Raw genomic sequence first — 144179 nt, 5'->3', positions numbered from 1 at the left:
CAGACACCTTAATTCTGACTTGAACTGGAAACATTTAAGAGAATCTTCCTCTTGCTTTGCTAACAAAATCTAGTTTATGTTGTCTTTCCCTTTTGTGTGTGTATGTGTGTTTTGTTTATGGTATCTTTGTTGCTACTTTTTCTAACTGGATCCCAGTATTCAAACTTGTCTGTGGACTTAATTATGCAAATTGCAGTTAATTGCTTCTGGAGACACACAAAGACACAGCAGGGTGAATGGGGTCCTCTGGGTACCGAATCTTGATCTTTTCCAAAATGACATAGTGGGGTCTCCTGGGTTCTACATCTGTTAATTCAAGTTTACACTGACTGTGTGGTGAGTAGTTTAGGGGTTCTAAGCTAAAGGGCAAACTGGGGATCTTTCTTTATCCTGTTATTCTCATAAAGAGATAAAAGTGACATATGTTTATATAGCAAAATCTGTTTTAATACCAAATAGTTTATATCTTTATGCATTTATATTTCTAAGAATACAGTTCTCAGAGTCCCTGACATTGTGCATTATAACATTACATTAGTAACAGTTGTGGCCCTCACCCTGCCCTGCACCTTTTAAGCTGCTTCACAGAAATGACTTAGAAGTTCTCCAATTCACTCTTGCTTTCCTTCCAATGGGTAGAAGAGAAAGTTGGATAGTTGGTTCTTTATGTTTTAGGTAAGCCATTGAGGGGCTCCTGGGTGACCCAGTCAGTTGAGTGTCTGACTTTGGCTCAGGTCATGATCTCACAGCTCGTGAGTTTGAGCCCCGTGTCAGGCTCTGTGCTGACAGCTTGGAGCCTGGAGCCTGCTTTGGATTCTGTGTCTCCCTCTCTCTCTGCGCCTCTCCCACTCGTGCTCTGTCTCTCTCTCTCTCTCAAGAATAAATTAAAAAAAAATTTTTTTTAATTAGGTAAGCCATTGAACTAAAATTCTCTGTTAAACTTCCTTATCCTTTGTTCTCTTTATACTGTCTGACCAGAATGATGCTGTGAGTTCTGGAAGATCTTTGCTTAGGAGTCTTTCCCCCTATTGTTTATCCATGGTCAGTATTTTATGTTGAATATGTGAAGGACATTAAAATCCTAAAATATCCAAAAAGAGGGAGAGACACAGAAACAGACAGATGGGAAATTCCTCTCTCTTCCTCTCACAAACGGCTCTGAGGCAGTTTCTCCCTATAGTTTGTCCCATATAACATAGACTGTGTCCACGCTCCTACACTAAGACTAGCTGTGTCTCTCCAAGGCTCGCCACAAAGCAGTGGCTAGCACAATATCACATCCCCTTATATTACTTTCCATCTGAAACTTCCTTTCTCCTTTCCTTCACTGTCAATATCCTCAGATTGCACCTCAGAAATAAACCATCGGCACTTAATCCCTGCCCCAGGTAAATCCTGCCCCATTTCAAAATAAATATTCCTTTGTATCTGTTTACTTTTTTGTACTTTTTTTAAAAGCAGGCTTTTACATTTATTATTGTTGAGTGTCCTCTCCTCCCCCTCGACCCCGCCCTGCTCTGCTCACTATTTTTGCCCTACAGTCTAGCTGAGTGATTTATTACCAACTGGCACCAAGTCTCCAAATCAAAGTGTGCAAGGGAAACACATTTGCGTGATCCCCCTTAATAGAAGATACACCAGGCAATCTGTCTACTTCTGTTTCCCAGAAATAAAATAACTAGAAGGCCTGCTGCTTCTCTTCCACATATTTGAATTTGGGTTCTGGAAATTTCTCCAACTGTCTGTGCAACAACCTCTTGCTTGACAATTTCCAGAACCCATTCCACTGACAGCTCAGCTTCAGCTTCTAGCAACCCTGAGCTAGAGAAGGTGATTATTTGATCAGTATTTTACATTGTATCCTGAAGTGGTGAGTTCAAGATTATTCAAAGAGATATCAATTGTAAAGCAGTGCACACACCAAGTTTGGGTTGTGCAAGACAATCTGTCCGGAAGGAACTGATGATGACCGACATCACTCAAGTCACCTCTTTGATGACATTTAAGTCTTGTGCATAACCTTGTAAAGGAGCATTAATGGAACTCAGAGAACCTCTCAAGGACTGTGTGATTTGTTCCACAACTTTCTTGTGTTGTTTAGACAGCAAGGGAAACAAATAGATTACTGGTTTGTTAAAAAGGATATAGCTCTGGAACAACCAGATAGAAGAGACATATAAGGCAAGTTATGTGGGAAGGGGCACAGAGCTTGAATCTCTGAAAAAAAAATTTTTTACATATATTTATTTTTGAAAGAGAGTGAGAGCACGACCAGGGGAGGAGTAGAGAGAGAAGGAGACACAGAATCTGAAGCAGGCTCCAGGCTCTGAGCAAGCATTCAGCACAGAGCCTGACCCAGGGCTCGAACCCACGAACCGTGAGATCATGACCTGAGCCAAAGTCAGATGCTCAACGGATGGAGCCACCCAGGCGCCCCATCTCTCTGAATCTCTAAATGTTCATCAGCTGGAAGCTCTGCACTGGTACTTATGATGTTTAGTGATTTCTCCTAAGTAGGAAATACACATTTCACTCATTAAAAGCAATCCATGGTTCAAAAATTTCTAAATTGGTTTTGAACTGTAATGATAATGATATATCATGAAGATGATATATTTATTCCATTATAACTAAATATTTTTTAATGTTTATTTATTTAGAGAGAGAGAGAGAGAGAGCAGGGGAGGGGTAGAAAGAGAGGGAAAGAGAGAATCCCAAGCAGACAGAGAATCTGACTGTCAGCGCAGAACCCCACACAGGGCTCGATTTCATCTCATGACCATGAGATCATGACCTGGGCCAAAATTAAGACACTCAACTGACTGAGTTACCCAGGTGCCCCAATAACTAAATATTTTAAAACAGAAATTGAATTATTTAAGACTCATAGTGTTCACCAGAAAGAGTCCACTCTGTTCCTAAGCCAAAGCCTATAGATGGAACACTTTACACACAATAAGAAGAGAAAGAACTTCAAATGGTACTAAGAAAACCAGGATAATATAATGCCCCAGAAGCCAAGGGTGAATTTCAAGGAAGTGGTCAATTTTATCTTATTTTTTTAAATGTTTTTTAATGTTTATTCATTTTTGAGAGACAGAGACAGAGCACAAGCAGGGGAGGAGCAGAGAGAAAGAGAGGGAGACACAGAATCCGAAGCAGGCTCCAGGCTCTGAACTGTCAGCACAGAGCCCAATGTGGGGCTCGAATTCACTGACTGCAAGATCATGACCTGAGCTGAAGTCGGATGCTTAACCGACTGAGCCACCCAGGTGCCCTGGAAGTGGTCAATTTTAAATGCTATAAATGGATTAATCAAAAAGAAATGAAACAGAGGAAACTTACACAGTAGTGAACCATCTCTTTTCTGTTAACCTTTCTTGGGGCTTTAGTCTATTGATCACTTCAATAGAGTCAGGGGAAATGAAAATAATACAGATGTCCTATCTTCAAAAATCCATTTTACATTCCTCCTTCTGTATGTATGAAAAACTACAGCCTCCTCTCTAGCAATGTCTACTGTCTATAAGGTGCTCTAGCCAACTTTTGCAACTTTTCCTCCAGAGTACCTCTTAACCCGCTGTTTTCTTTTCTTTTCTTTTCTTTTTTTCATGCTAATTTATTTATTTTGAGAGAGAGAGAGGGAGGGAGGGAGAGAGAGAGAGAGAGAGAGAGAATGAGAGAATGAGCTGGGGAGGAGCAAAGGGGAGGAATAGAGAGAGGAAGAGAGAGAATCCCAAACAAGCTCCGTGATTCCAGCTCAGAGAGAGCCTATCATGGGGTTTGATCTCACGAACCCTGACAACACAACCTAAGCCTGATACTTAACCAATTGAGCCAACCAAGTGCCCCATTAACTCACTATTGCTGTAAGTTTCTGCCATACCTTATCAGGACAGAAAACAGAAGATGTAGCAGTGATTGTTGCCAAAGCTTGACATTTAATGTAGCTATTCAGAATGATGGCCTTCTTGATGACTAGAACAGTTTAGCTTGGATACTGTTTAGGAGTAGAGGGAAAGGTGATGGGGACAGAACATCATTGATCAAGGCTCCTCCCTCTGTTAACCTTGAAAATGCAAGCTTAGGGAGTATTTAGAGGTCATCTTGATGTCTTCAAAAGCCTATGCCTGTGCGTAGAGCTGCTGGCAAAGATTTTCAAAAGAAATAAACTCAGCCAGCCTGTTCCTTTGGCTCTTTGCCCTTTTATTTTCATCATCCTTTCTGTGGACACAATGCCCATCCTACAACCATAAAGACAAAAGTCATATATGAGGGAGAGTAAGACCAAAAGCAAGGAGCCTAGTTCCTTGCTGACATTCTCAAATGGCTGCATCAGCCCTGGAGTGCCTACCTCTGGATTTATTATATAGGAAAATCCCCTTTTTATTTAGTCACTATAGCCTGGTTTTCTGTTGAAGTACAATACTACCCAGCCATTTGATTGTCCGCCTTCCTCACCAGATCATGAGACGTCAGCAACCATGTCTATATTTGCTACCTGTAAGATAGGAAGCTTTCATAGAAGTTCTAGAAAACTCAAAATTGCCTTAAACTATAAGGAAGTTTAACTCACATAACGAGATCCAAAAGTGAGATAGACTTAAACGTTGACATAATTCAGGGGTACCTGGCTGGCTCAGTCAGTTAAGTGTCCACCTCTTGATTTTGGCTCAGGTCATGGCCTCACAGTTCATGGGATTGAGCCCTGCATCTGGCTCTGCACTGAAAGCACAAAGTCTGATTGGGATTCTCTCTCTGCCTCTCTCTCTGCCCCCCACCTCAAAATAAGTAAACACTTTTTAAAAATCTTTAAAAAAACAAGTTGACATAATCCCATCACTCCAGCTCCATTACTCTGCTATTCTTTTTGCCTCTTCCGTGTGTTAACCTCACACACAGGTTGCCCGTCAAAAGGACGGTAGCAATTTCACACCTCATATCCAAGCTCAATCACGTCCAGAGGGAGCATGAATCACTTTCTAAGTTCTCCTGGAAAAGCTTTTCTGGAAGCATCCTACACACCTATCTTTGCAATTCACTGAGGTGAACTGGGAAACATATATGACCCTAACCCAGTCCCCTGCAAGAGGGTGAAATTGTCCTTAGACCAGTCCAGACCACTCCTGGAGCTCAGGATGCTGAGCTAAGTGAGCTGTAAGAGGGATTCCTGAACAACATCAGGATTCTGTTGGGAAGGAAGGAGGGAAAGAATGCTGAGTAGGTAAGGACTCCCTTTTTGTATTCCCAACACCTTGTATATTTTTGGGGAGCGGGGGAAGGCAAAAAAAAAATTTTTTAATGTTTGTTTATTTTTGAGAGAGACAGAGCGTAAACAGGGGAGGGGCAGAGAGAGAGGGAGACACAGAATCTGAAACAGGGTTCAGGCTCTGAGCCGTCAGCACAGAGCCCGACGCGTGGCTTGAACCCATGAACCGTGACATTGTGACCTGAGCCGAGGTCGGATGCTTAACCAACTGAGCCATCCAGATGCCCCTCAACACCTTGTATATTAAAAAAATAAACCCACCTACTGCGCAAAATGTATAATTTATCTCAACAAGAAGTTGAGAGAAGGAAGCATGTTTTACTCATGTATACTACTCCCAGTGTTTAACTCAATAGCCTGAACATAGTAGGAATTTAAATTGTTGGTTTTTTTCTGTCAATGAGAGAAAACAGCCTAAATTATATAACCGTCCTGGATTCTTTTGAGATTGCTAGATTTTTCTTGCAAATCAATTTCTTTGACTCCCATGACTTAGAGCTGCTGGGGTAGACAGGAAAAATCCCAAGTCAACAGATTTACATTTATTCAACAACAATATTAATGTGCTGGTGACTTTGTCTGGAAAAGCAAATCATAGTGAAGTCCTTAAAGTTTTTTTCTTACCAAAATGAAGAAACTGGAGGGATGATGTTCTGCTTCTCTGGGGGCACAGTTGTCAAACTTAAAAATTCCAAATCCTCCCCAAATTTTCCAATTCCAATATTCCTTACTGTCAATAACTAGAGATGACTACTGTTGATTATTTTTAATAGTTGAGTTTCAAGGTGTGAACATTTCATATTATCCATGGAGATTTAAGTCTCTGAAGAACAAAAATACATTTTTGTTCTATATGAAAATACATATACTAACTTTTCATCACTAGGCAAATTTGGATCATCACTAAACTGACTTGGGTACCTCTCTCCTCATCCTATTAAAAAATATTTTTTTTAAGTTTGGGTCTGTAAGGCGATACTTCCTGTAAAAATGTCTCCTCAGCAGGGCCACTGATACTTGACCTGAATGGTTGGCATTGGTGAGTTTGGTTCACAGAAAGTGCTCCAGAGCTGGGGATTGATGAACAAAGGTTTGAATCTCAACCCAGAATACTGCTGTCACCAGGGACTAACCACTGAACCATACAGCTCTCTCAAAACAAGGAACACAACCGCCGCTTTTGTCACAGCCAGGACTAAAAGAGTCAGTAAGTAAGCACAATTCCAGGCACATAATGTTAACCTAACAATTTAATACACTTGTTTTCTCATCCATTTCTCCAAATTTCCCAACTAATCCTAAACGTCCATATGGCCTCCAAATGGGCCAGGAATTTAGCACAAGAGGCGTGCCTGGGAAATGGGGTTGTGGGGGACCCGCCAATCCGTGTCGCAGCCTGGGGGCGATTCAGCCCCCTGCAACGACTGGCGCCGTCACGCTCGTCGCGGCCCAGGAACCCGGATGCTGGGGTCGCCGAGGGCGTCTTGCCCCCACGTCAACCCACCCGGAGTGGCGAGGGGCCGGAGCCGAAGGCAACGCTGCGCACCGCTCGCAGTCATCGCGACTCAGGTCACCGCGCCAAGCCGCAGTACCACGTGCCCGAAGAGAGGGTGCAAACGTGCACAAAATGGCGGAGCAGTACGCCAGGGCAGGAGGGAGGAAAACTGCCTGCCAGCTCCCGCCGGACCCCTCCGGGCAGTTTCCGGGTCTTCGGAACCGGAAACGGGTCCCAGGCGCGCGCCTGGGCGAGAGTGGGCGGGGCAGCCTTCCCGGAAGTGCCTCCGGTCCCGGCCGGGGGCGCGGCCCCGTGGCCTCCGCTGTTCAGCCTGGGAGTGCGGTGGAGGGAGGGGCCCCAGAACACGGCCGCCCTGTCCGGTTTCAGTGCGGCTGGGCGAGGGCGGTACCCCGTTAGGGCAGCGATCCTACGGTGGGTAGGAAAGGAGAGCTGCAGAGGGACCCGCGCCCTTCCCCCGCTCAGAGAGGGAAGCGAGTCTGGCCAGCGGGCGGGTGAAAGCGACGTTCCCCAGTCCCAAAGGGAGGGGCGGAATGGACGGGCCCCTTCCTCCCAGGGAGTCTGCAAAATTCATTGCAGAGAACAGTCGGGATGTGTTCATCGACGGCGGAGGCGTGCGGAGGGTGGCCAAGCTGCTGCTCGCCAAGGCCTCGGGGCCCGAGCTGCGCCTGGGGGCCTGGAAGGCCCTTCACGAGCTGAATCCCAGGGGGGCTGACGAGGCCGCGGTCAACTGGGTGTTCGTGACAGACACGCTCAACTTCTCCTTCTGGTCGGAGCATGAGGAGCACAAATGTCTGGTGGGGTACAGGGGGAAAACGTACAGCGGGTACTGGTCCCTGTGCGCCGCGGTCAACAGAGCCCTCGACGAAGGTTAGTGCCCCCTGTCAGACCTGAGGCAGGGTTCGGTTCAGCGGGAGGGTCCCAAGGAGCGGGTCCGGAGTCTGGGTTAATACGGCGAACTTGAAGTTCTTCATTGCTTAAAGTGAAGCAGTTCTTCTCTGTTTAAAATAGAAGTGTGAGAGGAGGCTGGCTAAAGTCCATTCTCAGTGAGAAATGATCCTAATGTTTATCATCAGCACAGCTAAGAATAAAAGTCAGTTTTCTAAAGAATGTCACTTTGATGACATCTGAAGAACAAAGGGACACCTATAACATTTTAGGCAGTCAAAATACATCTCATGTAATATGACAATTGTTAGAAACGGATGAATAAGTACAGATGAGTAAATAAAAAATGCTTCTGATTTTTAAATTCTTCATCCACTTTTCGTGCATTCCTGTAACACTCATTTGCTCTCCTATTGTATGTTGTAAAAGCTAGGGTCTAATGAATATAAAAGTATGACATTGTTCCTCTGCATTTTCTTTTCTCCCTAAGGGATCCCGATAACTAGTGCTTCCTACTATGCCACAGTGACCCTGGATCAGGTTCAGCACATACTCCGTTCTGACACGGACGTTCCCATGCCTTTGATAGAAGAGAGGCATCGGATTCTTAATGAAACCGGGAAAATTCTGCTTGAGAAGTTTGAAGGCTCTTTTCTTAATTGTGTCCGAAAAAGTGAAAAAAGCGCTCAGAAGTTGATGCACCTGGTAGTCGAAAGCTTTCCTTCTTACAGAGATGTGACTCAGTATGAGGTGAGTTGCTTCTGTTGGAGACTTTAGAATTCTTAATTATCTTCTCCTAGTTAACTCTTTTACTTCCAGAACTACTTTTGAGAATAAACACTTAAAATTTGAAGTTCCTTCCTTGTGGACAAGGAACAGGAACAAAATTGTTAAGTAGTGTTTCAAAGAGGTTACTTCTTTTATGTTTTCTAGTTAGTGTGTTTCCTTTATTCTTTTGTTCCTTTTTCTTTGTCCTTTTAAAATGTTTCAAACATAAAAAACACTGGACCTTCAATATGATGTTGCTACTCAGGAATAATGAGGGCCTTCTGGAACTTCCAAAAATTTAGTTCATTGGATGAAAATCAGAAAATATTTCTAAATTCTCTCTAATAAAAAGTAATTTTTGGCAGATCTAACGTATATATACATACTGTGTGTTTTCTTTTTCACACAGAGTACTTTAACAGTGTTATTTTCTTTATTTACTTTAAATAGATGATGTACTTTTAAAATGGCTAACATTTGGTATACCCCCCCCAGTATACACCCAGAGTCTGTTTTTGTAAAAATTTTTTTAAGGTTCATTTATTTTTAATAGAGAGAGAGAGAGCATGCACACGCACAAGTGGGGGAGGGGCGCGCACACACACACACACACACACACACACACATAATCTGAAGCAGGCTCCAGGCTCTGAGCTGTCAGCACAGAGCCCGACATGGGGCTCAAACTCATGAACTGTGAGATCATGAACCGAGGTGAAGTCGGACACTCAACTGACTGAGCCACCAAGGTGCCCCTGTTTTTGTAAAATTCTTTTAGAATTTGTTATCATTGTGTATTTTATGTCACTGTGACATAGAAGTGAAAGCAACTTGAGAGGAGTCGCATAATATAAATCTATTGAATAAGTTAATGAATGCTTAAGTCACATTGACATTTTTAAGCTACCCTTTTGAAATCACAATTCAACAACTAACAACAATTACCAATAATATTGTTTAAATTGCTCTTTATGACTTACAGGGTGTTTGCCTGTACACTCTCATTTGATCCATAGAAGAGCTCTGTGGGCCTAAGGACAAGGATCATTATTGTCCTGTTTGCAGACCAGGAACCAAAGTCTAAAGAGAAAGGTTAACTGGTTTATTTTATTTCACTTAGTCAGGAAATAAATAGCTAGCATTTCAATTCTCCTGTAAAGTGAGAGATGCTTGGTTATATATGTTAAGATTCCTTTGTTGGTGGTGGTGGTGGTGGTGTTGTTAAGATTCTTTTAATTGCAAGAGACAGACACAAAACTATAAAAAGCTTAAGCAAAATGAAGAATTTGGGATGGGTATTAGGGATAGGAACACCTAGGGTCAGGGACTCAGTGCCATCAGGATTCAGTCTCTGTTTCTTTTGGCTCCATATTTCTCTGACTGCAGGCTGGCTTTCTCCATGAAGTAGAAAAGGTTCATGAATTTGTATCCTATTGCTTCAGCCACCAGAGAGAGAGGGAGAAGTAGACACCCTCTCTCAGGTACCTTCTAAAATTCCTGGTCAAACGCTGATTGAATTGGCATGGATTATGACCAATTACGTGCGGCTGCAGGGGCTTTGAGTGGGGCAGAGGCAGTTCCTAGAAAAGAAGCCCTAGGCCACTGCTGAATTTCATTTTGTTCTAAGCATTTTGCTAATGCAGAGGTTACTTTGAGATTTATCTTTGTCTTTAAAGTGTGTCATTTCAGCCTTTTTAAAGAAATTGTGGATCAAGTTCCTTGGTGCATCCTTCAGGCCATCTAAATGTATTAGTGTATAAAAGAAATCAAAGGTGGCTAAGAATCCATGTATTCCAGAATCGACATGGTTGTAGAAAGGGTTAAGAGTAAATTTAACATGATTTCAGAATGGAATAAACTCATGACAGCATATAGTTTGCTTTGAAGTTGTCGTGAGTTTTTGTTTTTGTGGAAGAAAGAGTAAACTTTTTTTGTAGCTTATAATTCCAAGTTAGTAAGCAAATGTGCTGAGTTACTATTTTATTTGAAACATGGTTTGCTTTGCTGAAAAGCTCAAAATGTTTTTAAAGGTTTATTTATTTTGAGAGAGACAGAGTACAAGTGAACAAGCACTTGTGCACGTGTGTCAGCAGGGGCAGGAGCAGAGAGAGAGAGGGAGACAATCTGAAGCAGGCTCCCTGCTGTCGGCGCAGAGCCGCACGTGAACTGTGAGATCATGACCTGAGCTGAAATGAAGAGTCCGACGGTCAACCGACCGAACCACCCAGGTGCCCCTCAATTTTTAAAAATTGTACCAGAGTATAGATTAATTTTAAGGCTGACATATTTTAAAATGAATATTAGTACCTGAACCATTTCCCATCAGTACTTATTTCTAGAATACATTCTTATAGGGGCGCCTGGGTGGCTGAGTCAGTTAAGCGTCCAACTTCGGTTGGCTCAGGTCATGATCTTGAGGTTCGTGAGTTCGAGCCCCTCATTGGGCTCTGTGCTGACACGTCAGAGCCTGGAGCCTGCTTTGTATTCTGTCTCCCTCTCTCTTCTCTTCTGCTCGTGCTCTGTCTCTCTCTCCATCTAAAAAATAAATAAACACTTAAAAAATTATAAAAAAGTAAAAAGAAAACATTCTTATAAAAAAAATCCCCCAAAAGTAACAAAAATCATACTTGAGAATTCTGATACTTTCTTAAAGGAGTATTACACTTTTTCATTTTTTTTCCAAAAGATTGTCATTAGTGTTAGCCAAAAGCAGCATATTTCCTATGATTTCTAACATGATGCTGAGCACGTAGTGGGTACTCACTAAATGCTTCAATTTGTCCATTTTATAGTTATCTTTACATATTCATTGAAAAGGTACATAAATAGGGTCGCCTGAGTGTCTCAATCAGTTGACCCCTGACTCTTTTTCCTTTTTTAATTTTTTCTTTTAATGTTTATTTTTGAGAGAGAGAGAGAGAGACAGAGACAGAGAGAGACAGAGAGAGACAGAGCGTGAGTGGGGGAGGGACAGAGAGAAGAGTGAGACAGAGAATCCGAAGCAGGCTCCAGGCTCCAAGCTGTTGGCACAGAGCCTGACGTGGGCTCAAACTCATGACCCATGAAATCATGACCTGAGCTGAAGTTGGACACTTAACTGACTGAGCCACCCAGGCATCCTGATCGTTGGACTCTTGATTTCCGCTCAGGTCATGATCCCAGGATTGTGGGCTGGAGAGCCCCGTGTTGTGCTTGGTGCTGGGCATGGAGCCTACTTAAGATTCTCTTTCTCTCTCCTTTCTGCCCCTCTTGTCCACTTGTACTCGCTCTCTCTCTAAAGTAAAAATGGATAAATAAGTAACATAAAAAATTTAAAAAAAGATATGTAAATAATAAGGGGCACCTGGGGTGTGTAATTCTTGATCTTGGGGTTGTAAGTTTGAGCCCCTCATTGGGTATGGAGACTGCTTAAAAGTAAAATCTTCAAAAGTTAGTTAATTAAATAAAAGATACATAAATAATTGAAGTACTTTGAGAAGTTAACTCCAAATCTGGAGGAATTCTGGACCTTTTGGGACTACTTTTGAATTTCAGAAAGTGTTAAAATCAAATGTATGTTTTTATTCATGTTTTAGAATTTTCTAATTGCAAGAGTATAACATGTTTATTATAGCATTTGAAAAGTACAGAGAAGCAGTCTCTATTCTACCAGGAGGTAATCACTGTTCATAATTTGGTCTTTCTACATGTGTGTGTTTGTGTGAATGTCTATACCATGGGCTGGGGACAGTTAGGATCATACTGTATAAACTTTTAAAAGTCAACATATGAACATCTTTTCTATGTCAGTTCTTTCACAGCACAATTTTTTTCCATTAAAAAAATATTTTTAAAGCTTATTTTTACGAGAGAGAAGAGAGAGAGAGAGAGAGAGAGAGAGAGAGAGAGAAAGCGTGAGTGGGGGAGGGGCAGAGAGAGAGGGAAAGAGAGAATCCCAAGCAGGCTCCATGCTGTCAATGCAGAGCCCAATGTGGGTCTTGAACCCACAAACCATGAGATCATGACCTGAGCCAAAGTTGGATGCTTAACCAACTGAGCCACCTACACACCTCGCATAGTACCATTTTTAATGACTTCACAGTATTCCACTGTATGGCTATCTAATCCCATATTTATTTGCCCAACTATTTTACCACAGTAATTCTGTTTGATACACAGTTTTATTTTTTATTTAAAAAAAAAATTTTTTTTAACGTTTATTTATTTTTGAGACAGAGAGAGATAGAGCATGAACGGGAGAGGGTCAGAGAGAGAGGGAAACACAGAATCTGAAGCAGGCTCCAGGCTCTGAGCTGTCAGCACAGAGCCCGACGCGGGGCTCGAACCCACGAACTGCGAGATCGTGACCTGAGCTGAAGTCGGAAGCTTAGCCGACTGAGCCAACCCAGGCGCCCCCACAGTTTTATATTTTAAATTGAATTTTATGTCTTGTTGTTTTCAGTTGTATGTGATAATAAGCAATACTGCACAATAGTTTAACACTTGTAATTATTTTCTTAGAATGGAATCCTAGTAGTGGAATTGCTGAGTCAGAGCATGGCCTGGATTTTCAGACTTGTAATACATAAAATTGCTAATGGTTCTCCAAAAAGATAATAACAAAGATGATCAGCAGCAGCATATGAGAATGCCCTTTTCCCAGCCCCTTCATAACATGGTTATGGTATTGGTTGCTATGTTTTTAAATCTTTAAAAAGTTGCATAAAATAGTCATAATTGTTTTTTGTCGATATTTATTTACTGAGATTATCATTTGTGTTTTTAAACATTATAAATAAACTGATAAAATTAGAAAGTTTAAATGCAGACAGATTTAGATTAGGGATTTCCTAACCCGGCTGTATTCTAGAGTCAGTCAAGAAGCTTTAGAATTCAGATACTGTATATGTACTTCCAAAGCAGCTCTGAATTAGATTATTTGGTAACCATGTTAAAAGTCCTAATAAATTGCTTTCCTTAGGTGATAGTCTTTACTCTGACATACTGATAAACATACATGAAAACAAGAACTTTTTTGATACTTTAATCAATAGCATTTTATGTTTCTTTTAAACATTTGTAATTTTTGACCTTTCTAATTTGTTCATGATAAATTTGTTGAAGAAAATCAACTCATGGTCATGGATTTTTTTCATTGATAATTTTTTATGAAGTTACTATTTTGAAAATATTCACAAAGAAATATTATAGAACACATAGAGAATTGTTATTTTGGATTTGCTGGTATTTTCAGTGAGATCAATTAATATTTTAGAGATGAAGACTCTGATTACTAAAATCATCTGATTACTCAAACCGTATCAGCTTGTTAAGAAAATGTGTTATTGATGACTTGAATTTGTTTTTAGATTCCTCACTTGAATCTTTTGTTTTGTTTTTTCATTTTAAGGTATTATAATCTAATCTTTGTGATATCCTAGTTGGCTACCATGGCAACAGTGGTCATGATGTGACAATTTATGTTTTGTTCCATGCTAGCACTGATTTTGTTACATAAGTCTGGTTCTTATATTTTTCTAGTTTGATCTGTGAATATTGTTAAAAACAGGAGACAATAGCTTTTATCTATTACAGAAAGTATGATGTATTAATTGTGTCTGATATCCAATTTTATTCTGGGTTTTCTTCTATTTTGTTTTTTAAAAAAACGTTAATGTTTTTTATTTAATTTGAAAAAGAGCATGTGTGCGAGTGAGGGAGGGGCAGAGAGTGAGAGTCAGAATCCCAAGCAGGCTCTGCACTGTCGGCGCAGACCCCGACACAGGGTTAGATTTCATAAACTGTTGAAATCGTGACCTGAGATAAAATCAAGAGTCAGACGCTTAACCGACTGAACCACCCTGGTGCCCCCACAATTTTGTTTTGTATATTAACTTTTATGTCTTGCTCGTCAATATACTAGACTTGAATATAAACCTAGTTCCCAAATGTAAGTCCAGTCCAACAATTGCCAGCCTGTCATATTTTGATAGGTTTGGGAATGTTATTCCCAAACGATGTAGGGATACTTCTTAATGGTGATTTGTTCCACCCCCCCACCCCCACCCCCACCCCCCCGCAGCATTCAATTTAATTTACAGACTTTACATCATGTCAGAAAATGAGCATATGTGTTTTCCCTGGAAAACAAAATACTGAATTTCTTAAAGGTGGCCTTAAACAATTTATTTAGTAAAAGTAGGTCTGGATCGATTGCAGTGGGTATACCTTAAGGTCAGGCAATGTTAAGTTATTTCTCACTGGGACAAAGTATCATTGGAAGTGTTTTTTGGTTTTGTTTTGTTTTGCTTGTAAGTAAAGGAATCTGTATTATCATCCTAAGGAATTTTCATATGGAGCCTTTCCTTGAAGAATTTAATTTCATTTTTTACTTACTTCCATTCTCTTAACACATTCTCCAAGGTGGTCAGGACAAATTTTGGGAGCCAGTAATACTGATTATTTTCCTTTAGCGGACAAGCAGTTATAAAAGATGATTTGAGATTATTACCTTTGGGTATTAGGACTAGGAGTAGATTCTAATTATCTGTGTTTTTCCATAGTTTATGCTGATCTGTATTTGTACTTTTATGGCGAACTTTTTAGTTAAATTATAACCCGATATCCTATAATGCATGGCTAAATTTGTTTCTTCCTTGTGTAAATATAATTGGAAGGTAGTTTTGTTCTGTGGGTTTACAAATTGATATTGACTGTTTCCAGAAAGGTAGGCTTGATAAATTCTGGCTGTTCAGCAGTTATGCCTTTATCTCTGAAGTAAGTTAATCTGAAAGATAATAGTTTAAAAAATGAATGTTGTGATTCTCTTCAGAGGTGAGTTTAAGGATGATTGTTTTCCTCTTTATACTCTTCTGTATTTTACACAATTAATGGGAATTATGTTCTAATCAGAAAAATTTAAGAAACTGTCTAAATCTGTCTAGCCATTAAAAAGAATAAGCAGGTGGGTTATAGTGGTGCAGAAATATGTATGTGAAGTAATGTCATTGAAAAGGAACACTAAATAATACCACAATTACCACAATTATATTTTATGTGCCTTGAAAAATCTAGGAAGTAAATTTGGAGTGAAAGATAATTTAATATTTATTAGACTCCCTTTTTCTTCTAGTCAAGGTCTATAAATTCTCACCAACAGTAAAATTATTGCACCCTTGAAAAATGTTTTCAATGTGTGCCTTTCTTTTTATAGCATGCATAAAGCTTTCAGATACCCAGGTAGCATTTATATTTTTTTCATTCATCAGGGGAAGAAAATTTCTTTCTACAAACGGGCCCAAATCCTTGTGGCAGATACGTGGAGTGTGTTAGAGGGAGAAGGAGACGGCTGCTTTAAGGACATCTCCAGTATCACCATGTTTGCTGACTATAGATTACCTCAGGTTCTTGTGCACCTGGGAGCCCTGAAATACTCAAAGGAACTACTGGAGAAGCTTCTCAAAGGTTTGCCAACTTAATTAAGACGGTCTTTCTTATCTAGTTTCTTTCATAGAAGTTCTCCTTTCCTTTAAAAAAGTAAAAATAAAAAAGCACTGTTTAGTGTTAAAAGCACATGTAAAGAAAAATGCCAGGGTAATTGAAATACAGAGAAAATTGCTTTTGGTTGTTGTTTACACTGCAATGGAATATGGATATTGTAGGAAATTGTGCCGTTTGGACATTATAATTTCAAGGCCTCACAATAAAATGAAACCCAAATTTCTTTGACATGAAGGTGTGCAACACTGAAGTCCTGAAGGTGCAGTATCTGAAGAGTGTTAGTTAAGCACTGAAGAGCACACTATATTGTGAAATATGAGGTGGGCTGAGAGGGAATATGCAGTGGGTTTCAAGTCAGGAGTCCCCAGGGTCTGCCGCTGGGTTACCTTGCTTAAGTGACTCACTTTTCTAGGCTTATTTATTTACCATTATTGGATTTGAGGAATCATTCTCAAGAGTGGGAGCCTTATTATAATAGATGAGTATAGATAATTGTGTAAAAATTAGCTTTTGGGTGTTTTTTTTTTTTTTTAATATTTATTTATTTTTTGAGAGAGAGAGAGAGAGAGAGCGCGCAAATGGAGGAAGGGCAGAAAGAGAAGGAGACAGAGGATCTGAAGCAGGCTCTACACTGACAGCAGAGAGCCCAATGCGGGGCTTGAACTCATGAACCGTGAGATCATGACTTGAGCTGAAGCTGAATGCTTAACTGACTGAGCCACCCACGTGCCCCAGCTTTTTGTGTTTTAAACATTTCTGTGTATAAGAAAAATAATTACATAATTTTCACATTAATTTATCTCTTTGGGATGCAATATTTTCAGCTACTCTTTATTTTTAAAAGCAAGTAGTTTTTATGCCTAACTTTCTCTTGTGAAATAAATTTCAATCACCCAAAACAGGAATAACACAGAATATAAAGGTACCATTGTTGCCGTGGTTGTTTCTACCAGTTTTTTTATGTTGCCTTGGGCCATCCATTTTGTCCCTCTGTTTCTTCATTTGAAACATCACAAGCTATTTTATGTCATAATGCTCACATCCTGGATCATTAATTGCTGGATACCTTAAACATTTAAGCATTCAGGGCTTCTTTTCCATGTAGCCATATGCAGCTGATCTTTTTTTGGTGTATACACTGCTCGCCCCTATCTGTAAACATGCTCTTGCCTGGTTTCCCTCACCCAAATTCTCTTTTTTCCGATTCAAATCCTACACACCCGCAGGGGCTTAGCTCAAATGCTGCCTCCTCCGCCTAGCTTTTTCCAGCTCTTCATAATTTGTCCGTCTCCTTCTGAATGTATGTAGCACCCAGTTGTCTCTGCTACCGTGAGGAAAACCCTGCTGAGGAGGGATCACCGGCATAGCTGAACAAAGTTGTCTGACCATTCTTGTGCCGTCCACTTCAATTCCCAAGGCCATTTCCCAGGCATCCAGCTGCAACTGTCCAGCTTCTGAAAGGCTTGTTCTTTCATCCTTAGCCAGTCTGACGTAGCGTGAACTAATTTCTCTGCCTCTTAGTTTATTTAAGCAAAGTTGGATTTTTTTCCAAAAGTACTTTCCTAGCAAACTAGAGAAACAAACTATAAACATAAAGGAGTACACACTAGTATAGTACACTAAGTTTTAAAAACTAAAGTGAAATCTAGAACCAGGTAGCTTGACTAGATGAGGTAGAACCTTCCTTAACTGGCCTTCAATGATACTTCTTCCAGATTTGAGTTGTGCTACACACTTATATTGTTTTTCCTCTCTTTTCTTCTGAATATCTCCAGGGCAGCCCTTGGAAGACCTACCCAGATTTCTGTCCATTTTATCTTTTTTTTTTTTTTTTAAATAAATGTGGTCTCTTCACTGTAGTATGAATTTAGATGTTTTTTCTGTCCATTTTATCTTTAACCCCTCTTCACCAAAAGGCATATTTTTTTAACCATTTATAAATACTGTGCAATTTGGCTAAATTTATATTCTTCACTGTGATTCTAGGGCTGACACCAGTCATGGCATTTAAGTCCCACCCTAATCCCGTATGACCTTATTTTAACTTGATCACATCTGCAAAGATCCTGTTTACAAGTAAGGACACATTCACATGTACCAGGAGTTAAGACTTGAATGTGACTTTTTGGGGGACACAGTTCAACATAGTTATTTACTGGATGGAGTGGATATAAGTAACACCATTTTGTTTTTTAATGTTTACTCATTTATGAGAGAGAGACAGAATGCAAGCAGAGGTGGGGTAGAGAGAGAGGGAGACACAGAATCCGAAGCAGGCTCCAGGCTCTGAGCTGTCAGCACAGAGCCCGACATGGGGCTCAAACTCACGAACTGTGAGATCATGACCAGAGCCAAAGTCAGATGCTTAACTGACTGAGCCACCCAGGCGCCCCTAAGCAATACCATTTAAGACTGGAGGTGACAGAGTGGAACCTAGTGGGGCTGGGGCATTGCCCTACTTTTCAGTGGATCACAGGGCCTCTTAGGTACTCTGAAGCTCTGTGCTAGGGTGCAGATTGGTGGCCAGAGGCCAAATGTAACCTGCAGGTGTGTTTTGTTTGTCCTCAACCATGTTTTGTTTTGTTTCTAAATGTTTATTTATTTATTTTTGACAGAGAGAGAGAGAGAGAGAGAGAGAGAGAGCGCGCGCCAGCAAGCATGAGCAGGGTGGGGCAGAGAGAGAGAGGGAGAGAGAGTCCAAGCAGGCTCTCTGCCATCAGCTCAGAGCCCTAAGCAGGGCTTGAATTCACGAACTGTGACATCATGACCTGAGATGAAATCAAGAGTTGGCTGCTTAACGGACTGAGCCACCCAGGTGCCCTGGACTCGACAGTGTTTTGAGCACTTGTAATTAGTTACTAACACTTGACAGGTTTCACATGAAAATCAAGCTTTCTGACTTTTGTAAAAGTAGAGAAATGTGGACTTACCTTTAGATAGGGCAGCACACATTCTCTACCTCACCAGTTTGCATCTAGCTGCTGCCTTCACTTACTCTGTCTCTCTGATCCTTACAGGCAGTTCAGTTGTTGAGCCCAGTTCTAGTCTCAGTGGCAAAACATAGTCAATGCCCATCCTGCAGGATCAGATACACCCCAGAGTGGGGCACTGGAGAGACTGCAAGTCCTATGGGAGCTCTTGGCTACATATTAAGGCAGGGCTGGTGGAATGATCCTGAATCCAAAGAACAATGGTGGTTTTCCTTGCTCGGGTTAACAACTTTGATTTCCTGGGTTCTCCTTGATGCATTTAGGATGTACCTAAGACAATGTTCAATTTGTTTTTAAATGTTTATTTACTTTTGAGAGAGAGAGAGACAGAGCGTGAGTGGGGTGGGTGGGGGGGAGGTGTGCAGAGAGAGAGGGAGACACAGAATCCAAATCAGGTTCCAGGCTCTGAGCTGTCAGCACAGAGACCGATTCGGGGCTCAAACTCAGAAGCTGTGAGATCATGACCTGAACTGAAGTCGGACACAGCCTTCTGAGCCACCCAGGTGCGCCAACAATGTTCAATTTTCAAGTGGGGAAGGGAGGTATTGTTTTTTTTGGTCCCCTTGGAGTCCTCCAAATTTTGTAATTTTTTTTCTGGCTATCAAATCCAATTTTAAATCCTTTGTTTTCAAGAATTTAATAATCTTGTCATCATATTTTTAAATTTATGGTTACCCCAAATTCATGTAGCAAATATTTATTGGGGAGCTAGTATGTACAAGGTGCTATGCTAGGTCCCAGGAATATTAGGACAAGCCAGACATGGTCCCTGCTCTTGTGGAACTTGTAATTTAGAATTAATGCCTATTTTAGAAGTGGTTTAAAGTCTAAGTAGATTTTATATCACTGACTTAGTACTTCCTGCTCTGTTTTTCCCCCCTTGCAGGAGAAATGCTCTCGTATGGGAACAGGCAAGAGGTGGAAATCAGAGGGTGCTCACTGTGGTGTGTTGAACTGATCCGGGATTGTCTTCTGGAGCTTATTGAAAACAAGGGTGAAAAAACCAGTGGCGAGATCAATTCCATTCTTCTGGATTATTACTTGTGGGACTATGCCCGTGACCACAGGGAAGATATGAAGGGAATTCCGTTTCATCACACGCGTTGTATTTATTACTGATCCAAAGTGTAAACTGACCCAAAGAAAACTCCTTGCATTTTTATATCCCATAATCACTTGTACAGTTGTGCCTTGGTACTAAGAGAAGGTGGCAGAAGTTATAGCAACAAGAAAATTGATTACCAAGTCTCACTTAAAAAAAAAAAATGTTTCCTGACGTATCACTCTGTATTCCCAACTTTGCCTTCTTGTTGAGTTTTGGTCATATTTTCTCTTTCTGTGGACATATGACAGGAGGGTGAAGGAACTGTAATGCTTTCTTTAAATCTCAGATTTCTTAAAATGAATCATGCTTTATAATGTGATTACTCTTCAGTGATAATATTTCATCCATTCAACTGGTATTTTTCCTCAAGATGTAGTAATTTCCTACATACCTTAATCATGTGATATGATGGGGGGTCGGGGGGTAGGGTCTTTGCTGTCTGAATGCTGCTGCTCTCGTACAAATCAATCTTGACAGCTAATTTTAAACGTTTTATTGGTATTGACAGTGGGTTTTGCAGCTTAGGATATCTGTCTAGAATTCTTTTTTTTTTTTTTTCCAGAGCCATTATACTGAAATTGAATAAAGATTTTAAAATTTTTTCGTAAGCCTGGAATGGATTATTTCATTAAAATGGAATTTACTACATATAATTTTAAAAGGTTTACAGATTCGATTATTTACTTTATGTTACAGAAATCTCAGTATCTACCAAGCACTCATTTCCCACCTTTACCCCCCCCACCTTCCTTCCAACGTAATCTTGGTTTTTGTTAGTTACCAACCTTGTCAGCTCACCCTGACTTTGTGTGAATGAGAAAAAAGACATCCTTTCCCCAAGCACTTTACTGCCATCTGCTGAAAATTGATCATAATAATCCTACAAGTGGCAATGAGTGAAGGTGAACGCCCTTCCCAGCCCCCTTTGTTGTGCACTGCACAACTTGCACCACCGTCCTTCTGTTTCCACCCCTCCCCTACGTGACTCGGGGAAGGTGATCCCATCCCCATTTCCAAAGGTGGACCCTACTGAATATGAATGGTTTACTCGTGATAATCCTATCCTCTGCCTGTGATTGCTTTAGTAGTGGGTATCTAATCTCATTCTGGCCAGAGACATCAAAGGGGAAGTCTGCAGGGCAGCTCTTGTGCCACTGAGCATAGCTTGGACTCATGACCCAAAATGACTGCATTCTAATCTAGGCGGCAGGACTTAAGAAGCAATGAAGCTGAAGAGTGCAAGTGTTGCCAGGAAGGTTCTAGCAGCTACCACATGCGTTTTTGCTTTTGTGTCACCGACTAGAACTTAGTCATATGACCACAACTCACTGCCAGAGAGGGCAGGAAAGTAGTCCGTATTCTAGGCGTTGTGTACCAGCTAAGCTCTGGATGGATATCGGCAAATAGCAAGTTTCACCACCATGCCTGGATTTTGGAACTTTCATACCTGATACAGGCTAAGAATTTAAATAACATTTCACCTGATGTGTTTAACAGCTGCTGATCAATTTGCAGACCTATTATTTCACTGGGGATTGCAAAATAGTAATGTTCTAACATTCTTGGTTTTGTGGGTCTGGTGCAAGGATAACCACTCTTGATGGATTTGAGGGTAGTCTGGGGAACATAATGAATGTGGAGCTGGCCACTGGCATTCTGGAAGATAAGAATATCGAAATAGGATCTGGAATTTTTTTTTTTTTTTGTCTCTTGTTTTGGTTGTGTTGATTCATTCTACACACCCTCTGAAAGATAGTTAATGTGCATGTGCACAGCCCCGGGAGTCCCCTCATCAGAGCCCTCCATCTAGAGACCACTTGGTTTACTGTCACTAGCATAGCTGGAGCATTAGTTCTTATTCTTTGATGACTCGGTTTCCTTTAATAGCTTTTGCTTTGTAACAAGTTCAAAAACATTTTGGCCTTTTTTTTCTTTCATATTTCACTAATTCTTCAGTGGCCGCCAGATGATTTGCCTGTATAAACTCAAGTACGTTAGCCATGGGACCAAGTCAGTGTCCTCCAGCCAAAGCAAGGGGGAGGATTTAAGAAGCCACGTTCTCTCTAGATTGGGCGCTGTCAGAAAACGGGCAATTCGACCCCTGGGTATCTCAATAAATCTTGTCTATAAGGAGGGCAGGCTAGAGGGAGGAAAAAGTTGAAATTGGTAAGACAGATGTCATTCACTTTAGCCAAGATAGAAGCACGTTTGGTACTACGTGCATGGCACCATGGCCTTGTTTTTGTCTGTGCTTGGACACATTTATCAAGGGGACTTATTTCACCTCACTTTATCATAGTCTTGGGTAGTAACCTTGTCCGATGTGGGTGTTCTGGGGGATTGTGTTCAGCAGGAGCACACCACGTGGAGCTGTACCAGGCCAGCCTTCGTCAGGGGCTGTTTTTGTCCCTTCTGCAGCCTTTAGCTTCCCCCTGATTAGTGCTAAAGAAATTAATAGATTTCATTCGATTGAATTCAGAAATCGTTTATTGGGCTCCTTCACTGTTCTCCCTCCCCTGAAGCTGAATGGGTAATAGTTTAATAACCTGGTTGAGGAGGTACAGGTTTTATGAGCCACAGTATGCTATTTAGGAATCAGCCCTGAGGCAACTGCACCTTCTTTTTCCTTGTGAGTCTGTGATCCATCTCTCCCAGATCTCTTAGATCACTTTTTTTTTTTTTTTAAATTTTGGTTTTAGGAGCACCTGGATGGCTTAGTCGGTTAAGCGTCTGACGGGCTCAGGTCATGATCTCACCATTCGTGAGTTCGAGCCCTGCATAGGGCTATCTGTCTGCTGTAAGCACAGAGCCCCCTTTGGATTCTGTGTCTCCCTCCCTCTCTCTGCCCCTCCCCTGTTCGCACTCTCTCTCTCTCTCTCTTTCAAAAATAAACATTAAAGAAATTTTTTTAAACTTTGGTTTTCGATGCCACTATCAAAGATAAAACCTGAACAAGTAAGGGAATGGATCTTGTTCAGTATTTGCAATATGAAGGGCACCCCAGATCCAAAGACTAGAGTCCCTTGGCAGGGTGATGGTGGCCTAGCCTTTTATAGGGAGGAGTAGACAAGTTACAGGTCGGGGGATTTACAGGTGGGGTTGTTTTGCAACCAGAAGTCTCAGTTCACTGGACAGGATTTCCCAGTGATTATCTCCGTGTCTAGCTAGTTTCAGGGGGACAGACAGTTCTAATCTTAGGTAATCATTAACAATACAAAGAATGAGGAATTGGAGAGGCTGTGTCTGGCCTTGTTAGCAGGTTTAGGCAAAAGGGAAAAGATACATGTTGGACCCTGTCACAGGTGAACAAAGGAGACATGAGACTCAATAGTTAATCTTATTTAAGTCACTTAGAGAAGGGTGGTCCTTTTGGATAAACTGTTTCCCAGAACATAAAAGGGTGGGGGATTTCAAAAAACAAAAGGCTGGAGAGGGGCGTGTAATAGGTCAACTTATAAGATATCGGAAAGCTTATTGTATATAAGTTCGGCTTAAACTCACCTTTCATAAATAATTGAGATAAAAGTCTTATATAGTCCCCTACTAGGGTTATCGGAAATTACTAACCGCCCTATCTCACTTCTGTAACCTCGCCTGCTTGCTAAATAGATAATTTAGGATGCAAAATGCTCCCCCACCCCTTCTACCAAGATCTGGCCTAGGCAAGACCAACATGTAAAAAGTCACGTACTTGCTGCCCCGCGGCATCTTAGGTGTCTAAACTATGATTGATCATTTTAAACCCTCTTAGGACAAAGACCTTTAAATTGATAGGTTCCTGCCCAAACTAACGTCTGTGTGTCACAATATAATTGGCTACCATGAAATGTTGTAAATTGTAATTGTTTACGTATTGACTTGCTAAAATCCATATAAGCTCACTACTACCTTTGTTAGGGGCCATTCTCTGCACTTTCCTCCTTAAGATTAGGAGATCAGATTTGGCCCGGCCGTGAATAAAATCTTGCCTCGCTTCTATTCGGCGTCTGGTGGACTTTTTCGACAGCACCCTGTTTCAGGGTGCCTGGGTGGCTCAGTTGGTAGGGTGTCCAATTTGGGCTCAGGTCATGACCTCGCGGCTTGTGGGTTCGTTTGTGCCCTGCATCGGGCTCTGTGCTGACAGCTCAGAGCCTGGAGCCTGCTTCGTTCAGATTCTGTATCTCACTCTCTGCCCCTTCTCCGCTCATGCTCTATCTCTGTCTCTCAAAAATAAATAAATGTTAAAAAAAAAGTTAAAAAGAAAAGTTTGGAGAAACTTAATGTCAGTGTTTTCTTAAAGTACAGACCTCAGGTTGAATGTTGTCACCATCAATTCTTTCTTGTGCCTGGGTAATTGGTTGGAAATAAATTAGGCTGTCACGGCCTAGACAACATTTTTATTTGCTCATTTATTTTATTTGCTCTCAAACCATGGGAGGTAATGACCCTTAAAGTAAGGAAGTCCAGAACTGTGAATTCTCCACAGTATAAAATGTCTGGAGCTAAGATCCAAGGGCCCGGGTTGCCCTCAGGGGACTCATTATATGCTCACTGCCTTGGTTCTGTCATCAGCTTTTGAACAAATCAGTTAAAATCTCTATGTCTATTTAATTTACATATGAAATGGGATAATCTGACTCTGATTTTTTAGTTCTGGTTCCAATTTCCTTTTTATTCATTTTATTTTATTTTTTTAATGTTTATTTATTTATTTTTGAGAGAGAGAGCATGAGCAGGGGAGGGGCAGAGAGAGAGGGAGAGAGAGAATCTCAAGCAGGCTCCACGCTGCCAGCACAGAGCCCAATGCGGTGTTTGATTCACGAACCACAAGACCATGACCTAACCCAGCAACAAGAGCTGGACACTTAACCAACTGAGCCACCCAGGCATCCCCCAATTTCCTTTTTAAATCATTTTATAAAATATATGCATGCCTCAAATCATTTATAGGATGAGGAAGGATGAGACTGTGGTAGTTCATTTTATGTGTCAGGTTGGCTAGGTTACAGTGGCCAGTGGTTTGGTCAAACACCAGTCTAGATATTTTTCAGATATGACTAACATTTATAGTCAATAGAGGAGTAAAGCAGCTACACCCTATTAAATGGGTGGGCCTCATCCAATCATTTGAAGGCCTTAAGAGCAAAAACGGAGGTTTTCAGAAGCAGAAACAACTCTGCCTCAAGACTGAAATGTAGAAACCCTGCCTCACTTCCCCACTTGCTCATGCAGATTTTAGACTGAAGACCATAACATCAATTCTTATCTGAATATCCAGTTTGCTAGCTTGCCCATCAGGTTTGGGGCTTGCCAGCTCCCACAATCACACGAGCCAATTCCTTAGAATAAGCCTCACTTTTTCTCTCTCTAGAGGGATGGACGGGTAGATAGACAGATTTAGATTATATATCTATCTCCATTTCTCTATATATTCTATTGTTTCTGTTTCTCTGGAGAACCCTAATACAGGTATGAATAAGTAATATGGCAAAATAGCTCCTATCTAACTCAAGAATATTGAATATAATTTTTTTTAATGTTTTATTTATTTTTGAGAGAGAAAGAGAGAGAGCATGAGCAGGGGAGGGGCAGAGAGGGAGGGAGAAACAGAATCCAAAGCAAGGTCCAGGCTCTGAGGTGTCAGCACAGAGCCCAACACGGGGCTCAAACTCACAAGCCATGAGATCATGACCTGAGCCCCAGTTGGAGGCTTAATAGACTGAGCCACCCACGCGCCCCAAGAATATTGAATATGAGATTAAAAATTAATAAATTTATGGTGGGACTAAATCATTTGCAGGATTTCTTTCTGGTATAAAATTCACTGACTAAAGTCATTAGAAGTTTGGAGAAATATATTATTACGGCATTCATCCAAGTTTCTCTTTTTCCCATAAACTACATTCCTTCTTTTCCTTTTCATTTCTGCTTTTTAAAAATGTCTTTATTTTGAGAGTAAGAGAGAGAGAGGAGGGAAGGGATGGAGAGAGGGAGGGACAAAGGATCTGAAGTGGGCTCCAGGCCGACAGCAGAGAACCCGATGTGGGACTCGAATTCACAAACCGTGAGGTCATGACTTGAGCTAAAGTTGGTTGCTTAACCAACTGAGCTGCTCAGGCACCCCCCCTCCCCCCTTTCTGTTTTGATTTATCCCACTGGGTTTAGTTTCAACTGAAAGAAACCAGGCTGAAACTAGCTTAGTGAAAAACGAAATGTATGATATAAAAAAAAAAAAAAGAGGGGCACTGAGGTGGCTCAGTCGGTTAAGCATCCAATTTCAGCTCATGTCATGATCTCATGGTTTGTGGGTTCGAGCCCCCCGTCAGACCCTGTGCTGACAGCTCAGAGCCTGGAGCCTGCTTCAGATTCTGTGTCTCCCTTTCTGCCCCTGTCCTGTTTGTGCTCTGTCTCTCTCAAAAATAAATAAATACTTAAAAAAAAAAAAGATAAGTCCAGGGAAAGGGCTGGCTTTCCCCATACCTAGTTATGGTCCAGAGATTAAAATGCACAAAGACCACACCTTGTTTTTCTTCTTGCACTGTTGGAAGAGCTCACTCTAACAGCTAGTGATTCCAGGTCACAGAGTGCAAATCTTTGCCAGTAGCACAAGCCAAAGCCTGGGGCTTGGCTGCTGAGCCTGGCTTGAGTCCCAAGTCCCCTATCACTGTGTCCCTGCTGTGGCCTGGGGCAAAGGGCAAGTGATTGGCTGGCCTAGCAGGTAGAACAGGGGCAATTCTTGAGGAAATAGAGAAGGTAGGAAGAAGAGGAATGGTAGGCAGCCCCCAAACCTTGTGTTCTGCACCTTTGGAAGTTCAGAACTCTTCAGCAGATGAGAATCATTTCAAGTTGGGAACTCTGCCGAAGAAAAGCTGGGAAAGGGGTAGGGCTGCATTCTGAATTGGTCTAAGAAAACAACTAATTCAATTTCCTGTCTGAAGGTGGGAAAAACCTAGTAACTCCCTTCTTTCACTATTCCTATTTTAACATTCTCAGGATAGACTGAGGATTATTTGGTAGGTGAATTAATTAGTGTTCTTTGGTTGCAGGAATGGAATTCAATTATTAAGGCACAATAACTTTGATGAAGGCTGAGTTAAAATGAAAAGAAACAATAATGGTTTCCTAATGGTGTTTAATAACAAGTCTAGAAATACTCTGAAGAGTGAAAATGGCCTTTGGACAGTAAGTAAAAAATATAAAAATCTATGAGTTTATAATCACCCTTCCCCCATACTCCAAAAGAAGAAACCCTATTGGTTGACTTTAGAGCTTGCTAGGGACCAATTCGTTATTCTCGAAATCAATAAATGGAAGGGGAAAAAATCAAGCACGAATCCTGTCATTCCTGTACCGACCGCTGTACTGTTTTCAGATTAACCCCATAGAGGGAAAGCTCTTCTTTTTTTTTTTTTTTTAATTTTCCTTAATGTTTATTTATTTTCGAGAGAGAGTGTGAGTGGGGGAGAGGGAGAGAGAGAGAGAGAGGGAGACATAGAATCTGAAACAGGCTCCAGGCTCTGAGCCATCAGCACAGAGCCAGATGCAGGGCTCAAACTTAGGAATGTGAGATCATGATCTAGGCCAAAGTTGGACGCCCAACCACCTGAGCTACCCAGGAGCCCTTTCTTCCTTTTTTTTATTCTCAAGTTAGATAACATACAGTGTAGTCTGGACTTCAGGAGCAGAATTCAATGATTCATGGCTTACGTAAAACAAGTGCCTTCCTTAATGCCCATCACCCATTTTCCCCACCCCATCAACCCTCAGTTTGTTCTCTGTCTTTAAGAGTGTCTTATGGTTTGCCTCCCTCTCTGTTTCTATCTTTTTCCTTCCCTTTCCCTATGATCATCTGTTAAGTTTCTCAAATTCCACATATGAGTGAAATCATGTGATATCTGTCTTTCTCTGACTGACTTATTTCACTTACCATAATACCCTCCAGTTCCATCCACGTTGTTGCAAATGGCAAGATTTCATTTTTCATCACTGAGTAATATTCCATTGTGTGTGTGTGTATGTGTGTGTATACTACATCTTCTTATATATGTGGCACATATATACATATATATATGCCATATATATATATATATGCCACATATATATATATATGCCACATGGTATATATACATATATATATATATATATATATATATATATGTATATATATATGCCACATCTTCTCAATCCATTCATCAGTTGATGGACATTTGGGCTTTTTCCATAATTTTCCATAATTTGTTGATAGTGCTACTATAAACATTGGGGTACATGTGCCCCTTCGAATCAGTACTCCTGCATCCTTTGGATAAATTAAATTCCTCATAGTGCAATTGCTGGGTTGTAGGGTAATTCTATTTTAATTTTTTGAGGAATCTCCACACTGGGAAACTCTTCTTTATAAAATAATTCCAGCTACTAAATGTGAAAAGGAAAATTAGAATTATAATATTACCATTTTGGAATCCCCAGTGAAATAATAGATCTGGAAAATGATCATCAATGTCTGTTCAAGCCATGAGGTAAAATGTTGATGAGGAACTTTTTAAATGGATGGATTAGGCTGGAGGCATGTGAACTCACTAGTAATGTTAACATTGCTCAAAGTGGAATATGCAGACATTATGTGCTTCCTGGTGTGTTACAACAGGAAGTATACAGACCTGTGTGTATGAATTACTCTTGCCAGAAACACTGAACTATGAATCTAATCAGGAATCTAGATCTAACTGCTAGTTTTCAGGAAATGTAGGAAATACAGGAACAAGTTAAAATTAAATGACAACACAAAGATGCGATTGCCAGATCTAAGAATGTGAGTGTTCTGAAGGACAAATGGTGCTGTTTCTTCAATAGATGAAAGGTTTTTTTTAAAAAGCTATGTAATTTTTTTAAATATATATTTTTTTCAAAACTATGGGGGTTGGCAAAAACGTGGAGAAAAGGAAAGCCTTGTGTGCTGTTGGTGGGAATGTAAATCAGTACAGTCACTGTGGAAACAGTATGGCAGTCCCACAAAAAAATAAAAATAGGATTACTATATAATCCAGCAATTCCACTTTTAGGTATATACCCAAAAAAGTTGAAAGCAGGATCCTTTTTTTTTTTTTTTAAGTTCATTTATTTATTTTGAGAGAGAGAGAGAAAGACAGAGAGAGCACATGCACACACATATGCATGTGACTGGGGAAGGGGTGGAAAGAGAGAGGGAGAGAGAGGGAGAGAGAGTGTCCCAAGCAGGCACCACGCTGTCAGCACAGAGCCTGAAGCAGGACTCGATCCCATAAACGGTGAGATCGTAACCAGAGCTGAAATCAAGACTTAGACACTTAACCAACTGAGCCACCCAGGTGTTCCAGAAAGCAGGATCTTGAGGAGATTATGTGTAGTACATGCTTGTGCATAGCAGCATTACTTGCAATAGTCAAAAGTTGGAAAACAACCTACGTATCCAATGAGAGACAGGTAAAGAGACAAAATGTGGTATATCTGTATAATGGAATATTACTCAGCCTTTAAAAGGAAGGAAGTTCTGACACATGCTACAACATGAATGAATCTTGAGTACCTTTAATGGGTACAGAGGTTCAGTTTTGCAAGATAAAGAGAGTTCTGGGGACTGGCTGCATAACAATGGTGAATGCACTTAATACTACTGAATCGTACATTTAAAAATGGTTAAGATGGAAAATTTCATGTAATGTGTATTTTACCACAATTTTGAAGAAGGTAGAAGATAACTGTTACTGAATACAAGATAATTAAGGGACATATCAACTGAATGCTACATGTGGACCTGATTTGATCAAATACACTGTTAGAGAGTAAGCAAGGGAGAGGGATACATTATGTAGAGAGCCACACTGGAGTTCAATCTTTGGGGAGGCAGTGTTGACTTTGTCATCTGACACACCCAGGCTTCGGTCATGCCTCTGTCACTTATCAACCATGTAACCTTGAGCAAATTACTTGTTTTCTGTTTTTAATTTTTTTTTAATTTTCTTACATTTATTTATTTTTGAGAGACAGAGAGAGACAGAGCATGAACAGGGGAGGGGCAGAGAGAGAGGGAGACACAGAATCCGAAGCAGGCTCCGGGCTCTGAGCTGTCAGCATAGAGCCCATGTGGGGCTCGAACCCATGAACCGTGATATCATGACCTGAGCTGAAGTCAGATGCTTAACCAACTGAGCCACCCAGGCACCCCTGTTTTTAATTTTTTAACTTCTGTAAACACTTATTGAATCTCTGCAATGAGCTTTATATTTACTATCTTTTTTAAATGTTTATTTATTTATAATTTTTTTTCTTGGTGGATCTGAGTTTTATTTTACACCAGCAGACTCAGAGGAGATCCTTCTCCAGAGATCTGAGCCTATTTATAATTTTTAAAAATTTATTTATTTATTTTGAGAGAAAGAGAGCTGGGGAGGGGCAGACAGAGGGGAAGACGGTGAATTGCAAGCAGGCTCCTTGCTGTCAGCACAGAGCCCAGTGTGAGGCTTTATCTCACAAACCATAAGATCATGACCTGAGTCGAAATCAAGAGTCAGAAGCTCAACCAACTGAGCCACCCAGGCATCCCAATATTTACTGTCTGTTAAACACTGACTGTGCTCAATAGTGTTGACAAAAAATAATACATGGTCCCTGCTGATTCTGGAAAATTGATCAGCGCAACAGAATAGAGAACCCCTCAAGTAAGCCCATGAATATGTGGGAGTTTGTCCTATTTCATTGGTTCTAAGACAATTGTTTTTTACATTTCACTTCTATATACATGAACTATATGAAGTTACATGAAATATATTTTCTAATTCAAAATAATCTGACTTGGGGTTTCTGTTACTCATAACATAAAGCACCCAAATGATAAACTTTTCAACAAAGTTTTTTTTTTTTTTTTTCTTAAGTAAACCCAAGTTGGTTTCTGTTCCTTGGAACGAAGACTCTAATTGATTCAACTATAAAAATAACCTTTAGGGGCACCTGGGTAGCTCAGACAGTTAAGCATCTGACTTCAGCTCAAGTCATGATTTCATGGTTTGTGGGTTTGAGCCCCCATGTCAGGCTCTGTGCTGACAGCTCAGAACCTGGAGCCTGTTTTGGAGCTCTGTTTCAGAGCCTGGAGCCCTCCCCCACTCACACTCTCTCTCTCTCAAAAAATGAATAAACATTAACAAAATTAAAAATACCCAGATCAGTGATGTATTTTGAATATCATTTAAAAAATGACCATTAACCCAGTGTTGCTGACAGTTACCACTTCAGTGAATTTTGTTGAATATTTTTACTATCTTGTGTTTTTATATGTGTATTTCTCCCCTGAACAAAATTGAGAAAATTATCATTCCAGCTACCTAACAATTTTTTAAGTGATTTTATTTTTAAAGAATCTCTACCCCCAACCTGGGGCTCAAATTCAAAACCCTGAGATCAAGAGTCACATGTTCCACTGACGGAGCTAGCCAGGTACCCCTTTAGCTACCTAACAATTTTTGAGTTCTATGTGCTTAATTCCTACTTTCAGACTGCACAACAACTTTATGAAGTAGGGGCAAGTTTTATCCCAATTCTTCAGGTGAGAAAAGTTGATATTATTTTGTATCCTTAATCTGTAACCATTCTCCTATACCAATTTTTTGTAAATATGAGTTTCAATGAGTACATAATATTCTTTTTTAAATGCACTATTAATTCATCAATCCCTTTCATTGAACATATATGTAATTTCCAAGTTTTTGATATTACAAATAGTATAATAAACATCCTTGCACATGATTCTTTATCTATTTTCTTAGGAAGATGACAAGAGATGCGATTATGTATAAAAGTGACTGTCTCCCTAAATACTTGCATTTACATTATGAAAACTTGCTGCCAACTTTACAGGTGAGAATGGTTTGTTGTTTTAATTTGCATTGCTTGATTTATTAGTGAAGTAAAATGCCACTGAAATGCAAGCCAGACTTCAGCTTTCTTGTAATCTGCCTTCTAGGTCCACATGGTCAATCTCTGGTTTTGTTTAGCACTAGACTGGACTTGAGGACTGGTGTATCTTTTATTTATTTATTTATTTATTTATTTATTTATTTATTTGTTTATATGCTTATTTTTATTACAGGTGCCCTGGGACTAGGATATAAGTCCCTACAAAACAACCCTCTGTCACAATGCCTCAGTTAGCAACACAGACTTTATTAAAGATTTTGCAGGAGAGAGAGGGGAAGGGTCCATGCTGCACACCTCTCAGCATACAACCTAAAGATCCCTGTTGGCCATTTCTGTTCTCTCTGGAATTCCCTCAGCAGCTATCCTCTCCTTCTTCTCTGAGCCTCTTCTCAACACCTTCCCCTTCCTCCATCTTCCTCATTCTTTCTCAAGAGCACTCAAATAATTCTTCTCTCGGTCTCATATGAGCAACATTATCCTCTTTCCTGAAGCCTGGGTACCAACCAACTCAAACCCAGCTGTGGACTCGCAAAGCGTCTTCTCAGCAAAATTGTGTCTCTCCATTCCAGCTGTTAAAAGGTAATATTCTCCATGGCGTTGAAAGAGGACTTCAGGGGCGCCTGGGTGGCGGAGTCGGTTAAGCGTCCGACTTCAGCCAGGTCACGATCTCGTGGTCCGTGAGTTCGAGCCCCGCGTCGGGCTCTGGGCTGATGGCTCAGAGCCTGGAGCCTGTTTCCGATTCTGTGTCTCCCTCTCTCTCTGCCCCTCCCCCGTTCATGCTCTGTCTCTCTCTGTCCCAAAAATAAATAAACGTTGGAAAAAAAAAAAAAAAGAGGACTTCAACTACCTCCATTTTGACCTCAAACTTTCAAATTAAGTTCTTCTTTCCAGCTTATCTCCCCCCTGCCCTGCGTTTTAAAGTTTATTTATTTATTTTGAGAGAGACAGAAAGAGTGTGAGCAGGGGAGGGGCAGAGAGAGAGGGGGAGAGAGAGAATCCCAAGGAGGTTCCATGCTGTCATCGCAGAGCCCGATGTGGGGCGAGAACCCAAGAACTGTGAGATCATGACCTGAGCTGAAACCAAGAGTTGGACACTTAACCAACTGAGCCACCCACGTGCCCCTTTCCAGCTTATCTCTTAACTCAGGCAAAGGATCCTGTGAGCAAGGCATCCCCTGATGGGAATCGAAACTACCCCCCTTCCCCCAAGCAATAAGGACTGCCCTAAGCAAGCAAAACCCCACGTGATTGACCCCAAGACAATGATTAATTTGACCTTCACTGCCTACTTGCATATACCCACCAAACTTTTGACCCACATTTCCCTTATTTAAACGTGGAAGCATCTTCAGCACTTTGGAGACAGTCTTTGAGATGCTAGTCCGTTGTCTTCCCAGTGTTGGCCTCACTGAAATAAATTCCTTTCCTGTTTCACCACCACTAGTCTCTCTGCCTTTGGGTTTTGTCAGCGCCCAGTGGCCGAACCTGGTCGGTTTGGGCCTCCCCGAGCCAGGTGCTCTTGCGCTTCTGTGCTCGGCTGCATCACAGAAAGGCTACAGGAAAAGGACATCTGTGTCCTACATAGATCACTAGAGAAGGTGTGGAGGATGGATTTGTGAGGGCAAGACTGGAGACATGGAGAAATCATAGGTTCTCACCCTGCCAAGTGTGAAAGTGCAGGCTGCTCCATTCCAGTGCCAACCATCTGCCGCATTCAGCTGCTCTGCTTCAGTCTAGAGAGGCACAGAGGCCCATTAACCAGCCTCTACCCGTCGCGGGAAGGACACCAGAAGGCCAGTTTCCTCTTGGTGAAGCTCTCTGGATCACTCTTAGAGCCTCCTTTGACTCAGTAGGAAAGCTTTTCATGTGTGAACCCTCTATTCCCCACGCCACAAGGCCGAGACCCCATGACTCTCTCCTTGGCACTCCCAAGTCCCACTTATAAAGACTTTGAAAGGAGATAGGGTTGGAGTTGGAATGGAGTTAGCTTTGTTCTGCTGTCATCCTGGATGGTGTGGGAGGAGATGACAATGACTGGTATCCACTTTACAGTTTGGGGAACTTTACAATTTGGGGAACTACCAGACAATGACTGGTACCCACTTTACAGTTTGGGGAACTCCTTAAAAAAAGGAGTTCTAGGGGCGCCTGGGTGGCGCAGTCGGTTAAGCGTCTGACTTCAGCCAGGTCACGATCTCGCGGTTCGTGAGTTCGAGCCCCGCGTCAGGCTCTGGGCTGATGGCTCAGAGCCTGGAGCCTGTTTCCGATACTGTGTCTCCCTCTCTCTCTGCCCCTCCCCCATTCATGCTCTGTCTCTCGCTGTCCCAAAAATAAATAAACGTTGAAAAAAAAAATTAAAAAAAAAAAAAAAAAGGAGTTCTAAAGATTCAAAATAATTAGTGAATTCACATCTTTGGGTTTTAAAAATTCAAAATACAGGTTTCCCTGCTACCTGGAAGTAGCATGGTCCTGCAAAAACTTTTGTAAGCCAAAATGGTGTAAAGCAAACAAGCAATTACCCTTAATTTTTATGGAAAAATTTTGAGCATTCCAAGACCCCCAAATACCTTCTCTTTTATTTTTATTTATTCTTATTTTTATTATTTTATTTTTTTTTAACGTTTATTTATTTTTGAGACAGAGAGAGACAGAGCATGAATGAGGGAGGGTCAGAGAGAGAGGGAGACACAGAATAAGAAACAGGCTCCAGGCTCTGAGCTGTCAGCACAGACCCTGATGTGGGGCTCGAACGCACAGACTGTGAGATCATGATCTGAGCCAAAGTTGGACGCTTAACTGACTGAGCCACCCAGGCACCCCAAAATACCTTCTCTTAATTCTTTTCTGATACCTTAGGGCACATCTTGCTAACAGATGCACAAAATAAATCGAGATAAAGCATAGATGCTCACAGACAAGTTCAAAGCTAAGGGGGCTTGATGCTGAGGTGCTCAGTATAGTTCCCTTGAAGGCAGTTGGTGGGGCCACTCTTGTTTCCCGGGTGCCTGCTGCCTCTATACTATAAACACTGGCTGCAAAACAAACCTATTGTGGCTTTTGCCTTTTATCATAAAGCGAAAATCCTCTTCAGATTTCTTCGGTTAATGAAAAGAGGTAACTAATGTAGATCTTTCAGCCGAGAGGTATAATGTGAACTTTTGAAAAGTAGGGGATACTTGTAATTCAATTTAATAACTAAGCACTTTTTTTTCCACCTTCACTTCTAAGTTCCATGAGAGAAGGGATGCTTTTTGAAAATGCTTAGATTGTGGGGCGCCTGGGTGGCTCAGTCAGTTGAGCGTCCGACTTCAGCTCAGGTCATGATCTCATGGTTTGTGGGTTTGAGCCCTGCGTTGGGCTCTGTGCTGACAGCTCAGAGTCTGGAGCCTGCTTCGGATTCTGTGTCTCCTTCTCTCTCTGCCCCCTCCCCTACTTGTGCTCTGTCTCTCTCTGTCTCTCAAAAATAAATAAATGTAAAACAAGATTTTTTTTTTTAATTAAAGAAAAAATGCTTAGATTGTGAGGGGTGCCTGCCTGGCTTAGTCAGTAGATCATGCGATTCTTGATGTCAAGGTTGTGAGTTCAAGCCTCATGTTAGGTGTAGAGATTACTTTAAAAAAGAAAAGAAAAATCTCTTGGGAGAAAACACTTAGATTGTGCTATTAAAAATGGGAGGCATTGAGGCATTTAAAAGTAAATAGGAGGGGTTCCTGGGTGGCTCAGTCAGTTAAGTGAGCGACTGCATCTCAGGTCATGATCTCATAGTTCTTGAGTTCAAGCCCAGCATGGGGCTCTGTGCTGATAGATCAGAGCCTGAAGCCTGCTTCTGGTTCTGTGTCTCCCAATCTCTCTGTCCCTCCCCTGTTCATGCTCTTTCTCTCAAAAATAACTAAACATTAAAAAAAATTTTTTTAAGTAAATTAGAAAAGTTAAACATAGAATAACCATATGACCCAGATCCCAGGTCTATACCAAAAGAACTGAAAACAGATGTTAAACAAACACATGCACAAATACTTGTACATGAATGTTTCTAACAGCATTATTCATATTAGCCAAAAAGTGGAAACAACCAGCGTGTCCATCAAGAGATGAGTGGATAAATAAAAGGTGGTAAGTCCACACAATTGAATATTATTCAGCATCAAAAGGAATAAAATTACTGATACATGCTACAACATGGGTGGACCCGGAAGACATTGTTTAGCAAAAGAAGCCAGACACAAAAGGCCACAAATTGTATGATACCCTGAATACAAAGTGCCCCCAATCTGTAGATTCATACAGACAGAGAAAGTAGATTAGTGGTTGCCAGGGACTGCATCAGAGGGGAACTGAAGAGGCTGCAAACTGACACGGGGATCTCCTTTTGTGGTGATGAAAATGTTTTGGAACCAGAGGTGATGGTTGCACAGCATTGAGAATGCCTTCATGTACACCTTAAAGCCGCTCGATGTATGTTATACGAACTTTACTTCAATAAAAATAAACTGAATTAGCAGCTAAAATATGGAAACGCAACGTGAATCTTTCTTACGTTCAGTTTACAAACTGGTGGGGAGTGACTTCGGTCCGGCACGCTGAAAGCAATCCCCTGCGAGTTGGCTTTGTAGCCACACCTGGAGGTGGTCTCTAGGCGGCCAGCGCACCGCTCCTCTCGGTGGGGCGGGGCTCCTCGGGGGCGGGGCTCGTCGGGGGCGCGGCGCAACGGCCGGCCGGGAGGGGGCGCGTTGGCTGCTGGTTTCGCCGTTGCCGGGAGAACCCGCGACAACAAAAGGCGCGGGCGGCGGCGGCGGCCCGGCGGAGCGAAGCTGGGGAGGCCTGTACTGTGCTCGCCGCCGGAGATCAGGGCTTTCTCGAGCCGGTCTGTAAGTGGCGTGCCGGCCTGGCGGGGCTCATGCGGCCGGGTGCGGTGCGGCGCCCTCCCGCCCTAGTGCCGCAGCGCCCGCGCTCTAGCCGTTTCGGGGAGGGGGCGCCGCCTAGGGGTCGGGCGTCAGGGGCCGCCGCGGGACGGCTCGGGGTCGGGGGCGGTTGCGGGGCGGGCAAAGCCGAGGGAGGGCGTTGGAGGGGGCTGAGGTCGTTGCTGGGACCCCTGGAGAACGGCTTGGGGAAGTTGGGTCCCCCTAGGTAGACAGGCCCGGGGATTAGGGACGTGAGCGAACGCCGGACGGGAGCCCCACCGAGGCTGATCCTGTGTGTTTTTTGTGCCGGTGCTTCCAACTTCGGGAGCTAAACGGGATGGGAAAGCCCATCCCCCCTGGGGGTTTCGTTTTGTCGCTGGTCTCCTTTTTCCGTTGCGGATGTTGAAACTTTGGTGCAACGCTGTAGAAGTCTGAAAGTCCTCTCCCTCAGAGGCAGGTTTGATTAAGAAAGAGAGGGTACCCAAATTCTTTGTTCGAAACACTTTTTTTTTTGTTTGTTTTAGTCTCTACACCCAAGATAAGGCTCGAACTCACTATCCGGAGATCAAGAGTAGCAGATTCCGAGGCTAAGCCAGGCAGGCACACCAAAACACTTTTTAAATAACACTTCGCCCCCTCCAAGTTGTCAAATTTTTGTTTTTCCACTTCACTTTCTATATTCTTTATCTAGTCATTTATGCATTTGGGACCTTTTCTGAGATCCTTTTGTGATTCATTGTTAATTTGCTGGGAAATTTCTTACAAAAATATAATTAACAGACCACAATTTTTAGACAACCCACTACTTCTGAAAAGCCGTGGGCACAGGATAGAAACAGTATTAGAAGACACTTCTTTTTGATCAGTGACATGGCATCATTGATCAAAGATTCTCTTGCCTTTACTCAATTTCAAAACTCCATTGAGTATGCCTAAATATTACCAATCAGATTTCCCCTTTCTTTACATTTCTTGGCGGGACAATACACATGCTTCTGGTTACTGCAGTTGACCAGAATCTAAAGCATAAATGCTATGGATTTTTTAAATGCTTAAATTCTTGAATATTACTCTTTTGCAAGCCATATGTTTAAGGGCCTTTATTTATTGGAATAGAGTAGAATTTCATTTCCCCTTGTAGCAAAATTGTTTCCTATTGCAAAAACCAAGAAAGTGAAAATATCCCAGTTACACTCTGTACCTTTTTTTTAAGCAGTTTTGTTGGAAGTAGTTAGGTTTGACTTAACATAGACTATGACTTTTGTTTTAATGTGATGCCATAAACAGACTTTAAAAAGCTAATCTGTATGATAAAAAACTTCGAATATAGATGTTCAGAGACATTTGAGAGAACCAACTCATTCAGCATCTTTGTAGTTTCTTTGGAAAAGTTTCCAGTACCAAGTGACTGTGGAGTCCTATAGGATACAAGAAAGGATTTATCATACATATGAGTATTTTTTCACAGCTGGTTTTAACTAGAATGATTAAAAGTGACAAGGTGGGGTGCATCTCTTTGTTTTTGCCATTACACATAGCATGTTGACTCTGTTTGGGGATTTTACAGCCCAAGGGAGCTGGTATTTTTTTACTCTCTGAGCTTTTAGTAGACTAATGTATTTGTTACTGTGATCCTTTTCAGACTTTCCCACTCACGAAATTATAATCTGCAGTACTGCTGCAGAGTTTTTTAAAGGCTAGTGAATATTAAATATGTCTTCATTATCATCTCCATAGCAAGTAGTGCCGAAAATGTTATTTTAGTCTGTTAATAGTCTACTAGGTTACTTAATGATAGTGTTCAAGACTCTCCTTCTCTAAAGAGCCCAGCCACACCCCAAACTGATTATTTTTCATTATCTGCACTTGAAAATTATCATAGACTGTTTGTTACATTTTCTTTTTAGCTTTTATATGGTATAAGCTTTATCCTACCAAGACTGAACATTCATGTACAAGTTTTCATAAAAACATATATTTTTATTTCTCTTGGGTATATACCAAAGAGTGGAGTTGCTGGGTCAAATAATAACTCTGTGTTTTTGAGGAACTGCCAGACTCTTCCGAAGTGGCTGCATCATTTTACAATTCCGTTGGGAGTATGTGAAGGTTCCATATTCTATACATCCTAATACTTATTTTGAACTGTCTTAAAAAATTTAAATATATTAATATCCTTTTCTTTTGAGAGAGAGAGAGAGAAAATGCGAGCAAGTGGGGGAGAGGCAGAGTGAGAGAACCTCAAGCAGGCTGCAGGCTCCACACCTAGTGTGGAGCCCAACAGGGCACTTGATCTCATGACCATGAGATCATGACCTGAGCCGTAATCAGGAGTTGCTTTTTTTTTTTTTTAATTGAAGCCTTTTTTTAAATTGAAGTGTAGTTGACACACAATGTGACTTCAGTTTCAGGTGAACAGAAAGTCTATATGTTATGCTATGCTTGCCACAAATATAACTATCATCTGTCACCATGGAGTGCTATTACAAGATCGTTGACCCTATGCTGTACTTTTTATCCCCAAGACTCATTCATTTCATAATTGGAAGCCTGTTATCTCCTACTCCCCTTCACCCATTTTGTCCATCCCCCATCCTGCTACCCTCTACTACTGTCAGTTTGTCCTCTATATTTATGGATCTGATTTTGCTTTTTGTTTGTTTGTTTTGTTTTTTAGATTCCACATATAAGTGAAATCATATGGGGGCCACCTGGCTGGCTCAGTCAGTGGAGCATGGGACTCTTGGTCTCAGGGTTGTGAGTTCAAGCCTGACATTGGATGTAGAGATTACTTAAAAGAAATAAATAAACTTAAAAAAAAAGAAATAAAAAGAAATCATATGGTATTTGTCTTTCTCTATCTGACTTGTTTCATTTAGCATAATACCCTCTCGGTCCATCCATGTTGTTGCAGATGTCAAGATTTCATTCATTTTTACGGCTGAGTAATATTCCATTACCTACACACACACACACACACACACACACACACACACACACACACACACCTTGGATTGTGAGTAACTTGGTCTGTGAGTGTTGTGCAGGAGGAGCAAACATTTCTCGTAAACTTTAACTTGATAAATGAGTGATGTCTTGCAATACAAGTAGTACATGATGCCGAACATCACATGATCACAGCTGAGCCAGTGGTTCTGATATACAGGTACTTTGGATTACAAGCCTGTTTCTGGAACAAATTGTGCTTACAAACCAAAGTTTTACTATGTATATTTATATCCCCTACATCTTTTTTTTTTTAAGTTATTGAGTTTTAGAGAAAGCGTGTGTGTGTGACCTGGGGAGAAGGAGGGAGAAAATCCTAAGTAGGTTCTGCACTGTTAGTTCAGAGTCCAACTTGGGACTTGATCTGACGAATCATGAGATCATGACCTGAGCTGAAATCAAGAGTTAGATGCTTAACCGACTAAGCCACGCAGGTACCCCATATATACCATGTCTTTTTTATCCATTCATTTATTGATTAACACGTGGGTGGCTTCCATAGTTCCATATCTTGGTTATTGTAAAAAATGCTGCAAGAAACAGGTACATATGTCTTTTTGAATTAGTACTTCCATATTCTTTGGGTAAATACCCAGTAGTGGAGTTACTGGACCATATAGTAATTCCATTTTTAATTTTTCGAGGAACCTCCATACTGTTTTCCAGAGTGGCTGCACAAGTTTGCATTCCCACCAGCAGTGCTTGAGGGTTCCTTTTCCTCCACATCCTTGCTAACACTTGTTATTTCTTGTCTTTTTGATTCTAGCCATCTGACAGGTGTGAAGTGATACCTCATTGTGGTTTTGATTTGCATTTGTGTCATGATGAGTGATGTTGGGCATCTTTTCATGTGTCTGTTTGCTGTATGATGTCTTTTTGATTATAGTTGTGTTAGTGGGGTTAGAGTAGTAATCTTATTGTAGTTTTGATTGCATTTCCCTACTGGCTAATGATGCTGAGCATCTTTGCCTGTGCTTATTAACCACTTTTATATATTTGAGGAACAAAGCTTTTAAATTTGATTAAATCCATTTTATCTGTTTTTCCTTATAAAGCTTATTGCTTTTGCTTTGGTGTTACACCTGAGAAACCGTTGCCAAATCCAACGTTACTAAGAGTCACTCTTGTGTTTTCTTCTAAGAGTTTTATAAGTTTCAGCTCTTACATTTAGGTCTATAAATGATTTTGAATTGAATTTTGTATATGATGTGAGTAGGAATCCAACTGCATTCTTATGCATGTGGACATCCAATTGTCCTATGACCATTTATTGAAAAGTCTATTCTTCCCCCCATTGAATTGTCTCGGCACTCTTGTCAAAAATCATTTGCCCAAAATATGAGGGTTTATTTCTGGATTCTCAATTCTTCTCCATTGATCTTTTAGTTTGTTTTCTACCAATACCACACTGTCTTAATTACTGTTGCTTGGTTTTAGAATTGGGAAAATGTGTCCTCCAAATTTGTTCTTTTTCAATATTGTTTTAGCTATTCTTTGTCCCTTAAATTTCCATATGGATTCTAGGATAAGCTTGTCAATTTCTGCAGTTCAGCTAAGATTTTGATAGGTGTTGCATAGAATCTGTAGATCAGTTTGGAGAATATTGCCATCTTAACAATACTGTCTTTCAGCCCATGAACATGAGATGTTTTTCCATTTATTTAGATCTTCTTTACTTTCAACAATCTTTTATAATCTTCAGAGTATAAGTTTTACATGTCTTTTATTAAACTTATTCCTATGTATTTTTTTAAGTTTATTTATTTTTTTAATGCTTATTTATTATTATTTTTTTTTAATTTTTTTTTTCAACGTTTATTTTTTTGGGGACAGAGAGAGACAGAGCATGAACGGGGGAGGGGCAGAGAGAGAGGGAGACACAGAATCGGAAACAGGCTCCAGGCTCTGAGCCATCAGCCCAGAGCCTGACGCGGGGCTCGAACTCACGGACCGCGAGATCGTGACCTGGCTGAAGTCGGACACTCAACCGACTGCGCCACCCAGGCGCCCCTCAATGCTTATTTATTTTTGACAAGAGAGAGAGACAGAGCATGATGGGGGAGGGGCAGAGAGAGAGGGAGACACAGAATCCAAAGCAGGCTCGAGGCTCTGAGCTGTCAGCGCAGAGCTCGATGCAGGGCTTGAACTCACAGACCACGAGATCACGACCTGAGCCGAAGTCGGATGCTCAACTGACTGAGCCACCCAAGCGCCCCTTAAGTTTATTTTGAGAGAGAGTGTGAGTGGAGGAGGGGCAGAGAGAGGGAGAGAGAGAATCCCAAGCAGGCTCTGTGTTGTCAGTGCAGAGCCTGACTTGGGGCTCAGTCTCATGAATCATGAGATCGTGACCTGAGCTGAAGTCAAGAGTCTGTTGCTTAACTGACTGAGCCACGCAGGCACCCCAGTATTATATTCTTTTTGATGCTACTGTAAGTGGAATTTTTAAAAAATTTTCAGGTTCCTTATAAGTATAGTGGGCAATTTATTTTTTAATGTATTAATTCTACCAGAAGTCTTCAGAAATAAGTATACCATATTTTAGAAGTAGAAAAGCAGTGTTTCAGTTAGTTTGGATTATTTTTGAATAATCAATAACTTGGTTTCAAGTTATATCATAGAAATCCTTGAGACTATTTTCATCGATTTATTTCTGATATTTGTGGCAAAAAGATGTTACTTTCCAGCACATAGCTATAAAATCTAGTAAAGGGTTTTCTTTCAACACGGGTGTACAATTATTCGGTTATTTCCTTGTCTTAATTTTCTAACTCTCCAGTTATTCAGTATTTAGATTAATGGACTGGGAAACCTATTTTTACTACAGAAAGAATGGCACAATAGAATCCCATGCACTTATCACTTTGCTGCATCATTTACCAACTCATGGCCTCTACTCCTTAGATTGTTTTGCAATAAATCCAGACATTTCATCTGTAAATTATAGGTGTATTTTTATAAGACAGATTTACTCTTTGTAACCGACTTATATTGGAGGAAAACCTGCTTTAATGGACTTTGCTTGAGAAGATGGTTAATTAGGATAGAGAAGTCAGTAACTAAATTTTGTTTTTATTTTGTTACACAGGAGTCCAGAAATTACATAAAATGGATATTTCTCACACTAGATACTGAATATTAAGTAAAATCTAAGTTGCTATGGAAGAAATACCAGTAAAAGTTGCTGTAAGAATCCGACCTCTGCTATGCAAAGAAGTTCTTCATAATCATCAAGCTTGTGTGAGAGTTATTCCAAACACCCAGCAAATTATCATTGGGAGAGATAGAGTCTTTACTTTTGATTTTGTTTTTGGCAAGAATTCCACTCAAGATGAAGTTTATAATGCATGTATAAAGCCACTAGTGTTGTCGCTCATTGAGGGCTATAATGCAACCGTTTTTGCCTATGGACAAACTGGATCCGGGAAGACCTACACCATTGGAGGAGGCCATGTTGGTAAGATTCTCGTCCTACCTTTGACTTTTATTTGAGACACTAGAATCAAGCTAAAATATGACAGTGCCTGACACATAGTAGGTTCTCAGCATATTAATTGAATGAAATAAAGGATAGTCAGATGAGTTCATAAGATCATCATCTTTGAAAGATTTATTTTTAAATATTGGTGTTTTAGTCAACAATTTTTTATTGTATTTGCTTGAGGAAACAAGTTTAAGACAATGTTCAGTGTTCAGCCCTTTCCATTTTTTTCCAGTCTTATTGAGATATAATTGGCATATACCATTATATTAGTCCAAGGTGTACAATATAATGATTTCTATACATGTATATATTGCCAAATGATTACCACAGTAAGTTTAGTTCACATCGATCACATCATATAGTTCTAAATTTCTTTTTCTTGGATAAGAACTTTTAAGAGCTAATATTTTAGCAGCTTTCAAATACACAATACAGTGTTATTAACTGCAGTCACCAATATTGTATATCATTACATCCTCAGAACTTAGTTATAACTCAGAGTTTTTACATCTTGACCACCTTCACCCATTTCCCCCACTCCTTGCCTCTGACAAACCTTTGTCATTTTGAACAGAACTTCAAGTAGAAAGAATTGAGTTAACATGACCAGATTTTGGTCTTTTAACATAGTCCACTTGTAAATATCAGAGTCTTACAACCAAGACTTAGAGGCAGTAGGTAGAATTTGTTATGTGGTTTAAAGTGTCTTTTTTCCCCCTATTTTTTAGCCAATTTTTATTTTATTTTTTCAGCTTTATAGAGGTACAATTGACAAATAAAATTGTACGATATTTACAGTGTGCATCATGATGATTTGATGAATGTAAACGTTGTCAAAGGATTCCTCCAATATAGTTAACACATCCATCACCTCACATATAAATACAGATTTCTGTTTTAAATACTGAATATTTTAGAATATAGTTTCTCCTGCTTGTAATTATAGTTTGGAAAAGGTGAAATTGTTAGGATTTCTGGTAGAGCTGGAAGGAACCTTGAAAATCATCTCTCTCTATTTATAAGTGAGAAGCTCCAGCCATGGAGCAATCACTGAAGGGCTTGCTCAGCTAGAGGGCTAGTGACAGCTGGGATTGAATGCCAAGTCCTCTTTTTTTTTTTTTTTTTTTTTAATTTTTTAAATGTTTATTTATTTTTGAGAGAGAGACAGAGTACACTAGGGGGATGAGGCAGAGAGAGAGGGAGACACAGAATCTGAAGCAGGCTCCAGGCTCTGAGCTGTCAGCACAGAGCCCGACGTGAGGCTTGAACTCACGAACTGTGAGATCATGACCTGAGCTGAAGTCAGATGCTCAACCGACTGAACCACCCGGGCGCCCCGCCAAGTCCTCTTTTGAGGACTTGTTTACTGTATTGATTTTTTTTTTTTACTAAATGCAAACTTTTGAATGTTGTACATATATATGTATTATTGTCTAAAATTATTGCTACGTTCTGTATACGTGTAATGACTCTTAATGTATTTTCTACTTTCCTGCTTCTCAAATATAGAATATGTGACTTTCAGAAACATCTCTTATTACATGTAGGGACTGGTGAGGGGTAGATTTGGAGTCTGGCTGAGTTGAGGAAGCCCTGATTACAAAGATTAAATGGAGAGGCCGTTAGTGCCCGGTACCCCCCCACACCACCATTTTTAGAATCAGTATGACATAGGATTAAGAGGTTAAAGATACTAGGTTATTTTAGGGTCTCAAAAAATTCAAATTTTCTGTTATAAGTTGTGGGGTTTTTTTTTTTTTTTTTTTTTAGGGCTGTAGCCCCTTTTTTAATTGGCAAATGTTTTGTGATCTTTAAGACTCAGTATGTTCTTTTTACTAATAGGAGTTATGTTTAGAGCTTGGTGACTTAAGTATAGCTATATTGTTTTTTATTAAGAAGCCATACATACAATTTTAATTCTTTAAGGGAAAAAGTTATTAAGTTTATCTATTCTTGGGGCATCTGGGTGGTTCACTCAGTTAAGTGACAGAGTCTTAATTTCGGTTCAGGTCATGATCTCACTGTTTATGAGTTCGAACCCTGCATCAGGCTCTGCACTGACAGTGCGGAGCCTGCTCGGGATTCTCCCTCTCTCCCTCTCTCTCTGCCCCTCCCCCCCCCCCTCTCTCTCTCTCTCTCAAAATAAATAAATAAACTTAAAAAAAATATTATAGCTGCTCTAAAGTACTTTATACTTGATAACACCCTTAGAAACAGTTTTTTATTTTATCCCCTCAGTTTTCTTATTCTTTTTATTTTTTTTAATATATATTTTTAAAAATGTTTAACGTTTATTTATTATTGAGAGACAGAGAGACAGAGCATGAGCAGGGGAGGGGCAGAGAGAGGAGGAGACACAGAATTGGAAGCAGGCTCCAGGCTCCAAACTGTCAGCACAGAGCCTGACGTGGGCTTGAACTCACGAACTGTGAGATCATGACCTGAGACGAAGTTGGACGCTCAACCGCCTGAGCCACCCAGGCGCCCATCTTTTTATTTTTTAAAAAAATCACTTTTTTTCCCACCATGTTAAGTGTACTCTTTAATCCCCATCCCCTCTTTCCCCCATCACCCTACACACCTCCCGTCTGGTAACCGTCAGTTTATTCTCTATAGTTAACAGTCTCTTTCTTGGTTTGTCTCTCTTTCTTTTTTCCTTTGCTCATTTGTTTTGTTACTTAAATTCCACAAATGAGTGAAATTGTATGGTATTTGTCTTTCTCCGACTGACTTATTTCGCTCAGCAGTACACACACTAGCTCTATCCATGTCCTTGCAAATGGCAAATTTTTATTATTTTTTTTATGGCTGAATAATATTCCATTATATATATCTGTGGTATCGTCTTCATCCATTCATCTATTGATGGATACTTGGGCTGCTTCCATAGTTTGGCTATTGTAAATAACACTGCTATAAACATAGGGGTTTAAACAAAGGGGTATCCCTTTGAATTACTGTTTTTGTATTTTGGGGGTAAATACCCAGTAGTGCAATTACTGGATCATTAGGCAGTTCTATTTTTAAGGTTTTGAGGAAACTCCATACTCTTTTTCCACTGTGGCTGCACCAGTTTGTATTCCCATCAACGGTGCAAGAAGGTTCCTTTTTCTCTACATCCTTACCAACACTTGTTTCTTGTGTTGTCGATTTTAGCCATTCTGACAGGTATGAGGCAATATCTCATTGTAGTTTTGATTTGCACTTCCCTGATGATGAGAGATGTTGAACATCTTTTTTTTTTTCTTTTTAGTGTTTATTTATTTATTTTTGAGAGAGATAGAGTGCGAACAGGGGAGGGGAAGAGAGAGGGAAGCAGAGAATCCCAAGCAGGCTTCACGCTGTCAGCACAGAGCCCAACATGGGGCTCGGACTCATGAACTGTGAGATCATGACCTGAGCTGAAATCAAGAGTCAGTTGCTGGGATGCCTGGGTGGCTCAGTTGGTTGAGCATCAGACTTCGGCTCAGGTCATGATCTCACGGCTTGTGGGTTTGAGCCCCGTGGCAGGCTCTGTGCTGATAGCTCAGAGCCTGGACCCTGCTTTGGATTCTGTGTCTCCCTCTTGCTCTGCTCCTCCCCCACTCATGCTCTGTCTCTCTCTCTCTCAAAAATAAATAAACATTTAAAAAAATTTTTTTTTAAAGAGTCAGTTGCTCAACTGACTGAACCACCCAGGTTCCCCTCGAGGATCTTTTCAGGTATCTATTGATCATCTGGATGTCTTCTTTGGAGAAATGTCTGTTCATGTCTTCTGCCCATTTTTAAATTGGATTATTTGTTTTTTGGGTGTTGTATCAGTTCTTTCCATATTTTGAATACTAACCCTTTATTGGATGTCATTTGCGAATATCTTCTCTCGTTCAGTAGGGTTGCCTTTTAATTTTGTTGATTATTTCCTTTGCTGTGCAGAAGCTTTTTATTTTGATGTAGTCCCAATAGTTTGCTTCTGCTTTTGTTTCCCTTGCCTCAGGAGATGTATCTAGTAAGAAGTTGCTATGGCCAATGTCAGAGAGATTAATGGCAGTACTCTCTTCAAGGATTTTTGTGATTTCAGGCCTCACATTTAGGTTTTTAATCCACTTTCAGTTTGCTTTTGTATATAGTGAAAGAAAGTGGTCCAGGTTCATTCTTTTGCATGTAGCTGTCCAGTTTTCCCAACATCATTTGTTGAAGAGACTGTCTTTTCCCATTGCATATTCTTTTCCTCCTTTGTTGAAGATAAATTGACCATATAATTGTGGGTTTATTTCTGGGTTTTCTATTCTGTTCTATTGATCTATGTGTCTGTTTTTGTACCAATACCATACTGTCTTGATTGCTATAGCTTTATAATGTAACGAAGTCTGGAATTGTGATTCCTCCAGTTTTGTTTTTCTTTCTTTTTTTTAACACTTTTTAATTAAATTTTTTAAATGTTTATTTAAAAAAAAATTTTTTTTTTTCAACGTTTATTTATTTTTGGGACAGAGAGAGACAGAGCATGAACGGGGGAGGGGCAGAGAGAGAGGGAGACACAGAATCGGAAGCAGGCTCCAGGCTCTGAGCCATCAGCCCAGAGCCTGACGTGGGGCTCGAACTCATGGACCGCGAGATCGTGACCTGGCTGAAATCGGACGCTTAACCAACTGCGCCACCCAGGCGCCCCAAAAATGTTTATTTATTTTTGAGAGAGAAAGAGAGAGAGGGGCAGAATGCAAGCAGGGGAGGGGAAGAGAGGAAGGGAGACACAGAATCTGAAGCAGGCTCCAGGCTCTGAGTTGTCAGCACAGAGCCTGACATGGGGCTTGAACTCATGAACCGTGATACCATGACCTGAACTGAAGTTGGATGCTCAACCGACTGAGCTACCCAGGTGCCCCCAGTTTTGTTTTTATTTTTCAAGATATCTTTGGCTATTTAGAGTCTTTTGTGGTTCCATACAAATTTTAAGATTATTGTAGTTCTGTGAAAAATGCTGTTGGTATTTTGATAAGGATTGCATTTAATGTATAGATTTCTTTGGGTAGTATAGACATTTTCACAGTATTTGTTCTTCTAATCCATAAGCATGGAGCGTCTTTCCATTTCTTTGTGTGTCTTCAGTTTCTTTCATCAATATTTTATAGTGTTCAGAGTACAAATCTTTCACCTCTTTGGTTTAGTTTGTTCCTAGATATTTTATTTTTGGTGCAATTGTAAATGAGATTATTTAATTTTCTTTCTGCTGCTTCATAATTAGTGTATGGGAATGCAAAAGATGCCTGAACATTGATTTTGTATCCTGTGACTTTACTCAATTCATTTATCAGTTCTAGGAGTTTTTTTGTGGAGTCTTTAGCGTTTTCTATATATAGTATTGTGTCATCTGCCAGTAGAGTTTTACCTATTCCTTACCAATTTGGATTTCTTTTATTTCTTTTTGTTGTCAAATTGCTATGGCTGGGACTTCTAGTACTATGTTGAATACAAGTGGTGAGTGTGGTCATCCTTGTCTTATTCCTGACCTTAAGGGGAAAAGCTCTCTGTTTTTTACCATTGAATATCTTGTTGGCTATGGGCTTTTCATATATGGCCTTTATTTTGTTGAGATATATTCCCTCTGGACCTACTTTGCAGAGGGTTTTTATCATGAATGGATGATGTTCTTTGTCAAATGCTTTTCTGCATCTGTTGAAATGATCATATGGTTTTTATATTTTCTCTTACTGATGTGACATACCACATTGATTATTTTGCAGCTTATAAACTAGTCTTGCATCCCAGGAGTAAATCCCACTTGATCATGGTGTATGATTTTTTAAAATATATTTTTGAATTCGGTTTATTAATATTTTGTTGAGGCTTGCATCCATATTCATGAGAGATCTTGGCCTGTAGTTGTCTTTTTTGTGGTGTCTTTATCTGGTTTTGGTATCAGGGTGATATTGGCTTTATAGAATGAATTTGGAAGTTTTCCTTCCTCTTGTATTTTTTGGAATAGTTTGAGAAGAATGGATATTAGCTCTTTTTTAAATGTTTGGTACAATTCACAGTGAAGCTGTCTGGTTGTGGACTTTTGTTTGTTGGGAGTATTTTGATTCCTGAATCAATTTCATTGTTTGTGATTGGTTTGTTCAAATTTGTATTTCTTCCTGCTTCAGTTTTGATAGATTATATGTTTCTAGGAATTCATCCATTTCTTCTAAGTTGTCCAGTTTGTTGGCATATAGGTTTTCATAATATTCTATTACATTTGCTTTTATTTCTGTGGTGTTGGTTTTTATTTCTTCCCTTCTGTTAGTAATTTTGTTTATTTGGGTCCTCTCTCATTTTTTAAAGGAATCTTTCTAGAAACTTATTCCCTGGCTCTTTAAAAATTATAATAATGTGCATTGTAAAAAGAATTGCAAGTGATGCTTAAGAAATTAAATTAGGGGTGCCTGGGTGGCTCAGTTGGTTAAGTGTCAGACTTTGGCTCAGGTCATGATCTTGCAGTTTGTGAGTTTGAGTCTGGCATTGGGCTCTCTGCTGTCAGTGCAGGGCCCACTTAGGATCTTCTGTCCTCCTCTCCTGCCTCCCCCATAAAAAAATGAATAAACATTAAAAAAAAAGAAACTAAAATAAATGAAAACTAGTCTCATCCCAAGGAAATAACCATCTGATGTATAGTATTCTAGAGTGCTTTAGACATTTTTCTAGGCATTTTACAAATATGCATGTAGTTTTATTCTTGTTGTTTTGTTTAATGAATTATTATACCATTATTTCTATAACTTTCTTTTTGCATTTAACAATATAAAGTATTTCATTTCTTCACTTTTGTGTCATAGAAATTTACTCATTTTTTCAGACTATATAATATTCTACAATTAGAATGGACCATAGTTCCTCCATTCCAGTTTTTATTTATTTCTGAGAGAGAGATAGAGTGTGAGCAGAGGAGGGGCAGAGAGAGAGGGAGACACAGAATCTGGAGCAGGCTCCACGCTTCGAGCTGTCAACACAGAACCCAGCGTGGGGCTCCAACTCACGAACCATGAGATCATGACCTGAGCCGAAATCAGACACTTAACCGACTTCTTCCTTACCAATTTGGATGGCTTTTATTTCTTTACGTTGTCGAATTGCTATGGCTAGGACTTCCAGTACTATGTTGAATAAAAGTGGAACTCCTTTGCACTGCTGATAGGAATGCAAACTGGTGCAACCACTCTGGAAAACAGTATGGAGGTTCCTCAAAAAATTAAAAATAGAACTACTCTATGACCCAGCAATTGCACTACTAGGTATTTATCCAAGGGATACAAGAGTGCTGTTTCGAAGGGGCATGTGCACCCCAATGTTTATAGCAGTGCTATTGACAATAGCCAAAGTATGGAAAGAGCCCAAATGTTCATTGACTGATGAAGGGATAAAGAAGATGTGGTGTATATATATACAATGGAATATTACTTGGCGATCAAAAAGAATGAAGTCTTGTCATTTGCAACAACGTGGATGGAACTAGAGGGTATTACGCTAAGCGAAATTAGAGAAAAACAAATACATGACTTCACTCATATGTGGAATTTAAGATACAAAACAGATGAACATAAGGGAAAGGAAGGAAAAATAATGTAAACAGGGAGGGGGACAAACCATAAGAGACTCTAAAATACAGAGAACAAACTGAGGGTTGCCAGCAGGGTGTTGGGTGGGGGGAAGGGCTAAAGGGGTGAGGGGCAATAAGGAGGACACTTGTTGGGATGAGCACTGGGTGTTATATATAAGTGACAACATCTGTTGTTGCCTGAGTTAATTTTAGCCATTCTGACAGGTATGAGGTCGTATCTCATGTGGCTTTGATTTGTATTTCCCTAATGATAAGTGATGTTGAGCATTTTTTCATGTGTCTGTTAGCCATCTGGATGTCTTCTTTGGAAAAGTGTCTATTCATGTCTTGCCCATTTCTTCACTGGATTATTTGTTTTTTAGGTGTTGAGTTTGATAAATTCTTTATAGATTTTGGATACTAACCGTTTATCTGATATGTCATTTGCAGATATCCTCTCCCATTCCGTCCATTGCCTTTTAGTTTTGCTGATTGTTTCCTTCACTGTGCAGAAGCTTTTTATCTTGATGAGGTCCCAATAGTTCATTGTTGCTACTTGTTATTTTTATTTTACTTTATTTTTTTAATGTTTACTTTTGAGAGAGAGAGAGAGCAGGGGAGGGGCAGAGAGAGAGAGAGAGAGAGAGAGAGAGAGAGAGAGACAGAATCTGAAGCAGGCTCCGGGCTCTGAGCTTTCAGTGCAGAGCCCAATGTGGGATTAAAACCTACAAACTGTGAAATCATGACCTGAGCCGAAATCGGATGCTTAACCGACTGAGCCACCCAGGCACCCCTGCTGTCTGATTTTTAAATAATGCTGTTTTTTTCCTCTTATAAATAATTTATTGAGCATTTGTAGTGCCTAGGGCACCATGCTAGGCCCTGAGGCAGAATAATCTTTTTTTTTTCAATAGGATGCCTATTTAAACTAATAGTCATTTTCCTGCTTCTCAGAACCTTGGATTTACTGACTTGTACCAGAAACTAGAACATTCTCTAGAAACTTTTGTGTGTTCTTTAAATAACATACAATAGCTAAATGATAGCTGTTGATGTATAAAACTTTACAAGTTCTCTCTCCGAAGCTGTGTCCGGAATATAAGTGTAATGTTGAAAATATGGCATTTAGGTTACCAAAATACCTATTGAAGCTTTGTGATAAATATTTGAAATTCAGTGTTTTGGTAAGTTTTGAATTATTGTGTTTTGTTATCTTTTGAAGTGGGAAATGAATGAGCTGTTTCTAATCGACTTTATATTCTGGGTAATCTGCAATGTGTATATTGCACTGTAGTTCATAGGTAATGCTATTGGCTAGTTCCTGGAAACTCTCAAAAAAGAATCTTCACTCTCTCTTGTATTAGAAAAAGGTACAGCTTCCTTTATTTGCCACACGATGGCAGTCTTGCATCTTAAATTAGGTGAAAGGTAGTCCAAGTTAATAGAGGTTCACATTTTCAGGATGTTTGTTGCCAAAAATCTAAACATTGGTAATTTTCAACCTGGAAGCTAGTTATTTTTGAGGTTCATTTGCAAGCCAACCCTTTGCGCTTGAAACATATTTTCTATGGAACAATGCTACAAATGCTGGGTAGGTTTCTAAATTAACCTAACTTATTTAACCTAAGTCCCAATTTGTTCTTTGACTTGTTTCACACTTTACCTTGCAATTTTTAAAACTATTTAAAAAATTGTTGGGGCGCCTGGGTGGCTCAGTCGGTTAAGCGGCCGACTTCGGCTCAGGTCATGATCTGGCGGTCCATGAGTTTGAGCCCCGCGTCGGGTTCTGTGCTGACAGCTCAGAGCCTGGAGCCTGTTTCAGATTCTGTGTCTCCCTCTCTCTGACCCTCCCCTGTTCATGCTCTGTCTCTCCCTCTCTCAAAAATAAATAAAACGTTAAAAAAAATTTTTTTTTAATTGTGGAAACTTTTACACATCAATATTATAGTTTACAGTTTTAAAAAATTTGTAATATAGAGAAATGTAAGAAAATAGATGTATACATTATAAATTTGGGGTTTTGGCTTTTCTTATATTTTAATTTTCAGATGTCCTTTCTTTCTCTAAATTTTTAGCTTCAGTTGTGGAGGGTCAAAAGGGTATCATTCCTCGAGCTATCCAAGAAATATTTCAAAACATCTCTGAAAATTCTAGCACTGACTTTAATATCAAAGTGTCTTATATAGAAGTATATAAGGAAGACCTAAGAGATCTTCTAGAATTGGAAACATCTATGAAGGATCTTCACATCCGAGAAGATGAAAAAGGAAACACAGGTAAATAGCATTGACTGCCTTCATTACCAAAAAGATGTGATTTAATTCAGTTTCTGGATATATTGCAAAGAATCTTTAAAACAGACATAGAAGCAAAAGGAATTTGTTTTTTCTTTAAAATTGAATACCTTTACGGGGCGCCTGGGTGGTGCAGTCGGTTAAGTGTCCGACTTCAGCCAGGCCACAATCTCGCGGTCCGTGAGTTCGAGCCCCGCGTCAGGCTCTGGGCTGATGGCTCAGAGCCTGGAGCCTGTTTCCGATTCTGTGTCTCCCTCTCTCTCTGCCCCTCCCCCGTTCATGCTCTCTCTCTGTCCCAAAAATAAATAAACGTTGAAAAAAAAAATAAAATTGAATACCCTTTTGATTCCCAATATCCATTAAATCACCCAGGTGAAAAGTAGTTCAGACTGGTTGGTCAGATGAAGTTAGTAAGTTGTAATTCAAGATACTTATATTCTATAATTGTTCCCGCTCTGGGCTGAAGATCAGTGAGACTTTGAAATAGGCTAAATTAGTATTTGTACTTTTTTTTTCTCCCAGAGTTTCTCCCAGATTGGAGATGGCTTCTCCCTTTGGTGTTTGTCCAAGTCGATCTAGAATTCTCCTTTTGTCCTCTTTGATTTTGTCCTGTACTTTGTTGTATTTTTCAAGATCTGACTTTCTATGCTAGCAACTTGTTAATCTCATTAAATATCAATTTGTTTGGAAATGGGAGAAGGTTCGAATGGGTCAGAATGCAAGTATTTTAAAGAATAGCACCTCCTGCTTTTCTGATTTAAAGGGTTATATGTTCAACATAGAACATTTTGAAAACATAGAAAAGTTTAAGAAAGAAAGTTATTAAACATCAGCTTTAATCCCAGAACCCAGAAAAAGTAACTTCTGTTTTTGGTGTGCTTCCTTCCAGATTTCTTTTCCCATGCATGTATAATTTTTTTTAATATACTTGCAACCCTACATATAGCATCACATCTTATTTTTTCATGTAATATTTATATGGTGAGCATTTTCACACAACATTAAATATTTCTCAAAGTTATGAGTCTTCATGGTCATGTGGTAATTTGTCTTCTAAATGTATTATACTTTAATATTCCATTGTTGGACATTTAAGCAGTTTCCAGAGTTTCATTATTATTAACAACAATGACTTAGATGTGTTTCTAAGAAAGGATACTTAGGTAGAACCTTCTTGGAGAAAAAGGATCCTGCTTGAGGAGTGTCCCCTTGAGGGAATCTCCTCGCAGTAGGTCGTTCAAACTGCCTGCAGGGGGCAGTGAAGTTTGTTGCCTTTTTAGCCCTGGCTTGGCAGCCCTGGAATTCCTCAATGTTTGAAAAAATTGGTTTTTGTTTTGTTTTTAATTTTTTTTTACATTTATTTATTTTTTGAGAGAGAGAGACAGAGTACAAGCGGGGGAGGGGCAGAGAGAGGGGGAGACACAGAATCCGAAGCAGGCTCCTGGCTCTGAGCTGTCAGCACAGAGCCCGACGCAGGGCTCGAACCCACGAACTGCAAGATCATGACCTGAGCTGAAGCCGGTCGCCTAACCGACTGAGCCACCCAGGCACCCCTGTTTTGTTTTTCAGAAAGAAAGCATACATGGTAGTCTGTGGTCTTATTAGATAATTCAGTGTAGCTTATCTTTTCTGGACAGAATCCAGGCCAGTGTTTTGAGCTTCTGTATCATATAAAAGGTAATTCTTGAATGTTTTTATTTTTTGTTAAAGATACAAAAATAATACATATTTATTGTAAAATAGCCCATATGCTGTCACCCCTGATAAACTTAATAGCTGTTATCAGTCCTGCAAAAGTTTTGGAAAGATGTGACAAATGCTCTTAAGACAAATTGCCGTATGTTTTATACGGTATTCCACTCACAACCAAAATGTATTTCTTTGACATCCTTATTTAGTTCCTTCGTGTAAAGCACTGGTTGGCATCCAACCTGGATGCTGCACAATTAGCATCACCGTGGAAGCTTTTTAAAAAATACTGATTTCCAGGGGTGCCTGGGTGGCTCAGTTGGTTAAGTGACCAACTTCAGCTCGGGTCATGATCTCGCAGTTTGTGAGTTTGAGCCCTGCGTCGGGCTCTGTGCTGACAGCTCAGAGCCTGGAGCCTACTTCAGATTCTGTGTTTCCCCCTCTCTCTACCCCTCCCCTGCTCACGCTCTCTCTCTCTCTCTCAATAATAAATAAACATTTAAAAAGTTAAAAAAAACCCTGATTTCTGGGCCCTGCTTTTCAGAAATCCTGTTGAATTTGTCTGATCGGGCCTGGGCATCAGTACTTTCTCTTTTATAAAGCTTCCAGATGATTTGCAGCTAGGTTTGAGGACCATGGATAGTGCTAAGCTGTAGCCTAACATTAAAAAACTTTATGAAAGTTATCCTTTGATTTACAGTTACATTGTCATACTTTATAATTGATGATATGTTAGCATTCCCTGTTTGTAGTATAAGTACTTTAGAACTTTCAGTGAACTAGGTTGTTAAGAAAGTGTCATGATGGAAATAATGAAAGCAAAATGATTATTTTTCAAGAAAACAGTGACATAACCGGATCTGAATAAAGAGGAACCATGGCTCTGTAATTCAAGCACAGAATCAGGAGCTTTATGACTCTGATTCAAAGCCCAAATCCACCTTCTTCTTTTTGAAATATGTTTGGATATAAACAAATAATGTGGGTGGTAAGCTTTGGTTTATTTTTGGCTCTTATTCTGCTGTTGTTGAAATAGAAACTTTTTTGCTTTTTGTGAATTGCCAACATGTTTGTTTATCTTATACTCTGATATTACGTAGGTTAAGCCTGTTTTTAAAATGAATAACCAATTTATTTATACTGAAATCTTCATGTATCGTTGGTTATGACCACACAGTACCAAAACCCTTAAACCTAAGGATGGTTTGAAGACTCAAAAGAAACTGATTTCTTTTAATTAATCTACTACTAGTTAATTCTTTTGAGTTAATATTTAATTAATCTATTTAAATAAGTCTGTTAGACTCTATAAATCAAAATACTGGATTAAAGGGTTTTTCTTTTCTCAGTCATCTTAAAGAATTGAGTATGATATGTGACTCCAAAGAAACAAGATTGTTTAATACACACACACACACACACACACACACACACACACACACATATATATGTATAAAATATCTTTTAGAATTTAAACATCAAAATGAGTGCTGTCTATTAAAATAGTTCCTTTGGGAGATTATCCAAAATTACTTAATGATGTTGCTGTCACTATTGTTTGAAATGCTCTTGATTTTTTAAGACACTTTCTTAGCCTGGGAAGTTTAGCAAATAATAACTGTTGTGGTTAAGTTTAATTCTACTGGGTTTTGATTAAAATTTGGTTTAAAAACTTGCTGTTGCTATTTTAAGTGATTGTTGGGGCCAAGGAATGTCACGTGGAGAATGCAGATGAGGTGATGAGTCTCCTGGAGATGGGGAATGCAGCCAGGCATACAGGTACCACCCAAATGAACGAGCACTCCAGTAGATCACATGCAATTTTTACAATCAGCATTTGTCAAGTAGAGAAAAATACAGAGACAGCTGAAGATGGATCGTGGTATTCCCATCGGCATATTGTCTCAAAGTTCCACTTTGTGGATTTGGCGGGCTCGGAAAGAGTAACTAAAACCGGGAATACTGGCGAACGGTTCAAAGAATCCATTCAGATCAACAGTGGGCTGTTGGCTTTAGGAAATGTAATCAGTGCTCTTGGGGACCCACGCAGGAAGAGCTCCCATATTCCATATAGGGACGCTAAAATCACCCGGCTTCTGAAAGATTCCTTGGGAGGCAGTGCCAAGACTGTCATGATCACTTGCGTCAGCCCATCCTCCTCAGATTTTGACGAGTCCTTAAATTCCCTCAAATATGCCAACAGAGCACGCAATATTAGAAACAAACCCACCTTAAACTTCAGCCCCGAATCTGACCGTATGGACGAAATGGAATTTGAAATCAAGTTGCTTCGAGAAGCTCTGCAAAGCCAGCAGGATAGCATCAGCCAAACCAGCCAGATCCATCAAGAGGGGACTCCTGATAAAAACAGGATCCGGTCTCTTGAGGAACAAGTAGCTCAGCTACAAGGAGAGTGTCAGAGTTACCAAACCTGTGTAGAGGAAGCCTTTACCTTCCTGGTAGACTTAAAGGGTGCTGTCAGACTGAACCAAAAGCAGCAACACAAACTGCAGGAGTGGTTTAACATGACCCAGGATGTCAGGAAGGCAGTGTTCACCTCGTTCAGAGGGAGCCACAGCGTCGGCAACCTGGAAGAAGGACCACAGCATGTGACAGTTCTCCAGCTGAAGCGAGAGCTTAGGAAATGCCAGGTATGTAGACACCACTTCCGTTAGTGACTTGTTTAAGGACTCCGTTTATTTGGGCAAGGGTCATTTTGGGATTCCAGAAGTTTTTAAAAAGGATTATATGCAAATTCTCATTTGCCTTTTGCTCAGTCTCTTTTTCCCTTTTCCTACTGCTTTGTCCTCATTTTCCTTTCTCTTTTAATATTTTTTTAATTTTTTTAAGTTTATTCATTTCGAGAGACAGAGAGAGCAAGTGGGGGAGGGGTAGAGAGAGAGGGAGAGAGAGAATCCCAAGGAGGCTCCACAATGTCAGCACAGAGCCTGACACAGGATTCAAAGTCCGGAAACTCAAGACCATGACCTGAGCCGAAACCAAGAGTCAGATGCTTAACTGACTGAGCCACCCAGTTGCCCCTCTCTTTCAGTATTTTAACTTGTTACATTTATGAAGTAGAATCTTGGGGACCTGGTCATTAATTTAGAGGGTGAAGAGAAACATAATTTCAGAAACAAAATGAAGTACTTTATTGAGGTTTTATTCCTCTTTGGGTCAGTGGTTCTTGAAGAAAAAAAAAAAAAAACTTCACCCCTTGAGTGTGGAATGTTGAGTTTTTTTAAAAAGTTTATTTATTTATTTATTTTGAGAGAGTACAGCGGGGGAGGGACAGAGAGAGAGGGAGAGAGAGAATCGCAAGCAGGCTCTGTGTTGTCAGTGCAGAGCCTGATGTGGGTTCGAACCCATGAACTGTGAGATCGTAACCTGAGCTAAAATCAAGAGTCAGAGGCTTAAGTGACTACTGAGCCACCCAGGCACCCCGGAATGTTGATTTTTTTTTAAACAAACAAAATCATTGTATGTGACAATATTTAAGGGATGTAGGTGTGTACATGTGTACATATTACATATATATACATTGAGTTCTGAAATACATTTGTCACTTTCCATTCAAAAACCTGAAGATTTCGTGTCCCTAGGGAAATCACGGAAAACAAGATGTACCTATTCTGCTTACATGGAGTTTGCATTCTGTTGGGCAAATAGGTATTCTGCCAGATTTTGAAAATAGGAAAACAGCTTTCTTTCTTTTTTTTTAATGTTTGTTTATTTTTGAGAGAGACAGAGACAGAATGCAAGTGGGTTAGGGGCAGAGAGAGAGGGAGACACAGAATCCAAAGCAGGCTCCAGGCTCTGAGCTGTCAGCATAGAGCCCGACGCAGGGCTTGAACTCACAAACCACGAGATCATGACCTGAGCCAAAGTCAGATACTTAACTGACTGAGCCACCCAGGTGCCCTGAAAACAGCTTTCTAGTTAGAAATCTTTCCTCTGTACCTCTTTATATGTATTAGAAAGAAACCTCTATTGCAGCAGTTCTTGGACTTTTTATTCACAAGGTTGTTGTTGTTGTTTTTTTTTAATATTATTTATTTTTGAGAGAGAGAGAGCACAAACAGGGGAGGGGCAGAGAGAGAGGCAGAGGATCCGGAGTGGGCCTGATAGCACTACACTGATAGCAGAGAGCCCAATAGGGAGCTCGAACCCACAAACCGTGAGATGAGTTGAAGTCAGACACTTAACTGACTGAGCCACCCAGTTGCCCATACAAGGTTTGTTTTTTTTTTTTATGTTTTTAAAATTGAGGTCCCCTAAAGAGCTTTTGTTTATGTGGGTTGTATCTATTGATATTTATCATATTAGAATTAAAACACAAAAATTTAAGCTATTAATTCACTCAAAATAATAACCCAATGACAAGTAAAAACATTTTTTTCATGAAAAATAACTATTTTCCAAATAAAAAAAAACTTAATAAAAGTGGAATTGTTGTACATTTTTGCAAATCTCTTTTAATGTCTGGCTTAATAGAGGATGTGTGGATTTTCATATCTGCTTCGGCATACAGTTTGTTGCAATATGTTGTTTTAGTTGAAGTACATGAAGAACATCCAGCCTCATTTAGATTTGTAATTGGAAAGAGGAACATTTTAATTTATTGTCAGATAATTATGGATATTTTTCTTTGTTATTGCACCAAAACTCAACAAGTAGCGGCATCCTAAAGTTTACTTGCAATGTGGGATTTGAAACTACTTTTGTTACATTAAGATCTGTACATTAAAATTTTTATTTTTATCTTGCTTTTTTTTTTTTTAAGAGAGAAAGAGCACGTGCTTGCACACGCAAGCAGGAGAGGGGTGGCAGGAGAGGGAGAGAGACTCTCCAGCAGGCTCCACGCCCAGCACAGAGCCTGTCACAGGGCTCCATCTCACAACTGTGAGATCGTGATCTGAGTGGAAATCAAGAGTCAGTTGTTTGACCGACTGAGCCACCCAGGCTCCCCTTTATCTTGTACTTTGAATGGATCTTTCATCCATGTGATTTTCAATCATCACCCATCGATCATTTGGAAAATATTTGTTTACTAAGTTATGTGCATCTTCCAATCAAGGGGCAGAAAGAGAGGGAGAGAGAGAATCAAGACTTGGACGCTCAACTCACTGAGCCACCCAGGCACCCTATCTCACAATGTCTGATACTTAAATATAAGCATTTAAAGTCATAACTTTAAAATAATGGAGTTTTTAATTTTTGTTTTGAAGTAATCTGCCCCCAATATGAGGCTTGAACTCATGACCTGGAGAGCAAAAGTTGCATGCTGTATTGACTGAGCCATCCAGGTTCCCCAAAAATCATGGATTTTTTTTTTTAAAGCAGTAACTCTGCTCTACCTTCTTCATAATAGAGCAGGCCTGACCCTTCCTGTTTGGCATAATAAAGTGGCAGAACAGGAAATACGGTTGATGGGAAGCTTGAACTTTGGAGCACTATAGGAGTTGACAATAAGGAGTACTTCATCCTTCTAAGGTGGCTGAAATGGAAGCCCATAAAACCCCCTGATTGAGGATGGCGGGGTAGTAAGTTTTTCTCTCCATCTGTTGGAAATTCTGAATTAACTTCCTCTAGATTATGTACTCTAGATTAAGATTTCCCAAGGATATTAACAGTCTTTTTGTTGTTGTTGTTGTTAACGTTTATTCACTTTTTGAGAGAGAGAGACAGAGCGTGAGCAGGGCAGGGGGCAGAGAGAGAGGGAGACACAGAATCGGAAGCAGGTTCCAGGCTCTGAGCTGTCAGCACAGAGCCCAACGTGGGGCTTGAACTCACAAACTGTGAGATCATGACCTGAGCTGAAGTCAGATGCTTAACTGACTGAGCCACCCAGGAGCCCCAGGATATTAACAGTCTTAATGAAAAAGGGCACCATTATCAGATGGCTTTAGGGAATGCTAGATTACAAAAATCCCAAGACTTCTCAGAACTTTCAAAGTGCTAGTGTAATTAATCTCAGTGTGAAAGATACAATATTCAGTATTTCCCAATTAAAAAAATAGATTTTTTTTTTTTTTGGTCTGAAGTCTTGCAGGAGTAGTAATCTTGGATACCACTAAATAGCAAATAGAGAAATGATTGCTGTCATTCCTCATCCCATATGTCTCCTTAAAAAGTTGTTTTCTAGGGGTGCCTGGGTGGCTCCGTTGGTTAAGCATCTGGCTTTGGCTCAGGTCATGATCTGGCAGTTTGTGAGTTTGAGCCACGCATCGGGCTCTGTGCAGACAGCTCAGAGCCTGGAGCCTGCTTCAGATTCTGTGTCTCCTATCTCTCTGCCCCTCTCCTGCTTGCTCTCTCTCTCTCTCTCTCTCTCAAAAATAAATAAACAAAAAAAAGTAAAAAGTTTTCTAGACTTTCTGTTTGAGACAGAATAACATAGTGGTTAAGAACATTGGTACCAAACTCCTAAGATTTGAATTCCAACTCCTTTGCTTACTTGCTCTGTGACTTTGGGAAAATACTTAACCTCTCTGTGCTAATTAAACAATAATAACAAGCACCTTGTAGGGTTCCTGTGAAGATTATTAAAACACTAGTTCCCATAAAACGATGAGAAGGCTGCCTGGCCTGGAGTAAGGCTCAATAAAGGCAGCTCATTATTATCTCTCATTTATTTTTCACCTACCTAGCTCATTATTATCTCTCACCTATTTTTCACCTGCTGAGGTTATGTATCAGTGGCAGCTAAGTGATTGGACTTAGTAGCTGTACGTGGGGCCACATGCCAGGGGTTACTGTGAAGTCAGCTTGATAAACTACTTAGCAAGACAGCAGGTCTGTGCAGGGAGAGGCATGGACATTCTCTTTGCTCAGCCCTGCTTCCTTGAGCCTGTTACACAAGCAGGTAAGTACTTAAAAATAAAATTCCTAGCCAACAGGAGATCGTGGGCCATATCGCAGGTAGAATTACCACCAGATTTTTGCTAAGGAAGTGTCACTTTGAACTTCACCATCTTCTCCTTGTTAGATGCTGTCAGGTAGTGTTTCTGTTTTTTTGTTTTTAATTTTTTTTTAATGTTTACTTTTGGGAGAGAGAGAGAGAGAGTGTGTGTGTGCAAGTGGGGGAGGGGCAGAGAGAGAGGGAGACAGGATCTGAAGCAGGCTTTGTGCCGGCAGCAAACAGCCTGATGTGGGACTTGAACTCATGAACCATGAGATCATGACCTGAGCCAAAGTTGGACACTTAACCCACTGAGCCAGCCAGGTGCTCCTGTGTCAGGTAGTGTTGTAATCCTTGGTTTTTGCCATTGGTCAGTTATTGGAATACTCCATATCCTAATAAACACCTCTTGAAGGACTTTGTTGCCTTTTTATTCCAAATTTTGAATACGAGAGCAGTATGTGAACATGAATTTACTCAACAGTTAAGCACTTGAAATAAATAATAAATAATAAATAATATAGCTGTAGTCTGTAAAGCATATGTAAAAATAGTTGAATATGCAGTACTACGTGACAAATTACATTTTAAGCTCAAATGTACAGTTTACCATGGGAGAGGATATTAACCAACGAGAATTATAGTTTAATCTCATTTTATGAAAGAAGTCACATAGGTCATATGTAAACATATGAAAATAAGGACCATCAGGGTCATGTGTCCTCTCCTCATTTGGTCACTTGAGGATCCCAAGCAGAGAAAAGAAGGGACTTGCCCTAAGTGGTGCTACGAGGCTGTGGCAAATCAAGGCTGGCCTTGGTCTGTGGGTTCTCTGTACAGGGATCCATCTACCCCTCTATGCCATTGCCTGAGTAGTCACGTACATACTCTGTTTTTGTGAATTAAATCTTACTTGTAAAGGGAACACTATTTTTGTAAATCAGCTCTTGTTCTTGTGTTTTCCTATAGCTTAGGAGAAAGAGCATGGGGTTTGATCCAGAAAGACCCTGGGATTGAAGGTCAGGAGTGTGGTTTATCTACTGGGTCATCTTGGGAAAAGGTTTTAATCTCTTGGTTTCTTCATGAAAAAAGAATCGTGTCTATTCAGTGAGATTTTTTTAAAATGTATTTTTAATGTTTGTTTATTTACTTATTTATTTATTTATAAATGTTTATTTATTTTTGAGACAGAGAGAGACAGAGCATGAACGGGGGAGGAGCAGAGAGAGAGAGAGGGAGACACAGAATCCGAAGCAGGCTCCAGGCTCTGGGCTGTCAGCACAGAGCCCGACGTGGGGCTTGAACTCATGAACTGTGAGATCATGACCTGACCCAAAGTCGGACACTGAACCGACTGAGTCACCTAGGCGCCCCACAGTGAGATATTTTTAAAATGTCAAGTCACTATCTAGCATAAAATACACTTTAAAAAAATTATTTATTTATTTTGAGAGAGAGAGAGGGAGAGAAACCCAGGCAAAACTCTGCACTCTCAGTTTAGAGGCCAACGCAGGGCTCAATCCCATGAACTGTGAGACCGTGACCTGAACTGAAATCAAGTCGGACACTTAACCAACTGAGCCACCCAGGCGCCCCTAGCATAAAATTCACTCAACAAATACTAAATTTCTTTCAGTTTATTTAATTTAAAAATTGTTTTAAAAGTATTACTTGCATATCTCAAGTTTATTTGAAAACAGGCATAATTCATTGGAAATTAAGAAAACTATTTGTTTAACCATATTTTTAGATATCTTCAAAATATCTCTTCATAGTGAAAGTGCATAAAATTACCAAATATTTGGGGCGACTGAGTGACTCAGTTAGTTAAGTGTCTGACTTTGGCTCAGGTCATGATGTCATGGCTTGTGGGTTCGAGCCCCGCATCAGGCACCGTGCTGACAGCTCAGAGCCTGGAGCCTGCTTTGGATCTTGTGTGTGTCTCTCTCTGCCCCTTCCCTGCTTGTGCTCTCTCTCTCTCAAAAATAAACATTAAAAAAAATTTTTTTTTGAATTACCAAATATTCTTTATTTAAAAGATCCAAATGTGTTCTTAACTCTATAGGTCAGTTTGGAAAACGTGACCTCTTTGATTTTTAAAAACCCACATTTAAAAGTCTCATGGCAAAAAAAAAAAAAAATCTCATGGCAATTCTAGCAAACTTGTAAAAATAACTCCTCCTGAGTGTAGTCTAGAAATCAAGTGACTGTTTTTGTTTTAAAATTCAGGAAATAAAAACCAGGAAAGTCTTTGTATCTTTATGGTAATTAATTCTTAGTTATAACAATGACAGGTCCTCGAACTGTTTGTGCCTTTCTTCTACAGAAAGCAAAAAAAATTGAAAATGAATAGGATGAGAAAAATTTCGAGAGACATTGTCAAACCATCATGAAATCCCAGTTTTTGTGGTATTTTCTGGGCTGTCTGGAGTACTTTCTGTGGTGAATCTCTTGTGCTTTCTTTCCCTCCTCCCAGTGTGCACTGGCTGCTGATGAAGTTGTATTTAATCAGAAGGAATTGCAGGTGAAGGAACTGAAGAATCAAGTGCAAATGATGGTCCAGGAAAACAAAGGACACATGGTATCTTTGAAAGAAGCACAAAACGTCAATAGATTGCAGGTAGAGTTTCTTGACCTATCTAGTGCTGTAGATTTAGTTGAATAGTACTTGGCTAAAAGAATAGCATTTTAAGTTTATTTATTTGAGAGAGAGAGAGAGACAGTGAAAGAGAGCAGGGGAGGGCCAGAGAGAGAGGGAGAGAGAGAATCCCAAGCAGGCTCCACACTTTTAGTGCAGAGCCTGATGTGGGGCTTGATGTCACGAACCATGGGCCAAAATCAAGAGTCAGAAGCTTAATTGACTGAGCCACCAGCCGCCCCAGAATAGCATTTTATTGTATTGTATTGTATTGTATTGTATTGTATTGTATTGTATTGTATTTTGCTTTATTATTTTATTTTATTAATTTTATTTTTTAAAGGAGATATTTCATCCCAGTTATTAAAAAAAATTTTTTTTTAACGTTTATTTATTTTTGAGACAGAGAGAGATGGAGCATGAACGGGGGAGGGTCAGAGAGAGAGGGAGACACAGAATCCGAAACAGGCTCCAGGCTCTGAGTGGTCAGCACAGAGCCTGATGCGGGACTCGAACTCACGGACCGTGAGATCTTGACCTGAGCCGAAGTTGGACGCTCAACCGACTGAGCCACCCAGGCGCCCCTCATCCCAGTTATTTAAAAAAAAATTTTTTTAATGTTTATTTATCTTTGAGAGAGAGAGAGAGAGAGAGAGAGAGAGATCATGAGTGGGGGTGGGGCAGAGAGCGAGGGAGACACAGAATCCAAAGCAGGTTCCAGGCTCTGAGCTGTCAGCACAGAGCCCTATGTGGGGCTTGACCCCACGGACTGCAAGATCATGACCTGAGCTGATGTCAGACGCTTAGCTGACTGTGCCACCCAGGCCCCCCGAGGAGAAAACATTTTATTTTTTATTTTTTATTTTTTCAACGTTTATTTATTTTTGGGACAGAGAGAGACAGAGCCTGAACGGGGGAGGGGCAGAGAGAGAGGGAGACACAGAATCGGAAACAGGCTCCAGGCTCCGAGCCATCAGCCCAGAGCCTGACGCGGGGCTCGAACTCCCGGACCGCGAGATCGTGACCTGGCTGAAGTCGGACGCTTAACCGACTGCGCCACCCAGGCGCCCCTGAAAACATTTTTATTGTTAGCCTGACTTTCACAAATATGAAGGTGATACACAACTTAATTTGCATATCATATTACAGTTACCTTTTCTCCATGTTTTTCCATTCTGCTGTTTGCCAAGGTAATAGGCAACATGATGTTGTTAAGAGTTGGAAAGTAAACACATACTTTAAAATTTATTAGATAATCCTTTTATACTCTTATCAGTGATTTGCTCTTTAACCTTGGTTAAACTTTCTACTTTTCTATCTTAGCTTCCCTAATGTCCCTAAATATTATACTTCTCGGCTGTGAACACCCCCACCCCCATCCGTGGTGGGGCACTTCCCACAGCCCCAAACAGTTAATTTCATTTAAAGCCTTTAGGTTCCTATCAGGGAGGAATAACCTGATCCAGCACAAGTTAGATTTTGATTTTGACATTTCATTTTTGTTTCCTTTTTTAACTCTTCTCATTCTATAATAGTTTAAAAACATAAAACATAAACAAAACACAATGTACCATGCAGTGTTGTATCACAAAGAGAGCAGCAGCTGGGTAACCAGCTGGTAAATAGTAAACTGTCAAAAAATAGTCAGCTTTCTGCCCCTTAGAAGTCCTTAGTTGGTCCTGATCAGAGAGAGCCGCTTTCCTCACTTGATAGTATTGCTTTCCTTGGTTTGCTTTGTGGTTTTACTCTATATCCTTGAACACTACAGTTTACTTGTTGGAATTTTAAGAAATTTAATCATTCAGTACATATATTCTTTAGTATCTAGTTGCCTTTATTGAAAGTTTTTTTTTTTGTTGTTCTGATTCACCTATCATGTGTGTAACTGTAGCCTGTTTAGGTTTATAGACATACAGGATTTCATTGTATGAATATATGGAAATTTATGTTTCTCTTCTACTCTTTTTTTTTTTTTAATTTTTTTTCAACGTTTTTATTTATTTTTGGGACAGAGAGAGACAGAGCATGAACGCGGGAGGGGCAGTGAGAGAGGGAGACACAGAATCGGAAACAGGCTCCAGGCTCTGAGCCATCAGCCCAGAGCCCGACGCGGGGCTCGAACTCCCGGACCGCGAGATCGTGACCTGGTTGAAGTCGGACGCTTAACCGACTGCGCCACCCAGGCGCCCCTCTCTTCTACTCTTAATGAGTGTTTTTTGGCGATGGACATTGTTATTTATTTTATTTTCTTTGGTTTTTTTTTTAAGATTTTATTTTATTTATTTTTTTTTATTTTTTTTTTCAATATTTATTTTTGGGACAGAGAGAGACAGAGCATGAACGGGGGAGGGGCAGAGAGAGAGGGAGACACAGAATCGGAAACAGGCTCCAGGCTCTGAGCCATCAGCCCAGAGCCTGACGCAGGGCTCAAACTCACGGACCGCGAGATCGTGACCTGGCTGCAGTCGGACGCTTAACCGACTGTGCCACCCAGGCACCCCAAGATTTTATTTTTTAAGTAATCTCTGCACCCAAAGTGGGGCTTGAACTCATTGATCAAGAGCCGTGTGCTCTACTACTGAATCAGCTAGGTACTCTCTTTTTTTTTTTCTTAATTCTGGTATAATTAACAATGTTGTATTAGTTTGAGGTGTCTAATACAGTGATTCAACAATTCTGTACATTACTCAGTCCTTACTGGGATGGACATTTTCTCATAGGTGTCTGTTGGTGCACACGCACATACATTTGTTTTGGATTTGTTCCTGGAAGTTGGAGTGGTAGGTCATAGGGAAGGCGAATTTTCAACTTTAACAAATAATATCACACTCTTTTCCCAATTTACACTCACACCGGTACTGTATGAGTATGCCTCTTGTTCCACATGCTTATCAATGTTTGTTGTTAATTTTTGTATTTCTCTGAAAGTTTCGGGTTTTTTTAAATTTTGTTTTTTAAATTTATATCCAAATTAGTTAGCATACAGTGCAACAATGATTTCAGGAATAGACTCCTTAGTGCCCCTTCCCCATTTAGCCCATCCCCTCTCCCACACCCCCTCCAGTAACCCTCTGTTTGTTCTCCATATTTATGAGTCTCTTCTGTTTTGTTCCCCTCCCTGTTTTTATATTATTTTTGTTTCCCTTCCCTTATGTTCATGTTTTGTCTCTTAAAGTCCTCATATGAATGAAGTCATATGATATTTGTCTTTCTCTGACTGACTACTTTCACTTACCATAATACCCTCCAGTTCCATCCACGTAGTTGCAAATGGCAAGATTTCATTCTTTTTGATTGCCGAGTAATACTCCATTGTATATATATACCACACCTTCTTTATCCATTCATCCATCGATGGACATTTGGGCTCTTTCCATACTTTGGCTATTTTGATAGTGCTGCTATGAACATGGGGGTGCATGTGTCCCTTCGAAACAGCCCACCTGTATCCCTGTGGATAAATGCCTAGTAGTGCAATTGCTGGGTCGTAGGGTAGTTCTATTTTTAGTTTTTTGAGGAACCTCCATACTGTTTTCCAGAGTGGCTGCACCAGCTTGCATTCCCACCAACAATGCGAAAGAGATCCTCTTTCTCTGCATCCTTGCCAACATCTGTCTTTGCTTGAGTTGTTAATGTTAGCCATTCTGATAGGTGTGAGGTGGTATCTCATTGTAGTTTTGATTTGTATTTCCTTGATGATGAGTGATGTTGAGTATTTTTTCATGTGTCTGTTGGCCATCTGGATGTCTTCCTTGGAGAAATGTCTATTCATATCTTTTGCCCATTTCTTCACTGGATTATTTGTTTTTTGGGTGTTGAGTTTGATAAGTTCTTTATAGATTTTGGATAGTAACGCTTTATCTGATATGTCGTTTGCAAATATCTTCTCCCATTCTGTCAGTTACCTTTTAGTTTTGCTGATAAAAGTTTCATTTTTTTTTTAAGTTTTAAATTCTAATCCCAGTGTAATTTACATACAGTGTTATATGGTGTACAATATAGTGATTCAACAATTGTATACATTACTCAGTGCTCACTATGGTAAGTGTATTCTTAATTCCCTTCACCTATTTCACCCATCTCCCCACCCACCACCCCTCTAGTAACCATCAGTTTGTCCTTTATAGCAAAGAGTGTTTCTTGGTTTGTCTTTCTCTTTTTAAAATTTCCTTTGCTTGTTTATTTCTTAAATTTCACATATGAGTGAAGTAATATAATATTTGTATTTCTCTGACTTATGTCATTTGGCATTTATAGTCTCTGGATCCATTTTTGTCCTTGCAAAAGACAGGATTTCATTCTTTTTTATGGCTGAATAATATTCATATATATATATATATGATGTGTATATATATGCTATATGTGTAAATGCCACATCTTCTTTATCCATTCATCTATTGGTGGATACTTAGGCTGCTTCCATTTCTTGGCTATTGTAAATAATGCTGCTATCACTATCATCAATAGCCAAATTATACAAATACACACACACACACACACACACACACGCACAGACACCATGGAATATTACTCAGCAGTCAGAATGAAATTTTGCCATTTGCAACAATGTGGATGGAACTAGAATGTATTATGCAAAGCAAAATAGTCAGAGAAAGGCAAATATCATATGATTTCACTCATACGTGGAATTTAAGAAACAAAACAAACAGGGGAAGGGAAGGAAAAATAAGATAAAACCAGAAAGGGAGTCAAACCGTAAGAGACTCTTAAATACAGAGAGCAAACTGAAGGTTGCTGATGGGGTGTTGGGTTGGGGGAATGGGCTAAATGGTTGATGGGCATTAAGGAGGGCACTTGTTGGCATAAGCACTGGGTGTTATATGTAAGTGATGAATCACTAAGTTCTACACCTGAAGAAACTAACTTGCATTTGAACAAAACAAACAAATAAATAACACATTAAAAAAATAATACTGCTGTAAACATAAGGGTGTATGTATCCCTTTGAATTAATGTTTTTGTATTTTGGAGATAAATACTCAGTAGTGTGATTACTGGATCCTAGGGTAGTTTTATTTTTAATGTTTTGAGGAACCTCCATACTGTTTTCCACAGTGGCTGCACCAGTTTACATTCCCACCATTAGTGTAAGAAGGTTCCTTTTTCTCCACATCTCCCTAACACCTGCTGTTTCTTGTGTTGTTGATTTTAGCCATTCTGACAGGTGTGAGGTGGTATCTCATTGTAGTTTTGATTTACATTTCCCTGATGATGAGAGATGTTGAGCAAATTTTCCTGTGTCTGTTGGCCATCTGGATGTCTTCTTTGAAGAAATGTCTGTTTGTGACTTCTGCACATTTTTAAATTGGATTATTTGTTTTTTGGGTTGTTGAGTTGTATCAGTTCTTTACATATTTTGGATACTAATCCTTTATTGAGTATATCATTTGCAAATATCTTCTCCCATCCAGTAGGTTTACCTTTTAGTTTCATCGATTATGTCCTTCACTGTACAGAACCTTTTTATTTTGACGTAGTCCCAATAGTTTATTTTTGCTTTTGTTTCCTTGCCCCAGGAGACATACCTAGTAAGAAGTTGCTAATGGCCAGTGTCAGAGAGATTACTGCTTATGCTCTCTTCAAAGATTTTTATGGCTTCCAGTCTCACATTTAAGCTTTCAGTCCATTTTTAATTTATTTTTGTGTATGAAAGAAAGAGGCCCAGGTTCATTCTTTTGCACGTAGCTCTCCAGTGTTCCTAACGCTATTTGTCAAAGAGACTGTCTTTTTCATGCATACTCTATCTTCCTTTGTTGAAGATTAATTGACCATATAATTGTGGCTTTTTTTCTGGGGTTTCTGTTCTGTTCTGTGGATCTATGTGTCCATTTTTGTGCCAGTACCATACTGTTTTAATTGCTACAGCTTTGTGATATAACTTGGGAATTGAGATGCCTCCAGTTTTATTTTTCTTTTTGAAGATTGCTCGGGCTATTCAAGGTCTTTTGTGGTCCCATAGAAATTGTAAGATTGTTTGTTCTAGTTCTTTGAAAAATCCTGTTGCTATCTTGATAGGGATTGCCTTCTATATGTAGATTGCTTTGAGTAGTATAGACATTTTCACAGTATTCTTCCAATCCATAAGCATGGAGTGTCTTTCCATTTCTTTGTGTGTCTTCAATTACTTTCATCAATATTTTATAGTTTTCACCTATACAAGTCTTCCACCTCTTTGGTTAAGTTTCTTCCTAAATATTTTATTATTTTTGGTGCAGTCGTAAATGGAGTTATTTAATTTTCTTTCTGCTGCTTCATAATTAGTGTAGAGGAATGAGACAGATTTCTGAACTTTGATTTTGTATCTTGTGACTACTGAATTCATTGATCAGTTCTAGCAGCTTTTTGGTGGAGTCTTTAGGATTTTCTATATATAGTGTCATGTCCTCTGCAAATAGAGTTTTACTTCTTCCTTACCAATTTGGATACCTTTTATTTCTTTTTGTTGTCTGATTGCTGTGGCTAGGACTTCCAGTACATAAAAGTGGTAAGAGTGAGGGGCACCTGTGTGGCTCAGTCAGTTAAGCATCCAACTCTTGGTTTCATCTCAGGTCACGATCTCACAGTTTATGAGATCAAGCCCCGCATCTGGCTCTGTGCTGATGGGAGCCTGCTTGAGATTCTCTCTGTACCCCCTCTCTCTACTTCTCTCTTTCTCAAAATAAATAAATATATATATATATATTTTTTTTTTTTTTAATTTTTTTTTCAACGTTTATTTATTTTTGGGACAGAGAGAGACAGAGCATGAACGGGGGAGGGGCAGAGAGAGAGGGAGACACAGAATCGGAAGCAGGCTCCAGGCTCCGAGCCATCAGCCCAGAGCCCGATGCGGGGCTCGAACTCACGGACCGCGAGATCGTGACCTGGCTGAAGTCGGACGCTTAACCGACGGCGCCACCCAGGCGCCCCTTTTATTTTATTTTTTTTTTATTTTATTTTATTTTTTTTTTATTTTTTATTTTTTTAATAAATATATATTTTTTAAAGTGGTGGGTGCCTGGGTGGCTCAGTTGATTGAGTGTCCAACTCTTGATTTCAGCTCAGGTTATGATCTCACAGTTTGTTAGTTCAAGCCTCACATCGGGCTCCATGCTGACAGTGCAGAGCCTGCTTGGGATTCTCTTTCTCCCTCTCTGTCTGCCCCTCTCTCCCTTGCTGTCTTCCTCTCATTCTCTCTCAAAATAAATAAATAAACTTAAAAAAATAGTGGTAAGAGTGGATATTCTTGTTTTGTTCCTAACCTTTGAGGAAAAGCTCTCAGTTTTTCCCATTGATGTTCTCTGTGGATTTTTCATATAAGTTCTTGATTATGTTTTGGTATATTCCCTCTAAACCTACTTTGTTGAAGGTTTCTCTCATGAATGGATATTGTACTTTGTCAAATGCTTTTTCTGCATCTGTTCAAATGACCATTTGGTTTTTATCCTTTCTCTTATTGATGTGATATATCACATTGACTGTGAATATTGAATCACCCTTGCATCCCAGGAATAAATCACACTTGATTGTGCTGAAGGATTTTTTAAATGTATTGTTGGATTTGGTTTGCTCGTATTTTGTTGAGGATTTTTGCATCTATATTCATGAAGGATATTGGACTGTAGTTTTCTCTTTTTGTGGTGTCTTTATCTGATTTAGGATCCGGGTAATGCTGGGCCTCATAGAGTGAATTTGGAAGTTTTCCTTCCTCTTGTATTTTTTGGAATAGTTTGAGAAGAATTATTCTTTAAATGTTTGGTAGAATTCACCTGTGAAGCTGTCTGGTCCTGGACTTTTTGTTTCTTGGGAGTTTTTTGTTTTCAACGTTTTTATTTATTTCTGGGACAGAGAGAGACAGAGCATGAACGGGGGAGGGGCAGAGAGAGAGGGAGACACAGAATCGGAAACAGGTTCCAGGCTCCGAGCCATCAGCCCAGAGCCCGACGCGGGGCTCGAACTCACGGACTGTGAGATCGTGACCTGGCTGAAGTCGGACGCTTAACTGACTGTGCCACCCAGGCGCCCCTCTTGGGAGTTTTTTGATTACTGATTCACTTTCATTGCTGGTAATCTTCCTAAATTCTTTAGAAGGATTCTTAGTTCATTGATTTTTAGCTTTTCTTCTTTTATAATATGTGCATTTAAGTTATAGATTTCCTCCTAAGTTTACCTGCTCAAAATATTTCCTTATATTTACTATGACTTTTATCTGACTCATGGGTAATAAGTTACTTTATATCCAACACATGGAAGATTTCTTTTTATGAGTTTTTGGCTTAATTGCATTGTGGTCCATATGATTTCAGTCCTTTGAATGTATTGAAACTTGCAGGGGCGCCTGGGTGGCTCAGTCGGTTGAATGTCTGACTTCAGCTCAGGTCACGATCTCACACTCTGTGAGTTCGAGCCCTGCGTTGGGCTCTGGGCTGATGGCTCGGAGCCTGGAGCCTGCTTCCCGTTCTGTGTCTCCCTCTCTCTTTGCCCTGCCCCCGTTCATGCTCTGTCTCTCTCTGTCTCAAAAATAAATAAACGTTAAAAAAAAAAAAAGAAACTTGCATCATGGCTTAGCATAAGGCCAATTTTTGTAGGTATTACAGATGTACTGGAAAGGAATATGTATTCTGTAATTATTGGGTGGTGGTAATCTTGTTAATCATATCTATATTTTTATTCATTTTTGGGTCTTTTTGTCATATCAGTAATTTAGAGTGATGTTACAATCTTTTGCTACAATTTTGGATTTGTCTTCTTTTCCATGAAGTACTAACAACTTTTTTTATTGTTTATTTATTTATCTTAGCACAAGCAAGGGAGGGTAGAGAGAGAGAGAGAGGGAGACAGAGAATCTGAAGCAGGCTCTGAGCTTTCAGCACAGAGCTGGCCGGGTGGGCTTGAACTCACAAACTGTGAGATCAGACGCTTAACCAACTGAGCCATCCCGGCTCCCCAGTACTAACAATTTTTGCATTATACATATTGAAGCTGTGTTATTAAGTACATAGAAATGATGACTGTTACATCATTCTGGTGAATTGACTTTTTTAATATTTTTTACCTCTTCCAGTGGCTTTTGCCTTAAAGTCTACTTAGGTATTGACATAGCTCTACCAGCTTTCTTTTGATTAACATTACCTGGTGTCTCTTTTCCACCTTATTTTTAATCTTCGTGGGTCTATTTTAGTTGTGTTTCTTGGAAGCAGCAAGTTAGATAATTTTACAATCCCCTGACATATTGTAATCTTTTAATTGGATTACTTAGTTCATTTCTGAATTTAACATAATTCCTTTCATATTGTGGGTTCTAATCCCACCATTGTGGTTTTTACTTATCCTAACTGCTCTGTGTTCCTTTTTCTTTCCTTATCTTCTTTTGGATTAATTTGTTTTTTAAATTTTTCTATTTTTACTTCATTAGCTTAGGTGTTGTACTTTTACTCTTTTAGTTATTGGTGGTTACCCTAGAGAGTGTACCATGCACTCTTGATTTAATAAAGTCTAATATTATTGGTATTTTCACCCTTTCCCAGACAGTGTAAAGACTCCATATCACACCTCCTGCCTCAACTTCTATGCCATTGGCATATATTTTAATTATCTGAATATATGAATTTTTAATAAGGTTTCTTTCTTATAGCTTAGCATGAGCACTGTAAAACTTCAGGGTTTTTTTCCCTATTTAACAGTGTAGTACGTGTGAAGTATTAAGATGAATGACAGTTTCTTGTTTACATAATTTTGTGCTGATAAAACAGAGATTGATGTTAGAGCTTTCTGGATTGGGTATAGTTGACAAAGTTTCTCTAGAGGATACATAGAAAGCTAACACAGACACACACACACACACAGACACACACACACACACACACTCACACTCCTGACACAATTTGTTCAGCCTTTGCTTTCCAGTTCTTTTTCTTCCCAGGACTACCAGCTACCTATCTTTTATCTCTTTGTGCTTTAGGCTTTCTTTTGCCCTGAGTAAAGGCTTTCACTTCACTGCACCTATTACCAGTTAGTCTCCTTTGCAGCCACCTCTGCCATTTGTAGTTCTTTCTCCCCTTTTCAACTTTCTTCTTTCCTGTTACTGCTTGGATTTCACTCAGGAAGGCCAAACATTTATAGAGATGAGCTAATCAGAATGCTTCAGGTTGGCATACCAACCAATCAAAATGTATGGGGCATTTACTTTGAGTATTTAATTCTTCAGTCTCTCTTTGTCACTGCTTACTATTCTAAAGTTTTTATCACTCAGAACCGTCTGGTGAACACCAGAAGGCTAGTCTGTGGAGCAGTGAGGTTTTATGGTTCTCTTAAGGTAGTCATGAGTTCGGGCAATGTACAATTTATTTTTAATCATTACACACTTACTGGGGTTCTCTATTTTTAAAATGTTCATCTATCTTTTACAAAGAATGAAAAAATAATAGAACAACAACTTCTTGTGGATCAACTGAGTGAAGAACTAGCAAGACTTAATCCATCAATGACATCTTCAGCTACGGAAACTTGTGGAGATGGGCCAGACACCAGGACACCTGGAAAGAGGCCATGTACCGTACCGTTTGATACTCATTTGGGGCATTATATTTATATCCCAGCCAGATCAGATTCCAGGAAGGTAATGTCTAAACATTGATTTCTTTCTGGTTTTGGTTTTGATACGTAAAAAATATGTATAATATCACAGGATATTTGTACAGTCTCAGCACCTTTTCTTTTTCTGTTTGGTTTCATAGACTTTTATGTATATTCTTGCTTTCAGTCATGCTTATTTTTAACAAAAAAATGAATGAATAGGAGAATATATAGTTATTTGGAAGGAATAGTTGAAGGTGATGTCTATATTCACCAAGGAGAAAAAGCTATCCTTTGCCATCATATTTTCATATTTTCATGTTTTAGTCTGATATCTTCATTAATTTTTTTCTGTCTTTAACCACACCAAGTTGAGATGAGATTGGAGGGTGCTTAGTTTGATTTATTTGGTCTGTTTTATTATTTTCAAAATGATATTTGTCTATTATCCGGTCTTGCCAAGCTGACATAATCAAGACTGTGTGGAGATCAGTATGAAGTTTCATTTTAATTTTTATTTATAAATATGTGTGTGGGTGGTAAATCTATGTACACAGATTTCTCATGAAAAATCAAGGAATCTCTACTGGAATGGAAATCTCTAGTGGAGAAGACTGAGTAGCAGATTCATGAATTTTGGTGTCTATTTATTAATTTTATGACTGGAAAGGATCCGAAGGCCATGTGATGGTTACCATTAAAGGGGTAAGAAATATGGGAAGCGTCATAGGCTTTGTAGCCAGGTAGGCTTGGCTGTGAACACAAGCTCTTTGTATAGACCTGTACGTGTGCCTAAACCCATGTGGGCCCCCAGTTCCTTGTCTGTCAGACTGGGGGAAACGTGGGTGTGTGTGGAGGATTTACATAAGATAGTGATGCTAAAACTGCCTGGTACACTGTGTCTTCAACACACGCCTATGGGGTGCGTTACTGTGTCCCAGGCTTTGTGCCTCAGAGTAAGACAGGTGCTATCCTTACCTGTGTGGTTTTTAGCTCTGAGTGGTTGAGTTTTAAAATTTAAATCACTGTTCTTATTAATTTCAGTTTTCCTTTGTAGAGTTATTGACATTTTCTTTTTAAAAATTTTTTGTTAACATTTATTCAGTTTTGAGAGACAGCACGAGCAGGGGAGGGGCAGAGAGAGAGAGAGGAGACAGAATCTGAAGCAGGCTCCAGGCTCTGAGCCGTCAGCACAGAGCCTGACGCGGGGCTTGAAGTTATGAACTGTGAGATCATGACCTGAGTTGAAGTCAGCCGCTTAACCGACTGAGCCACCAGGTGCCCCTGAGTTATTGATATTTTCTTTATGGGTGAATACACAGTAAATTTTCATAGAACATATGGGATGAAAGGTAAATTTTTGCAGGATTCAAATTTGATAACTATGATTTCAACTTAATAATTATATATCGTCTTCTGTATTTAAGCGATTTATTTATTAACTCTTGGCTAGTAATGTGAATAAATTTTCTGTTTATTCTTTTATTTTTTATTTAAAAAAATTTTTTTAATGTTTATTTACTTTTGAGAGACAGAGACAGAGCATGAGTGGGGAAGGGCAGAGAGAGAGGGAGACACAGAATCCGAAGCAGGCTCCATCCAGGCTCTTAGCTGTCTGTCAGCACAGAGCCTGATGCGGGACTTGAACTCACAAACCGTGAGGTCATGACCTGAGCTGAAGTCAGACGCTTAACCAACTGAGTCACCCAGGCGCCCCTCTTTTATTTTTTTAAAAGAACATTTGTTTTCCCCTGATTACAAAAGTTGTACATATTTATTCCCTCTCAGTCTCTCTTTCTTCTTTTTACTAGACATTCACACACACATACACTCTGTGAGGAGATAGAGCTCTGTGGGCTCTTGAGAAAAGTTAGACCCTTGTTCTTATTTCTAGTTGTTTGCATAGGCCTGAAACAGGCATGAGTGGAATAACGACTTCCGTGGTTATTGTTTCAAATTATCAAGTTATGAGTTTTGTTTTGTTTTTACAATTTTCCTTCTACCCCAAAAGATCTCTGCTAGCCATTAAAAGGAGGGGAAAGGAAAGAAGATGCAAAAGTCATATGATCGGCAGTTTTAAGAACTCTTGTTCCTACCATGTGTCCAAGAATCTAGGCCCCTTTTCTTGTTTGGGCTGGTTACTGCAGCAGACATGAGAAGGCAGGCTTGCGTGGGAAGACACATGGCATGCCAAGCCTTGTTGGTGTCCTGCTTGTTCTAAAAGTGAGGGGAAGTTTTCATATTGAATACCGAAACGAACTAAATTACTCCCAAGAGGACATCTGAAATACCATTTCATTTTCTCCTGGATTTCTATCTCCTTGGCAGAAATCTAGCTAATATTTTCTTTTTCTTTTTTTTTTTTTGAGTTTATTTATTTATTTTGAGAGAGAGAGAGAGAGAGAGAGAGAGAGAATATGAGTGGGGGGGGGGGCAAAGAGAGAGGGGTAGGGAGAGAATCCCAAGCAGGCTGTCAGCACAGAGCCTGACGTGGGGCACAAAGCAATGAACCATGAGATCTTGACCTAAGCCTAAATCAAGAGTCTAGCTCAACTGACTAAGACACCCAGGCACCTTAAAAACATTTCTTAAATGCTTGTGTATACATATTGGAGGGAAAAGAGCAAAAAGATCTTATTTATTTTAAATGCATTATTTGTTATATTATGCGTATACTCATATACTTTCATTACTGGCTTTTCTCACTTAATATATCATGAACATTTGAGAGTTATTAAATATTCTTTTATAACATATCATGATTTTTAATGGCTGAATAATATTTACCTTAACATATTATATTAATATATTGAGATATATTATCTTAAGTGTTTATTTAATATATTTTATTATATTAAATATTTAATATAATATTTTAAATAATATTTATCTTGTGTACTTTTTCCTATTATTGCACATTTGTTTTCAACTGGTTCTTAATCTGAAAAGTTAAACACCAAAATGGAATTATAGAACATATCTACTTATGCAGAATTCCTAAAGAAATTGCCCCTCACAACTAAGTAGTATATAGGTAAATGAAAGAAAAAGTTTTAGTATTATTTATCAAACTGATTGGAAAAAAGAGAAAAAACTCCTTTGTCTCAATAGATACCAAAGCTCATCAAATGAAAAGTTGAATCTTGATTTAAATCTAAAGAAAAAATATAACAGAGGTGTCTACTTTCTTAACATGGTAAATACAATATACTTGAGGCCAAGAGCCAGTATTATACCCACTCAGAGAGGGCACTTTGGAAAGAAAAAAATTAGAGGGGTCAGTCAATGCTTAGGTATAATACAATATCACAAATACTGATGAAAATCTGCCATGTTTCATTGATAGTAAGACTCACGTTTTTTCACATTTTATCATCTTTGATGCCAGGGTATGTTTTATAATTGATGGCACGTCATAGTTTGACAGCTTTTTTTCTTTCTTGATGGGATAAAAATAATGGTGTCTCTTATAGTTGTTGGCATTGTAGATTCGATGAAATCTGATATGGAGTGAAAATAAAAGCAATAGGTAACTAATACCACTTTTAGTACTTCATACAACTGTATGCTAAGAAAACCGACTGAGTATTCTTAAGGGATATATTTAAAAAATCTGGACTCTCCAGGACCAGGGAGAAGAAGTGCTAAGGGAATACTTCACTTAAAACTGCCAAAGATGTGGGGCACCAGGCTCAGTTGGTTAAGGGTCCTATTTCAGCTCAGGTCATGACCTCAGTTCGTGGGTTCAAGCCCCACGTCGAGCTCTGTGCTGACAGCTGAGTGCCTGGAGCCTGCTTCGGATTTTGTGCCCCTCCCTCACTCATGCTCTGTCTCTCTGTCTCTCAAAAATAAATAAATGTTTAAAAAAAAAAAAAAACTGCCAAAGATGATTCCAGAGGCCCCAGGGCCCCGGCAGCCAATGCTTCAGCAGAGGTCATGTTATACATAAAAGCCAAATATGGGTAGAATAGTTGAACTCAGTAAGCTTTAAAATTCTCTCTAGCTTTATGGCTATATAATTCTAGGGAAGAAAATGGTTAGAATAAAATGTTGGCTTCTAGTGTATACACCTCAGTTAATCTGAATTATTAATCAGCTTATTTGAGTACTTACATTAGTGATTAGTGATTAGTACTGTTTGGGGTGTGGTTGAAAATGCTAAAGGGGGGAGCTATGGAATGCAGAAGCAACTAAAGGGAAGCAGGACTCAGTACTTAGGTGAGAATGTGCCAGGTTTTATTGCATTGGGTGGAATGACTGTTAAGGAATTGATTTATTAAATATTACTGATTGTTGTAGAATATATTTGGTATTCATTATTAGGCTGGCTCCTTTGGGGTTTTTTGTAGAAAAAAATTTTTAAAGCAGATTACAATTCTAGAGAACAATGTTTGACTTTGAACAGAAAGTATTATTTGCTCCTGAAATAATTCGCATTCCTCTGATGAAGAGAAACCTTGATGCCTGTTTGTTTTGGGTCAAAATGGACTTTAGGGGTAATTGTGCTTGTTAGAGAAAAACTTACTGAGTTGGTTCTTCTGTAAATAATTCCCCTCCCCCCTCCCTCAAACCCCAGGATTGGGAGTCCACCTAGAAAACTTTACTCTGTGTCCATCATGGTACCAATGTGACCTTATTAGGTGGCCAACAACAGAGGCACAGAAATCAGGTATCAAGGAATCTTCCATATCAGGCGGGCTTTTCTGGGAGGGATTATGTGAGGGACCTTCATCACTTGAATCTTGATACTCTGTGATATACACATTCCACTATATGTCATAATTTTAATAGCTTCTAATGAAATCTGTTCATAAATGGAATGTTTCCTCTAATATTTTATTATCTGCCTTTTTTGAGAAATTACTCTGAGGTTTGGTTACAGAGAGGTGATGAAAAAGGAAATACTTGTAACAAAAACTAGAAGAGTATAAAGGCAATTTCTATTTTCTGTTGTTGTTTTCCAAGGTCATTTTTTGAGAGCTGAAGGCGCATTGCCAGTAGAAGCATGTTATCATATGGAAAGCTCCCAGGCTAGCCCAGGAAAATCTATTTATCCATGATACATATTAACTATGTCACTTTAGAGCATTAAGTCAGCTATCCCTAACTGCCACCTGTAAAGTGTGAATACATGCATTTGGATTTCCTCCAGTGTAGTACAAATAGGTCGTTGCCTCCTATCACACTGTGTCTGGGTTTCACTTTTGTTGGGAAGTACCCGTGCAATGCTTAAGAGCAGTGATGTTTTCACTCGTGCCTCTCTTTGGTTTCATTTTTGAATACTGTTTTCCATGAAGGTATAATTGAAGATAGCTTTCTAGAAGGAGGAAGAGCTGTGTAGGTTCTGAAGGAAGTATGTGTCTATGGGGTAAAACAGCATGGTGAAATTTACTTTGACTTTTTTTGGGAGAATGGATATTTTCGGTGATTGGCTATTTCCATGTAACTATCTAATAACCTCTTTAAAAATATTTTGAGTAATAGAATAAAAATAAACATAAAAAAATCACTTTTTTCTGTTGTTGGGTGGGGTAATCACTTGTAAGGTCTACACAAGTCCTTCTGTGTACTCTCTGGATCGAGTAGTTGCCGGATTTCGAACACGAAGTCAGATGCTGCTGGGTCATATAGAAGAACAAGATGAAGTCCTCCACTGCCAATTTTCTGATGACAGTGATGATGAAGAATCAGAAGGCCAAGAGAAATCTGAAATTAGGTATGTTAAATATAGACTGATTTCATAAGCATAATATATGGTGCAATAAATATAGATAGATATAGGGGTTTTATTCATTAACATGTATCTTTACCATTTAATATAAGTTTTGCCTAAAGCACTGTCTACTGTGTCTATCTAATGTGTTATGAAACCAGCATTTGAACACAAGTCATCAATCTTAAAATTGAAAATATTTTTGCATTTAGGGCTTTTATAGCTGTTGGATTTTAATTTTCAGAGAGAATGTGTTTGGGTTTCCTGATTTTACTGCCACAGTGGCAACAAACATGAATTTTCCCCTGAGTTCAGCCTGAGGGAGATATCCTTTTATTTTGAGGAATAATAGAAAAAACTGTTTATGTAATTAATACTTTTTTAACATTGTGGTCAGTTCTGGGGAAACTAATTTGAGGGCATATTAGAAAACACTAACAGACAAGTTACCTTTGATCCTGATTTTTTTGTTTTTAGACATAGAAGTCGCTCGTGGATTCAGAAGCGAAGTTCTGTTTGTTCTCTTGTTGAATTGAATGATATTCAGGATCAAACACAAAAGTCAAGTTTGGGGAATGAAGGTACACAGACTTTCTCAAGTAATTTAGATCTAATGTTTATGACACTTCTCTTTTTCTTTAGTCAATAATTTAATTCTCAAAGATGGGAACTTGGTAGGAGAACTTCCTTTTTGTTCTCTGTTCTCCCTCCAAGTTTTCACTTGCTACGCCTTAATTAAAAAAAAAAAAAAAAAAAAGTCCCCAGTTAATTCTGGCTAGAGTTATAGGATAAATGTCTCAGAATGGGGATTTTTGTATCCAAACTTGAGTTGATATTCACATTGTTCATTGATGACAGTAAAATACATTTAAAAAATTTTAAAATAATTTATTTAGGGTTATTTATTTATTTTGAGAAAGAGTGTGTGTGAGCAGGGGAGGGGCAGAGAGAGGGAGAGAGAGAATCTCAAGGAGGTTCTGCATTGTCAGCACAGTGCCCGATTCAGGGCTTGAACTCAGGGACCACAAGATCATGACCTGAGCCGAAGCCGGACACTTATCTGACTGAGCCACCCAGGTGCCCCTAAAATACATTTTAAATAATGTACCAGGTATCTGCTGCTTCCCTGGCACACCTGCCTTCCAGTAGTGATGTATGTGACCTTAGAGCCGACTTAGTCTGCTGAGTGCTCATAATGTTGTACTACACAGCTGATGAGAATTTGTATGCATCAAATAAGCATAAAAAATGTTTGTGTTGCCAAAACTATGTTGTAGTAGGAGATTTTTAACTCATTTCTCTTGGCCTATGAGTGGTCAGACACACACACAGAAAAGAGCATAGCAAATACAAATAACACAATAGATAAGTCCTCCACTATGAAAATAGAGAGTATTTTATCTTTTAAAGAGCCTATGCCTGTTCTATTAACAAAGCATTGACTTTATGTCACAAATAAAACTGAAATAAATTTAAAAATGTATAAATAGGGGCGCCTGGGTGGCTCAGTCGGTTGAGCGTCCGACTTCGGCTCAGGTCATGATCTCACGGTCCGTGAGTTTGAGCCCCGCATCGGGCTCTGTGCTGACCGCTCAGAGCCTGGAGCCTGTTTCGGATTCTGTGTCTCCCTCTCTCTCTCACCCTCCCCTGTTCATGCTCTGTCTCTCTCTGTCTCAAAAATAAATAAACGTTAAAAAAAAATGTATAAATAGTATAGAGAAGTGACACTCAAGTAGCCATCCTTGAGCTGTTTGTTATTGGTCTACAGCCAGGTAAGAAACTCACACCAGAATGTAAATCAGTGCACTAGCTTCTTCACTGAGGGAGTCTTGCTGTGGGGGAAAAAAGTCCGCTGAATTAAAACAGTGACATAGTTGACTTACGTTCCAGTAACCAACAGTGCTGGACTACACCTTGGGTAGCGTGGTGCAGACAGACCACATTCTCTGATGACCGTTAAAGTAGAAGTTAGTGGGAAAAAATTTCAACTCTCTGCCCACCTGGATATTTTATACCTTTCTTAAATAACTCAGGTTAAAGGAAAACTCAAATCACATACCTAAGGACAAGGATGGCCTATGTATCAGAACCTACAGGATGTGACTAAAACTTGCTGTCAGCTAGAAAATGAAAGTCCCAATTGCCATGTATTTTTTCCTTTCTTTCTTTCCCTTTATGTTTGTTTCTTCCTCTGCTACCTCTAGACTGCTTCTTTCTGCTTTTATTTAACTCCACTTCTGGGGAAAATTCTTTGGGCAGGAAGTTTTATTTCTCAGTTTTGCTTCTTTTTCTTTAAAGATTTAAAGATTGAATGTCTCCAGGAGAGTCAAGAGTTGAATTTGCAAAAATTAAGGAATTCAGAACTCATACTTACCGAAGCCAAACAGAAAATGAGAGAACTTAAAATTAACATCAAGATGAAGGAAGATCTAATTAAAGAATTAATAAAAACAGGTAATAATGTCCTGTGAACCAGCTTATGTAAGAAAGGTGTCTAAAATTGCTTTTTTTTTTTTAATTTTTAACGTTTATTTATTTTTGAGACAGAGACAGAGCATGAATGGGGGAGGGTCAGAGAGAGAGGAAGACACAGAATCTGAAGCAGGCTCCAGGCTCTGAGCTGTCAGCACACAGCCCAACGTGGGGCTTGAACTCACGGACCGCGAGATCATGACCTGAGCCGAAGTCGGATGCTTAGCTGACTGAGCCACCCAGGCGCCCCTAAAGTTGCTTCTGATGTTGCAACATTTACTTTAGTTTTTGACACTGAGGACTATCCACTGTAGCTTAGAATTTGGTATAACAAGGTGTGTTTCATAGCCAGTAGGTGGAGGTTAGTTACCAGAAGAACGTGGTTACATTGGGATTTCATCTGCGAATTGAGAGAATTCTGTGGACTTTGTATCGTGTTGCAAGTCTATGGGCATTTAATGTTTTTTGCCACTTTTTAAGAAACATTATACTAGGTACCTGGGAATATGTCTAAGATGTTTTCTAACCCACTTTAATACTTATTTTAAATTATTAGTCCTCATTCTCTTGGATAGTTCATTTTTAACGTTATTTATAAACTTTATATTAAAAAAATTTTTTTTAACTTTTATTTCTGAGAGACAGAGGCAAAACACGAGCAGGGGAGGGGCGGAGAGAGGGAGGTACAGAATCTGAAGCAGGCTCCAAGCTCTGAGCTTCCAGCACAGAGCCCGACATGGGGCCCACAAACCATGAGATAGATCATGACCTGAGCCGAAGTCGGACGCTTAACCAACTGAGCCACCCAGGCGCCCCTAAACTTTATATTTTAAATGTAGATAATTTTTATTTCTCTCAAGATGTAAGGATGTATTCTTGAGAGCTATTCTCTCAGTGAGCCAAGCTTTTAGCTCTTCCCCTTAGTCTCAGATTCTGCCTGGTTGGGCATATGTCCCACATCCTCCCCTCACCCTTAGCTACGTTATCAGGCTTGCCTCGGAAAGCACATTTCAGGCTTTCCTTCCCCCCCCCCCCCCCCCCCCCGGCCAATAGAGACTCAAAGTGTGAGCTTTGACTGCTTTGAAATTCAGTAAGGAATTGAAGGGATAAGAGTTTTTTCTCAGTTCCAATGAACATTGGTCCCATTTAAAGGAACTGAAGGAAATATCATCTTCCTTTTCCTTAAGCCAAGGCGGTAATTACCCTCAGATTACATGAATTATGGTGGCTCCTAGGGCAACTTGCCCTCCCACTTCCCTCCTCTTTCTGATGAGCTTGTTTTCTGTCTGTCTGGCGTCTCTCATCCTCCACTCCATAACTGCTGTGCCAAAGTGTTTTCCTTCCTCAGTCCTAGTGACGAATGTGCTATATACCACTCCAGGCCTAGGTGTCCCAGATGGGTTTTTTGTTTTTTTATTTTTTATTTTGTTTAATGTTTATTTATTTTCAAGAGAGAGAGAGAGCGAGTGAGCAGGGGAGGGGCAGAGAGAGAGGGAGACACAGAATCCAAAATAGGATCCAGGCTCTGAGCTGTCGGCACAGAGCCCGACACGGGGCTTGAACTCAGGAACAGCAAGATGATGACCTGAGCCGAAATCTGATGCTTAATCGACTGAGCCACCCAGACGGGGTCCCACATGTTTAATTGAGCTTGACTATGTTCCTTCCTTATAGGCAGGATCAATGCCAGTGCATCTCTCGTAGGAATGTCTAGGAACTGATTTAGGATTTAAAATTTTTTTTTCATGTTTGTTTATTTTTGAGAGAGAGAGAGAAAGAGAGAGCATGAGCAGGAGAGAGAGGGAGACACAGAATCTGAGGCAGGCTGCAGACTCTGAGCTATCAGCACAGAGCCCCACGCGGGGCTCAAACTCACAAACCGTGAGATCCTGACCTGAGCCGAAGTCAGACACTCAACCCACTGAGCCTCCCAGGCGCCCCTGATTTGGGGGTTTAAATAGCTTCTCCATCAGGGTACTGCCTGTGAAAGTTAAGGATATGTACCTTCTGGAATAAATGATTTTTAGATAGGTCACACCATCATGAGATCTCTCACTAAACGAGCACGCTCTTGTAGCCCAGTATGTTCATCCCGGTTGCCTCAAAATAGAGGCTACATGAATGTACACAGAGAAGGTCCTCTTCTTACTTATGAGAACCAAGGGCAATTTGGAGCTGTCCTTAGGGATGGTGACGGGAAAAAGGGTCAACGTGTGCTTGCTTTTCAAATCCTCCTCACCGAAGACTTCCCCCCAGTAGCAACTATTTCAGCCAACAATAAGTGACAGCTATACTGTATTTCATCAATTCTAATCACATCCTTTCACATTTGAATGTCTCTGAAATCAGGATGCACCGTTACCATCAGTGGCATCCTGGCATTTTACCATGTAACTGGTATAATCACCTTTTTTCTCGGTGACTCATAAAATATTGGTGTGTTGAGCAATATATGGGGTCTTTAATTAAAATATAGTAGTCATGTGCATTTTAATGTTAGTCAAATAATCAGAGAGTTATAGAGACAGAAGAAAACTCATAGTGCATTTAGTTTAGTAACTCCTTTTTACTAATAAAAATTAGAGATTTTCAGTGCAGCAGAACAAACTGGCCCTGATAATTATTCATCCCATGAGCTTTGGACTCAGTTTTCCATTGCCATGGGTTTGCTAGTCTAGTTCAAGGATAAGTTGACTACTCAGAACAGATTAAAACCAAATTTTTAGGGCCTAGTAGCTTAGAATGAAGAGAGATACAGAAATATCTGTATTCTTTTTCCTCTCTGTTCCAAGTATAAGAAAAGCATTGAAAAAGAATTCATCTTTGACAAATTTAGTTGAGTGGAAAAGGAGGGGGCCAGCTCTAGAATGAAAGTTTCGTAACAGACATAACAATCAAATGTATTGTGGGCCTTTTTGGATGGCGATTAAAATAAACCACTTGTAAAAGACATTTTGAGACAATTGTGGAAGTCTGAATAGATTCAGGTAGGGATTAATATTGTTAGGTGTGAAAGAAGTTTGGCTATGTCCGTGTTTGATATAGATGCATTGAAGTATGTATAGGTAATATGACATTTTTTTTTAATGTTTATTTTTGAGAGAGGCAGAGCATCTGTGGGGGAGGGGCAGAGAGAGAGGGAGACACAGAATCTGAAGCAGACTCCAGGCCCTGAGCTATCAGCACAGAACCCAATGTGTGGGGCTCAAACCCATGAACCATGAGATCATGACCTGAGCCACCGAGGCGCCCCTGGCTTTTTTTTAGAGAGAGAGCATGTGTATGAGTGGGAGAGGGGCAGTGAGAGAGGACAGAGGATCCAAAGTGGGCACAGTGCTGATAGCAGCGAGCCCGATGTGGAGCTTGAACTCATGAACCATGAGATCATGACTTGAGCCGAGGTTGGACGTTTAACTGACTGAGCCACCTAGGCGCCCCTGCTTTATAATTCTTAAGCAAATAAAAACAGAAGAAAGACATAGATAAAGCAACTATGGCAAAATCTTAATAACTCTTGAATCTCAATGATGGGGGGTTCATCATTCATCATATTAGTTTTCTACTTTTGATATGTTGGGAATTTCTCATACTAGGAAAAAAAAAGATTTAAAGGTAGCAAGAAACCAAAGTGTAGTTAGCAAAAAGCCAGAGTCACCCCAAATATGTTCTTACCTGGAGTTTGATGCCCGCAAAGCTACACTGCAAATTCAGAAAATCAGAAATGTCACACACACACAAAGATGAACCTGGAACAGAATGGCACCAGACAGGAACAGCCATTGAGCAACTAATTATTAAGAGGCCAGGTGGCAAGTTGTGTTTGATGGAGATGGGTGGGGACAGCTGGATACGTAATGCTCTGCCTTAAATAGATATACTGCCCAGCAGGATTTTGAAGAATAGAGCATTTTAAAGATTTTGCTATTTTACTTGGCTGTTTTTTTTTTTTTTAACATGCTTTCTAATTGTTATCACTGTGGTGAAGGTAACCATGCCAAGTCTGTAAGCAAACAGTATTCTCTGAAAGTAACAAAACTTGAGCACGAAGCAGAACAGGCGAAAGTGGAATTAACTGAAACAGAGAAGCAGCTGCAGGAACTAGAAAACAAAGATCTTTCTGATATCGCCCTGAAGGTAAAATTACAGAAGGAGTTCCGCAAAAAGATGGACGCCGCAAAGCTAAGAGTCCAGGTAATTTAAGAAACGTGATTGAGCAAACTTCCTTAGGGGTTTACTGCTTGTGTACCTGGTTGGGAAAGAAGTAGGATTCAATTTTTCCCAGCAGGAGGAACTGGATGGCAGCTTTTCTTTTCCGGTGTGCTGGCAGATTTGCCTGCTTTCTATCTGGGTACTACACCCTTTGTTTGAAAAGTGTATTATTTTAAACTTTTTGTCAAAACCCATGGTAAGTTGTGTTCTTTTCTGAAGGACAAAAGATTGATGATTAAGGAATATATATAAAACATCTGGGATGTATATGGCATTTTGTAGACATGCCGCAAATGCTAATTATTTCAGATAGTTTTCTGAAACCATAACTGATTGCTTTACGAAAGGTTAGTAATTGACTCCTACATCTCATCCTTGATTTCCTAATGCCGGATTTAGCTATTGCCTCAGAAGTGGCTACCGTTAAAAGTTGTATTCTATGAGAAATATTCCATTACAGAAAGATTTTGTGTATAATGAAGCCATCTTCAGATGCTTTTGGGATGACCAGAGTGCTTTGTTAGTCTGATTATAATGAATCTGCTAGAATGTTGTCTCCATTTTTTTTCATTCATAATCTATTTACTTTAATGTTGTTTCCACTGTAGGTAGAGTGGAATTGTCATTCACCTATTCAGAGCATTATTTATTTATTTTTGAAACTGTGCCACAATTGTTCTCTCAACAAGGGCCGTGTTCATTGCATATGGACAGACCAAAAACCAAATCCCTCCTCCTAGGGTTTTATGGTTTTTTAAAAAATTTTGGTTTTGTTTTGAGAGAGAGAGCGTGAATGGGGGGAGAGGGGCAGAGGGAGAGAGAAAGAGAGAATTTTAGGCAGGCTCCACACTTAGTGCAGAGCCTGACACAGGGGCTTGGTCCTATGACTCTGGGATGATGACCTGAGCTGAAATCAAGAGTCTGCCACTCAACTGACTGAGCCCCCTAGGAACCCCCCTTCTAGCGTTTTTAATGCCACCTCCAACATCTGGCCATCCCCACTAAAATGTTTAGCTAAGTAGCCTCTCAACACAAAGTTAAAATAGTATGACTTAACATGTGAACTACTTAGAGGAGGGCTACTTTCCTTCACCGTACTTGTTTTCAGAATACATATTTCCATTTAGCAGTTCACCTCAGAGAGTCTTGGGATCTGTTCTTTTTCACTTCTTGACCCTTAAATTTAAGGCTGCGATGTCTAACAAAATACTCCTTTTAACAAAATATTAGTAGAACAAAACAGTTAAGATTTTTCCTTTGTGTTTATTATGAAATTTTACTTATAATTTCATAGTTTTATATCCAAGCTTCAGTTCTGACTGTAATTCTTATACTCAATAATAGCCAGACTGATTGGTTTCAAAAGGAGTAGTTTATCATATACATGTATGGTTTAAGCCTTGTTTGTGGATTTAGCAAAGATTATATGTTCAGTTTCACACAGCTAAATTGATTGAATTAAAAGATTAAGTGAAAGGTTAGAGAGTGCAAGTAGGGGAGAAGAGAAGGGAAGGGGTGGGGGGAGAGAGAGAGAGAGAGAGACAGAGAGAGAGAGAGAGAGAGAGAATCCCAAGCAGGCTCTGCGTTGTCAGCACAGAGCCTGATTCAGGGCTCAATCCCACAAACCATGAGATCATGACCTGAGCCGAAATCAAGAGCACTTAACCGACTGAGCCACTCAGATGCCTCTAAGTGAAAGGCTATTAATAGGGTTTGAGAATTATCATGTTTTTTGTTTTCCATGTTTCTTGTTGCATATTCTTTTCTGCTAAGAGGACTGATAAGGAAAGGAAAGAAGACACAGAACATAGTTAAGCTCAAAAGAAATATCCCATATAGCCGAGGACCGAAACGGGATTCCCATGTAGTTTTAGAAATGTCTGGGTGTCATGTACACCCAGTGTCATGACTGGGTGTCATGTACACCCAGTGGGGATGGGGACGATAAAGATGATGAGGATGGTGGTGGGGGTGGGAGGAGGATGATAGTTACCAGCTTCTAAGTGTCTACATACCAGATGTTTCACAAGTATTATTTAATCATTATGTAACCCTTTAGAATGAATATTTTTACCCTGTTTTACAAATGAGGAAACTAAGTTGTAAAAAGGTAGAATAGCTCAAGAATCTCATAGTGGAGGTGACAGTAACAGTTTTCAGTATGCCAACATCTCATGCCATTTTTATTTAATTATTATTATTTTTAATGTTTATTTATTTTGAGAGAGAGAAAGAGCACAGGCAGGGGAGGAGCAGAGCGAGAGGGAAAGAGAGAATCCCAAGCAGGCTCCATGCTGTCAGAGTAGAGCCCAATGTGGGGCTCGATCTCACGAACCATGAGACCATGACCTCAACCAAAATCAAAAGTCAGATGCTTAACCAACGGCCACCCAAGCACCCCTCATACCATTTTTAAATGTTGAAATACTAGTGTTTTTATTAGTATTATAAAGTTATTTCAGTTTTTAAAACTTAAATTGTTTTAATTTAAAAAATCTAAAATCTGTGTTTTTTTAATTTTGATTTATTTGTTTTGAGAGAAAGAGAGGGGCAGAGAGAGTGAGAGAGAGAATCCCCATGCTTTCAGCACAGAGCCCGACACAGGGCTTGGTGTCATAAACCGTGAGATCATGACCTGAGCTGAAATCAAGAGTCGCATGCTTCACTGACTGAGCCACCCAGGTGCCCCTAAAATCTGTATTCTCATGTCAAGATATATACAGAGACCTATATGATGCATTAATTCTTTAATACTAATAGCATTAAAGGTGCACTTTTGAGCATGTGTGGAATAAATACAAAAGATGACGGCAACCTATCTTACTTTTAAATAAGATTATCAGTACCTATACCTTCAGTATTATGTGGAAAGACACCAAACTGCTAATATTATCATTTTTGCTGCAGTATTGCAGTTACCATCAAAAGTAAGTGTGGCAAAGCCACTGTCCAGATTTAGGGATAGGAAACTACAGAGTCCTGTGGTCTCCAAGCTAGTGGGACTCAAAGTAGTTTGTCTGCAGATTGTTTTTGGTCTCTGACGAGATAAAGGCAAATGGGAGCATAGCTCCCTTCATCAAAGAAGTCTTAATGTATGGGGCGCCTGGGTGGCTCCATCGGTTAAGCATCCGACTTCGGCTCAGGTCGTGATCTCACAGCTCGTGAGTTTGGGCCCACGTCAGGGTCCGTGCTGACAGCTCGGAGCCTGGAGCCTGCTTTGAATTCTGTGTCTCCCTCTCTCTCTGCTCTTTTCTGACTCTCTCTCTCTCAAAAATAAATAAACAAAAAAAATTTTTTAATAATAAATGTTATGTATTTGGAAAAAAAAAAGGCTTGACGTAAACAGCGTCAGCTGAATCCCATAGCATGCTTAGCGGTGCAGGCTAACAACGAGTCTGGGACTAGTACTGGTTCACAGACTACAGTTTTCAGTAGCGCTGTAAGTTACAGTGCCTCTGTGAATACCTAGTTGAGTTTAAACAAAATATGTTTTTGCCGACAACTTACTGCCAAAATAAAGGGAACAATTAATTGTAGTTTGCACAATTTACAAATGACCTCACTTTAACTTTTTTATGTAACGTAACACGTACTTAGTGCAATGCTACGACACATGATACACGTTTAATATGTTTGCTCGGGAGTAAATTGGAACACTGATATTTTATATTAGTATAAACTCTTAGTAAATGTTCAACATTTTTTATGCTATTCAATTATATTTGAGCTAGATGAGAAGAAGCTTTATTTCAAATAATTAAACTGGTAATTATAACAGTTGGTCACTGTCAGGGAAAACGGTATCTCTACTGATCATCTTAACTCCAGGATTAATTATTTAGGCTATAGCTGGTTATAAAAGAAGAGCACAGTGGACTACTTTGCAGTCACATAAAAAAACAGATCTCTGTGAGATGATCTCTAAGATAAGTGGAAAAAAAGGAAGGTGAAAATCTGTTTAGAATATATCTGAATTCATTTGCATGCATATAAATTATTTCTGAAAGAATATTTAAGAAATTGGTAATTTTGTGTCGGGAGCAGGACAGTAGATTTCGGGTCAGAGATAAGTCTTTAAATATATAGTTCAGTTTTATATTCTTTTAATTTTTATCATTTTTAAACTAAAACGCAGTAAAAAAGCAGAGACATAAAATTTGTTCTGTTTGGCTGTCTGTATCAGGGAGTCTCATCATTCTCTGTATCTGGTGAAAATTATGATAGTGGCCCAATTGTAAAAGTAGACATGTAGAAAACAATTATGAACCTATCAAAAGTAACGAAAATCTAGGCAAATGCCTACCTTCGCCATAGAATGAAAAGTTTAAGTTTACTTGAGGTCTGTGGGAGATTCAGCTTTTCATTTTGAAATATTCCATATGCTCACAGGTCTTACAGAAGAAGCAACAAAATAGTAAGAAATTGGCATCATTGTCAATCCAAAATGAGAAACGTGCTAATGAACTAGAGCAGAATGTAGATCACATGAAATATCAAAAGGTACAGCTGCAAAAGAGACTTCGAGAAGAAAATGAAAAAAGGAAGCAACTGGATGCAGAAATTCAGCGGGATCAACAAAAAATCAAAGTAATATTGTCATACTTTCCTGCAAGCATAAGTATGAAATGTTAAATGGCTCAGGGCTGATGAAGCCACTTGGCTTCTGAGGTATCTGACCTTGCCCTTTCCTTGGCTGCTGTCCTCATTCACTTAATGCTTGGTTCATTTACATAGTAAAACCTATTTATTGAATTCTGAGTACTGTCTTGAAGGCTTTCACTTCATAGAAGAAGGTAGGTACAGTGATAACAGTTTCTCTGACTAGGACCTTTACTTTACTTGAGGCTGTCAAAAACATAAAGCTGACTTTCTAAAAAAATACCTGACATTTGATAGGATTTCCCATTTCCAAAGTGCTTTGACCTCCATGTGACATCACGGGAAAAAGCACAAGGTAAAATAGTACCATTTCATTCATAATGAACAGAAGAGTGATCAGACCTGTATGCCCAGCAGTTCTATAGAATGGATTGGGCTGTGGAGGAACTAATGGTGTCAGCCTGGGCTCTGGGGCCAGGCCAGCATGGGTTCAAATCCCAGCCTTCTCGGTTCCTGGCTGGATTATTTATTGAGAAAATCACTTACCCTCTCTGAGTCTGTTTATACTTATCAAAAATGGCCTCAATCATACTTACCTCACAGGACTTTTTTGAAAAAGAGGAGGAGGATCATGATCATAGCAACAGCAATAACAAATACTCATCTAGCATTAGGTACCGGGCTCTTTTCTATTGAAATGTTAAGCTGAACCCAAGACTTGGAACATAATTTAAGCCAAGTTACTGATTCTTTTTTTTTTAACAGCTGTACTAAGATATACTTCACATACCATACAATTCACCCATGTAAAATAAACAATTCAGTGGGTTTGGGTATATTACATTATTAATTTTTATAAGGTTTGGCAAAATAGACATGAAATTTATTATTTTAATCAAGTTAAGTGTACAGTTAGTTCCATGACACTGATTACATTCCTAATGTTGTATAACTGAGACCACTAGCTGTTTTCAAAACTTTTATCCTCTTTCCCCCAGTGCCCTGGTAACCTCTCATCTGCTTCTGTCTCTCTAAATTTGCCTGTTCTAGCTATTTCATAAAAATGGAATCATACAAGATTTAGCCTGTGTCTAGCTTATTTCACTTTTCATAATGTTTTCAAGGTTCGTCCGTGTTGTAGCATGTATCAGAACTTCGTTATTTTTTGTGGCCGAGTAATATTCTGTTTTGTGGACATACCACATTTTGTCCATCCGTTCATCTGTTGGTAGACACTTGAGTTGCTTCCACCTGTTGGCTACTGTGAATCATATACTGTGGTAAAAATCGACCTGTAAGTTAACTGTTTAAGTTCGAGGAGTGGAATTGCTGGGTTATATGATAATTCCATGTTTCATTTTTTCAGGAACCACCATTTTCAATAGTGACAACACCATTTTCCATTTCCACCAGCAATGTGTGAGGGTTTTAATTTCTCTGTATCTTTGCCAACATGTGTTATTTTCTGTTTCTTTTTTATTATAGCTATCCAAGTGTGAGGGAAGTGGTACCTCATTGTAGTTTTGATTTGCATTTCCCTAATGACTAATGATGTTGAGCATCTTTTCATGTTCTTATTGGCCATTTGTATAACTTATGTGGAGAAATGTCTATTCAAGTTCTTTGTCTACTTTAAAAAAAAATTTTTTTTTTTGGGGCGCCTGGGTGGCGCAGTCGGTTGGGCGTCCGACTTCAGCCAGGTCACGATCTCGCGGTCCAGGAGTTCGAGCCCCGCATTAAGCTCTGGGCTGATGGCTTGGAGCCTGGAGCCTGTTTCCGATTCTGTGTCTCCCTCTCTCTCTGCCCCTCCCCCATTCATGCTCTGTCTCTCTCTGTCCCAAAAATAAATAAAAACATTGAAGAAAAAAAAAAAATTAAAAAAAAAATTTTTTTTAATGTTTACTTATTTTTTGAGAATGACAGAGTGTGAGCAGGGGAGGGGCAGAGAGAGGGGGAAACACAGAATCCGAAGCAGGCTTCAGGCTCTGAGCTGTCAGCACAGAGCCCGACGCGGGCCCGACGCAGGGGTTGAACTCACAGACCATGAGATCATGACCTGAGCTGAAGTCGGCCGTGCAGCCAACTGAGCCATTCAGACGCCCCATTCTTCGTCTACTTTTTATTTTATTTTATTTTAATTTTTTTTCAACGTTTATTTATTTTTGAGACAGAGAGAGACACAGCATGAACGGGGGAGGGGCAGAGAGAGAGGGAGACACAGAATCGGAAGCAGGCTCCAGGCTCTGAGCCATCAGCCCAGAGCCCGACGCGGGGCTCGAACTCGCGGACTACGAGATCGTGACCTGAGCTGAAGTCTGACGCTTAACCGACTGAGCCACCCAGGCGCCCCTTTGTCTACTTTTTAAATGGATTATCTTTTTATTTTTAACTTGTAGGAGTTTGTTTATGTACTCTGGACATTAAACTCTCTCACATACATGACTTTTATAAATTTTTCCCATTCTGTAGGTTGTCTTTAAACTTTTTTTTTTTGAACAGCAGGTGAATTCCTGTCTGCAAGATTTGCAAGATAAAAAAAAATTTTTTTTTAATTTATTTTTGACAGAGAGACAGAGCGTGAGTTGGGGAGGAGCAGAGAGAGAGAGGGAGACACAGAATCTGAAGCAGGCTCCAGGCTCTGAGCTCTAAGCACAGAGCCCGATGTGGGGCTCAAACTCCCCACTGTGAGATCATGACCTGAGCTGAAGTCAGACTGACTGAGCCACCCAGGTTCCCCTAGACTTTCTTGAAAATAGTTTTTGAGGGGTGCCTGGGTGGCTCAGTCGGTTGAGCGTCCGACTTCGGCTCAGGTCATGACCTCGCGGTCCGTGACTTGAGGGGACGTGAGCCCCGCGTCAGGCCCTGTGCTGACAGCTCGGAGCCTGGAGCCTGCTTCGGATTCTGTGTCTCCCTCTCTCTCTGCCCCTCCCCTGCTCATGCTCTGTCTCTCTCACTCTCAAAAATGAATAAATGTTAAAAAAAAAATAGTTTTTGATGCAGCAGAATTTTAAATTTTTTATGAAGTCCATTTTATGTTTTCTTTTGTTGCTTGTGCTTTTGGTATCCTTTAAAGATTCTATTGCCAAATCTAAAGTCACAAAGATTTACCCCCTTTGTTTTCTTCTAAGAGTTTTATGGTTTTAGTTTTTATACTTAAGTCATTGATTGATTTTGAGTTAATTTTTGTATATAGTGTGAGGTAGAGGTCCAACTTCATTCTTTTGCATGTGGAAATTGAGTTGTGCCACCATCATCTGTTGAAGAGACTATTTTTTCCCCATTGAATGGACTTGGTACCCTTGTCAAAGATCAATCGACTGTATTATGGATATATTTCTTAGCTCAGTTCTATTCCATTTGTGTATATGTCTGTTCTTATACTAGTACCATACTATTTTTACTACTGTAGCTTTGTAGTAAGTTTTGAAATTGGAAAGAAATCCTTCAGCTTTGTTGTCCTTTTTGAAGATTTTTTTGGTTATTTGAGGCCCCTTGCAATTCTATATGAATTTAAGGATCACCCTTTCCATTTCTGCAAAAAAGGCCATTGGAATTTTAATATGGATCAGGCTGAATCTGTAGAGTCCTTAGGGAATACTGACACCACATGACAATATTAAGTCTTCCTATTCATGAGCATGGGGTGTCTTTTATTTAGGTCTTCTTTAATTTCTAATTTTTAAAAATGTTTTATTTACTTTTAAGACAGAGAGAGACAGAGCATGAGTGGGGATGGGGCAGAGAGAGAGTGAGACACAGAATCTGAAGCAGGATCCAGGCTCTGAGCTGTGAGCACAGAGCCTGACACGGGGCTTGAACTCAGGAACTGTGAGATCATGACCTGAGCTGAAGTTGGATTCTTAACCAACTGAGCCCCCCTTCTTTAATTCCTATCAGCAATCCTCTCTGATTTTCGTTATACAAGTCTTTTACCTCCTTGCTTAAATTTATTTCCGGATATTTTATTCTTTTAGATATTATTGTAAATGGAATTACTTTCTTAATTTCTTTGAAGTACTCAGTCTTAATAATGTAATTATTATAGCAGTAGTTAACATTTATCTTCAGTTAATACTATTCTAAGCAGTATGTGCTTTATCTCGTTTCTTTTTTTCTTCAATCTTTTCAACTTTTTCTTTTCTCCTGGATTCTTTCTTTTTTTTTTTTTTTTTAATTTATTTTTGAGACAGAGAGAGACAGAGCATAAACGGGGGGAGGGTCAGAGAGAGAAGGAGACACAGAATCTGAAATAGGCTCCAGGCACTGAACCATCAGCACAGAGCCTGATGCGGGGCTCAAACTCATGGATGGCGAGATCATGACCTGAGCTGAAGTCAGATGCTTAACCGACTGAGCCACCCAGTCGCCCCTCCTGGATTCTTTCTTTAAACATCTTTGGGGCGCCTGGGTGGCTCAGTCGGTTAAGTGTCCAACTTCGTCTCAGGTCATGATCTCACGGTCCGTGAGTTTGAGCCCCATGTCGGGCTCTGTGCTGACAGCTCAGCCTGGAGCCTGCTTCAGATTCTGTGTCTCCCTCTCTCTGACCCTCCCCCATTCAGTCTCTGTCTCTCTCTGTCTCAAAAATAAAAATAAACATTAAAAAAAAAACTAAACATCTTAGATTTTTCTTTTTTTATTTTTAATTTTATTATTTTAATGTACATCCAAATTAGTGAGCATATAGTGCAACAATGATTTCAGGAGTAGATTCCTTAATGCCCCTTACCCATTTAGCACGTTCCCCCTTCCACAACCCCTCCAGTAACCCTCTGTTTGTTCTCCCCATTTAAGAGTTTCTTATGTTTTGTCCCCCTCCCTGTTTTTATATTATTTTTGCTTCCCTTCCCTTGTGTTCATCTGTTCTGTGTCTTAAAGTCCTCATATGAGTGAAGTCATATGATATTTGTCTTTCTCTGACTGACTACTTTCGCTTAGCATAATACCCTCTAGCTCCATCCACGTAGTTGAAATGGCAAGATTTCATTCTTTTTTATTGCAGAGTAATACTCCATTGTGTATATATACCACATCTTCTTTATCCATTCATCCATCGATGGACATTTGGGCTCTTTCCATACTTTGGCTATTGTTGATAGTGCTGCTATAAACATGGGGGTGCATGTGTCCCTTTGAAACAGCATACCTGTATCCCTTGGATAAATACCTAGTAGTGCAATTGCTGGGTCATAGGGTAGTTTTATTTTTATTTTTTTTGAGGAATCCCCATACTGTTTTCCAGAGTGGCTGCACCAGCTTGCATTGCCACCAGCAATGCAAAAGAGATCCTCTTTCTCCGCATCCTTGCCAACATCTGTCTTTGCCTGAGTTGTTAATGTTAGCCATTCTGACAGGTGTGAGGTGGTATCTCATTGTAGTTTTGATTTGTATTTCCCTGATGATGAGTGATGTGGAGCATTTTTTCATGTGTCGGTTGGCCATCTGGATGTCTTCTTTGGAGAAGTGTCTATTCATGTCTTTTGCCCATTTCTTCACTGGATTATTTGTTTTTTGGGTGTTGAGTTTGCTAAGTTCTTTATAGATTTTAGATACAACCTTTTATCTGATATGTCGTTTGCAAATATCTTCTCCCATTCTGTCAGTTGCCTTTTAGTTTTGCTGATTGTTTCCTTTGCTGTGCAGAGCTTTTTATTTTGATGAGGTCCCAGTAGTTCATTTTTGCTTTTGTTTCCCTTGCCTCCAGAGATGTGTTGAGTCAGAAGTTGCTGAGCCAAGACAAAGAGGTTTTTGCCTGCTTTCTCCTTGAGGATTTTGATGGCATCTTGTCTTACATTTAGGTCTTTCATCTCTTTGAGTTTATTTTTGTGTATGATGTAAGAAAGTGGTCCAAGTTCATTATGTTGCATGTCCCTGTCCCAGGTCTTTCATCTCTTTGAGTTTATTTTTATGTATGGTGTAAGAAAGTGGTCCAAGTTCATTATGTTGCATGTCCCTGTACCACGACTTGCTGAAGAGACTGTCTTTATTCCATTGGATATTCTTTCCTGCTTTGTCAAAGATTAGTTGGCCATACGTTTTTGGGTCCATTTCTGGGTTCTCTATTCTGTTCCATTGATCTGAGTCATCTGTTTTTTTTTTTCCTCTCTTTTTTTTTTTTAGGTTTATTTATTTATTTTTGAGAGAGAGAGGGAGAGTGTGCAAGTGTGTGCACGAGCAGGGAATGGGCAAAGAGGGAGAGAGAGACAGAGAGAGAGAATCCCAAGCAAAGCTCCACAATGTCAGCATGGAGCCAGATGCAGGGTTTGAACTCATGAACCATGAGATCATGACCTGAGTAGAAATCAAGAGTTGGTCACTTAACTGACTGAGCCGTCCAGGCACCCTTCATCTTTTTTTGTTTGTTTGTTTGTTTATTTTAATGTTTATTTTTGAGAGAGGGGGAAGGGGCAGAGAGAGGGGGGTCACAGAGGATCCAAAGCAGGCTCCATGCTGACAGCAAAGAGCCCAAGGCAGGGCTCGAACTCACCAACTATTGAGATCATGACCTGAGCTGAAGTTGGACACTTAACCAACTAAGCCACCAAGATGCCCCCTTTGTTTTGTTTTGTTTTTAATTTAGTTTATTATTTTTGAGAGAGCAAGCAGGGGAGGGGCAGAGAGAGAATCCCAAGCAGGCTCTGCGCTGTCAGTGCAGAGTGCAGCTTGAACTCACAAACTGTGAGATCATGACTTGAGCCGAAATCAAGAGTCAGATGCTTAACCCAGGTGCCCCTAGATTTTTCTCATCTTAAAATTATCCTTCTTTAACCTTATGCTTTTCTCTTTCTGTCTTCTCACCTTTATAACCAAACTGGTTGGAAAAGCTTACTGCATCTGTTTCTGTTTCCTCTGCTTCCATTCATTCTCTCATCCTCTCCAGTTTGGTGTCTGGTTCCTGTCTCTACCATCTACTTCAAAGCTTTTGAGAAATTCACTAGTGCTTTCTCAGTCACTAAAGTCCTTAAAACCTCAGCTGCATCCAGCATAGTTCACCACTCCTTCCTTCCTTGAAATATTTTCCCCTTTGCCTTTGTGAAATTATATTCTTGTTTTTTTCCTCTGACTGCTTAATCTCTGTCTTTGCTAGTTCATCCTGCATGATCAGTACTTAATGTATGGGAATTCCCCAAACCTCTAGGCTTATGCCTCTTCTGTCTTCTATCTTTGATGACCTCATCTTTTTCCATGGCTACGATTTAACTCTGATAGCTTTCAAATTTAATCCTTAACCCCAGATTTGTATTTGGAGCTCTGGATTCCTATATCCAACCATTGACATCCTCATTAGGTTGTCTTATAGATTAAATTCATGATCTTCCTTGCTTATCTCACCACAATTCCCCTCCCTGCTCCCTTCATAGGGGAAAATACATAGTTTTCCATGTGCTTTACCTAACATTTCAATCCATTCAAATAGGTAAGCTAGCAATCATCCTTGACTCTGTCTTCTTCCTAAGCAGGAACCACTAAGTCCTATATAGATTATACCTTCTGAATATCTTTAACCTATTCAATTCTCATTTCTACTACCAACAACCTAGTCTCTTTCTTATGGTCCTTCCTCCAATGTGAGGATTAGGTCTGCCTGTCAGTCACATGATCTTTGGGTCTCAGCTTCTCAGCTCTCTTAGATCATGTTTTAAACCAACAAGACATAGCACTAAGTCTCTATTTTGGGAAAAGAGAAGCTCTTTTGGTCAGAGTGCATACATAGTCTTCTGGAATGCAAATCTGCCTGTAACTTAAACTTTTTACATTTTCATCTAGGGCAGTTTTGTTTCTTCTAGCCATATCTCTCATTCTAGGGAAACGACCCTATGTAAAGGGAGAACGAGTATTCCAGAAAAAGGAAAAAGTCTATTCCAGAGATATATTAAAGTTTCCATTACTTCATGCAAAAACAGAAAAGCTGCTCACAGTCTTCTGTTTGGGGCTAACTTTCCAACATGCCTGTTTCTTCATTCTCCCTTTGACTAAACCATTTCCGGAGAATACCACGACGTCTGTGTGGGTTCTCCTTGGAGTACCAGTTCTTAACTGAAGTCCGTGCATAGGCTGTAAGAAAAAGTGTGGGAACCCTTGAAACTGTGGGTCATAGTGTGATCTTGAGCTTTTTACCTCTCTAAACACCAATTTTCTCCAGCTATCAAATGGAGTTTTTAATAGTCCCTGTCTCAGAAGATTATCGTGAGGATTAAATGGGACAATTAAATAGATATGAAAAGCCTGGCATCGTACCTGGTGAACAGTTACTTTAATATTATAACAGGGATTATATTGTAAGAGAATGGCAATAATGTCTAGAGTAACATGTAGAGAGGATGACACCTACTATAGTACACTCACAAGAAGAGGAAGGGCAGAGAGTCTGCTCCAAGCAACTATAAGGTGCCTTTATTTCAGCATCTTGGCGTTGCTGCGACTATGACGGGGACTAAGTTATAACTATGGATGAGAGGCTAGGAAGCATGAAAAAATTAATGGGTAAATATAACAGGGTCATATTCACTTGTAATACAATGCAGGTGAGCAGAGAAAATTTCTTTTATTTAGTCTGCAGCAGACCTGTGTTCTTTATGACACCACCACCCCTCTCACCCTGCCCAATCCACATCACGATAATTGCTGGAAGTCTAGGAACAAACTAAATGTCCAATCTGTTCAAACCTTACTCTGGTAATTTAACCATTTCCTGTAAGTAACTCTCAGCTCTCTTGAATAAGAATATTCAGTCCAGTGTATGCGATGGTCAGGTATACAGCTTTTATTGCATCATATGGAGTTGAAGAGAAAAGGGTCACCTGAATTTCAGTTGGTCCTTGGGTGTGACTGGCTGGAATGTGCTCTCTCTTGTCTGCTTTTCTTTGCTGGGTTCCAATGATGAAGCCCCGAGTTGGCATAAACTTGTAGTCTGGTCTCGCTTTCAGTTTAGAGCATGGAGCTGCTTTGGCTTCATCTCACCTCCTCTGGCATTATGAATCCCCATTGAGGCTACTAGGTCCCCATCTATCTTGCTAGCCCAGTGGCCTGTCCTCTTCTTCACTTTTGGGGTCAGTTATCATGGGGAAATGGTCATTGGTTCTCAGGATCCACATCACTTGACGCCAAGGATTCTATATGATAAGTCTCTTTCCATTTTTTCTTCTCTTTTTCTTTCTTCTTCTTCTTTTAAATAAATGTTTATTTATTTTTGAGAGAGAGCATGAGCAGGGGAGGGGCAGAGAGAGAGGGAGACAGAGAATCCCAAGCAGGTCCCACACTGTCAGTATAGAGCCCGGCGTGGGGCTCGAACTCATGAACTGTGAAATCATAACCTGAGCCAAAATCGAGAGTCTGATGCTTAACCGCTGAGCCACCCAGACACCTCTCATCCCTCTTTCCCTGATCGAACTTTTCTGCTCTTTCAGCGGGGCTGGGCAGCCCCCTCTGGGTGGGTCCTCTGCACTAGCATCTGCGTGTTGCCCCTCTGCCCCCAGTGATATACCTTACTTATCACCCCCTTTCTGGGCCAAAATTCGGAGGGAGGAAAACTGGAACACACATCTTTCTTGCCATCTCTTTCTTTCTTTCTGCCATTCCCAGGGCTAGAACATGATAGAGTTTCCTTTTACTTCCTTTATATCAGTACTTCTGAAATTACCTGTGGAGAAGGTGCAGTTTTCATTTTATTATTAGCTTGTCAAGCCCATTTTAGTATTAAAATGAAAATGAAATAAAAAATTAAAATATACAAGTCAGTCTTTTAATTATTTATTGTAACTATTAATATTCAACAGACATAAAATTATTCTGTCCAATTTTATAAAGGTTTCTAAACACTTTCAATTTCTGTAGTTTTATCCATCATGGACCAATAAGCAATAGTAATGCAGACCAGCCCACTTTGGTTCATGGCCTCCTTCCTTATTCCTGCTAAGGTAGTGGTGGACAGAGGCATCATCTCTAAACCCAGGAGAACTCCTGAGGCTTCTTAAAATGTGGATGGAAAATAAAGGACCATGATCTATCTTTGTTAAAAATTTTATTTATTTATTTTGAGAGAGAGCACGAGTAGGGGAAGGGCTGAGAGAGAGTCAGAGAGAGAGTCCCAAGCAGGCTGTGTGATGTCAGCACAGCTAGATGCGGGGCTCAGTCTCACGAACCATGAGATCACGACCCAAGCCGAAATCAAGAGTTGGACACTTAACTGACTGAGTCGCCCAGGGGCCCCATATCTTTTATTTTTTTTAAGTTTATTTATTTAAGCAATCTCTACACCCAGCGTGGGGCTTGAACTCATGACCCCGAGATCAAGAGCTGCATGCTATACTGACTCAGCCTGCCAAGCACCTCCCATCATCTATCTTGAAAGGCTGTTCTCATGCACAAAATCCTATTTCTGAATGACAGAAACTGAATATTTTCATATTTCTACTGTCATAACTTCTAGCATCCCCATGGCAGATGGGTGCCTTGGGGAGACTAACTAAAAGGTCATGAGCTCAGAAAGGCAGAAGAGAAAAGCACATTTGTAATTTTCAGACTCTTAACCTGCTGTGCTGATTTATAACACTGGCAAACAATGAAAAAAAACCAAGTGATGTTAGTAAACCTTGATTTGCTGTGAGATTTTATTGCTTCAATGAGGGGCTAACATTATTTTCCTCTCCAGTAGCCCCAACCTTCATCTATGCATTTTCTTTCTTTTTACAAGGAAGAAAGTAAATGTGAAGAAAATGATTATCTGCATAAATATTTAATGATGGCCAGGAAGTAAAAGCAATAAGGTGTTTTTAATTTCTGTTCTCTACAGGAACTAAAGTCAAAAACAGAACAGGAAGACTCTCTGACACTGGAAACCGAGGACCTTGATGCATTTAAGATGAAAAAGAGAAAAGGTTCGTTTGGAAGTATAGACCAATTCCAGGTTTGTCGATTCTGTTTAGTGTTTCCTGCTTTCTCTTTGCTTTGATGGTTGTTTAAATAGAGGTAAAAAGTGGTGTACTCTGAATAAAATCTTCAAACACTGGACTTTACCACTGGACTACAAATTTTCTAATATTTCTCCCAAAGCTTTTCTGTTATTAAAAAATTACTCTCGGGCACCTGAGCATCCAACTTTGGCTCAGGCCATGATCTCACAGTTTGTGATTTGAGCCCGCGTCAGACTCACTGCTGTCAGCACAGCTTGGGATTCTCTCTCTCTCCCTCTCTCTCTGCCCCTCTGCCACTTGTATCTCTCTCTCAAAAACAAAATAAACATTTAAAAAAATTACTCTCTCATCCAGAAATGTGCTTGTATTCTTTTTTCAGTAGAATGCATTTATTTGGGGGCATCTGGGTGGCTCAGTTGGTTGGGCATCAGGCTTTGGCTCAGGTCATGATCTCGTGGTCAGTGAGTTCGAGCCCCACATCAGGCTCCGTGTTGACAGCTCAGAGCCTGGAGCCTGCTTTGGATTCTGTGGTTCCCCCTCTCTCTGGCCCTCCCCCCCTCAAAAATAAACATAAAAAAAAAGAATGCATTTATTTGAATGTTGTAGAATGTAAACATGAAATCCATGTTCACTGGATTGTATTTATTCCCATGGAAACAATACATTTCTAAAAATCAGAGCCCTCCATTCAAACATAACCAAATTATATATGCACCATATATGATGTATTAAAAGTTATTGTTTTAGTGCCCCATTTATTTTTTTAAATGTTTATATATTTTTGAGAAAGAGTGAGTGGGGAAGGGGGAGAGAGAGAGAGGGAGATAGGGAATCACAAGCATACTCCACACTATCAGCACAGAGTTCCATGTGGGGCTCGAATTCATGAACTGTGAGATCACAACCTGAGCCAAAACCGCAGGGTCGGATGCTTAACCAACTAAGCCACCCAAGTACCCTGTTTTAGTGCCACATTTAAAAAGTGATATCTGTAAACTAACTCAAAGTTCAAGGAAACAAAATTGTATTTTTATGTAAATTCAAAATGGCAATTCTAAAAATCTTAAAAATACTGCAATTAAACCTAATTACACTCGGGGCGCCTGGGTGGCACAGTCGGTTAAGCGTCCGACTTCAGCCAGGTCACGATCTCGCGGTCCGTGAGTTCGAGCCCCGCGTCAGGCTCTGGGCTGATGGCTCGGAGCCTGGAGCCTGTTTCGGATTCTGTGTCTCCCTCTCTCTCTGCCCCTCCCCCGTTCATGCTCTGTCTCTCTCTGTCTCAAAAATAAATAAACGTTAAAAAAAAATTAAAAAAAAAAAAAAACCTAATTACACTCAAATGCTAAATACATCACCTTCTGAAAAATGTATTTGCTCTTTCTTAAATTTTATGTATTTTAATAGTAAAATTGAGGACGTGAATGTATTCCGAGTTATTTATTTTACCTAGTATGTTTTAGACATTGGTTAAGCGCTATCACTCTGACATTCTGTGCTGCTTGGTAATAACATTTCTGGGCAGAAAGGGTATGTGGGAGAGTAAGAGAGGTAGGAACACACAGAGCAGTGAGACCTGTTTTTCAAAACACTAAGGATCTAAATTTTAAATGAATACAACAATAAAAAGATTTCCACAGCTTGCACTATATTGGGTTAAAAATATTAATAAAACAAAAACAAAACTTCATGTTTTTAAACACAAAAGAAAAACCCACTTTCCAGAATTTGACCCTAAATAAGAACAAGATTATAAAGTAATCAATATGGGTATCCAAAGAGCTTTAGAATAGGATATTGATTTGTTATGAAGCTCCTTTATAAGGAAGTATTTTTTGAATTGTGTGATAGGAACTGTGTGATAGGAACCTTTGCTATTAAAGGAGAAAAGACAAATCAAGAAATTTTCAGAAAACTTACTAAGGTACAGTGAATTGTATAAATCGTAACCTTTATTATATCAAATGCAGAAAAATCCACTCATCTATTATTTCCCTAAAAAACCTGTATTATGTGCACTCCTACCCATTCTTCAAAGCACTGCCAAAATATTTCTTACTCTGTGAGGCCAGCACTGACATTTCTTAGAGCCATTCCAGTCCCTCACTCCCTTTTTGCTGACATGGTACCTGGGAGTTAGCTGTACACAGCATTTATTAGCAACAATCATAATTTTTCAGGTTTCCCTCCTATTGGAATGGACCTTACAAAAGATCTGTTATTAATTCTTCATACCCCACTCCAAGTCAAGGAATGTTCATAGAATATGTTTTAGCTAATTGCTAGACTTCATAGATTCTCCTGTATGGAGTTTCTAAGGTAGAGCTGGATATAACAAAACAAAAGTGTCTCTATAGTTGTTCTGAGATATCCTTCCTGTTTCTTATAAACTGTAGAGCTACTATTATAGGCTTCAATATTACTTCAATATTATTTGGATGCGATAGTGCTTATAGGGCCATGCTATCTAGGTCTGAATGGAGGACTGCATAGCACTGGATCTGCTTTGCTTTGGCCACTTCACTCTCTTTTCCTCATGCATATTCACTATCTCATTGTTTTGGTTTTTTTTTTTAATGTTTATTTATTTTGAGAGAGAGCACAAGTGGGGGAGGGGCAGAGAGGGAGAGAGAGAACCCCAAGCAGGCTCTGTGTGGTCAGCACACAGCCCGACAGGGCTCAGTCTCACAAACCGTGAGATCATGACCTGGGTCAAAGATCAAGAGTTAGACGCTTGACGGACTGAGCCACCCGGACACCCCATCTCATTTTTTAAATATAGATTTCTAAGCACCATTTTTATCAATTGGAGAAGAACTGGAAAATAGTACTGAGTGATTTGTTTCCCTATTATTTGTTGTTTATCTGGCATTGCTTCATTACCATGTCCACAGTGCGGATGGGCGCTTGGTAGAACTGATCTTGGACAGTCATATTCCATTCATATTTTTTTCTTTCTGGGTATCCTCGATTTGAGAGAATACTAAGATACTTGTTTTGGAACTCCTTCCAGCTCATTTTATCTTATAATTGATGTTAACGGGCTACAGTGCAGAGTGGATTTCCATGCCCTATTATATGTGTCTTCCACCGTGTATTCATTTACTTACTTCGTTGATTAGTTAGTTGGATCAGGCATTCATTCAGTCATTCATATAACATTTTATTGAAGGCCGGTCATGGGCCAGGAAGTATAGCAGGCATTGGGGATAGAGAGTTAGAAAAGACAGTCTGTCCAGTCAGTCAAGGAACTCAGTCAGTCCAGAAAGACTGTAGAGCACCAAACAGTGTAAGTGCTGTGATGGAGGTATGTTCCTCTACGACAGAGAAAAAGATCCCCCAGCCTGTTCTCAGAATTACCTCTTAATATATGTATGGAAAAATTGTCAATCCTTTTGTCAACTTAGAAAATCCCAGACTCAAACATGTTCGGAGAATACATCTTAATTCCCTATAAAACACAGCAAGATGTTAACTGGAACCACTTCCTAATGATTTTAGACAGGAACACTGTTTTATTATTCTCACCAATAGTTTTTAAATGTTCATTTAAGGTATTTTAGCCAATCTGAAATTACATTATTACAATATACATCCTATGGCAGAAGAAAAACAAATGATGTAATAACGTTTCTTTGAAATTTTAATGTAGAAATTGGATGAGCAAAAGAAATGGTTAGATGAAGAAGTAGAAAAAGTCCTGAACCAACGCCAAGAACTGGAGGAGCTGGAAGAAGATTTAAAAAAACGAGAGGCCATAGTTTGTAAGAAGGAGGCCCTGTTACAGGAGAAGAGCCACCTGGAAAATAAGAAGTTGAGATCTAGCCAGGTATGCTATTTGTTATGCTCTTGGATTCTGGGTGTAAGCCATATAAACTAGGATTACCTTTCTCTCTAAGAAGTAAGGCATACTACTATGAAATTAGAAACCAAAAGAAAACTCTTCTGGTTTTCAATGTATTTTTGCATATCAGTGCTTATTTAATGACCACCACTAAAATCTATTGCAATTTTGAAGTCGAATGTTCAGTGTTCATTGGTTCAATGTTCTGCCAAGTATATTATTATTAACATTTTTGGGTATTTGAAAAATTATGGTAAAATAGACATAACATAAAATTGGCCATTCTGACCATTTTTAAGTGTGTGATTCAGTGGCATTAATTACGTTCACAATGTTAACCCTATTTCCAAAATGTTTTATTACCCCAAACAGAAAGTCTATAACCATTAAGCAGTAACTCTCCTTTTCTCCCTGCAACCTCTGTTATTAACTTTAGTGGATATTTAAGAAATAAATTGTACCATTTGATGCTGTATAGAGAACACTGGTAATTTGGGAAAATAGACTTAAAAATGATCTAGCTATTGGGGTGCCTGGGTGGCTCAGTTGGTTGAGCGTCCTACTTCAGCTCAGGTCATGATCTCACCATTTGTGAGTTTAAGCTCCACATCAGGCTCTGTGCTGACAGCTTGGAACCTGGAGCCTGCTTCAGATTCTGTGTCTCCCTCTGTCTCTGTCCCTCCCCTCCTCGCACTCTGTCTCTCCCTTTCTCTCAAAAATAAATAAATATTAAAAAAAAATGATCTTGGGGCGCCTGGGTGGCGCAGTCAGTTAAGCGTCCGACTTCAGCCAGGTCACGATCTCGCGGTCCATGAGTTTGAGCCCCGCGTCGGGCTCTGGGCTGATGGCTCAGAGCCTGGAGCCTGTTTCCGATTCTGTGTCTCCCTCTCTCTCTGCCCCTCCCCCGTTCATGCTCTGTCTCTCTCTGTCCCAAAATAAATAAACGTTGAAAAAAAATTAAAAAAAAAAATGATCTAGCTATCACTACTACCCAAAGTTAGGGGTTTGCAGGGTTGCTGTAAAAGAGAGATTTTACGTGATGAAGATTTGTTCAGTTTTCAAATTATGACGACTTGGGGACCTTTACAAGAACTTTTGCTGGAGAACGTGGGTTTTATGAGCCAAAGAAGTGATTTTTATGAAGGGGTTTGCCTCAATTTCAGGTTTTGAAAAAGGAATGATTATGGAAGGAATAGAAGAACCAGGGGATATGTTTTTTGGATGTAGCTATGTATATTTTCAACTATAGCAATAACAGCATCTGAAAATGAAGCTGGCTTGCCCCAGACTTGAGGAGGACTTTCTGCCCATCAGGCCGAGGACAGTCTATACATTGAGTAATTGAACAGCAAGGATCAATGACCTGCCTCTTTAGTAGACCTTCCTTTCAGGCTGCATCTAGACCAGTAAGATCTGAGATGATGGTCGTGTGTTCTTAGCCTCTCCACCTCAACACAACAGGCAGACAAGTGTGGAAACCTGAACTTACCTCTGCTCTGTCCTCCTTTCCCCATTCATGTTGAATAGCTATTGGCACCCGGGGATAGGGGCAGCCCCTCTAACCAGGCTTGTTGTTGGTGCCATATCAGGTAGCTTGTTCACGCTGGCTGTAAGGGCCAAGTTTTATTTTTACTTTTATATATTTTTTTTATTTTTTAAGTTTATTATTATTTTTAAGTAGTCTCTACACATCGCATGGAGCTCAAACTCACTACCCTGAGATCACAGGTTGCACCCTCCTCCAGTGGAGTCAGCCAGATGCCCCTGTCAGGGCCAAGTTTGAAAAGCTACCCCTCAAAACATGTAAATGACAGCAAGAGAGATGAACACATTTAAATATCAATGTGTAAATAGAAGAAAATAAACTGGGACCTTTACTATATGTTCCATATCACAAAAGAAAAAAGAGGAAAAAACAAAACAAAAAACTTTCTCCTAAAGTAAGTTTACTTCATGATACAGGGGGGAAAAAATTGAAGTTTTCTACTTTGAACAAGATGTAAAATTTAGGAAGCAAGAACATACTGAGGTAAGTAGAGAGTACAAATAAATGAAACCCACAGCAGAGCAAAGCAAAATTGATTCTTTGAAGATTGTTTTAATGAAACAGAAGAGAAACTTGGTGATGTTATACTGCTGGGTTCTTTTCTGAACAAAAGGTGTGAATAGATTACATTTTTTTCCAGTGTTTTAAGAAATATTTATAAGGTTCAATCCTATGCATTTTGGACATGGAATGTGATATAAAAAAACCTATTTTCATACCATATACGATTTCAACTCAAAGTAAGTCACAGACCTAAATGTAAGAGGTAAAACTATAAAACCCTTAGAAAAAAACAAAGGTGTAAATCCTTGTGATCTTGGGTTAAGCAATAGTTTCTTTGCTATACCTGAAGCAAAAGCAATAAAAGAAACATTAGATAAATTGGACTTCATCAAAATTAAAAACATTTGTTATGCAAAGGACACCAAGAAAGTTGGTGTTGAAAAGACAACCCACAGAATGGGGGAGAAATGTTTGCAAATCATATACTTGATAAAGGACTTGTCTCTAGAATATATAAAGAAGTCTTAACTCAGTAATAAAAAGACAATTCAATTAAAAATGGGTGAAGGATCTAGTAGACATTTCTCAAAGAAGATATACAAATGGCCAATAAACATATGAAACATCAGTAGCCATCAGGGGTATGCAAATCAAAACATAGATGAGATACTCCTTCACACTTACTGGGATTGCTGTAGTCAGAAAAATAGATACTAAGTGTTGGCGACAATATGAAGAAATTGGAATTTTAATGCACTGCTTGTGGGATTGTAAAATGGGTACAGTTGCCTTGGATAACTATCTTACAGTTCTTCAAAAGGTTAATCATAGCATTACTATGTCACCCAGCCACTCCACTCCTAGGTATATATCCAAGAGAAGTGAAAGCACATGTCTACACAAAAGCTTGTACATGAATGTGCATAATAACAGCATTATTCACAATAGCCTCAAAATGAAAAAAATTCAAATGTCCCATTAGCCAATGAATGGGATAAACAGAAAGTGGTATATCCGTACTAGGGTATGTTACTCAGCTATAGAAAAGAATGAAGTTCTGATACATGCTACCACGTGGATGAACCCCAAAAACATTGTGTTAAGGGAAAGAAACCAGTCACGAAAGACCCATGTTGTGTGTACATGTAATTTCTATCAATGTGCAGATGAGGCAAGTCTGTAGAGACAAAAAGTAGAATAATGGTTGCTTAGGGCTGAGTGGGGAATGGGGAGTGGAATGACTGCTAGGGGGCATGGGGGTTTATTTTTGAGGACAATGAAAACGTTCTAAAATTGATTGTGGTGATGGGTGCACAACTCTGTGAGTATACTAAAAGCCATTGAATTATACACTTAAATCGGGGACTTAGGGGCGCCTGGCTGGCTCAGTCTGTGGAGTGTGCAACTCTTGGTCTCAGGATTGGGAGTTCAAGACCCATATTGGGTATAGAGATTACTTAAAATAAAATCTTTAAAAATAAATTATTAGGTGAATTGTTCGGTATGTGAATTAGATCTCAATAAAGCTATTACTCAAAAAAAAGCTATAAGCCCATAAAGGAAAAAAAAAAGATACAGAAGACTAAAGATTACCAAAAAATGTAAGGTGGGAAGGTATAGGTAAGTAGTTACTTACTTAGCAGAAGAGGCTGGAATCCAAATGCCTTGAGAGCTTAAGAGGGACATGAATGAAAGCTGTAGCATGAGCTTTTTTTTTTTTTTTTTTTTTTTTTTTTGAGAGATAGAGCATGAGCGGGATAGGGGCAGAGAGAGAAGGAGACACAGAATCCAAAGCAGGTACCAGGCTCTGAGCTGTCAGCACAGAGCCCAGTGGGGGCTCAAACTCACAGACCGCGAGCCAAAGTCAGACCCTTAACCAACTAAGTCACCCAGGCACCCCTAGTATTTTGTTTGTTTGTTTTTGTTTTTTTTAATAATACCTTTATGAGAGGAGTGCCTGGGTGGCTCAGTTGGTTGAGCATCCGACTTCGGCTCAGGTCATGATCTCATGGTTTGTGGGTTCAAACCCCGCGTCAGGCTCTGTGTGATAGCTCAGAGCCTGGAGCCTGCTTCGGATTCTGTGTCTCCTTCTGTCTCTGCCCCTCCCCCACTTGTGCTCTGTCTCTCAAAAATAAATAAATGTAAAAAAACATTTTTTTTTAAGTAATGATACCTTTATGAGATAGAATTCACATAGAATACAAAAAGACTCCGAAATGAAGGGACTAAGATTTTCAGAAGGCAGAAGTGAGGCATAGGATGGAAACGACATCATCAGGAAACCACCCTTTTCTCACTTTGAAGACCAGACGGTTTATTTTCTGAAGCTTGAACCAGGTACAGCAGATGGTCACGGTAAGTCAGAATACTCAAAAGAGGTAATGAATAAAAGTCAGTCTACGTAGGAATCCTGAGATAGCCATTTCCTAACACCTACTTGGATCCCAAAATGCTGACAGCCAGATTTATACTTCCAAACAAGACATTGTTGGATTTTCTGAAACAGTCCATGAAGAAAGACCTAAAAACACCCTTGGGGGCCCCCAACTAAGTGGCCAGACCCCAGATACATCCCATGGTGACAAAGTATACCTACTACAGAACTTATCAGCATTTTCATACCTAACTCTTAAATGTGACATCCATGTCAGGAATGCTACTAACATGAAAGTCAGAGTCCAAAAGAAAAAAAGAAGCTCAGAGACATCAGAAATAGAGGAAGGAGCTGAAAAAAACTTTCAAAAAACCTTTAATATTCTCAAGGTGTTGAAAGATTATATAGTCTATCCATAAAATGAGAACTGCTAGAAATTTAAACATTTTATTTTTAATTTTTTCAACATATGTTTTATATTCTAGAGAGAGAAAGAGCATGCGAGAGGGAGATAGGGACAGAGAGGGAGATAGAGAGAATCTTAAGCACGCTCCACACTCATCACGGAGCCCAACACAGGGCTCAATCCCATGACCTTGGAATCATGACCTGAGCCAAAATCAAGAGTCAGATGCTCAACTTACTGAGCCACCCAGGCACCCCGAGAACTGTTGGAAATTTAAAGCGTTGGAGGATAACATTGAGAAAATATCCCAGAAAGTAAATAAAAGAATAAATTAATAGAAAATAAGAGAAAAAAATGTAATTGGCAGATAAATCCAGAAGTCCAACGTCCAAGAAATGGAATTTCAGAAAGCTATAACAGAGAAAACAGAAGAGGGGACTATCAAAGACAATACAAAAAATTTTCCCAGCACTGAAGATGTGCGACTCCAGATGGAAATTGGTCATCAAGGGCCTGCAAAATGAGTGCCAAAAGCTTATCACTGTGAAGTTTTAAGTATACTGAGGAAAAAAAAAAAAAGATCCTGAAAACTACCAGATAGAAGACATGAGTCACTTGTAAATCTCAACAATCAGAATGATATTGGACTTCTCAACCTTCTTCAGTAGACACTAAAAGACCTGCAGCAGTCTTCCAACTCACAAGGAAAATTATTTCCAATCAAGACTTCTTTTGAGCCTAACTCTGAATCAAATATGAAGGCACAATAAGGGCATTTTCAAGTGAAAAGAATGATCTCTGACCTCATCTCTCAGGAAACTACTAGAGGATATGCTCCACAAAAATGAGGGCATCAGCTACGAAAAAGGAAGACTTGGGGTACTGAAAGTGTGATCCAACATGGAAATTCCAGGGATAATACTAAAAGGAAGTTCCAGAATAACTAGTCCAGTTTGGAGCAGGAGGATGGAGATTTCAGGCAAAATGTTTCCAGAAAAAGAATAGAACAAAAAGATGACCTGATTTAAGTTTTGGTCAAGTGAAAAAAAACAGTATTGAGAGGAACTGTATAATTGTATTGGAGAAGAATTAGTAGGACATACCAGCAGTCATACCCTATAGAAAATGATAATTTTATACGAGACATTTGAGCTGTGAATAATACAAAGCTATGTGAACTGAATATTGATTTAACATAAAACTGTAATACACCTTATACTGGGAGACTAGAGGGAGGGGAAGTAGAGGAGGCATAATAGTGCCAAGTGCTCGTCTTCCATAATAGTCCATCTGTGGGCACTATTTGAAATTGGTTATGTTATTTAGAAACATGGACATTAACACAAGCAGAAATAGCTAGAAAGGTTGAAGATAGTTGTTTCTGGAGAGTGGGACTCAGGTAAGAGGGTGGGGTAGGGAGACTGCTTTTTTAAAAACTTTTAAGCCTGTGGTATATATACATGTAATTACTTAGATGAAAATCCATTTTAAGAATTTTCTTTTTTTAATGTTTGTTTATTTTGAGAGAGACAGAACATGAGCCAGGGAGTCGTGAGAGAGAGGAAGAGAGAGAGAATCCCAAGCAGGCTCCACACTGCCACCATAGAGCCTGACGCAAGGCTCACCACTCACTGTGAGATCTTGACCTGAGCCAAAATCAAGAGCTGGATACTTAACCGAATGAGCCACTCAGGTGCACCTTAAAAATTTTCTTAAAAAAAGAAATTCTTTTAAGTTAGGCCATAATGAAGATCTCCATTACTCTAATTGGCCACATTTTCTGACCAGAATGAAATAAGAGCAGAAACAAATTATATGTTTAAACAACAAACCAAATCTCAACCTATAGAGAACTTATAGTTACAGACCATATAACTGTGTAACAGGCCAAGGAAGAAAAGTTTAATTTAAAAAATAATAAAAAAGAAAAATATTACCTCTTTTTAAAAATAAATTTTTTTAACGTTTATTTATTTTTGAGACAGAGAGACAGAGCATGAACGGGGGAGGGTCATAGAGAGAGGGAGACACAGAATCTGAAACAGGCTCCAGGCTCTGAGCTGTCAGCACAAAGCCCGACGCGGGGCTCAAACTCACGGACCGTGATATCATGACCTGAGCCGAAGTCAGACGCTTAACCGACTGAGCCACCCAGGCGCCCCCCAAAAAATGTTACCTCTTAAAACCAATACTCTGTAGTCTGGTATAGCCAAGCAATACTTGGCAGTAAATTCATCATTGGAATCTCCATTAAAAAAAAAAAAAAAAAAAAAAAAAAGGCATTCGACTTAAGATTTTAAAAAATGAACCCCCCAGCCCAAAAAACTCCATAAGAGAAAACAATAATGTGGAAGCTCAAAATATATTCAGTTAGTAACTTTTTTCTGTTTTTCCTAATTTATATGAAGTTTGGGTTTCTAATAACTGTTTTTGGGGTGTTTGGTTGATTGTGTCTTTTTAGGTCTTAAACACAGATAGTTTGAAAATATCAACTCGCCTGAACTTGTTGGACCAAGAGTTGTCTGAAAAGAATGTAGAGCTGCAACGCAGCACGGCTGAGGAGAAAATAAAGATTTCTGAACAAGTTCAGGCCCTCCAGAAAGAGAAGGATCAGCTACAGAGACGAAGAAACAGTGTGGACGAGAAACTTAAAAATGGTAGTGTGTTGTCACCTGAAGTAAGTCAGTATTCTTTAGAACTGGAAGTGCTCTATGATGGGTCACTTGGATGATTTCCTCCGTCTTTGTTAACTTAAACATAAAAATGGATAAATCTGGTAAACTCTGTTTTCTTGAGACTTTGTCAGATGTAATGAGTTGAGCTGGCACCCATTAGGTGCCATAAGCCATGCTTGACCAGAGACTGTGATATCCTCACACAGGGGTCCGTGAACATGGCCTCCTACTGGCATCTCCACGGATGGGAAACTAACACTTACCTTGAGTAGGGACTTTCTCAGCTGGGGCTTCTCATCTGACATCACAGAACACAGATGAGCTGAAGAACTCTTTTTCTCAGTTCTTCCAAAGAGAGCACCTACCTCCTCTCTGCAACTTTCTTGAACGATACTAGGTAATTCGTTACATACATGAATGTCTAGGACATTAAGGGTTAATTCCTTCAGAAAGGCCCAGCCTGCAGGAGCATATTCCAGCCCAAGTAGATGCGTAGAACTCAAATCCCAATAAAAATACCTTTGAGTTGCAGTTTTCATTTGGGAGAGCTTATGGCTCCTCTCACCTTTATTTTTTTAAAGTCTGTAGAAGATAGTATATTTATTGGCTGTCACAATTGTCCCAGACTGTGTCTTTTTTCAAAATTTTACATCAGTTGGCAATGGTACTTATCCCTTACTTTATCAGACAAGTATGAATTTTTGAGCCTACATGTTCTCTACAGATATTTTGTAAGTTTATTGATTTATTTTGAGAGGAGAGAGAGAGTACAAGCAGGGGAGGGGTACAGAGAGAGAGAATGCCAAGCAGGCTCTGCATTGTCAGCACAGAGCCGGACATGGGGCTCAAACTCACGAACTGTGATATCATGACCTGAGCCAAGATCAAGAGTAATACGCTTAACCAACTGAGCCCTCCACATGCCCCTCTATGCAAATATTTATTGTTGCTGTCCTGTCATGACCAAAGCAAGAGAAGATTGTTAAGGGAAAGTGAGTAGCTGGGGATCACGCACCTTGCCGAATCTCGTATGGTTTTAGATTGGAGCAAATGGGAGATGGAAGTTAAGGGGGCTGGGTAAGAAGGAACAAGAGCAAAGATTTCATAAATGAGATTGTTGTTCACTGTGTGGATGAAAGAAATTGAAGACTAACTTGATTGGGGGCTATGTGGCATTATAAGCTTCACTGCCCAGTTTAATAACATGAGTAGCTGAGAGGATCACAGAATCAGACTGTCCTCCTGGGGCTGTTAAATTGGAGCCTGGCCTTGTAGATCGAGAGGTATGAGAGCCTAAGATACTGCAAAATGTAATATTAGTATTTAAGGAATTTTTGCCTGCCCAAGACTGTTACCAGACCCTATAGAAGAAACCAAAACAGTAAAAAGCATTATGCTTCTTTTGAGAAATTCATACTCTATCTGGGGAAAAGAGACAAATATAAGAAGACTCTAAACCCTGAAGAACATAAAAAAAGCAAGTTATAATAATGTAATAAAACTATACTTATTATATTATTTATACAAAGCAATGCAGTGATCATGTGGGGGGAAGATTCATCAAGGCAACTTTGGTGCATTAGAAACTTGAGCTGAAGGGCGCCTGGGTGGCTCAGTCGGTTGGGTGTCCAACTTCAGCTCAGGTCATGATCTCACGGTCCATGAGTTTGAGCCCCGCATCGCGCTCTGTGCTGACAGCTCAGAGTCTGGAGCCTGCTTCGGATTCCGTGTCTCCCTCTCTCTCTGCTCCTCCCCAGCTCAGGCTCTGTCTCGCTCTCTCAAAAATAAATAAATGTTAAAAAAAAAAATTTAAAGAAACTTGAGCTGAATTATGAAAACCACGATACTGGTAGATACAAGAAAGAAGGCCGTTGTAGATAGAACACCATAAATAAGGCATGGAGAAGGGAACGAGCAAATTATTTTTGCAGAAAGGGTAGAAGTTCCATTGTCACTATCAAGAAACATTTACATTTCTATTTCATATAGAATTCTGTAACTAAAAAACATTATTTAGGGTTTTGTGGGGAAAACACAGCACCATGCATAATACCTGTGTAGCAGCCAGTCTGGATTGGTTTGAGGGAATGCTGAGCCTCCTACAACTCGTGGGGTTCCGTCAGCCATGGGAGCTTCCGTGCAGCCTTCTTCCACAAGGTTGCTTCTTCTTAGTGTCAGTCTCAAGTGGGCTCTGCTCTCACTACTGTCTTAACGCCAAGATTAACATTACCAAACAGATCTGCCAATAGCAGGTGATCAGGGACATGAGATTGTGATGTGACACAAGACATCAGTAAAATCTAGGTGCAATAGTTGGCTGTTTCGATGTCTTTAAACTAGCTTAGAATTATTTTCTCTTGCCACAATAGATTAAAACCGTTTTCATAATGGGAAGTGATAGAAAGATTTTAGATTATACTAGTACAGGATTCTGCAACAACTTAATATAGACAAATACTTCGTTCTGTGGGTAAATTCCGTAAACAAATTTAAAAAAATACTTCAACTCCATTTTTCTAATAATACACAGCAGTTGCTCAGTGAGAGGGGCATAGGAGAAAATATAAGAACTATTATGTTTATTTCACTTGTACTTTCAATTTCATGTTTTATCACTAACGTGCATAGAAATATACGTATATACAGTGCTTAAAAGTGTTTACTTTATGTGTGTTTGTTTTTGGTTTTGGTTTTTCACTGATAGGGATGTGTGATCTAAACTTTTTGGAGACCCCCTGCTTTAGGTGCTTGTTGCTCTCAGTGTGCTCTCTGGATCTGCAGCAGCCTCACCTGGGAGCCTGTTAGAAATGCAGAGCCTTGGGCCACACCCAGACCTGCTGAATCAGAAATCTGCATTTTAACAAGATCCCTGGTGCATGTGTGAAAAAGCAGTGCTCTGTGATAAAACATTAGTCAACTCTTGATAATCTGTCATTTGCCTCCTGGCCATTTTTCATCCTGGAACAGTTTCCCATTGCCATTCATCTTGCCAACCCACACCTATTGCTGCGTTCGAGGGAATCACGAATATTTATACACTGCAGCCTCACTGGATTGGGCCATCCTCAGGGTTCTGTAGTCATACTGCCTTATATTATCTCAGTACTTCCCTAACTTAGATGCAAACTATAGAAACTGAATTTGGGCCAAATTGTTCTCAGACATATATAAAGGTAAACTCTTGCCACATTTGTTTTTGGAAAATATCATAGTATGCATTCAAAAGTTAAATATGTTCTTTGGATAGTCCACTTTTATTTTCTGGTTCCTCTTATCCGTTCACCAGTGTACCTTTCAGGACTTAAGTTTGTTTTTCTTAAAAAGGTGAATATTATTTTCTTCCTGACGGAGTGATTATCAAATCATCAAATCCTTGATGGTTAGTGATTGCACAGAGAAACAAAATGGCTCTTTCAGGAGATATTTTATAAAAAAAATTTTTTAATAAGTATTACTCAACCTCCCACTGGAATGAGTTATTACATACCTTTTCCCTGGATTCCAGAAAAGGAGTTCTGAAAGTCAGTCTATTCTTTAGGTAGATCAGAAATATTAACCTTATTTTCTCTTGAAATGCTGGGGGAAGGAGTGGAAAGAAATATTTCGATCACATAATCAGACATATGAAAATATTGTTTTCTCCTTTTTCCTCATTAACTCATTCAGCAGATACTTACTGAGTTTAAACTGTATGATAGGTACTGTGCCAGGCAGTAAGGACTTGAGTATGGACAAGATGGTCTGCCTTCAAGGAACTCAAAGTTGTGGTAACCCTCCACCACACATACAGGTATACAGAAATATTTATCCAAGTCTCACCAAGTTTAAAATAATTTCTTGCCAGAAATTTGGACACTCCCAAATATTATGTGTTTGGATAGTCCAAAGAACTGACAGGGATTCATCAGGTTTGTTGTGTTTTTCTTTTTTCCTACGAAGGAAATCTTCTCTAGCATATGAAAAAAGTTGTACCACCACCATTTTTAATGCCTTTGTTTGCCCCGTAATGACATCTCATAGGAATTTTATGAAATGTTTCATGTCCTTAAATTCTCACTACTTTTTTTTTATGCCATAATCTTTTCTCCCTAAGAGATTCTCTTCTGATGACTAGTCCTTAATAATTTATTCTAAATCTATTTCTTCTTTCCCTCCTGGCAGTCTGTTATTTCGATAGCTCTTTGAAGGGATACTAGGGAGTATCCAGATCTCTTGGACGCATAATATACACTTTAGGAGCTGTGGAAGGAGACACCTGGCAATAGTGCTGGTCCTGGAGGCTGAGGCTTTGTTCAAGTGTATTTCCTGGTTATTGGCATTTGCCGTATGACCTTGGGACGTTTCATAACTCACCTAGCTTTTGCCTCCTCCATTTTACTACACAAAGTTTATTGCAAGGATTCAGTGATTCTATGTTTTATATATGTGTGTATACACATACATTGTGTAGTATTGCAGGCACTCGATAAACGTTACTAAAATTTAGTAGACAAATGGTAATGTTCGTTAGACTCCGATAGCATAGTTGAGATCTTAGTGTATGACCAAGTCCAAGTTGTAGTATTACATTTAAAATGGGTGATTTCTATTATATCTAGGAAGAACATGTTCTTTTCCAACTTGAAGAAGGGATTGAAGCTTTGGAAGCTGCAATTGAATACAAGAATGAAAGTATCCGGAGTCGCCAGAACTCGCTCAGAGCTTCATTCCAAAACCTCTCTTGTAGTGAAGCAAATGTCTTGGAAAAACTAATTTGCCTGAGTCCCATTGAGATTAGAGCTATTCTTTTCAGATATTTCAATAAGGTTTGTTCCTGAGGGACAGGATTTTCTTATAGAAGGGTGGGTCAGGATGCTTATATGTCTCACATTTAAGAAATTGAAAGGCCTAAAAATTTGATGGCATAAATACCATTGAAGTATGATTTCCCATTCCCAGTACTGAGTGTAATCATCTGAAAGTTTTGTGCATGTCCAACTTCAGGAGGTTCTTAAAGTTGGAAGGGCCTTTTGGAAGAAGGGCTTTTTGTAATAGTTTTAAAAACCGAAGAATTCAAGTTCTATTCCTCAGTTACTATTTCTTGGATATTTTCTAGATTTGCTTGTTGCTGCTCAGCATTCATGAAAAATCAAGGGCCCTCCAACTTTGGGTTCCCTTTCCTTCGTTGCTGGGGGCGGGGGGTGGGGGGTTGTACCTGTACATTATCATCAGACCTGTGAACTGAAATGAAGATAATAGTAGATTTTAGCATTAACCTGAACGATGTCTTCTCTTAAGGTATATATTATGAAGTGTTAAACAGATAACTCTTTTCTCTGAAAGGTATATTCAGTGTAAGGGAATATCAGACAATTAATGAAAAATAAAACACTGGAGTTTTAAGATAAAATTCTAGTTCTGTTAGACAAGTGAAATAAAGATGAAAAAATTAATGGAAATGTTATACACAGCCCTCTTCTTGAATAATGACTGTCAGTAGTAAGCTACTATCATTGATCAGAGTGCATCCTTATTACCACATGTACGAAGGGCAGAAAAATGGTGTGGTGCTGTCTGAGGCTCTGATACAGAGAACTCACGGGTTAGAGCACAGGTTCTTAACCCAAAGCACCCAGGTTAAGGTCAGTGGGTGTTCTGACCCTGGGAACCTGAGTATTTATTTCTAGACAGAAGGTCATTACATTAGTGAGTTCTGTGAAGTATCTTCACTTCACAGCAGTGCAGAGAAGAACCCATTGGACTAAATGCACAGTCTGAGACTGAACTCTGTATTTATAGTTTCAGAAAAGTCTGTTACTTATTTATAACATCCATTTTGGAGTTAAAACTGGGAATTACCTGGATGTTACAAGAGTCTTTAGGTTCCTGTTATCTTGTTAGACTAGAGAAATAGTTTTGGATTGTAAATATAAACTGCAGAGACCATGTCTAAGAGATGATGGAGGGGGTGATAGAGCCACATTATATTTAAAATGAAGCTTGTAACCAGTTCAGAATCCCAACAAACTCAAAAGACTATTGGGTTATTTTGTGGGTATGTTACAAAGCATTTGCTTAGTTATTCCATGGGGACTAAGGGAGTTCTTTAGGTAGCCTGAGAGAAGTAGCTTATTATATTAGGCTATTTAAGACAAAGTTAAAAGGTCAAAAAATTTCTTTGCTAGGTGGTCATTTTGCGAGAAACTGAACGGAAACTACACTTAGAGAATGAAGAAGTTAAAATGAAGATTCTGGAGCGGGATAATATGGTTCGTGAGTTGGAATCTGCATTGGAACATCTGAAATTGCAGTGCGACCGGAGACTGACTCTCCAGCAAAAGGAACATGAGCAAAAACTGCAGCTGCTGTTACATCATTTTAAAGGTACCTGCCCCTTCTGGTCAGTTGTGGAAAAATGATGTGTGAGAGGGGCTAGGAAAGAAAGATAGGACAGAATTTGATTAATGAAAACTCCAACATGAAAAGTCAAACATGAATAAATAGTTACGACTTGTACTTGTTTTTGTGCTTTGCATGTTTACCACACGTAGGGGATAGTTGGGTTACCACACATGGGGAGAGTTGACTGCGATGTAGGGCTATTCATGCTTGAAATGCCATCCCTCTGCCTGTCCCTAGTGCTGCACACAAGAACCCCCCTCAGTTTGTTGTTGGTCTGTTTTTTTTTTTTTTTTTAAGTTTATTTATCTTGAGAGACAGCAAGCATGAATGGGGGAGGGGCAGAGAGAGACTAGAGAGAGAATCCCAAGCAGGCTCCACGCTACCAGCACAGAGCCTGACACAGGGCTCGATCTCATGAACCCTGAGATCATGACCTAAGCCGAATCAAGAGTCAAACCCTTAACCTACTGAGCCACCCGGGTGCCCTGTTGTTGGTCTGTTTTCTATGTACAAATGTGGGATGACTTCTAGCTTTGTGGTACACAGTTGAAAAGTTTCTGTCGCCCAAGGATATAGTACCTTGATATTTAAATTACTTTCCCTCCAGAAAATTAAAGCGATAGGCTTTGTCAGATTTCTAGTTATATTTGTTACAATTCTCAGTTAGTTGTAAGTTTTACGCATTAAGATTATTTCTTAGGTCAAAATTAGTCTACCATCAGTGGACACATACTGTTAATCAGTGCACAGTAGTTCAGCCGTCAACTCTGGTGTGGAAAGAGCAGTCATAGCAGTTGGTCCTCATGTTACCTGGCATTTGGCCAGTACATAGTTGCCATGGCAACAGAAGCGCTGCCTGGCGATGCTAGTAATGCTTCAATCCAGGCTGCTTAGCTGCTTAGTCTTGATTCTTGTGATTCTATAGCTGGAAATGGCTTAAACAATGGAGAAACAACCTGAGCAAGCAGAAAATTGGGAAATATATAAATTTGAGTGTTGAAGCAGTGTGCCGCTAAGTTAATTCTATAGCCAGTTAATTAGCAAGCGGTTGTCTGATGACAGGATTTCCTTGACAGGATCCTATACATCACTTCATTCAAACAGCTCTCCTTACCTTATTTTAGTTCTGTCTTAAGTCTCTATAAAGTGATATTTTAATAGATTTGTGGGGTTTTTGTTTTGTTTTTGTTTTAGAGAGAGAGAGAAAGAGAACATGAGAGTGGAGGAGAGGGGCAGAGGGAGAAAGAATCCTAAGCAGGCTCCATCCCCAGCATGGAGCCTGACACAGGGCTTGATCCCATGACCCTGGGATCATGACCTGGGCCAAAATCAAGTGTTGGACGCTCAACTGACTGAGCCATCCAAGCACCCCTTATTAGAATTTTTAATGTATTTTTCAAGTGACATGCATTGTACCACAAAAGCTCACGCTATAGCCAAATAAGAACATTTTAAAAATCATTCATTTCTATAGCTGGGATAAGTTTTTCATAACAAAATGTTAATAATTTATGAATTTTCTAATTTCAACTAAATATGGTATATAAAATTAAGTTGACATAATATTTTTAAATAATTATTCTGAGAGAGAGAGAGAGAGAGAGAGAGAACACATGCACACACAGACAGGGGAGGGGCCAGAGAGAGAGGGAGCGACAGAATCCCAAGTAGGCTCCACACTGTCAGCACAGAGCCCAATGCGGGGCTCAGTCTTATGAACTGTGAGATCATGACCTGAGCCAAAATCAGGAGTTTGACGCTTAACTGGCTGAGCCACCCAGATGCCCAGATGTATTCTTTATGAGGATCCTGATTTATGGTGTTATTAATTTCAAGTATTTTTTTTAACTTTTTTTTTTTTTTTTTTTGAGACAGGGAGAGACAGAGCATGAACAGGGGAGGGTCAGAGAGAGGGAGACACAGACCTGAAACAGGCTCTAGGCTCTGAGCTGTCAGCACAGAGCCCGACACAGGGCTCAAACTTACGGACCGCGAGATCATGACCTGAGCTGAAGTCGGCCACTTAACCGACTGAGCCACCCAGGCGCCCCTAATTTCAAGTATTTTTTAAAGATTTTTTTTAAAGATTTTTTTTTAACTAATCTCTATATTGAATATGGGGCTTAAACTCACAACCCCGAAATCAAGAGTTGCACACTACACTGAGCTAGCCAGGAACCCCTAATTTAAAGTATTTTTAAAAGTTTATTTATTTATTTTTGAGAGAGAGAGAGAGAGAGAGAGAGAGAGAGAGAGAGAGAGCAAGCGCACGAGTGAGCAGGGTAGGAGCAGAGAGAGGGAAAGAGAATCAGAGCCTGACACGGGGCTCGATACCATGAACTGTGAAATCATGACCTGAGCTGAAGAGTCAGATGCTCAACCAATTGAGCCACCCAGGTGCCCCTAAAGTATTTTTAAATACAAGATAATGAGTTAATTTAAAATACCCAATATACTTAGATCACATTTTTCAAAACAGCCAGTTACAACAAAGGATCATTACAAACAGTAGGACCATTTTGTAAATTTACCAATAGGAAAAAGTAGGTCGGAAAGTATTTATTTTCAGAGGGTCAATAACTAGGTTTTACTGATTCTAAAACATACCCAATAGGGACAGTTTATTAGACATTCATAAATATTAATTAGAAGCTTTAAGTTATATTGTAGCATAAACTACAACTGAATGCTATTTTCCTGTCTTTTTGTATGGGTATTTGCTTTTGTCATTTAATCTTTCTGTAGCCTCTTTTAACAGGTTTTTGGTGTTTTTTTTTTTAGAGGTAGAGGCTTGGCTGTAGATTTCTTGAGCCTATGACTTTCCATACATCCACAGTTCCTGATAGGAACTTTAAGTGATGCAACTGATGGACAGGTTCCAAACATGAACTTTTAATGGAAAACACCTTATTTATGCTGTTCTAAGGATAAATCTAGTGAGTGCTACTCAAAAAGCAGTTATAAATTGTGAAAATGTGGTAATTGATAGGGGGTAGGGTGGAGAAAGTGACTAAGGCTAGAAGAATTCAAGTTGTAGCTGAAAACAAATCCTTTCAGGTACCAGATACAGGTAACATACTTCTGACTCATTAAGTATAGTCTGGAAACTATGTTAGAACATAATTTTCAGCCATTTATTTTAAACTGATTTGAAGTGTAAATTTCTATTTCATAGAGCAAGAGGGGGAAGGCATTATGGAAACTTTCAAAACATATGAAGATAAAATCCAGCAGCTGGAAAAAGACCTTTATTTCTATAAGAAAACTAGCAGAGATCTTAAGAAGAAACTTAAGGAATTGGTAGGGGAAACAGTTCGGCGGCAACAAGTACCATGTGAACGTAAGACCTTTAGTGTTACTTGTCACGCTGACAGTATTTGGTGTATCTAGTATTTGGTAACTGACTTGGAGTTTAGCCTTTTCCAATTGATGTGGTTATTTAGAATTCAGTATTTAATTTGTATTGGTCTCGGTAAACAAAAATAGTCGTCTAGTCCTGATCATCAGGAAAATGCAAATCAAAACCACAAGGTGATACCACCTCACACCTGTCAGGAACTATATGTAATGTTCAAATCAACAACACAAGGAACAGCAAGTATTGGCGAGGATGCGGGGAAGGAACCCTCATGCACTGCTGGTGGGAATGCAAACTGGTGCAGCCACTGTGGACTTCCTCAATAGTAGGGAGTTTCCTCACATTAAAAACAGAATTACTATATGATCGAGTAATTCCACTACTGGGTATTTACCCAAAAGTTTGAAAATACTAATTCAAAAAGATATGTGCACCCTCATGTTTTTTGCAGCATTATTTACACTAGCCAAATTATGGGATCAACCCAAGTGTCCAGTACATATATATCATGGTATATATGTATGTATACATATGTATGTATGTGTACGTACATACATATATACATGTATATATACATATATACATACATATATACCATGGAATATTCATAAAATATTCCATAAAAAAGAACGGAATGGAATCTTGCCATTTGCAAGGACATGGATAGATCTAGAGGGTATAATCCTAAGTGAAAAAAGTCAGAGAAAGACAAATACCATATGATCTCACTCATATGTGGAATTTAAGAAACAAAACAAATGTTTGAAAAAGAGACAAACCAGAAAAACAGACTCTTAGCTATAGAGAACAAACTGGTCGTTACCACAGGGGAGATGGGTGGAAGGATGGGTAACATAGGTAAAGGGGATTAAGAGTACACTTAACGTAGCAGTATATAGAATTGTTGAATCACTGTATTGTACACTTAGAACTAATACAACACTGTATATTAATACACTGAATTAAAATTTTTAAATTGTCTAATCTGTGGATGCCACAGAATCACAGGGGAAGTGAACGAAGAAACAAATGTAGATGTATGAAGGAAATGTCACATATTTATTGGCTGTCATGTGCCATGGGCTTTTGTATCCCCTTACTTAAAATAACCCTATAATCTAAGGTAGCTGTTGTTTCCTATATTATTGTAAATTAAGTGTTGTGATTATCACAAAAATGTAAAATAAATAGTGAATACTATAAGTAAAGGTATATATTTCTAAGATCAGTCAGGTCTTTTTCACCATGACCTCTTGAAATTCAAAAATATAATAAAACTCACTGTTGAGACAAAGATGCTTTCTTGCCTAATTGTATGTAGTTATGTAGAAGTAGCACCTTCCTAAATGAAATGATACAAAATCTTGCAAAAGTAGAAAGTGCCATGATTAAAATATACCCTCCTCAAGTCTGCCAATGAGAGAAGAATCACTATTTCTAAAATAATATATTTTACATTTCGTAAAAGAATTAGCCTTCCTTTAGAGAAAGTATTCTAATAAGTCAAGTATGGCTCATGCAAAGTTGACTTTACAACCTTTTAGGAACACACACCTATTTTGTACCTATAAAGAAGACCACTTAAAGATGGGTACAACAAGATTGTAAAGAGACCAGTGAAAAATTATATATATGCATAATGAAAAGATACATGCTGAATATATAATGTAAGCAGAATTAACATAGCTTTAAAGTTTAAAACAGTAATATCTTAGACAAGTAGTTCTAATGCTACCTTATATTTATGATATTTATAATTTATGGACATTTTCATGAGTAGTTCATTCAACCCTCAAACTCAAGGTAGGCCAGTGTCTGCTAATCCCATTTTTAGAGAAGAGAATTGAAACTTAGGTCAAGTAACTTACAAACACAACAGTAATTAGAACATGGTCTAAGGTCTTTTGTCTTACGACTCCTGGTTCAATATTCTAGGATAAAAGTTGTAGATAGAAATGTGATACAAACATGCAGATCCTGCCAGAGAGACTACATTTTTTTTATTTTCAAGGTAGTAATGGAGAGGTACTGATATAATTAAAACATTTACTTGAAATACTGCCTGCACTATATAGCTGAACCTTTTACTTGAAACATGACTTATAAAAATTTGAAATGGAAACAGGTATTAAGTAGCAAACAGAACAATCAGCATAAGGCCATTTTAGCTTTAAAAAAATCCACTTTCGAACTCGAGATATCTGAAATTAGATATTTAGTGTTTCAATGTCTCATGTTTGTATTACTGAGTCAACTAGACATCTCTTAAAATGCCAGTGTAGTATGGTGGTATAGAGCTTTAATCCTTGTCCTGGATCCTCGTCCTGCTCTTCAATGAGACAAATGCAAAAAACTTTGAAAAAGTTAAATAATCTTGAAAATATATAAAGTGATGACACCTGTCTGATCAACTTACTTGGGAAGTCTAGTCTTTTTTATTTGTTCATCCGTTTTTAAGTAAATTCTACTCCCAATGTGGGCCTGAAACTCACGACCCTGAGATCAAGAGTCACATGCTCCATAGAGTCACATGTTTCCATGTCCCACCTAGAAACACCTTTAAAACAATTTTTTTTAATGTTTATTTATTTTTGAGACAGAGGGAGACCCAGCGTGAGTGGGGGAGGGGCAGAGAGAGAGGGAGACACAGAATCCGAAAAAGGCTCTAGGCTCTGAGTGCTCAGCACAGAGCCAGATGTGGGGCTCGAACCCACAAACCATGAGATCATGACCTGAGCTGAAGTCAGACGTTCAGCCGACTGACCCACCCAGGCGCCCCTAGAAACATCTTAAATACTTTTATTTTTTTGGCTCTAAAAAGTAATATAGTTATTGTAGAAAAATTTGAAAATATAGACAAAGCCAAAAAAAATCACCCATAATTCTACCCACAACCATTAACAGTTAGCATAATTCTTTTCAATATTGTCCCCATACAAATGTCAAAAAAGTTACAGTTGGAATCCTATTTGAGATATAGCTTGTACTGTATATATCCTATCTCAAAATGCTACTCTAATATAATGACATTAAACAAGGTTTGTTTGAATTATAAATACAGCAATTTAAATATATCAAATTCTGAATTCCCTAAAAAGTATTATACATTTAGTACTCAGTTTCCTTAATACATAGCTGGCTTGGTATTCAGTTCATTGGTTTTTGATAGTAGTCTCTTTATTTAAGTTTGTTTATTTATTTTGAGAGAGAGAAAGCACGCGGGGGAAGGGCAGGGAGAGAGAGGGAGAGAGAGACTCCTAAGCAGGCTCCACACACAGTGCAGAACCTGACGCAGGATCATGCCCATGAGATCATGACCTGAGCCAAAATCAAGAGTCAGCTACCCAGGTGCCCCAGAAATCTATATTTTTATATGTAACTTTCCAATTGAAAATGTTGGGGTTAAAAAGAAAAAATAATTATCAAAACAAAAACCAACCCCCCCCCCAAAGAAAGAAAACAAAAATAAATAAAATACACACAGTAAGGAAAAATAAAATAAAAATAAAATGTTGGGGTCACATGTTGTTTCATAGGCTAAATAAAGCACATCTGTGGGCCAGATTTGGCTTGGAAGCTGCCAGTGTGCAACTTCTGTTTTTAAACTTGGTATTCATAGGACAAAAAGTACTAATCACATGCCAGTGTATGTTAGAGTTGGCATTTTTCATCATATTAGGTCTAGGGCCTATATGGACTTCTTTTAAGTAAATTTTTATCTTTGATATTAGATAGTTCTTTGATTTGAAGACCTCTAGCTTTGATCTCTTCACTCACTCCTGTCAGTCATTCCATCAGGGTATCCCCACTGAGGAGATACACTGTCACCTCCATTTTGATGGTGGATCCCCAGAATACCCTGAGAGAGCATAACCCTGCCATCATGCTGGGACTTCTAACCAAGATTAGATTTTCACACACATGATGCCATGTCCCCAAAGATTCCCCAAACATAGAGCCAGTATTCTCCAATGCTGTCTTCACTTAGCCAAGGTTTGGACTGTGGTTCACAGTGGCAAGCCCAGTGGAGGGCAGGCATGGAAGGGCACCAGAGAGGCCCAAAGTACTCCTGTGTTTCCAAGGAGAAACAAAATCAGTAGGTGACTGTTTCTCAGTTTTGTTCCATGAATTAAAAGTTCTCAGCTATTCACATTCAAAATGTCTATAAGTGAAATAATAATTCGTATTCACACTTCTGTTTGTCTAAAGAAGTCACTTAAAGGGCACCTGGGTGGCCCAGTCGGCTGAGCATCTGACTTTGGCTCAGGTCATGATCTCTCAGTTTGACGAGTTTGAGCCCCGTGTCGGGCTGTGTGCTGACAGCTCAGAGCCTGGAGCCTGCTTTGGATTCTGTGTCTCCCTCTCTTTCTGCTCCTCCCCTGCTCACACTCTGTCTCTCTCTCAAAAATAAATAAAGATTTAAAAAAATTGTTTTTTAATCTGAAAGACATCATTTATATTGAGTGATAATAATAGGATATCATTAAAATTCCTGTTTTTGAGGAAATCTCTAATTTTTTTTTTTTCTTTTTGGGTTATTTTTAAGATCGTGATGCTGGAGATGGAGTCCTGAACCCTGAAGAACCAGTCATGGTTCCAGAAGAATTAAAATGGGCATCCAGAACTGAAAGTATAAAGTTAAGTGGAAGAGAAAGAGAATTAGACAGTTCAACAAGCAGCTTAAGAACACAACTGAATCCTCAGAAGCTCTTGGAAGAGGCCCCGGAATTACCTCCAATCTGTAGCTCTTTAGCACCCACTAGTGGGCATTTGCTAAACAATGAGGATAAAAAAGAAATAGACGAGTATCATTTCATAAAATCTCACAGTCGACCATCACCCCAAATCCAGCCAGTGGGAAACGCAGGACAGCTTCATGGTGTCACATCTGTAAAGTTATGTCGTAAAGAGTTACGTCAGATTTCTGCCTTGGAACTATCACTACGGCGTTCCAGTCTTGGAGTTGGGGTTGGATCTATGACTCCTGATTCCATTGAAGTAGCTAGGAAGCCGAGTGACTTTAAAACATAGGCATTTGATAATACAATTTTCAATTTAGTAGAGGTGTAAGATTCCTTTTTCTAACCTGTTAGAAATTAAAGCTTATGCTCACTAGTTCTTCCCTCAGGATAAAGGAATAAGGGAAGGAAGGAATCATTTTATATACTATAGACGTGTGTATCTTCTGTGGTATATTTGGGGAGTTTTAATGACTTGCAGATATTTCCATAATAACGAAATGAACACGTTTTCCCATAGTATCAAATAATGGAATATTTAAATATTTCCCCTTATAACTTTGCTTAAAATTTCTTTCCAGGCATATATAAAGAACAAAACATAAAAGTAGGATTATAAACTAAAATATCCATCAAATGTATATTGCCATATAATATAAAAGTATGTTTTAATACATTAATTATATCTTATAAGTTCATATTATTATCATTCTCAAATATAAATATGTGTTTGTTATTTTGGAGAGATGCAGTTAAATATTGCTTGTATGAGCAGGGGAGTCTCCTGCTGCATATGTTTTGGCATAGCTGAAAATCTGTGCCAAAATGCAGTCTGTGGATGAAGGTAATTGATTAGGTTTATGGTTAAAGTTAATTTATGGTCCTCAGTGTCCACAGAGGTTAGGTGATCAGTCTTGACTTTTTAAACATGGTTCTCTGCTTTTTCTGAGATTGTTTTCAGAATGTCATATTGTTGGTTTGCTAATATTATGGAATGTAAGTCTTCGTCTCTCTCCCACCCTGTCTATTCAACATATATCTCATTAGGCTACTAGATTTGGGGGAAAGGATGCAGTTCCTTGCCACAGGGAAGCAATAATAGAATAACAATAAAGCATTACAGCATTTCAAGGAAAAGATACCTGGTCACGGGGAGTATGACTATAAACTTGACGTCTAACCAGAGGCTCTATAGCTAATAATCCGTTGGGCTTACTGGGAGATTTTTTTCTACGGCCTGCTAGGTCAGGTCATGCACACAGGCAGGCCAGACTGCATTGGGACTGTAAATATGTAAATGAAAACTTTTCTTCATGATTTTTTTAGTCTAAATCTTACTATATAATCTAAACTTCAGTTTGGAATTAAGAACTGAACACTGATTGGCCCAACAAACGGTTTGTACTTTTTCATCATACTTTTTAATCACGAAAACATCCCATTATAATGACCAGAGGTATTTTGTTACTTTTTGTTGCTGCTGTTGTCATTTGTGTTACTTTTCCACATTTTCACTTGTAAAATAAAATTTTTTCTTAAACTAATTACTGTTTGGGTGGGGCAGTAGTAAAACCACCCTGACTTATGGATATCTACTCAATTAGAGTCACCCACTTCCTTGCTGACTCCAGTTTTTCTTATGTGATGCTGCTACTAATATTTTTCTTTTGTCCTTTCCTCTGTTGTTATTGACCCTACCCATTCTTACCTAAGACCCAAACTGTCCCTTTGTGCTCAAACACTTATGGTTTTGTTTTTGTGGTTTCTAGGCCCTGGGGAGTAGGGTTCCTTGTTCTCATTGCTAAAAACCAGTTCCTAGAGGAGAAGAAAACCAAAACGAAACAAACTTCTAAATCAGTGAATAGTTTGTGTATCTCTTAAGCATGGTACTGAAATTCATTTAAATTGTAGATTAAATTTTTTTTTTCAACGTTTATTTATTTTGGGACAGAGAGAGACAGAGCATGAACGGGGGAGGGGCAGAGAGAGAGGGAGACACAGAATCGGAAACAGGCTCCAGGCTCTGAGCCATCAGCCCAGAGCCTGACGCAGGGCTCGAACTCACGGACCGCGAGATCGTGGCCTGGCTGAAGTCGGACGCTTAACCGACTGCGCCACCCAGGCGCCCCTAAATTGTAGATTAAATAGGAGTGTTTGAGTGGCTCAGTTGGTTAAGCATCTGATTTTGGCTCAGATCATGTCTCATGGCTTGTGAGTTCAAGCCTCGTATCAGGCTCTGTTCTGAATGTGCAGAGCCTGCTTCAGATCCTCTGGCGTCCCCTCTGTCTGCCCTCCCTCATTTGCTCTCTCTCTCAAAAACAAACATTAAAAAAAATGTAGGTTAAATAGACTGCTGTGGACTTACCTGGGAATGGACTTACCACAATGTCCAGTATTGGCCCAATGAGAAACAACTTTAGACAAGGAATTTACAAACTAACTTGGAAAATATATTTTAAGCAGAGACTATTTCAAGTCAGATTCTGGTTTTAAGCTAGTTTCTTCTTTTTGCCTTTAGTTTGTAGGATATATACTCAATATATAGTATGTGTAATATATATATATATATATATATATGTATATATACACACATAATGGCAAAGGCCAGTGCCTTAACAAAGCACAACAATGATATATTTATTAATGAATGCATAGTTATTAATTAAGGTCCTAATTGTAAATTCCTTATAAATTAAGTAATGATTTAGAAATTATTCATATAAGAATATATTCTAACTCTGGAATCTTGCTTCCCTAAGAAATTGACATATACTTGTTTTGCCTGTGGAAACATAAAAGTATTTTCTAAAAGCAAATAAGTATTTTCTAAAAGCACTAACAAAGCAAAAAAATTTATATCAAACCAACGGTGATTAGATTTGATAATGCAAATGTTAACTGACTTCTAAATAAGAAAGGTACAATTTTTCTTCCTTTTGGTTAAACATATATCCTTTATATGCTATAATAGATTTCATGTACCTACACAAACACATACCTATAAGTAATGTCCTGAACAATAAATATGTTCTGGAAGTGAACTTCCATGTCATTCTAGCTTAGTGCCCTCACAAAGGAAAGAAGAATTATGACACTTCCCCCAAGGCAAGTAAACTTACTTTTTAACAAATGCTACTAATAAATTTTACTCAGTCATATGCTTTCCTTAGTCTAACAATTTTGTCACTGTATTTGCCTTTTAAGAGTGTATATAAAATATGTGTGTGGTTTTCTTTTTTTGTTCATTACAGGTTTTTCTCCACTTAGAGCATTTGGAAGGAAACATATTTGCCTCTGTAAAGTACTAGTTCCTTCTGTAACATCAGAGTGTTACAGGTAACAGAGTTGGAGAATCGTATAAGTATGGGAATTCTGGGTGGCAAGAATATCAATGAAGGTGATTTTGTGCTTTAATATTTGTTTTCTTTTGCTAATGGGTTTTTTGGTTGTGATGTTTTTGTTTTGATTTTTAGTCCCTCTGTTCTTCATATCTTTATGGACTTTGCCCGAAGAGTCAGCAAAAATACAAATGATCTTCAGTAGTGTGGACTTTATTGCCATTAGTCGTTGGCTTATTTGTATTAGTTCAGGTCAATAATGTGGTAAATGCTTATTTAAGAGTAGCTATTTTACCAGCCTGTGAGTTTGAGTCCCACTTCGGGCTCTGTGCTGGCAGTGTGGAGCCTGCTTGGGATTCTCTCTCTCCACTCCCCTCTCTCTCTGCCCCTCTCCTGCTTGCACTCTCTCTCTCTCACAATAAATAAATAAGAACTTAAAAAAAAAAAAGAATAGGTGTCTTATATGAAAGAAGTTAATAGAGGTCTTATAGTAAGTCTTAGAATGAATTGCTAGGGAGTCACATCCTTAGTGGGAGTTTTGATTCTATAGTCAACCTAAATTCTCATGCATCAAATGCAAGAATGACCCGTTTTGCTCTTTCATTTATTCCCTTAGGTACATGTGACTCTTAAAACACTGGTGCATCAATATCTGAAAGTTCAGTGTCTGCTTGTGTACCATTCTTCTCTCAACTTCATGGAATATTAAAAAATATTAACTATGTATATTTTACATTTAAATTTATAACAGGCCAAAGGCTCCCTTCATTAGTACTAACACATTCTTCAACACTTATATTTTCAAAAATTGAAGACAAAGGTGGGCACCAGGGTGGCTCAGTCTGTTAAGCATCTGACTTCAGCTCAGGTCATGATCTCACCGTTCATGGGTTTGAGCCCTGTGTCTGGCTCTGCGCTGACAGTTCAGAGCCTTGTGCCTGTTTGGGATTCTGTCTCCCTTTCTCTTTGCCCCTCCCCTGTTCGTGCGCTGTCTGTCTCTCTCAAAAATGAATAAATAAAAACAATTTTTTTTTGAAAAGAAATGTGGGAATGGATCCTTCCACGATAAACATCTCAAGTGCATTAGATATGTAATACTTTTGAGCTCGTATGGGCAGTAGTGTTTTCAAAGGGCAGTAGGGGCATCTGCCCAGCGGGGAGGAATATTTTATCACTGTCATTGTTTATCTCAATGCTGACAATTAAAAGCAAGCTGACTTTTCATAAGTTTCAATGTTTTAAATACTCTACAAACAATGCACCCCTTTGTCATTGGCACCAGGAGGGACTGCCTGCATTCCTTGCTCTTGGAATGCAGTGCATACATGGTGTTTGATTTTTATCATGACCTTTGTGTTGACCCCAACAATACCCCAACATGGAGGTAATTAGAACATGAGAAATTATCAAAAGAAAGCTCAGAAAAACTTGATGTTGGGGCGTCTGGGTGGCTTAGTCAGTTAAGCATCTGACTCTTGATTTCAGGTCAGGTCATGATCTCATGGTTCATGAATTCAAGCCCCACTCAGGCTGTGCTCTGTGCTGGTGGTGAGAAACCTGCTTGGGATTCTCTCCTTCTCTCTCTGCCCCTCCCCTGTTCACACATGCTTTCTCTTTCAAAATAAACTTAAAAAAAAAATTGATGTTATAATATTGACTTTTGATATTTTCCATAGTTCTTTGTCCCTTTTAATATTTTTTTCCCTAGGAATTTCCATAATGAGTCAAGAGAAAAGCCCCTATGTGAAATGCTAGCAGTGTAATATGATTGAGTCTAAATGTATTGACTTAGACTTAGCTATTATGTTCTACTGGTAAATTGTGATACACACTTCTACTGAGTTTTATCTACAGTACTTTATTTTTTTTTTATGTTTATTTATTTTGAGAGAGAGCAAGAGCAAGCAGGAGAGGGGCAGAAGGAGAGAGAGAATCCCAAGCAGGCTCCACGCTGTGAGCGCAGAGCCTGTCACAGGGCTCAATCCCATGAACCATGAAATCATGACCTGAGCCAAAATCAAGAGTCAGACACTTAACTGAGCCACCCAGGTGTCCCCTCTATAGTACTTTAAAAGAAAAATACAACAATCTCACAGGCTGTTAATACTGAGCAAGATCCTTATATGCCCAAGGAACAAGTTCATTCACAACAGAAGAGTAAAAAAATAAACATTTTTAAAAATGTTTCAGGGGTGCCTGGGTGGCTCAGTCGGTTAAGGGTCCGACTCAATTTCGGCTCAGCTCATGATCTCGCAGTTCATGAGTTTGAGCCCTGCCAGGCTCTGTGCTGACAGCTCAGAGCCTGGAGCCTGCTTTGGATTCTGTGTCTCCCTCTCTCTCTGTTCCTCCCCTGCTCATGCTCTGTCTGTATCTGCCTCTCAAAAATAAATAAATGTTTAAAAAAGCTTAAAAAAATGTTTCATATTTATGATTGTTGGAAATTTAAAACTCCATTTATTAGTTAATACTTGTGTAATTCAAGTAGAAGAAAAATGTATTTTAAAACAATATTTGTATACTGTATTAATGTGTTTTCAAGCTTATTACAGTATATACAAAGGGAAGTATCATTTTTTAAATGCAAAGTAGTAAATATTGTTAGAATTTATTTGATCCGAAAGTCTTTTAAAAGAACCACTTTTTAGGGGCGCCTGGGTGGCGCAGTCGGTTAAGCGTCCGACTTCAGCCAGGTCACGATCTCGCGGTCCGTGAGTTCGAGCCCCGCGTCGGGCTCTGGGCTGATGGCTCGGAGCCTGGAGCCTGTTTCCGATTCTGTGTCTCCCTCTCTCTCTCTGCCCCTCCCCCGTTCATGCTCTGTCTCTCTCTGTCCCAAAAATAAATAAACGTTGGAAAAAAAAAAAAAAAAAGAACCACTTTTTAGACCCTCCCCCCTCTTTCCCAATTATCAACAACAAATTATAGGACAATTATGGCTTACTTAACCCTCATTTCCCATAATGTTCTAGGATTCAAATAGCTCTGATAAGAACACTAGGTAAAAAGGTTTATTTTAAAGCATTCTGTAGACCAGAAAAGAGTTTTAAAAAATATGTTGAGAGAATATATTTTATTTCTCTGGCAACAACACTAAAGCTTAACTTCAATCTTCGGCTATCTCTAAACCCTGAAGAATACTCTCAGTTAGTATTGAATTTGCCAGTTGAAAATATACATCCCAGTTTTTATACCAGTTCCTTTTCCTATGATTGCTAAAATTCAGGATTATATAAAAGAAGCCATCCTTGATAGGATGGAAATTGTGGAGCTATTCAATAGAGAATTACAAAAAACAGTTTTGGATGGATTCCAACAGCCAAGACATAAACCAAAGAAAATAAAGTTAAGCGATTTTACCATTGAAGAGCCATGAATAATATGCCAAAACAAACACCGTAGGCAAAATTGCCAGGATTTATCTTTATATAACACGTAACCATTTTGCTTAGTTTTTCTGTCTGCTAAAATATCCTCGAATATTTCTACTGAAAAACCTCTGGATAAAAGACTCCCATTCATGATTACAAACCGGCAGCTATTGGCCTGCCTGAGAGGCTGAATTGATGCTATTCATTTTTGTTTGTGGTCTGCAGTGGCATTTCACTGTCCACCATGAATTTGGCTGACTTATGTAATAAATGATATGTATTAAAATGGTCAAAGTTTTTTGTTTCTTTGTTTTACTCTCTAGCATGATTTTTCTAGATGGGAAGAATGCGAACAGGGCAACATGTTTATATACTGAGAGGCTGATCTCCTTTTGAATTCCCCTCAAACTGGGGGTTGGGCAGCGTCTGAATTGTTCCATCTGAAGCCTGGAGCTAAGCCTATCTGTTTCACTGGACATTTTCCCAGCTAGTACCAGGTGTCACCGATTGTAAAATACAACCACAACATGACCAGAATGACTCAGGTTAACATCTTAATGGAGTGCATTAAATACTATTTTTCTGAAACACCAGCCTTCTCTTAAAAAAAAAAAAAAGCAATTTATGAATCACTCCCTTGTGTTTTAAATCAAAATCTTACCAAATGCAACTCAAAGTAATTAAATTAATTGGGAGGGAAATTGCTAATTTTATAAGGAACATAGTCTGTTACTTTATCAAATACATGAAAGCACTTTGAAAACTAAAGCATCATATATGTTTATGATGGAATTATAAGTAGGTTTTCCATAGAATTGGCTGTCAAAGTGGGACATTTTAGCACAAATGTGGTTGCTTATCTTATACATATATCCTAAAATATTTTTAAACAAATTATCAGAGTTTTAATTACATTTGTTAGCAACAGTCGAGACAATGGTGTTCTCTGGAAAAGTTTCACGTGAAATCTATTCTCCCAAGAAAATATTTTAAAGACTTGGCTGAGTCTGTTTTATAGGCGTAAGAAGTGCTTCATGACAATTTGAGTTATGAATGAAAGAGTATGTTTTCACCGGGTTTTTAACCACCAGTTTTTTTTTTTTTTTGCCTATTTGTTCCTTATTTATTAAGTAACAATTACATTTGTGAGTTATTAATGAAATCTGGCAGAAAGTAACTTCTTAAAACTGAGAAGAATGTTTTCCATTTGGTAGTCACAAAGATGTTTTAAACTCAAATTTTCCCCTCAAGGAAACTAAAACAGTAAGTTAATTTTGGGTACATGTATAAGTATGTGATCAAATTAACAGCAAAGTTAGTCTTTGGCATTTGATGCTCTTGGCTACTATATACAAGAAGCAGATTAGAATTAAATCTGACATTACCATGGTGGTCTCTCCTTCATATGCATTTTGAGGGAAGCTCCTTCCCCTCAGTTTGCAAGTATCTGCCAGTGTTACAGAATATTTTGTTTCTTTTTAGATCAGAGTACCCAAGACCTGCACAGCCAAGTAATCAAAGAACAGGCCAAGACTTGAAGAGTAATGGAACCTACAGTCAGAAGTATTCTAGTGGATTGTGAACAAATAAATCAGAAGGGAAGAATACTAATGTACACTCCCTGGAAGAGTTACCTTCAATGGTACTGAGGTCTTCTCAGTAAGGTTTATTACAAAGTTTACTATCTCCCAGGAGAAGGGGAAGTAGGTATAAGGAATTGATTGTGTGAGTTTAATTGACCAGGCCACAGCAAACCAAAACACCCCTTAGAACCAGGGCCAGCGTCCTGGGATTTAGCTCTTATGTGGGGAAGGATCTGTGCCTCTTCCAAAGGGTGAACCAGTAACGGAAGTTACTTGTATTCTGAAAACATCACAAAAAGGGCATCTATATACAACAGATTGAAATTTTCCATAGTATTTATTTTATAAATAAAGCATTTTTCCTGCTTAGTGCTTTCTACTAACCTATTATTGTTGAGGACAGAGCTGAAACTCTAGCCCTGTCAGGGAACTTACATTCCAATGATAAGTACTATGGAGAAGATAAAGCAGTGTAAGGAATAGAGAATCAAGGAGGGTTTTTTATTTTTATTTTTTTTTAATGTCTATTTATTTTGAGAGAAAGAGAACATGGGGGAGGGACAAAGAGGAAGAGGGAGAATCCCAAGCAGCAGCATGGTGTCTGATGGTGGGGTTTGAGCACATGAACCATGACATCATGACCTGAGCCAAAATCAAGAGCAAACGCCCAACTAACGATGCCCAACTTACTGAGCCATCCAGGTGCTCCAAGGAGTTTTTTTTTTTTTTTAGAAGGAAATATGCTTCTGAGCCAGGCACACACATAAAGCTGTAAACTCACAGACATAAAAAGTGCTTTTCAATTGACCAAAGGTACACATGCTCAAAAGCAGCAAGCATCAAAAACTGTATCTGAACACAGAAATCATATCCAACCAGTTTTTTTTTTTTTAAGTTTACTTATTGTTCTGAGATAGCTCAAATGAGGGAGGGGCAGAGAAAGTGGGAGAGAGAGAATCGCAAGCAGGCTCCACGCTGTCAGTACAGAGCCCCACGAAGGGCTCTATCTTACCAACCGTGAGATCATGACCTGGGTGGGTATGAAGAGCCAGATGCTTAACCAACTGAGCCATCCAGGAGCCCCCACATCCAACCCGTTTTTATGAGAGGGCAAGAGCACTAATTTTTCAGGGCCATTTTGCCCTTCCATAAATAGAAAACTGCTCTAGATCTACTGCTTTGCTCACAATTGCTTATGATGTTTTTCCAAGTTTAGGATCACATTTCACTTAAAAAAATTCAAATTGAGGTATAATTCACATAAAATTTATCATCTTAATGTGCACAATTCAGTAGTTTTTAGTATACCTAGTATGTTGTGCAATCATACTAATTCCAGAACATTTTCATCCCCCCCACCCCCACAAAAGAAAATCTTTCCCTATTAGCAATCATTCCTAATTTCCCCTTTCCCTCATCCCCTGGCAACTATCCAGTCTACTGTCTGTCTCTTTGGAATTGCCTATTCTTGACATTTCATATCAATATCATATAGTACGTATCCTTTAGCATTTGCCTTCTTAGGGTAATGTTTTCAAGATTCACTCAGGCAGCATGTAACAGTATTTCACTCCTTTTTACAGCTGAATAGCAATCCATTGTATGGATATACCACAGTTTATCCATTCATGAGCTGATGAACATTTGGGTTATTTCCACTTTGGGGCTATTATGAATAACCATGCTATGAACATCTGTGTACAAGTTTTTGTGTGAATATGTTTTCAATTCTCTTGGGTATTGCCTAAGAGTGAAATTGCCAGGTCACGTGGTAATTCTGTTTAACTTTTGGAGACACTGTCAAACAGTTTTTGACAGCAGCTGTATCATTTTACATTCCCACCAGCAGTGTATGAGGATCAGCTCATCAACATTTATTATTGTTTGTCTCTTTTTATTATTATTATTATGGCCATCATAACAGATGTGAAGTAGTATCTCACTGTGGCTTTAAGTCACATTTCCCTAATGACTAATGACACTGAGTATTTTTTCAAGTGTTTATTGGCCATTTGCATATCTTCTTTGGAGAAATGTCTATTCAAACACCTTTGCCCATTTAAAATTATTTGTCTCCTCAATGTTGAGTTGTAAGAGTTTTTTATATATTCTAGATATAAGTCTCTTATCAGATTTATGATTTGCAAATATTTTCTTCCATTCTGTGGGTTGTCTTCACTTTCTTGATAGTTGCCTTTGTATTACAAAGTTTTTACTTTTGATGAAATCCAATTTATATTTTTTCCTTTGGTTGTTTGTGCTTTAGTTGTCATAGCTAAGAAACCATTGCCTACTTCAAGATCATACAGATTTACATGTATGTTTTCTTCTAAGAGTTTTATAGTTTTAGCTCTTACATTTATATCTTGGGTACATTTTGAATTAATATTTGTCGTATGATGTGAGATAGGGATCCAACTTCATTCTTTTGCATGTGGATATACAGTTGTCCCAGCACCATTTGTTGAAAAAAACTGTTTCTCCCTTACTGAATTATCTTGGCACTTTTGTTGAAAATTGATCGGGGCGCCTGGGTGGCGCAGTCGGTTGAGCGTCCAACTTCAGCCAGGTCACGATCTCACGGTCCGTGAGTTCGAGCCCCGCGTCAGGCTCTGGGCTGATGGCTCAGAGACTGGAGCCTGTTTCCAATTCTGTGTCTCCCTCTCTCTCTGTCCCTCCCCTGTTCATGCTTTGTCTCTCTCTGTCCCAAAAATAAAATAAACGTTGAAAAAAAAATTTAAAAAAAAAAAAAAAAAAGAAAAGAAAATTGATCACAGATGTTTGGATTTGTTTTTGGACCCTTGATTCTTTTCCATTGGCTTATGTCTTTCCTTCTGCGAGTACCACACTATATTGATTACTGTAGCTTTGTAGTAAATTCTGAAGTTGGGAAGTGTCAGTCCACCAGCTTTGTTATTTTTCAATGTTGATTTGGCTATCTGCGGGTCCCTTGAGTTTCCATATGAATTTTGGAACAGCTTATGCATTGCTGCAAAAAAAAAAAAAAAAAAAAAAAAAAGCCTGTTGGAATTTTGATAGGAATTGCATTGAATCTTTAGCTCCATTTGGTGAGTACTATCATCTTAACAGTATTATGTCTTCCAATCCATGGACATGGGCTATCTTTCCATTTATTTAGATCTTGTTTTCTTTCAACTATGTTTTGTAGTTTTTAGTGTAAAGTCTTATGCTTCTTTGGGTAATCTGATCCTTAATGTTTTATTGTTTTTGATGCTACCATACATGGACTTGTTTTCTTTTTTTTTAAATAATTTTTAAATGTTTATTTTTGAGAGAGAGAGAGATGGGGGGAGGGGGGAGGGGCAGAGAGGGAGACACAGAATCAGAAGCAGGCTCCAGGCTCTGAGCCGTCAGCACAGAGCCTGATGCGGGACTTGAACCCACAAACCATGAGATCATGACCTGAGCTTAACCAACTGATGCACCCAGGCACCCCTGGACTTATTTTCCTTTTTTTAATTAAAAAAAAAATTTTTTTAACATGTATTGATTCTTCAGAGACAGAGAGAGAGAAACAGAGCACAACTGAGGGAGGGGCAGAGAGAGAGGGAGACACAGAATCAGAAGCAGACTCCAGGCTCTGAGCTGTCACGCAGAGCCCGACACAGGGCTCTAACTCATGGACCATGAGATAATGACCTGAGCTGAAGTCGGATGCCCAACCGACTGAGTCACCTAGGTGCCCTGGGGTTATTTTCTTTCTTTCCCTTTCAGATTGTTCATTGCTAACGTGTAGGAATACAACTGATTTTTGTATATTGATAATTTGGTTTCCATTGATTGTTAGAAATACACCATACCACAAATCAAGGGATTTAGGTAATGTTTACCCATACAAACTGACTAAATGAGCAGAAATCCCAACCTGTTGTTGCTTCTGTTGATAAATTTTTAGCTGGTTATTTTAAAATTATTCCTCCAAGAATTATTTCTATTTTTGTTCATCTGGGTTAAGGGTGGTAATATCATAGAGCACAGCTAGGTAATTTGGCATTTGTAATCTCCAGTTTTAGGTCTTTCACATGTACTTTTCCTATTTAAGTAAAACACAAAAGGAATAATCCTCAGCACCCCATCTCTCTGTATCATGAGGATATTTCTATATAGTCCTCAGTGTGTATATTTTAAAGATTAATGATAATGCAGAAAAAGCTAACTTATTCAACAAATTTCTATGGGCTAGGTCTTCTGTTAAATGCTAAATGCTAAATGCTAAATGCTAAAGGAAAAAAAAAAGGTGAATAAATTACAGACCCATCCACCAAAGAGCATATGGTATGTTGAGGAAGGACAGACAATAACATTTTGACCATTTGAATGTACACAATGAGCCTGGCATTGTAGTGACATACGAGTGAGTAAAACAGGCCAAGTTCCTGCTTTAATGGGGCTCACAAAATAAAGGAGAATATGATGGCTCTGATAAAAATATAGAGGGTACTATGAGAGTATAGAGGAATGGCTTTTAACTTTTAGGGGTAAGGGAAGGCTACCCCAAGAAGGTGCCTCTTGTGTCTTTTTTTTAAACTTTATTTTTTATTTTTTAAAATTTACATCCAAATTAGTTAGTATATAGTACAACAATGATTTCAGGAGTAGATTCCTTAATGCCCCTTACCCATTTAGCCCATCCCCCCTCCCACAATCCCTCCAGTAACCCTCAGTTTGTTCTCCAGATTTAAGAGTCTCTTATTTTGTCCTTCTCTCTGTTTTTATATTATTTTTGTTTCCCTTCCCTTATGTTCATCTGTTTTGTCTCTTAAAGTCCTCATATGAGTGAAGTCATATGATTTTTGTCTTTCTCTGACTAATTTCACTTAGCATACTACCCTCCAGTTCCATCCACGTAGTTGCAAATGGCAAGATTTCATTCTTTTTGATTGCTCAGTAATACTCCATTGTATATATATACCACATCTTCTTTATCCATTCATCCATCAATGGACATTTGGGCTCTTACCATACTTTGGCTATTGTTGATAGTGCTGCTATAAACATGGGGGGGTGTGTGTGTCCCTTCAAACCAGCACACCTGTATCCCGTGGATAAATGCCTCATAGTGCAATTGCTGGGTCGTAGGGTAGTTCAATTTTTAGTTTTTTGAGGAACCTCCATACTGTTTTCCAGAGTGGCTGCAAGAAGGTGCTCCTTGTATTTTAATGGAAAAGTTGGCTTTTAGAAGGTGTAGGAAGGAGAGGAATATCATTTTAGATCAGGAAACCACTTTGCAAAGGCTAAGTGGGAGAAAACATCACATACTCAAGGAACCGCATGCTAATACATTGGGGACCCCAAATAAGTATCTGTTGAATGGCTGAATTAGTGCTGGGTATGGGGGATGGCTGGGAATGAGGATAGGAAGACAGCTCAGACCACAACGGGCCCACACCAAAGAATCCAAAGTATGGAAAGCCTACTACATTTATTCTGTCCAATTTATACAGCAATTTGGACTGGTCTACTTTTGCTGCTCCAGATCCTTTAGACATAGACAAATGATGTACAAAATACCAGAAGAGAGCCACAAACCCATTAAGTAGAACTAATTATTTACAAATAATTTATTTACAAGTAATTTATATTGTTTTTAAGTCTAGTTCAGATACATATCCATTGTTCACCTATAGTTCAGATATATACCCATTGTCCATATATATATACAGGATATATATCTCTATTCATATATATATATGTGTATATATATATCTGTAACTATACATAACATCAATTTTAATCACTGTAAGGTGTCTAAGGAAAAAAGTTTTTGGTCTAGTGTAAGAGGATATTTTTAAAAATAATTATTTTTGGAAGTATAAAATAATCTTTCACAACATAATTCCATATACATGTAGGTCATTTTTCAAATTCAAGTTAGTGACATTTGACTTCATATAAATAGTACACTATAAATAACATCACAGTAAGGGCAAGGGAAGGAGGTAGCTGAATCAAAATATAGCATTAACATTTCTATTTTGCAGTGGACAGTGTGAAGGTAGAATGAAAAAGGTTAGCTTTCAGTGCCTCAATTTATTCAATATTCTGGGGGGGAAAAGGGTATTTTTAAAGTCCTAATCAAAAATTAGGTTCTACTTACAATCTTAGTATTTCTGTGGGATGATAAACTGTCAGTCTGTTAAACTGGTTGAATTAAAAACAACAATACAAACTTCCCCTCCTTCCACTTACCATTAATTTTTTTAAAAGATGTAATTTTTATTTTTTTCAAAGTGACAATGTATATGGTTTAAGAGTCAAATAATTACTAGGCTCATGACAATAAACAGAAGTCCCTGCTCCATCTATCATTACTCTCATGGCTGTTTCCAAAGAAAAGTTGTTCTGGTACTTAATTCCACATTTCGAAAGATCATATTTCTATTGCCACATCTTAGTTTTTCAGTTTTAGTCACTTTGTGCCATTTACTAATTGCCCAGTATGTTTCTATCACACTGTTCAGTATTTATCATATATATTTTAATGTCTATTATATGTTGTACACAGTGCCCCATGTTGTGTCAGTCAGGAGAGATTAATTATGCTGCCTTAGGGGCACCTGGGTGGCTGAGTCAATTACGCGTACGACTTTGGCTCAGGTCATGATCTCACAGTTCATGGGTTCGAGTCCTGCATCAGGCTGTGTGCTGACAGCTCAGAGCCTGGGGCCTGCTTCGGATTCGGTGTCTCCCTCTCTCTCTTCTCCTCCCCTGCTCACTCTGTCTCTCTTTCCTTCCAAAATAAATAAACATTAAAAAAGATTTTTTTTTTTTTAAATTATGCCGCTTTAACAAACTACCACCAAAACCTCAGTGGCCTAAAACAATAAAGGTTGACTTCTTATTTCTACTGCCTATCTGATGGCAGGTCAGCTGAAGTTCTGTTCCATGGTGTCTTTACTCAGGACTTACATGGCCAGAGGCAGCCTCTATCTGAACAATGCCCATCTGTTCAAGGACAGAGACAAGGCTCTTGAAACTTCTGGCTGGAGTGACATATTCACTGTGCCCCTATGTCACTGGCCACTGCAATTCACAATGGAGCAGGGAAGTACAATTCTCCTCCAGGGAGGTAACATCAAATATTCTGTCATACAGCCCACCACCAATCTTTTGTTTCCCCTGGAGTTTATAATCCCCTCTTTCTGGGGTTGCTTACTTTCCTCTATACTTG

At 39.2% G+C, this 144179-nt stretch overlaps 2 protein-coding genes and 2 long non-coding RNA genes across 6 annotated transcripts; 3 read left to right on the top strand and 1 right to left on the bottom strand.

Moving 5' to 3' along the window:
• Positions 1 to 7017: 7017 nt before the first annotated feature.
• On the top strand, positions 7018 to 20620 carry CD4H9orf64 (chromosome D4 C9orf64 homolog). 2 transcript variants are annotated; one of them, XM_043565375.1, is made up of 4 exons: positions 7018 to 7652; positions 8161 to 8420; positions 15686 to 15881; positions 19794 to 20620. In XM_043565375.1, exons 1-4 carry the CDS (start codon positions 7316 to 7318, stop codon positions 20024 to 20026), a joined length of 1026 nt encoding a protein of 341 aa, XP_043421310.1. In that variant the 5' UTR covers positions 7018 to 7315; the 3' UTR covers positions 20027 to 20620. The 2 variants fall into 2 exon arrangements, with proteins under 2 accessions (XP_043421310.1, XP_043421311.1); XM_043565376.1 differs by having other exon boundaries at positions 7044 to 7196.
• Positions 20621 to 36694: 16074 nt separating this feature from the next.
• KIF27 (kinesin family member 27) lies at positions 36695 to 130245 on the top strand. 2 transcript variants are annotated; one of them, XM_043565363.1, is made up of 18 exons: positions 36695 to 36804; positions 42933 to 43301; positions 52956 to 53156; positions 56556 to 57514; positions 64238 to 64381; positions 74811 to 75017; positions 80521 to 80690; positions 81165 to 81268; positions 82986 to 83141; positions 87145 to 87350; positions 91758 to 91955; positions 102757 to 102870; positions 106527 to 106703; positions 114010 to 114225; positions 118822 to 119028; positions 120388 to 120586; positions 123780 to 123944; positions 128509 to 130245. In XM_043565363.1, exons 2-18 carry the CDS (start codon positions 43004 to 43006, stop codon positions 128991 to 128993), a joined length of 4206 nt encoding a protein of 1401 aa, XP_043421298.1. In that variant the 5' UTR covers positions 36695 to 36804; positions 42933 to 43003; the 3' UTR covers positions 128994 to 130245. The 2 variants fall into 2 exon arrangements, with proteins under 2 accessions (XP_043421298.1, XP_043421297.1); XM_043565362.1 differs by having other exon boundaries at positions 36702 to 36808.
• LOC122474479 lies at positions 121234 to 136938 on the bottom strand. The gene is made up of 2 exons (XR_006294911.1): positions 136790 to 136938; positions 121234 to 121529 (listed from the first exon to the last, which is right to left on the bottom strand). It is a non-coding gene; the product is annotated as an uncharacterized LOC122474479 (long non-coding RNA).
• On the top strand, positions 130943 to 137356 carry LOC122474481. Its single transcript, XR_006294912.1, has 2 exons — positions 130943 to 132098; positions 136887 to 137356. It is a non-coding gene; the product is annotated as an uncharacterized LOC122474481 (long non-coding RNA).
• Positions 137357 to 144179: the final 6823 nt, after the last annotated feature.

Source organism: Prionailurus bengalensis, chromosome D4 (assembly GCF_016509475.1).
Source record: "Prionailurus bengalensis isolate Pbe53 chromosome D4, Fcat_Pben_1.1_paternal_pri, whole genome shotgun sequence".
NCBI lineage: Eukaryota > Metazoa > Chordata > Mammalia > Carnivora > Felidae > Prionailurus > Prionailurus bengalensis.
Note: the sequence above shows the minus strand (reverse complement) of the source record. Positions and strands in the feature narration are given on the sequence as shown.

What these genes read in the sequence shown, in the direction of transcription:
- CD4H9orf64 (XM_043565375.1), top strand. Translation starts at nt 7,316, where the DNA reads ATGGACGGGCCCCTTCCTCCCAGGGAGTCTGCAAAATTCATTGCAGAG. An exon ending in CAACAGAGCCCTCGACGAAG is followed by an intron (nt 7,653 to 8,160) that starts GTTAGTGCCCCC and finishes TTTCTCCCTAAG; the next exon opens with GGATCCCGATAACTAGTGCT. An exon ending in ACTGGAGAAGCTTCTCAAAG is followed by an intron (nt 15,882 to 19,793) that starts GTTTGCCAACTT and finishes CCCCCCTTGCAG; the next exon opens with GAGAAATGCTCTCGTATGGG.
- KIF27 (XM_043565363.1), top strand. Translation starts at nt 43,004, where the DNA reads ATGGAAGAAATACCAGTAAAAGTTGCTGTAAGAATCCGACCTCTGCTA. An exon ending in CAAGAGAAATCTGAAATTAG is followed by an intron (nt 80,691 to 81,164) that starts GTATGTTAAATA and finishes TTTTGTTTTTAG; the next exon opens with ACATAGAAGTCGCTCGTGGA. An exon ending in GTAGTGTGTTGTCACCTGAA is followed by an intron (nt 114,226 to 118,821) that starts GTAAGTCAGTAT and finishes TATTATATCTAG; the next exon opens with GAAGAACATGTTCTTTTCCA.